Here is a 144,179-nt window from a genome sequence, read left to right on the forward strand (position 1 = left end):
AAGTGAGTGGTTTAGGTTTTGGTGGTCTAGATACTCTTAATTTAGCATTGATATGTACAAATTGATATATGACATGTGGTTCAAAATCTGAATTACGTTAGGTATAAAATCATCAATGTCATTCATGGTTCTGAGAGTCTGCGTTCTTGTATAAAACAAATGGCAATAATATATAGGCAAATATATGTTCCTCATTCTCTGAGGCACACTCAATTGCTATCCCCCTTAAGATGTTATTAAAAAACAGTTGGGAGTGAAAATAAGACAAGATTCACCAAGTTGGAGTGGGACTCCATCCAAGGTTATATTTCAAAAATTTTGCAAAGTTATTATAGAATAAAATCTAAACTCAATACTAATGTGTTGTCTATAATATATTCTAACTCGATAATTCAAAGTATTTAGAATATATTATTTTTCTCTCTTTCGATTTATAAAGATTACAACTCCATTTTTTTTGGTGGAAGGGGTAAGGGAGGAGGGGGGGGGGGGTCGAACTCGGAAAAGGTAATGGATCTACTAGAAGGCAATTGTCAAGTAAAAAAGTGGGTGGTTTAGGTTTTGATGGTCTGGACACTCTCAATTTAGCATTGATATGTACAAAAGAATATGATATGTGGTTTAAAATCTGAATTACGTGAGGTTTAAAATCATCAATGTGATTCGATGTTCTGAGTCCGCGTTCCCGTGTAAACAAATGGTAATAATATATGGAAAAATATATGTTCCTCATTCTCTGAGACACACCCGATTGCTAGCCCCCTTAGGATGTTATTAAAGAACAGTTGGGAGTGAAAATAAAACAAAAGTTTGGAATGTTCATTGGCTTGATGGTGGCAATCATGCAACTCGGTTTAGAAGATTGTATGCCTTGGCACCATATAAAGAATGTGTCATGTGTGATATTTTTTATGATTTGAAATGAAACTTCGAATGACATTGAGATATTTGTGATGACATGGATAAGCAATAACTTTTGGCATTTAATAATTTATTTAATCAGTAAGACTTAATGAACAACACAATAAGTGTTTGTGAAATTATCAAGGTAAAAAAAAATGTTAATAAAGTGAAATTGAATATTTTAATTTGTTAACTATTAATTAAGAAAATAATATTTTACATATATATAAGTATAAAAATATATTTACTCGCATATTACGCGGGACAATAATCTAGTAAATATTAAAAGAAAACTCTTAATTCAAAAATAGAGTAATCTGGACCCTTTATTAAATTTCTTTCTTATTTTTGCACTCTAAGATCAAGATGAAGATGATGACATCATCTTGACTTAATCTTTAATCAAATGCTTTTTTAGTCCTTCATCTATGAATAAAATGTTCAAATAATACATATCGTTAATTAATATTCTACTAATCATATCAAAATTAATATGTCTAACTTTTTGGATACCCTTTTTGATTCGCCATCTATCTTTCTTTTAATTTTATTTTGATTTCATATTTAATTTTCTTAAAAATCTTTTTATAGATTAATATTAATAAAAAAAATTACGTTTTCTTGATTTGTTATTAAATATCGATTGTTTCAAAAAACTATGTTGATCCATCTTTCTTATAATTTTTATAATATTTGATTTTTTAATAAGTATTAGCATTATATTTGCAGTTGCTTAATTTGTGTCAAATAATATTATGATCTATCTTCCATTATAGATACAATGACTTATTAGTTTTGACTTCTAAGTTGGGTATAAGAGGCAAGGTTGTAGTGTCGATTTGTTAAATTTTGGCAAAATAATATCCACTAAAAACTTGTCATGTGGAAATGTAAAACTTTGCCAAATTTGAGCCAATTTGAGCCAATTTAGATGTTATAGTGTCGATTGAAGTCAATTTGCCAATGTCCCCACTTTATTATTTAATAAATAAATATAGCACACTCAAAGATTCTTACCTAACGTTCACATGCATCGGCCAAATATAGCCAATCACCCTTGCCGATTGTGTTTTGTCGATGCTTGCCAATAGATGTGGTGTAACTTGCCAAAGAACCAATCTTTGCCAAACTAACTTGCTGATAAAATAAGCCGATTATACCCTTGCCCCTAAATTGTTACAACTCCAACCTCTAAAGGCATAGGTTAAAGGTTAAATCTTCATTTCATGTAAAAGGCTAGATGTTTTTTTCTACCATATAGGTATAATTTGAAAGCAGTCTCTCTACCTTGGTAGGGGTAAAGATCTGCCTACATTATAACCTTCCTCATACATTGTCGACGTAATGGGACTCAAAACCCGCAAAAAACAGAAATGAGCGATTACTTTCTTCGTTCTTTATAATGCATATTGAAATATTCTAATAGTCTAGCAAATTATGAAAAGGTGTTCTGTTACGGATGATAAATAGGTATAATTGGTATGCTTAAAAATATGTCTAAAGATAAGATCATGACACATTGCATAATGAGTGCTAAAAATTAAAAGAGAGAAAACACATGATATATGTATCAAATATTTGATCGATTAGACATATCTTTTGATATATGTTTTAGGTATATCAATCATTTTCCGTTACAATATCCAATCTAGTTACATAACGTGTTCAATCTTATTACGAAACTAATTCACTTAACTATTTAAGTATATAAAATCGTTACTTTTTCATTACCAAACACATGATTTGTTTTTAAAAAATTACATCTGTTTCCTAATCGGATTAGCTACTTGTAATATGTGCACGAACCAATTCTAATAATTTAGTTCAACCAAGTTCACCAAATGCATACTTTTACATTGTCTTTCACGTATACGTACGTAATATTACGGTCAACTGGTCAAGGCATATTTTTTTTTCCTTGTCATTTAAAGTCGCTCAACGTGTTTTAGGTTATACTTTCTAATCATGGTATGCTCTGTTAAAATGACATATATACATATGTATACATGTTAACCTTCATTTCAAAACTCTTTTTCCCGAAAAATTAAAACTTTTGATCATAGTTGTTAACTAGTAGATTTCGACTCAACTCAAAAAATTGGTTTTATAACTTTTTACTCGAAACGTAACTTAGATCGTAAAAACCGGGATATTAGATAACATATTTTTTTATGATAGCCTACAATTTTGTGGTACAGATATAATATAATATATTAGGGGTTAACAAGTTTGAAGCTCCCATTCTTCTTTTACGCCATAATTGTACTTCATGCTAGCCTCCATTAATTACAAGGATTTCTTTAGTGAGATCAATTACCACTCTCAATATCAAGTAGTACTAACATGTCTTGTTAAACCCCACCCCCCCTCCCCCTCCCCCGTGCTATCCACACCACCCGGCATGATGCATACTGGCAAACAGACATATGACGCCCTGTTAAGCCACGATAACATCCTTATTTACAAAAGTTCATAGACGTCTTACCTAATACAAATCATATACATCATATCATAATATCAATTTTTATTTCTTTTATAAATATGTATAACCTTAACCGGTCTTAACAGGCTCTAATAGGTCCGGATTAGTTAAGAAATGATCTCAACCGTTTTGGACCTGTTAAGACACGAAACTTGTTAAGGTCAAACACGAAACCGGTTAAGAACATGTCAGGTCATGTCGTGTTAACAGATTTCGTGTCAAAATTGTCAGCCCTAATGTTTTGTCTATATCTATGTATGTGCATTTTGTATGTATGTATTTCAGATTTTCTGGCAACCAGTTGAAGATGCCGACGAAGGTAGTTAGCAAAAAAGGAGATGGAATGGTGTTGGAGGTTGGGTGATCTTCCCCCGCTTTTAGATAGTCATGATGATGAATTTCATGGTGATTTTTGGCGGTGGTCAGGCGGTGGTGGTGATCAAGATCTGAACAGGGGAGAGAGTGGAAGAAGGTAAAGGTGAAGAACGGGAGAAATCAAGGTAAAGGTGAAAAATGATATATGTATGTATAAATTTAACCACAAAATTAGATAAGATATATTTTAAGTTCATTCTTATAAATTTTGTTATATAAAAAAGAAATAGTTCAAAGAAGCTCCAAATTAAAGTTGTTGTACTCCCTAAAAAAAGGAAGGACATCTTTTTGAGGAAGGCACTGTCATATGGAGGAAGATGGCCCCATTTGGGGGTACCTTACTCTTCACAATCTTAAGTCGCGTTTGGTTTACAAATTTTGGTGATATTTGATGAAATAAACATTAAATTTCATTTCTAAGTTTGTTTTATGTTCAAAAATGGATGAATCTTATTCCAAAATAAATATTCTCATGTTTGATAAAGTCTTTACTCCTTAGGGTGGGTAGGATTTTCATTATGTCCGTCATTTAAATTTTTAAAGAATAAAAAAAAGTTTCGGCAAGGAATTTCCTCTATAGGGAATCTTTGACTTATGCCCCACCCAGTACTCAATTTATCAAGGAGAACGAGTAAAATCCCCTGGGGCCGAAAAAATCATAAAGACATACTGATACGATAGGACTTTTATTGATATTTTTTTTTTCTTAGTGATTGTAAACGAGAGCACTTGGCCATGTTATAAAAATGGAAGGCAGAGGCATCGAATGGCGGAAAACATTAAGAGATAATGGCGCTTACAACGTTTAGATGCCGGAAGACCTTAACGTGAGTAGACCTTATAAGAGAAGATCTACCGCGTAACCTATACGAACAAAGCAAAATTTCATTCCTTAACCAAATCTTTTAACGTTCTATGTCTCATTAACTGAATAAATTTAAACTATTTCACAATCACATCTAGTTTTCATTTTATGAATCTTTACAGTTTACACCACTCTAACTCACTCAACACAAAATTCATGCATCGTATACAGTATTTTATAATCTCAATTAACCATTTTTATCGAATCGACACGGTCACATATCTCGCATGTGTGAACTTTGATCGATAATAATATATGCATCGTTATCATTTGATACATAGGTATATATAAACTTTTTATATATCGAGGCCACCAATTATATCATAACATGGTGACAAAAGATAAGTGTGAAAAGTATTTATATGGTCCATGTCCCTTGCTCTCTTCCCTTTTTCTGTTTCTCTCTCCATTCAAACATATCTTCTACAACGTTAAAATATGTCCAAAAAATTATTATTCGAAATTATTATAAATAAAAGATATTGTTTTAATTGTCTCTGTTTTTCAACACAAACAAAAACCAATACTCTTTGTTTTCATCCCCATCACTCATTCTTCCCCCTTCCAAAAAAATAAAATAAAATCCCAATATATATACTTTTTATATGGAAATAACTGAATATTAACTTCTGTTTTTGTGTACCTATATATCTATAGATCTGTATAAAAGAGAGATTTTTTAAAACTTTTTTTAAGTGTGTGTTATATAAGTGTGTATTTTTAGTGTGTGTTTTGTGTATTCCCATTCACTCACTTACACACCCTCACTACTGATGGAAAAAAGCTGTCATTCATCTGGGCAAGAAGAATCTTCTCCTATAAACCCTAACAATAATAATACTATTAGCACAAATAATAATAATCAAAATAATAGTAAGGATAATTTTTTGAAACATATTCATAAATTATCTCACAAAATATCAAAACCCCCATTAAATCATCATCATCAAAATAATAATCAAGTACAACATCTACCGTTGATTTTGGATCAAGAGACTAGGAATGAATCTCAGCCGTCCGATTTTAATCTTCATCAAAATCCACAACAACAACATCAGCCACCGGTTTATAATGTAAGCAAAAGTGATTTCCGTGATGTTGTACAAAAACTGACCGGTTCGCCGGCTCATGAACGTCCGGTTCAACAACCGGTTCAGCCGGTTAAGCCACAAAGCTCACGTTTACAACGAATCAGACCGCCGCCGCTGGAACAGATCGGAAACCGTCCACCGTCTTCGTCGTCGTTAAACCCTAACTTCCGTCCGGTCAACGGTAGCTTCTTCCCTGGTCAACGGCCTCTTTCGCCGTTGCCGCCGTTACCGTCGGTACATGCGACGGCGGAATCTCCGATCTCTGCTTACTTGCGTGGTTTTCAGATGAACGTCACTGGATTCAATCCGCCTCCACCGCCGCCAGCATCGGATTTTCCGGCGCCGTCGTCGCCGTTGCCGTTTGGCTGCTTGAATTCGCCGAAATCTCAGTTTCCGATGTTATCGCCAGGATTTCCGTTCGGATTTCAACAGTTAACGCCGCTGTCACCGACACCGCCGGCGCCAAGCCCTAGATGGAAAGCAGTCTGATGTTATGAGGGCATTTTGGTAATTTCGTAAGAAAGTAGGGGCTTTTTTGATATGTAAATTGATGGGATTATTATATTTTTATTTTAAGAAAGACTTATTATTATTTTATTATATGTAAAAAAGAAACGTTAGGTTTTTTAACTTGTTTCATTAAGATTGAAATTTTATCATGGAAACTTTAGACAGTTTTATGTTTTTTTTTTTTTTATAATTATTTTTAGTTCAGAAGTTCGTTAATGACTATAAATAACTCGATATATTGTTATATATGGCCGTTATAAAGTATATATATCACATTTTATTGTGGGCTAAGAATAGCAAAATTACAATCATCATTAACTCATTATTGTGTGTAAAACTTGCTATATGTGATGTGATATGATATCTTATGATGTTCAATGTTCAAATGTTTTGCTTCTTTAGGAAACTATACTAAAGTGAAATTAAAAACTTTTGATTCTAGAATTAGGAGGTTGAAAGAATGTATGTTTGGTAATCAACATTGGATTTGTGTATTGTAAATTTGATCTTATAAGTTGGTTGTGAGCTTTGATTTTCATGTGTTTTAGATTGTCAACACTGAGTACTATACGGTTAAGAACCAACGCTCATGTTTCACGCACAAATTATACGACTAAATGTCATTTCTTTTGCCTGATAGCTGATGCATCTTGGGATTTTGACATAAATCTAAGTGGTGTACAAGATCATTTATCTTTTTCAGTCAGGTTGTTGAAATGTTTTTAGTCTTTAAGATTTCTAATCATCAGATCACTCCGCCATATAGAATGATACTACCAATTCTGAATGAAAACTAAAAGATTGTTGATGGCGAACTTTAGATTATCATAGTTACTTGAGAAAACGGTTTTGATTTCAAAGTTTGCTTCTGTACTAAATGTGTTTAGTAAATGAAATTTGACCCGCCTGCATGTGACATAACACGCAGATGATTATACAGATGTTTTTACCAATTCAAGTTTGTTATAAACTTCAACATCAGGGGAGAGCATAACTTTCCAAATTTATATGTTTAAGTTCCAGTCAGCAGTGTGTCGTGTGCAGCTAATGACCATTTTAGAGAAATTTATGGAATGCTATCCAGGTTATATGCTATTTTGGTATATCTAATGTTTTTTAAAATAAATAAGTCCTCATGGGTTATGATTGTTTTAGGGCTCTGCCCTTGCATTTGTTATGGCCGGCCCCTGCTAGACATGTTAGGTGCATATGTTTGCACATGTTTCTGATTGTGTCCGAAGAAGAATTTATGCTAATGCAGGTAAAAATCTAGCATTGAATTGTAGTTGTAGCTCTAGGCTGGTCCCAAATCCCAATCTTCATACTTTGACTAGTGGGTCAGTTCATTTGACTGGTGCATTAATATCTCTTCTTTGCGTCTTATTACTTTGTAAAGAAAGGCATAATGTTTCTCTTGCTTATCAACAAAATACGACAACGGTACCAATCCTGATAGATCGGGCTAAAGAATAGGAGTTCAATAGCGTATACAAAGTAAAATCAACTTACTTTTTCTCATATTCTGTGAAATCGTTGTCAAGCTTAACAAATAATTGCAAGCCATGGCAAAAAAAGATTGGCTGAGAATCTGAAATGGTCCCAAGAATATTAAATTTATTATATTAAAATTTTAAAACAAATCCTCCTTTTTAAAGGTTTATGGAGAGAGCAAATTGAGGGGAAAAGCATAGAAGACTATTCAACGCAATCCAAAAGCAAGATGATTGAAACTTCTTAAAAAGAAACAGAAAATAAGATAAATCAGTGAAGTTCCAAGGCAATAAAATCGACCCGCGTCTCCTGATTAAAACAATGAAAGTGCAAACAGTCTCATTCCTTTTGGTCTTCATTTTGCTTGGTGGCTGCTTCCTTTATTTCATCGGCTCCCTCGTCCTGTTGCCATATAAATGCGTCAGCAATTGCTTATAATTACAATGGATGCATGGAATGACATCCTTATTACGAGTACACAATTGATTTAAGGAAAATGATTAATGTGCCTAATTTAAAGTAACCATGTAGGGTGTCATACTTCTACATGATGATACTATATCAAGATGGGCAAGTTGGATAATAGGTCACAACAGCTAATTTTTTCACAAGATGAAATAAGACAATAGGTCGGGTCGTGTTGTCTATTTCTACATAATTCCGTCATAAATTTATGTGCTAATATGATTATAAAAGATGGTATTATTTTAAAATCTAAATTTTTGAATGAGGCAAGTTAAGAAACGGTAAGTATTCAATTAGTATGTTTGTGCAACATGTTCCTTTTTTATCAGCCTGTTCATAACAAACGGGTCGAAATTGTAACTTGTTTCTTGTAAGGAGAGGGAAAGATTAATTAAATTTCTGTTAGTTCTTTAAACCAGATTAAATATGCAATTTTAAAAAAGGTATAATATGGAAGACAAACAAGTTGTTTTATATTGACCTGCATATCAGATGTCCACAAAGTAAGGTTGTCACGAAGAAGTTGCATGATCAAAGTGCTATCCTTGTAGGAGTCCTCGCCCAAGGTATCCAACTCAGCAATTGCTTCATCAAAAGCCTGGAATTGGGATTAAATTATATTATTATTCCCGAATGATACATCATAATCTAAGATGAGTTTACAGTTTATGTACATTTTTAAAGATTAATACCTGTTTGGCGAGACTGCAAGCACGGTCTGAAGAGTTTAAAATCTCATAGTAAAAGACTGAGAAGTTAAGAGCCAGTCCTAGACGGATTGGATGTGTCGAGGCGAGTTCAGTGTTTGCAATATCCTGCACAATAAAACTTTAATATTACAGAACAATAAAGACAGCAAATTAATTGTCTACCCATATGCATTGCATGTTTATGTATGCATTTATTCATACAATGACAAACGGTAATATATTGTCCAGTTACTGTAATAAATTAACAGAAAAAAAGTAGTTCAACATAACTAAATGGAAGTACTTCTATGTCTATCTGTCACCCTACTCAGTTTCAGACTTTCAGGGCTTCATGTTTGGTAGAGCATTTATTACTTATGATTCATAGATACAAAACAAAGTTATGCAGGACACTCTGCAGCTGAATTAACACTTGACACTTCAATCACAAGGGCTTACAAGGATAGATATCATCTTTTTAAAGAAAACAACATCTTAATAAGAGGATCACCCAATCATTATTTAAGTGAACTTAGGAAAGATAAGAATGCGTTTGAAAAATAACATAAAACTGAACACAGAGTTAAAGCAATAACTTGATGAGTAACTACGCCATAACTAAACGAAGGTACCACATTGTAGACCTGTCACCATACTCACTTTCAGGGCATAAATTTTGGCAGAAAATTTATTATTTATGATCATAGAATCACAAAAGATATGCTGGACACACTGCAGCTGGATTTGTAAACTTGACAACTCAACCACAGGATACACAGAACGGAAGCATCTTTTGAAAGAAAATGACATGTCGACATCTTAATAAGAGTATCTACCAACCAACAATTTTAAGCTAGCTAAGAAAAAAAAGAGTTTGTACAAATTTGGGGAAGTGGATGCTCTGTTGCAACATGAATAACATATGACAGAGAGAACTGATGACACCATATGATTACATTAAATGCCGTATGTTCTATGCAGAAGTTGCTAAAAGCAAAAACAATAAATTAACCTGATCTTTAACCAAATACCTGATGTTTCATCACCTCCATATCCAATAACATAAATAAGAAAAGGAAATTAACAAAGTAATTTCTTAACACATCCTATGATTAGCTGGAATTCATCCATCGTATTCACTAGGAACATGATTTCTACTTTCTACTCTATTAGACTTTCACGAAACAATAGTGCTACGTTTTAACTCAACTTCAGTTTAATCAACAAGCTTGTTTTAAGAAAAGATGTGCAAAGCAACTTCTACAAGTAGAAAAACAAACTTGTACAAAACATGTAAATCATTTCATATTTATTAGGAACGCGGTAGTATCGTACTATCGTATGACCTGTGCATATCAAATGAATGCATTAAGCCAAAAACATACAATTACAGCTTAAATTATCTAACTGAATTTCACCAGATTGAGATCACCGTCAACAATGACAGATAAAAATACTTCTGCAAAAGCAAATTGGAAACAATTGCATCTGCCAAAAAATTCCAATAATACTAGAAAATCTACATCTATCAACACACATAAACAATCTAGCTTCTTTCATATTCCTTCAATTCAGAAACCTGATACACCCTAACCTAAATTTCAAAACACAAATTACTTTAACCTGTCTTACACAAATTTTCACATCATTAAACTAAATACCATCCTGAAATCTTAATTAGCATATGCAAAACCTAGCCACATCAATCTCACTCAACAATGACACATTAAAAAACTTTAACAGTCACAATATACAAAGCAAATTCACAAGCCAAATATTTCCATAATTCTAACTTGGGAGAAACACACTTTGGCGGACACATACTGCACGCAGTTCCTCACATCGGGTAACTTTTCTTTAATCTTTATTCTCACTACTAAGGCCAAAATTTCTCGAAACTTATGATGCATCTACTTACCTCCCATGTCACTCACCACATCATTATAACCAGATTTTCACTTAAGGTAACATGCTAAGCACAATTTTCTACTTTGGGTAACATAATACACTTGTTACCTCAAGTTAGGTAACATATAATGTGTACGTTCTCAATTATTAACATCGGTCTACCTCTGCCTTTTATTTTATTTTTTATACTAATCACCTATCATGTAAAACCAACAAGGTTGGATAAGTGGTTAACATTGTTGCCTCTGGAGATAGAGTTCAAGGGTTCTATCCTCATGCCTTGCAAGGCTGGGAGGTCCTTTTCTATTTTAGATGGAACCTGGAAGCAGTCTCTCTACATCATCGTCGTAGGTATAAGGCTGTCTACATCTCAACCTCCCCTATACACTGTCAAGGTATTGAGACCCAAAACCCACGAAATACGCCATTAGGTGTTTACTTGTAATCAGCTATCATGTAACATGTCACATCATCATAACGAGATCCTAGTCATCTACAATGTCACATGTCATATCATCATAACTAAATCCCAATCACATCACATGTCACATCATCATAACATATCCTAATCAACACTTACCGCGCCAAAACAAAATTACACAAACAAACATAAATACATACATGCATACATACACTATCAAAAAATCGCACGAAAAATACAAATAAAAAGAAACCGGAAAAACCTGAGCAGCTTTATAAGCATTAAGAGTACTTTCAGCAGACTCTTTCCTATCCTCACCAGTCTTAAACTCAGCCAGATACCTATGATAATCCCCTTTCATTTTCAAATAAAACACTTTCGAATCGCCATTACTCGCATTCGGCACCAATTTCGCATCAATCAATTTCAATATTCCATCACATATTTCATTCAATTCCTTTTCAATTTTCGCCCTATACTCTTTGATCGCTTTCACATGATCCTCATTTCCTCTAGATTCTTCCTTTTGTTCAATTGATGATATTATTCGCCACGACGCGCGTCGAGCGCCGATCACGTTCTTGTACGCCACGGATAACAGGTTTCGTTCCTCGACGGTGAGCTCTTCGGTTTCGGAAAGCGATGTGACTACTTTTTCCATGAATTGGACCATTTCTTCGTAACGCTCCGCTTGTTCTGAGAGCTTTGACATGTAGACGTGTTCCTCACGCGCCGTCGGGGTTGACATTTTTAGGTTGGAAATTGAGGGATCTGGTTTAGGTGTTGTTAGAGTTTAAAATTGGATTTTTGAAATGAAACTAGAAATGAAATTTCTTTAGAACATCCGTCCCTTGTTCGTACAGGTTTTCACTTTTAAGTTTTAACCCCTCACTTATTTTATTTTTTTACTTTTTTTAACACCGATATTTATATTGAATTTTTATTTTTTTCACATTGCTTTTTAAATTTCACATCATCGTTATTCGTTAATATTACTTAAAAAAACACGATAGTAACTCCCAATGTCGTCTTTCATGAGTTTTGGGTCTCAAATACCGTCTTCAATGTTGTATGGGGAGGTTGAGATGTAGATAACCTTACCCCTATCAAAGGTAGAGATGTCAGGTTTTATCAAAGCTAGCAAATGACCTTCATCCTTGCTGAGTATGGGGATCGAACTCATGACCTCTAATTATTATTATGTCAATTCTAAATATATTTCGTAAAATCATGTCGAAGGTTGTGATGTTTATCCTTTTGTCGTTTTCTTTGGCTCTTTAGTCTTTATAAATACAAACTAAACTGATTTGCTCAAAGGTTGGATCTAGGTTGTTTAGATGTTCATAATATAGTTGATGTACTTATGGCATATCCGTTTTCTTCGACATTCATAATATGTAAGTACATGTTTGGTATGAGTTTGTTCTTTCTTCAAGGTCTTGTCGAGTTCTTAACGATTTGCCATTTACATTGAAGCTCACGAAATGCTCATTCAATATAACTTAATTTACCATTCTTGATAAATGTATTATTTCTTTTTGTTAATTTACCACAAGATACAAGTTTTTGAACATACAATACAAGTCATTGTTATTTTTGTGTGGTAAATGTATCACTTATGGTGGTACTATTATCACTTCCCTATTCATAATACCATGTTCATGTTTTTGATGTTGCAAATTTCCTTCATGTTTTTTTTTTTCTAACATGTTGAGAACTCTCAACTTCGTTGAGCAAACAAAGCTTAAAAGATGGAAATCGTAAGCAGATATCTGATGGTATAATTTTGCTTTCTCTAACACGTATAAAGCAAAAATAATTGAATGTATATGCTCAATTTGTAGAAACCAAAGGCAAAGCCCATTATTGTAGATCCATGTCTTTATTTATCCAAAAAATCGGACCTTGCACTCACGTACATCACAACGTAGATCTGATGTAGACTTCAAGGCCATAACTATTAGAAAGTAGACTCATCTCATTAGTCAAAGACGAATAAACTATTTGAAAGTTATGACCGTATTAACTTCATTGGAGCATTTACAAACAGCTCCAACAGGGTGCTTTATGACTCAGTTTTAACCCACTTAGACACATTTGTTTTGAGCAAATCTTCTGTCTTTTGAAAGGTCTAATCGCATAGTTTCAATAGCTACTTTCAGATGTTACCAAAACAAAAGACATACAAAGTTACAGCCCCTCAAAAACTGTTCAGAGTCGATTCTGGCTGCTGAAACTTGAGAAAACAGCTCTTACTGGCTGTTTTGCAACCCAATTTAAACCACTTATCCATGGACACACTAGACATATCCTATACTGTTTCGTAGCCCTTTGGATCTACTTTCCATCCCAATAATCCACTGTTTCCAGAACTGTTCCATTAGGGGGTTACAGACCCTCAAAGTAGGCCCGAAAATCATTTTTAGCGTTTTTCCCCAAAATGGACAAAAACTCTCAAAATGACCAAAACTCAAACATTAAATCACCAAAACTTCAAGAACTAAACATAATACTATATTTGATAAGAATGGGCCTTTCCTTCCAGAGTTTAGGCTCAAACGGGCCAAGGGTGCTAATGCCTAATAGACACAAAATGACTTTGACTAACCAAAATTTAATGCAAAAGCTACATATAGATCCACAAAAGTGCAGATGTCTTTTGTGCCATATTTAGGATGTATTCAACTCAAAATTTCCTCTTTGACTCACAAGACGACCCAATTGAGTCACTCAACCTGAATACCTGATTATGTGCAAAATGGGTAAAACAATACCCTAACATACATAATCTACATCACAATGTCAAATGGCCATAAACTTACATGAAAATCTTGTAGGAGACGTACCAGACGTATCTGTGAAAACCCTCCCACTGCAGAAAGGGAAGGAAGAAAAAACCTGTCTCTAGGTTTACCCTAACAAATGGTTAACTTTTCCATTTTTTATATATTTAAAGTAACTTTTTCATAGGACGGTCATTCATGTTGCATGAAAACCAAGTGTATTTGAACATCTTATTATAGAAAGAGATACAATCACTCTTGTAAGAGCGGAGGTTTTCGAAATACAAAGGCGAAAAGCATAAATTTTTGACATTTCATTAACTGGAGGCTAAGAGAGTTTGAATGGATGTTAAACTAGTCCCAGAATGATACTATCTTTAACAACAGATGTGCTTTACCATATATGAAATTGTTTTGATCTGATTTGCAACCAAGTATCTTGTCTGACTTGACATTTTGTTGATAGGCCAAACTTTTTCAGAGCTTTCTACCATGAGAGCCAAAGCCAACCTCATGACACCTTGTACTGTTGTATGATGAAGAATGGGATTCAATGTATCCAAAGTCCTGCATTGTCTTATTCTTAGAGTGCACAAATAAAGAAAGAAAGAAAGAAGAAAAATAAAATTAAGTAACACCCAATGGCGTTTTCCACAGGTTATGATCCCAATACCGTGAAAGACGGTGTATGAGGGAGGTTAAGATGCAGACAAAAGAAGAAAAATAAAATTAAGTAACACCCAATGGCGTTTTCCACAGGTTATGATCCCAATACCGTGAAAGATGGTGTATGAGGGAGGTTAAGATGCAGACAAGCTTACTCTACCTAAAGTAGAGAGGTTGTTTCCAGGTTCTACCAAAGGTCAAATAAGACCTCCGGATAGCCGGGCATGAGCATCGAACCTTTGAATTCTAGAGGCAAGGGTTCCAACCACTTGATCTAACCCGGTTTATTAAAAAAGAGATAATCCAGTAATCTTATACCTTAGACTTAGACTTGGCATAAGGTGTTAAGCAAGGATTTAAATCATTTAAGAACATGTCATCTGGACTGCCAGGGGTAGTGCTAAACTCCTGAATCATAAGCAATAGGGAGTATGTAAATAAGTGCTAAGATAAGCATAAATTAGTTGGAAACATAAGTCAGTCATCATTATCCATATGCTTACCAGGGAGTTGGATGCTTCTTCCTGGTCATGTGTTAAATTAGAAGAGGTCACAAGACCATCATCATAGGATCCTTGAACCGAATATTTGTCCGCTTTCACCTATCACCAACAACGGATTATTAAACATAGTAAGACAACCATCTCCCAACAATTTAATTTTTTTGATGTTTTGTTGTAAAATTTGGTCTCCAACCAAAATTGATGCAACATACAACGAAATTAGTACCAACGTACATTTTAGTAAAAATTAACAAGGGCCAATCTTTTATCATCCCCTCGACCTCCTCCATCTTTTCGCTCAGTAGTGTAGATTTATCCTAATTCGTTCAAAAAGATAATTTTATTTTATTATATATGTAGTGTATCTTACATTGATCAATGACATACTAATATGGGTAAAGTTGGAGTTATGAAAAGATTTGAATTTCAATGAAGTGATAGTTGCGATGACAATACCTGTGCGAGATCGTGCGCAAGGGAGTGAAGTTGGTTGGTGAGAGAAGTAACTTGCATCTGTAGAGACATAGACGAAGAAGACGATGAAGACGACAACTCCTTGTGGTGGTGGTGGTGGTGGTCTTGAGGAGGGAAGAGAATAGCAGTTTTCAATGAGTTAATCTCTTCCCTTTGTTTCAAACACAGATCTTTCAACTTATCAATCTACACACAAAACCAACATTAATCAATACCACTTACTTACATCATATATATAAATAAATAGATATAGATGTTGATATATAGGAATTTAAATTATAATTAACCTCAGTATTTTTCTGAACAAGGAGAGAGTTGAGTTGGATAATAAGTTCCTCCTGTTCTTTATTAACATTCAGAAGCTCCCTCTCACTTTTTAAAACCATCCCCAAACTCCTACTACTATTATTATTACTAATCAATGCCTTTTTATCACCAAACAGCTTCTTATGCATTAATCCAACAAGACCAATATTATTATTATTTTTATAATTAGTTATATCATTCCCTGTGAATTCCCTCTTTCCTTTGGCTGATGCTTTTGATAAAGAAGAAGAAGATTTCTTTTCCATAATTAATTTGTTAACCATACCGGTCAGATTCAAATTAGCCGATTTCGTTTTCGACGATTTCTTTGTAATTGTTATGGCGTTGTTGTTTCGGTGGGTAGTAGATGAGAAAGAAGAAATGTCTGATTCAGCAGCTGAAGATCTAGTGGTCTTATCATAACGACCGCCGCCGCTACTACTGCTTAATCCCCCTGATGATGATTTTGATTTTAATTTTGATTTTGATGAAGACATAAATAAAGAAGACATTCTGCTTCTTTTTTTAATGTCTTAATTTTTTATGATGATAATTATAGGAGTAGAAATTATTATTCACGCTTTCCTTGTTTATTCAAATTTTCATTTTTTTTAAGGGAGTATTTGATTGAAATGACAACGACTGATTTTGGATTTGGTGGGGTGGGCGGGAGGAAGGGCTGGCTTCCAATTTCAAATTATTTTCACTTGGTCGAACTTCCCTCTTCTTAATCAAATACCTATTTTTTGTTTTGAAAGGTGGATTTTGCTTCTAACTTCGTGTCACGATTTGATAGCGAAAGGTCTAGCATACGTTATCTTAACCAGCTTCATACTAGAGAGCTCCATCGAAGTAGAAATGCCTATTTTCAAATACCCAATAGGAAAAACCCCCTACTAATCCGCCCGAAGTCACGACAATTAATAGGGGTAAACCCTACTCTCAGACTTGAACATGGGTATACCCAAACCAAGTCATCATAGAAATATTACCTATGTCACAAAGTTGGTGGAATGAAGATTCGAACTTCAGACCTATAAGTCACCCGGAAAACTCCATACCACTAGACCAACTCATCATTGATTGGTTAATTGGTTATACCACTCTATTTATACCATATTTTATACTCCTTACCATTAAAAATGTTCATGTTTTAATTTATTTTTTTTAACTTTAAAACCCTAAATATTTTTAATTATGCTATATAAAAGTTGATAAAAATTATAAAAATTAATTGAGTTTGAATTACTATAGTCCGGATGGTTATAGACGACGTACAGGTACCCACTTATAAATCTATCCACTTGTATACATAGTTATGACTCATAATTTTTTACTTGACTTGAAAATATGATTTTTTGACTCGTGATTCGGAATGTGACTCAATTTGTGAGAGTGAGAATATTTTTTAAATAACATAATATAATTTAATTATATATGTGATGTCTTTAAAAATAAATATAAATTAACTATCTTAATACATTACTGAAATATTACACATTTAATAGTTTTAAGTCATAATTTATAAACTTACAGTTTATCTTTAAATTCACACTAAAAGAATCAAAAATACATATATAGCAATCATATTTGTACGACTCGTATTGACTCAGTCCAAGTTCACATCCCGACTCATAAGAGTTGAAATAAAATAAAAGTCGTCTCATTTTTTGTGCAAATAGACTTGACTCGTAAAAGTGTAACAACTATACAAGATAGTTTACTTGTATTAATTTATAATGTTTATGTATTATTTTATTAATTATATTAATATAGTCGCTAAATTTTCTTCACATTCACATTCATTTTAAACAGCAAAAAAAAAAATAACGAAATGCATTTTTGGTCCATGTGATATCAATCCGTTTGCAAGAATGGTCCATACTTATGCATAGTGGCGTTTTTGGTCCTTGTGATATTGACTTAGTGGCAACCTTAGTCCAAATAAACAGATCCGTCTATTTTCTACCGTTAGTGAGGGGGCAAAATTGTATTTATACACAAAAGGACTATTCTTACAACAGGTCAAACTTTATTTTTCTCTTTTACATTTAACGGACTATCATTGCAATCAGAAAAATTTCATTATATTACCCTGTGGTTTGTCATATTATCAAGTTTCGCCCCTGTACTTTTATTTTTATCATTACATCACCCTATGGTGACTTTTTTTTATCATTAGACACCTCTCCGTCTGCATGCCGTTTGTATCTTTCCGTTAGCCCACTAATATGCATACAACTTGAGGGTATTTTAGTCTATTCCTGCTCAAAATATCCTTTTAACATCCATTTTACCTATCATTTTCTTCCAAACAAATCAAATCTTTTCCTCATCCATAATATTCTTCTTTCTTTAATAGCTATCAAACATCACCTTCATCATTCAAAACCCAGATTTAAATTTAAAAAAAACCGACCAAAATCGGACCACGCACATCCCTACAATGCACATGAGAGGCTTAACTGAGACACGTTAATGTCTGCTAAAGGGAGGGGTGTCTAATGATACAAAAAGTCACCATAGGGTGATGTAATGATAAAAAAAACATAAGGGTGAAACTTGATGATATGACAAACCACGGGATGATGTAATGAAATTTTATCCATTGCAATTTTGAAGGTAGATTTTTTGTAGTGTCCCATGAATACCAACCCACTACAACTGTGAATTGAATTAATTGAGATTGATCCAAACAATTGAATTGCTACTGCCCCACAAAACAATATGTGGTTTGTGGCCATATCCGTTCGCTCCCCGACACCCTTTAGGGTTTTTCCACCACTACCCCATTCTCCAATCACCCCCTCCCCCTCCGCCAAACAATTAGTAATGTTGTCGCCGTTGCTTCTATTACCAACTCCGATTCATTGTAGCTAACAATCTCCGATTCATTGCAGCTAACAATTTCAATTTTAACTTTAACAATTTTCATCTTATAGATTAGATCTATATATATATATATATATATAGTGGGACATTAGAGATATAATGATGGTTGCGGTGGTGGATGAAGGAGAGAGGAATGATCAAATAAAGTATTTTGTGAGAAACTACCACCGTACCACCAAATCTATATTCATATGATTACGATCCACCATCTCCTTTCGCCGTCGCCGTCAAACTACCACCGCTGCCGGAGCTTTTGCTACTATTGTAGGAGCTGTTGCTGTTACTACCGGAGCTACTGCTATGCTATATCATAGTATATATTGATCTATATACAAGTTATTATATATATAATAGATTAGATATTATTGGCTTATTGCTTTATGTTAAACTCAATTTGTTGAATATTTGTGTTTCATGTGTGTGTTGAATTTGTACGAGAACACACATTTGATTTGGATAGTATTGTGATGGAAATGAATCAGTGGAAATCGGGAACATGGATTTGTCTTCATGTGTGTGGTGAATTTTTATTTATTTATTTTCATATTTATAAATTGCAAGAATGGTCCTTTTATGTATAAAGACAATATTGTCCTTCACTAACGTTACAAAATTGTCGGATCTGTCTATTTGGACTAAGGTTGCCACTAAGTCGATATCACAATGACCAAAAACGCCACTATGCATAAGTATGGATCATTGTTGCAAACGGAATGATATCACATGGACCAAAAATGCATTTCGTTCAAAAAAAAAAACTATAAAACAACAACGAGATAGCCTCAAAATATGCAGTTCTTCACGTTAATAGCAATACAACTTAAAACAAACAAAAAAAAAACTGTAAAAAAATAATTAAAAAATAAGCTTAAAAACAAATGCAAAAATCAACTCAAAATAACAGCTTCAAAAATGCCAATAAACAACAGGGGAAAAAACATACTTTTAAAAAAACAAAATTCTGCACATTAATTATATATCTAAAATTACTGTCTTTTAATAAGAGACTTAATGTCCAAATGATAAAGTGTTGGAATAATAAAAGAAAGCAGCATACAATGAGTTTAGTATGCAAAATCAAGTTCTTCCCAAAGCAAATCCCTGTTTCCACCAAGATTTCTAGGCCTTCATCTTGTTCTACATAAGGAAGTTCTAAAATAACACCATTGTTGAAACTTTGAGAATATTGCAAATAAAAATGAAATTGGAGCCAAACGTAAAAAGATAAATGTATGTATTTACTAGAACTAGAACGGGTTGTGAATATTAATAGCTTACCTCTCATAACCTGTCTAACAAGACCAACAGTGCCAGGAATTGTCCAAAACATGTGAAAATAATAAAATCATTGAAAAAAGTAAAATCCAACATAAACTAATATATTAATTTCCATTATAAAAACACAATATCGCTAATATAAAATACATAATTGACTAATTGCAATAGTCAACAACAACTAAGAAATTAACTTCCATTACATAATTGTAATTAATAAATTACTTTTATTCAATAGGGTTTATAAAAAAAAGTAAGAAAGAACAGTTGCGACTAATAAATTACAAATATGAAATAGGATATTTGCTTACCTTATCAAAGTAGAATGTGTATTTAAAATTAGGGAGGTGATCCCTACACAACACAAATTTACCATACACAACAATATGTGCATCAGACAATTGTACTGTACAACTATTTAATGCACATATTGTTGTGTATGGTAAATTTGTGTTGTGTAGGAATCATTTCCCATAAAATTAAGACTGGACTATTGGAGAGTGGGATGTAAAACCGAGCAGGAAAAGGATTGGAAATTTTGATTGTATAAAATTTTAAAGGTAAAATGTAAATTCCGTTCCTGTAGTTTTTTGAAAAACGATTTTTCATCCCTTTGTTAGTTTTTGAGTTTTTTTTCATTCATGTGGTTTGATTTCTATTAAATTCACTCATCTCTCTCTCACTAACTTCCCCCACGTATAAGTCACGTGAGAGACATTTTTGTCATTTTATCTGTTTTCACCCATGTTCTTCATTGCTTAACTCCTGTTGTTTTCATTTGTTTTTTTCTCTTTCACATTCTCGTATAGTTTCACCATCACCATTAAATATAAACAAATAAAATTTTAAAATTTAAATGAAGACATAGATTAAAGCGTGTGTCACATAAAAAATATAAATAAATAAAACTTTAAAATTTCAATGAAGACAAAAATTTTTAAAATTTCAATGAAGACAAAAAATTTTAAAATTTCAATGAAGACAAAAAATTTTAAAATTTCACATAAAAAATCCATTTAACTACACATAGATTAAAGCGTGTATTACATACGTCTAAATCAACAGTATGGATTAAAAATCAAATTAAATATATGAAAACAACATAAACAAATCATCACCACTAGTTTGATTTTCGCAACGAGATCGGGGGTTTCACTTTGTATGTATCGAAGATTATTAAACATAGATATCCTCCCGATCTCTTCTTCTTTTTTTTTTTTTTAATTTTGTTGTTTGGTTTTGGATTGCTGTTTGTTTATTGTTTTTATTTGAGTTTCGATTTGAACTTGGATCTAAATTGGATTGATTTGAGTTTGGATTTGGATTGCAAAATGAGAATGAGTAAAAATCTGGGTTTAAAGGACACAATTAGAGAAAAAGGAACATGTTGAAATAACGAGAATGTCCCTTATGTGACTTGCACAAGGGGAGGATTTAACGGAGACAGGGACAAAGTTGTACCATAGGGATGAAAAAAACTTGAAGGCATTTTAATAAATCTCGGGCTTTGACACAAAATTATTCATATACAAAACAAGTCTTTTGGTAGCCTATAGGGGCATTGCACCCCTCTATCTCTATACTACATTCGCTCCTGATTACATCAAGTAGACTTTTTACATTCAAACAACCAATATATTTGAGACAAGAATAATAATACCTAAAGGTGCAACAATCGGTTAATTAGTTCGGTTATTTTTTGTAGTAACTAATTTAAAAGAAAAAATATAACCGGTTACGGTTGACCGGTACCGGTTAATAACCGGTTTGTAAATGGAAAAAACTTAACCACACACTCTGATTTTAGTTAATAAAATTCGGTTAATCGAAAGTGGTTAATCTATTTAGGTTTTTACTAACCGAAATTAGATTACGAAAAGCTGGAAGCCAAAAGCAACATAAAAAAAGATAGTAGCAACCAAAAGATACTAACATACTAACAAAATACTAAAACAAAAACACTACATACTAAATAGAGTTTTTGAGAGATTTTTTTAAAAACATAAAGAGAGTCAGTGGTTTTTTTTCATGGAATTTTTTGAGTCAATCCATTAAATTTTTTCGTGGGGCCGGGGGGTTTTGGGGGAAGAAAAGATATAAAAGGAGAAGGGAATAAAAAGGGCAGCGGTAGTGTGTTGATTTATATAGGATTAGAATGTTTAATAAAATAAAGATAGATGTAAATAAGAATATAGGTTAACCGGTTATTCTTTAATAAAAAAAATCGATTACAGGTCAACTGGTTAAAAATTGGTTTTTATTTAAAAGTAAGGATCATTAAGAACTGACAGTTTATGGTAACCTATAACCGGTTTGTACGGAGTTAGTTTTTAACCAGTTATGTTTCAGGTCGGATAGGTGAACCGGTTTTTTTATGCATCTCTAATACCACCCAATGTTGTAATTTCATGAGGATCCTAATAAGAATCACGAGCCAACAAGATCTACCGCATATGGTATATGTTATATGTTATGTAATTAGAGATTTGTAAAAGAGGGTATATATGTAAATTAAGAATGTTATTTATGGTTTTAAAGGATATAAATGTTTTATTTTGATTAAAGTTATTTAGGTATTTTTGATATGATTTAAGTTTAATAATGACATTATTAATATGTTTAAAATTTAGTTAGATATATATTCTCTTTCCGTGTACTAGTTTGACTTTCAAAGGTTTTTTATTTTGATTTTCACCGTAAATTATTTTGCATGTATTTATAATAGTTAATAAAACTTATATCTTTAAAAAGTATATTAAAAACTCAATCTATTTTCTCACACACACACACATATATATTTAACTAACTAATCAACCTAAGTTTAACCTGGTCATCTTGACTAAAATTTAACTAACAAAAAAATATATTAAAAAGATGTATGTAATGTTTATTATTGATTTAATAACGTAATAATTTGTAAATAAGATTAATTATTGCATTATAAAAAAAGTCATTTCATTTCAATAATTGATTACGATTTTTATTAAGCATTTTAAGAGGTTATTTACTTTTAACAAAATTAAAAATCATATAACAATATAACATCATAATTAAGGTAAAAGTCTAGTAAAAAAATATGGATTTGTTATATCATAAATTTCTAAAAATACTTGTAGCATACAATTCTTATTTATTTATTATAGAGATATCAAGTATTACAACAAAAAAATTGTTGAAAAAACAGTATAATAATATAAGTAATTCCTTTAGAAAATTACAATATGAACGAAAATATGAAACAATAAAACGAACAACAGAATGGAATAACTAAATAAATAAGCAAACTGAAAAAGTTCCTGCAAGACAAAATAAAGGTGATAACAATTAAGAAGAACTGGGCTTGTGTTTGACACAATTCCCTTAAACAGATTCGTCGTCTGTTCCCAGGATACACTGGTTATAGCAGCCTACTGCCGGACGTTGATCACTTGCCTGAAAGAAGAACAGAACACAGGGATGGATGTTGCTACGAGAACGAATATGCAAAGATAGAGCAGTGTGTATGTGCTACGAAATTGCGGGTTTATCTCGGTCGCGCGTACATGCATTGGTTCAGAGAATTTTGACCCAGAAACCCGTTTTCTGCACACCCCCTGCGCGCGGGTAGGAGCCAGAGTAAAACATAACATAAGATCTTGACATAGCTTAGAAACTTCCACTTATAAACTAGTGAAAGTTTATATCCCACACCAATATGGGACAAGGTTTTCTTACTCCAACTTATGCATCAAACACACTACTTTCAGACTCGATATCTCATTCATCTTTAATCCAATTTGGACGCATCTTAGTTCGTTGTGTAGCCTTGGCCAGAGACTACAAAACCCACTAAACGGTTTTTGATATGTCACTTGACCATATATTTATTTATGTCCATAGTGGTGAAAAAATGCACTTTTTCCCAACAAAAATAACTATTGTCAAAGTTTAAAGAAAAAATCTTTGATAATCAAACTACCATTTTTATAATGGGATGGAGCAAGTATGATATTTTGAAGATTATAAAAGGCAAATATGTGAAATTAACATTATTCTTTTTCAAAGAACAAGGACCTCTACCACCTCATTCAAGCTGGAATGACAAGTATTTCAATACGAGCATATAAGTTAAGATCTTGAACAAATTATAACTAGTATCCTAGTATGAAGGGGAGTAATGACATGTATATCTGTTTACCTACATAATAGCGTGTATATTTGTACAGCTATCAATTCGGATTATTGTTAGCATTAGATTATTCTGTTACCATATTTATATGATCATTATTGTATTATAAATTAAGGAGAAATACAAAGGGAAGATCATTCAGAAAATTATATTCTCCTTCAGGGAGTGTCGAAGCGGTTGATTTCCATATAGACCAGGTGGAACACCTTCAGGCAATTTTTGGGATACAATTAACACGTCTCATTCCGGATAGTTTTATAAAAAAAGGCGATTTTATTTTTAGCATGGATGACACTAGCGAAGCATGTTAAAATAATTAAATGTTTCATGCCCGTTCAAAAAAAATTAAATGTTTCATGCATTGGGATTGACTGAAAAATTCACATGGGACCTGTCATTAGCAATTTGGAAACTGGTGTATGCATACAAATCCCTAAAATCACCCCATTCCCAACCTAGGGGTCACTGAAAATATTTTTAAAAAAATAAATAAGTCACTTAAAATAATAATTTGGTTGGTGGTTGACTTAAAGGAGTCAACCAACTTTTATCATTTGTCATTATGCGATTAATTAAGATTTATTTATAAACCTTATTGGTTTGTCTTTTAGTTTAGTTGTGAATGTGGGTAAAATGTTGAGTTAGGTTGTGTTGTTTAGGTGGAAGATAAAAAAATTAATTTTTTATTAAAAATGGGATGTGACACTGGTATCTCTCATTTCTATAAATTTACCACAAATATAAGTTATATCTATATTATGATAGATTAATAAAAAAAATATAAATGATACGTTTATCTTTTCCCTGTAAAAATGATTCACCCCGCTTGACCAAATCAAATGGCCAATTGGCCTGTCTTTTTTAATGTTTTCCCGTTTGTCTTCTGTAATTTACGAACAACTAGAACAAATTACCTATATATACTTAAACTAGTTATTGTACCCGTACGTTTCCGCGGAATACTTTTTTTATATGATAAAGTTTAGGCTCAAATTTATGTCAAATATTCGAACCCAAACTTTAAAAAAGACAACTAAATATATAACAATAACAATAAGAAAAAAATAAAAAGAATAATAAGATGTATAAAAACATAAACAATGATAATGCTTTAAATGTTACATGAAAATAAGACTTCGATAATGAAAGTTATTATATATTAAAAACGTTAAATATATAAAAATACGGAATAAAATAATAAAAAACAAAATTTTTAAAAATAAAACCATAGTTGTGTGAAAGTAGTTTGATGAAAACATAAGATCCTAAAAGTTTAGTGTTAAGAATATAAAAACGAAAACTTTTATGTGGGATAAAGACTAAAAAGATATATAGAAACTTTCCAAGAAAAAAACAACTAAACATGTAACAATTAAAAAATGTAAAGGAATAATAAGATAAATAAAAATATAGAATAATACTTATATTAATTTTTTAAATGTTAATTAAATATAAGAGGTAATGATGATAAAAAGTTATTATATATTGAAAACGTTATATATATAACAATACGGATGAAAATAATCAGAAAGCAAATGTTTAAAAGTAAAACGTAACTATGTGAAAGTTGTTTGATAAAAACATGCGAACCTAAAAGTTTTGTGTAAAAAAAATGAAAACAAAAACTTTGATGTTGGGTAAAAGTTAAAAAATATAAACTATAGGGGTTCAAATGAAAATTAGTAAAAATTATCATGTGCTATTAGCACTTGTACATTATATTCTTAAAAGGCTTGTAAATCCTTATAAGTTTTTAGTATATAGGTAATTGGTCCAACACGTGTATAATGGGAAACCCTCTGTACTAAGTTAAAATTTGTTTTTTCCATTCAAACAAACAAATAAATAAATATATAAAATTGCTTTTGGACCTTCACCGTTAAATAATTTGAGTGATGTTACACCACGACGTTACAATATTTTAATTTTAGTATAAATTAACTTTTTGACCCTGAGCGTTGCCCCGGGAGGCGTTGGCCGAGATCGACGTTGCGTCATACAAACATATATATATACAATATTATCTAAAAGTTTGAAAATTAAAAGTTTACTATAAGGGGTAGAAGGAAAAAAAAATAGGTGGCCAAAACCAAGAGTTTGATGATAAAAGCTAGAGTTTGATGATACAAACATTATTTATTGTTATTTAACATTGAAGTCTTATGAAATTGTTATTATTATCTCTTTTAATTTAGTTTGTTGTCCATTATAGTTTCATTATGAATTCTTCCTTAACAACAAAAAAATAAGACCACATTAGTTCATTTTGAAGATCTTAAACCAACATATGTTAACCATCATCTACGACTCCGTGTTGTGCATGTATGGACTGTTTTGGAGTGGAACAACTCGAAGAAAATCAAAACGTTCGAGATGGTCATTGTTGATGATTTGACATGTGTTTTTCAGATTATATACTGTACACCTTTTGTTTCTCTTTTTGTTTAGCTTAATTCTAAATCGTTTGGTCAAAAATTGTTGTTTATGTTTGTAGTAAGTTTAGATATAACAAACTGCAAACTTTTTATTTAACTAAAGATGAAAAAAAGGATAGTCTGGAATCAATATTTATATGAAGTTAATTTTCATATGTTTCTTCTTTAACTTTCATATTATTAAGAAAATAAAACACAATTCAAAAAATAAAAATTAAAAATGACACCAAAAAGAAAAAAGATGAAGAAAAACTAGTGGTTCTCACCCAAATTTTGGTTCTCACAGTAACCTTATATGTATATATGTGTGTGTATATATATGACCAATGAAGCAAACCACCTACCCGGTAGTAGGGGTGAGTATGTGTCTAAAACCGAAACTCAAACCGAACTATTCGGTAAAACCAAAACCATTGGATTTGGTTTTTGTTTGGTTTGGTTTGTCGGTTTTCCGGTTCGGTTTGGATCGGTTTCGGTTTTTTTTTAATTATTATTTTACGTTTTTTGTTTATTATTTTACAAATTTAACTTTCAATTGTTAAGAAAAAAATACGATATAGAAACTAAAATATAGAGATGTTTTTTATTAACTAGTTATGTTTTTTAGATGTTAAAATTAGTATAAATTTTATAAAATGAATTGATTATATTGTACGTTTTCATCTAAACATACAATTCATAAAGATTTGTACAATAAAAAGGCAAAAGGTTTAAATATATTAACATATTTACAAATTATAAGTAATAAATATTTATTTAATATGATATAAGTAAAGAATAAATTAAAATGTATTTGGTTCGGTTTAGTTTTTGATCGATTTTTCGGCATATGAAACCGAAACCCGAACTGTAACACTCCAATAATTTTAAGGTAATAAATTAACCCTTTTTATAGTTTTGACATTAAAATAAGTTCCTAGTGTTTTATTTTTGGATATAGGGTTAATTTAGTTGAAACTTTAACAGATAGCGGATAAAATACCTACAAAAGTAAAAATGGGGCGTGGCATCACATTAGAATGCCAGCCACTTTCCCACCCCACTTCCATCACCTAACTTACTCCAATATCTTCTTCTTTCTTCTTGATCTTTCAATCCAATCTCAATTCATGCAAATTAGACTTCTAATCTCAAATCAAAGACTCATCAAGAACCATAACCTATTATCATTAAAGAATTAAAAGTTGGGGTGTGGGTTAATTAGTGGTGGTGGTGGCCGATTATTTCAAAGGAAAAGGGGGAGGAGAAATTTGTGATTTCAAGTATTGATTTGGTCTTGTTTTCCTTGAGGTAATTACTTCCAAACCTAATTTCCATTATTTACTAGAAATTAGGGTTTATGAAAGTAAGAAATTGGAGGTTTTGCTAGTGATGAGTCTAAGTATAAATTTCCCCCAAATTATTGCATATAATGAGTTGCTTATGTTAAAAATTGATTTAAATGAGAATATTGGTAGTGAAGCTCCAACTATGAAAATGATGATTTTATTAGAAAGTGAAATAATGTTGAAATTCTTGAGATGATATGAGAAATTTTGATAAATAAGCAACTCAATGATATAGTGGATTGGTTAGAGGTTAGGAATGCTAGTGAAAGGTTTAATTTGCTATGTGAAATAGCTAGAAAAGTGAATGTTGCCTTATGTGTGCATTATGATATGTGATAGGTTGAAGGCTTGATTTGTGCCATTGTGGTTATCTTTGTTTATTGTTGTTTCGCGAAAGAGGTGAGTATACTTGCATATATTGTATATTCGTCGGGTCAATTACCATTCATGTTGAGTGAGTCCATGGTGGTAATTGATTTGGCGTTAAGTCCCATGTTTATGGTTGAGTTTGATTACAGGCCTAATTGGTGGCCATAGGCTCATGTGGAGCGTTTGTTATTGTTATATTTGATTTTGATTGTTATCATTTGCTTATATGGATCCATGTAATGCCTAGCCCAAGGGTGAGTATTATGGATATGACACGACGGTGTCATAGTCCATATGCAACAGTCCCTTGAGCATTGCCCTCCTTCGTTTATATAATTATATGCAAGCATATTCACTAAGAATTCACTTACCCATTAGTTGTTTACCATTTTATAGGTAGTTCCGGAAGAAGGAACTAGGTTTGGTTGATTTGAAGTGTTGATATTGAAGTTGCTAGACTTGTGAAAGGTATTTTGACCATTCTTGGAAGAATGGTGTCGTTAGAAACCTAGTTCATCCCTCCTCATATGGCTCTTGGTACATAATGTGTCTTTTTTGAATGAAAGTATTGTAATGCATGTCCTCACTTTTGAGTCATGAACTCCTGAATTTGTAAGTTTGTAATTGGCATTGTGTCAAATGGGCATTTTGACAACTTGGGTAATTAGGGTAAACGACCCATTTGATAGTGTAAATGAACGTATGATCAAATGGATCTTTGAATTATGTTTGTAATGATGTTAAAAACTTGTTTGAATCAGTTTAGTTGTTAATTGAAGCATGGAAATGAGTTTGTGAGTTTGCAAGTAACAATTTGGAAATTTTTCTGGTATACCAGTTAGTGCTACCCATCACAGTCTGGTGAGGCTCACTAACTGGAGGATTAAGGACAAAAGAGTTCCAGTGCTGCTGTAACACCCCGAAATTTAAAGTAAAGAAAATAAACCTTTATTATAGTTTTAACATTAAAATAATTTCCTGGTATTTTATTTTTAGATGCGGGTTTAATTTAGTTGGAACTTTAGTGGATAGCAGGTATTTTACCCACCAAAAATATTATGGGACGTGGCATGTAGAATGGATGTCCAGCCATCTTCACCTTGTGAATCATTCTCCTTTTCCTTCAAACAACTTATTCATCATTCTTCCAATTTCTTCTTCTAATCTTCTTCTATGTCATTGTATAATAATTCTCATTTGAATCAAATAATTCCCCAAGAAATGATAATAATAATAATAATAGTCATCATCTTCTACTTGATTCTTGAGATTAAGAGGGAGTTTAAATCCGAAAATTTATAAAGGGAATTAAGAAGAAAGGTTAATTGGCTTGCATGAATTAGAAATCACCCTCAAGTTATGATCATTTGAAGTCAGTAAGGTCAAAGCTGTCTAACAGCAACATTTTTTGTTTTTAAAATGACCAGAAGTCACCTTTGAAGAACAATTCACGTAATGGTCACTAAAGATAAAAGGTAGGTATATGTGTCATGTAAATTTGGCCACTGGAATCATGTTAAAAGAGTAAGTATAACTTGAGTTACACTCATTTGAAGGCAGCTTGGTCAAATGATGAAAATGGTACTTTTTGTATGAAAGTGAGCTGGCCATATGAAAATGATATAAGAGATACATGTTATGTGAACTAACCCAAGATTAGTATAAGAGTGTAAATGATGGGTTGGGTGTTGGAATGCTAGTGATTATGGCTAGGTGACCTTATATGTGATGAATGACCATATGTGTGTTTTTAATGTGAATTGATAGGTTGATTGCAAATACATTGTTTTATGGTCATCTTGCAATTGTGGTCGCAAATAAGGTGAGTGTAAATGCATATAATCATGTTCTTGTTAATAGAGGTCATAGGTGGGTAAATTCCTTTGACCCATTTGTTTGATTGATGGTGAGAACTAGTAGGTGGGTAAATTCCTACTAGTCAAATTGTTTGAAAGAGCTAGTAGGTGGGTAAATTCCTACTAGCCAAATTGTCCATGCCCATGTTGAAAATGATTGTGTGAGCTAGTAGGTGGGTAAATTCCTACTAGCCAAATTGATTTTGTGAGCTAGTAGGTGGGTAAATTCCTACTAGCCAAAATGTTTATGAGAGCTAGTAGGTGGGTAAATTCCTACTAGCCAAATTGTTGATCACGACTAGTAGGTGGGTAAAGTCCTACTAGTATTATGAATGATATGGATGAGATGCCTATCAATTGATAGGCTATAATTGATGCACTTTTGTATGGTAACTTGTTTATGAGTATATGTGTATGCATTCACTAAGCGTTTAGCTTATTCTTTTAGTTGTTTACCCTTTTTATAGGTTGTCCCGGATGCGAAAAAAAGTTATGTAATGTAAAGATTGAAGTTAAAGATGCTTAATGGATATAGGTTGCTTTGGTTAAATGCAGATAATGGTATTGGTAATAGGACCCATAGTGACCCCTTCGAACTATCGGCTCATTCTACTCTTGTTATGTCTTTTTGGAAAATTATTATTATGTCTAGTGTTAGACTCGAGTTTTGGGTATTTTAAATGGGTCGTTTTGTAGTTGTAATGTATTGATTTTGTTTAAAAGTGTTTTGGAGAAACTCATAATCCGTAACAGGTTTGGATAATGATTTTACGAATGGGTCATGCCGAAATTTCCAATTTTGAAAGTCGTCTTTTGTAATGTGTCAACTTGGGTAAAATGACCCGTTTCGTGGTAAACTTGCTCTTGAACTTTTGAAACTTTATTTAAAATGTTTAGTGAAGAGATTATGTCCTATTTCAGTGATTGGTAGTGGGAAGTTTGGATTTGAGTAGTAATGTTTTAAAATGTCATTAAGAAAGTTTTTGGAAGTTCAGCAAAAATGTTTAGTGTTTGTGATTAGTTTTACTAGTTGTTAATATGTGAAAATTAATTTTTGGGTCAAAATGGGTTTGTGCAGAAGTTTGTGGAGTATTAGTCTGTTGTAGACTAATATATGGAGTATTAGTCTGTTGCTAAAAAAAAATATCCTTATTTTTCTATTAAATTGAGTCGTGTTGTTACAGCTGCCCACCACATACCTGGTGAGGCTTACTAGCTGAAATTTTGTTCAGATACGATTTTTGGTGCTGCCCACTGCTTATGCGGTGAGGCCCACTGGTAAAAAAAAAAACAAAACTTGTTTTTCATAAATCGAGTCGTGTCGTTTCACGAACCGATCCGTTCGGTTTTTAAAAAAATAAAACCAAACCAATGGGTTTCATTCGGTTTTTGGTTTTTTCGGTTCGATTTTATCGGTTTTTTCAGTTTTTGATTTTCGGTTTTTACCCACTAGTATATACTATGTAGTATGTACCCATAGCCATGTTTGAAGATAAACGCCATCAAAGTGCTTATGCTTTTGAGGCTTTGTGAAGTTTCACATAAAAATAAAAAAAATAAGTCTAGGCACTTTCTCCAATGTGACTATGTTCAGTAACAAAACCACGATTGAAGAACGTGACAAAGAACATAATTTTTTTTTAACATTCATCTTATATATATTCACGAAAAAAATGATAGCAAATACCTCATGACACGTCATACATAAATGTAATTGACAAATTAAGGATTTTGTATTGACAATCATGATCACGACGCAAACAACGTACGTACAAACATCAACAAATGAAATGAATAGTGAAGTAGTTTATAATGTAACGACTAACGAAAGCATTTTATTATATATTGAGGTTAATTGATTTATGAAGAAAAGAAGCACGCAGTCTGCACTTTGCAGCTACGCCCAGCAGCGAGGAAGACTTTTTTTTTTTTTTTCGTTACATCATACATTACATATCATCTCTTGTTATTCTCATTACTTTGTTTGAACCAATCATATGTGCATACAGCTGAAAAAAAAAAAAAAAAAAAAAAGGTTCAAGGTTGAAAAATTAAGCTCATACATCCAATTCACTCTCGGTCGGTTCATAATAATTTTGATAAGATATTAAAATGAGTTTAAAAGAAGATATAAAGAAAATTAATTAAAGTAAGTGAGCATTACTTATTCTTCGTACACATATGTATAAAATATTACCATATATAAATAAACAAACAAATAATTCTTCATAATGGTGTTGTGTTCTTGCAGTTCGTTCTTTCCAGAAAGTGGATTTGCCTTGTCGGACAACACCTGCTAGATGACACATACATATGTGATTATTTGTTTATTACAAGTACTAGAAAAACATATATACCACCTACTAATAATGACCTACGTATTTTTCCAGAAGCAACCATCTAAATCCACCTTTTTATGAATAAATTAGAATATCATTAAGGCCGAGGCTAATGAACAGTAGTTTTTTTGGCTTTTTTTGTACAACAAATATTAGAAATATATATTTGATAAATGAGATAATAAATAAGAAACTGATTTAAATCAGCTGGACTTAGGCTACACTTATGATGTAAAGGGTGTGGGTTCAAGTCCCCCACCACCACTCTTCATTTTTTTTTCCAATCTTTTTAGATATTATATTTTCAACCCTTTAAACTTTACATATATAAACCTGACCTTTTTACGTTTGATGATATGGTGTATTACTTTAGTTCACTTTTTTTTCCAATCTTTTTAGATATTACATTTTCAACCCTTTAAACTTTACATATATAACCCTGACCTTTTTACGTTTGATGATTTGGTGTATTAGTTTAGTTCACTTTGTTGAATTTTTATTTATTTTTTGCTTTCAAACTTTTTTGTTTAGAAATTCTTTACATTTTTTTAGAATTTTTTGATTTATTTGTTTTCCAATTATTATTTGTTTTCATAATTTTTTTTTTGTAATTAGACACATATTTCCACCATTAACCGATTTTCTTACATCTAAAAACTTTCTGGTAAGTACCACAACATGTTTTAAACACCGACGCCGCCCTTCTTGGTAAGTATCACAACATGCTTCAAACACCGACACCACCCTTCCTAATAAGTACCACAACATGCTTTAAACACCAACGACGCCCAACGGGCGGCACCAGAACTTTCTAATTAACAAATAAATATAAATATAAATATCCATCAAAATAATAAAACAAGATTGAAGTATTTATTGCGCGACACATGACGTAATCTTTGAACGACACATGTACCTTTAAAATCTTATAAATTAGTTTTTCTAATTTTTAATGGATAAGTTAATCCTTAATAAATTTAATAATTATATATGATCGATCTAAATTTAACATCATTAATCAATCATGTCCTCATTGGTTTACAAAAGTAAAATTCTATAAAATATAGTATATAACCTTATAACTATCAAACTACAATATTATTATATTTGTTAATATATTTTACACATCTAATCCAATTCCTTTATACACACGATTTGCCATTAATTTGTTGATTACATCCTTACCATATTTCAACATACGTTAACATTGGAATCCCGTCTTAAACCCCACCTCGGTAGCTCAGCGGTAGAGCAGCCTCTTGTGTATAGTTCAATAGGTAGTCGGACGTGGGTTTAAATCCCGCTCGAGTAGCCTTATGAGTTTACTCCAACCCAATTTGAGTTTACGATCCGAAATGACAAGGTTATTTGCCGTCATCCACTATGCTAATAAGTTCCGATTTTGATGTGATTGTAAAAATTTAAGGTAAATCCAAAACTCTAACTAAACATATATTATATTTATCATTAGTATTCATTGTAATTTATCTTCAATCATCGGTTTACTTTAACCACAATTTATTTCATACCTATGAATCGTGTACGAGACATATTCGAATTTCTTTATGATACAATATATATAGCTACCGTACATCATACGGGTATTAGAACTAGTTTTGTAATATATCAATAATAATGTATTTCTTATTATTATTATCATAATATAATATGAAGTTTGTATATATATATACAATAAAAGAGTCAATATTATTGTGACTCTCTTAATTCACTTGAAATTAGTTAAAAAAACTTTCTCAACAATCAAAATTGTGAGAAGAAGAAAAAACTACGAAACAAAATAAAAGTGATGGTTTTTAAAAATTTCTTAATTTCCAAATAATGAAAGAGATCGAGGCTACTCAAATTTTTTCTCATGATAAAATAATAGTGGATTTAATTCACATAAAAAAAAATAATTTAAGTTTATAATACAAATTTCACTGTGCTTAATTTCTGAATAATTTTGTTTATATTTGTATGAACTAGCCTACTGCCTGTTGTGGCGGCTAGAAGACAATTGTCAATATTAGAGAAACCCTTGTTGATGGTGAGGAATCCGGTGGCGGTGGTTGGGAGCGATGAATCCGGAGAGAGAGAGAGATGGGTTGTGATTTAGTTGTTGATGATGATAAATTGATGGCAACGGTTACGATAGGCAGATCGGCTGAAAAAAGTGATATGATTTTTTTTTAATATGAGTTTCTTTTTTGGGGGTTTAAATTTTGATAGGGGTAATTTCGGCATTTAGAGAAGGAGGTGTAAAATACAATATAATTAAGGAGGGTATTATGAGAATAAAAAAAGTGCTTAAACTTAATCTTAATACCTTTATAAGGGTTTATAGATTATAAATTATAGATATTTAGTTTACGTGATTATATTCTAACTTGTTTTTTTGTTATTAGTAGGGTTTATTTGAGATATGATGTTTTAAATTTGTGGTTGATAGAACCTGTTGACATTAATTTTACAACATTTATTTACGTTCTTGAGATGCAAATTTCTTCTATTCATTAGCAATTTTAATTTTTCTTTTATGCTTTATTCAAATTATAATATAATGCTTTCATGAAGTTCTACGTAGAAAAAACAGGCCTTAAAAAAATAAAAAAAGATGTACAAATGAAATTCTTTGTCAACATAAAATCTTCTCGTCATTATTAGGAGGATTAGTGAAAAGAAATTAATATTGATACCATTTTTTTTTTGAACGTTATACGAGTACATGATTTTAGTAAACAAATCATAATAATCAAAAGATATGATTCCAATATCATTTGCACAACTCAAAACCCACACAGTTTTGACACCTATTTCACTATCCGCCAAATTTACACCCAAAGATCCAATAATAGTAAGGCATGAGTAAAATAGTACCCTATACTAAATTCTTTCTCACACAACTCTATATCCATAAATTTCTACATATAGAAAGTGATCAGTCCAAGTCTTCTCTTTCTTTTTACTGACCCACAATACACTTTATCTAATCACACCTACCCAACCTTCACAAATTTTCCATCTTTTTGATCACATAGGCTTTTGTAGGTGGTCTTGATCATTTTCCAACTTTCTTGAAGGAACCAAATAATATGGAAAGATATGAACTTGTTAAAGAAATTGGGTCTGGTAACTTTGGTGTAGCAAAGCTTGTTAGAGACAAGGGTACTAGAGAGTTGTTTGCTGTCAAGTTTATTGAAAGAGGACAAAAGGTTTTTCATTTATTACTAATAAAGTTTTGATTTTTTTTTTGAATAAAATGAGGTTTTTATGCAAGATAATATGTGGGTGTGATCAAGATTTTTGAAATTTTGCAGATTGATGAACATGTTCAAAGGGAGATTATGAATCATAGATCTTTAAGACATCCAAATATTATTAGATTCAAAGAGGTTAGCTTTTTCTTTTTCTCTTTCTATGTTATTAGTTTGTTTTTATACAGCCTGCCACTGTGTGTGTGTGTTTTGTGTTATTAGTGTGATGTTTGTGCCTGTCTGATTTACTGCTGTTAGATTGTTTACTGCATAGCTCTTTTTACTACTTCAATTTGAGTTTTTGTTTTAGTGGTTAAATAGTTAAAAACTGCTTAATGATGCTAAGATTTATTGTATTTGAAGCCAAATGTTGACCTATCTATTGTTGCTCTATAAAGAACCGATTTGTCATGATGCGACTTGGTTAAGTCATAGCATTACAGATTCTTAAAGTAGCTAGTGAGAGTATCTATATCCTCTGCGAGTCCTATTTGGATAAAAATCAATGGTACTTAGAATTTGTAGTGTGGTGCTAGGTGGAAAACGTCAAACTTGACGACTCTTGTGTCATGGGGTCGTTTGTTACACAACTGGCATTGAATCCGGTTGTCTATCACGTGCATTGAATAAAGTATGAAATAACTTTAGTTTACGCCCGTCATCAAGTTCATCTAATATTACAAACACCAATTCACCATCCACACAACAATTCAAGAGCATCTCCAAAGCAGGGCTTTTTTTTAAAGCTTATTACTATTCTATTAGACTTTTTATCGAGACAAAAAGCTTTTTTCCCGTTGAAATTAATAGCCTCATGAGGTTATTGAATCATTGATAAGAAAACACATTCTCTCTTGCTTATTTTAATGTTTCTAGAAGAACTTTGAGCTTTTTAAAGACTTATTCCATTGTAGCAAAAACTTGTGAATTATCCAACACATTATCAGACATTAATGGGCAGATTAAACCAAATTTCACGTTTTATCATGTTGTAAAAATGAGCTAAGTTAAAGGTGTTCTTATGTTTTTCGGGCCTGCATTTTTCAGGTGTTATTGACTCCAACTCACTTAGCAATAGTAATGGAGTATGCAGCCGGAGGAGAGCTTTTCGAGAGGATATGCAATGCGGGTAAATTCAGTGAGAACGAGGCAAGTTGTTGTCTACATAACTTTAGATCCTCAAATGCAGTTTGTTTGTTTATTATTTTCGAATTTGTAATAAACCGTACAAATTTCTATTTTAACTTTTGGAGTTTAAGAATGGGTAATAACACTTGGTAGCCCCTTCGACTGCTCTTTTTCCAACGAAATGAGTGGATCGTTGACTTCGGAAAGTATACGTTGTGACGCTCAAAGTTCATGATTGCTCAAACCACTCAAGATTTTAGCTAAACTATATGCATAGTTTGATTATTTTCTTGGTTAAATAACACAGTTATAACGTCTATCTGGTTAACTTTTTTTATTTTATTTTTTAATAATAATCAGTTATAAGCTTCTAAACTCATTTACTACTTAAAACACTGATATCATTGAGATTTTACGCTTTTTGACTTTGGTTTGTTCTGATATGTACCAGGCAAGATTTTTCTTTCAACAACTTATATCAGGAGTTAGCTACTGTCACTCGATGGTATTAACGATATTCATTCAATCTATTCACAATATTAGCGCATCCATTTTAGCTCATTGGCCATTGGTATATGGTTTCAGGAAATTTGTCACAGAGATCTTAAGCTTGAAAACACACTGCTAGATGGAAGCACAGCTCCTCGTGTTAAAATATGTGATTTTGGGTACTCAAAGGTAACACATTTACAACATTTTCATCTGCGTTGTCTCCTTTCTATCAAATTCACTAAATGAATATGATATTCATGAATTTTGATGTAATAAACTAATGTCTGTATGATATAGTCATCAGTTCTGCATTCTCAACCAAAGTCAACAGTTGGAACGCCAGCTTACATTGCACCCGAAGTTCTCTCAAGAAAAGAATACGATGGAAAGGTGCTGCCATTGAGTTTTCTTTTGTCATTTCATAAACAGTAATGTTGACGATTTAAATAGCTGCACTTGACATTTCCTTGCCTAAATTACTATGCTTGTAAAAATACCGATGCTGTAATTTAGTTTCAAAATTTGGAATTTGCCTTCCATCATACTAACATTTGGCATGCTTGTGCAATACCATATATATTTGGAATACACTAATATTTCAAATTTTAACTTGGCTTTTATACTAAGAAAGGATTAAAAAAAAAAGAATTTTAGGACTTGCATCTGCATATTGATCACTACAATCAATCTATACCCATTCAGAGCCTATTGTTCTTTTAAATGTTTCACGGACAATAGTTTGTTTGCCATTAATCGGTGAAGTATAACGATTTGAAAAGTCAGCAAGTCTATAACAGATTTTGGGTTCTTATTTTAACTCTTGTAAATTGTAGCTTGCAGATGTCTGGTCATGTGGGGTAACTCTATATGTGATGCTCGTTGGGGCATATCCGTTTGGAGATCCTGATGATCCAAAGAACTTTCGAACAACAATTACCGTGAGTACCATGACTTAACCTTTAGAAGTTAAAAAACACTCTCATTTTTATGGAGTTTGATTGGACATTGTTTGATTTATGACAGCGAATACTTAGTGTCCAATACTCTATTCCAGACAGTGTAGAAATTTCGTTGGAATGCAGACATCTTCTTTATCGGATATTCGTTGCCAATCCTGAGAAGGTAGAACTGCATAAGTTATATGTAGAAGTTGGGTTGGATTCATAAAGTAAAGGTGGAATAACATGTGCTTTGGGTAATGGTTTAAATGTGGGTCAAATGGTCCGGGTCCATTGGGTTGATCCGGGTCCATTGGGTTGACCCGCTAACACTCCATGTATGTGCTTTTTTTTTTGCAAATAAAAATAAACACTTAAGGTTGTTATAAGTATTTTAATGCACTTTTGGTGTCTTCTTTAGGTGGTTATAGGTATTTTAATACACTTTCTGTGTTTTTCAACTCATTTGATGAGTTCCATTTTAAGTTTTACCCATTTTACCAGTTCGGAATAAATATTACAAATTGGCCCATATTTTAGTTAAATCCTCTACCTTATTAATAGTAAATAATGACAATGGGCAGATAAGGTTTTCTTTATAAAAATTATAACAAAGAAATGTTGCATTTTCTTAGTATTCAGATTTTTGCAGAGAATAACCATAAAAGAAATCCAAATGCACCCATGGTTCTTAACGAACTTGCCTATGGATTTGATGGCTGGGGGAAGTTCTCAGAACACAATATCTAGTGACACAAATCAGAATATTGATGAAATATTGTCAATAATACAAGAGGCAAGAACTCACCCTGGGATGCTAAATGATGGATCACCGCAGCTTCTTGGCGATAGTATGGACTTTGATGATTTGGATGATTCTGATATTGAAGACATAGACATAAGTGATGATTATAGTTGCTCACTATAAGAAGGTTACCAAAATATATGGTTATTTTACAAGTTTTCAGCATACGTTGTCATACAACATCTTTTATGTATGATATATATGATATCTCATATCTTTCGTTTGCTGTGTATTTTGACTTTGCTGTATAGTCGTTCCCTTATAGATACAGTGACCTTAGAACTTATCTCATATTGTAATGCATTACATGGGGCAAATAAGTAAAAGACTCTACAGATTTTTGCAGCCATAGTGCAGCAAATTAGGTTGACTTTTATATGTCAAACTATATAAGCTGGTCATGGTCATCATTTGACTTTCTTGGGGATGAGAGAATTCTTTAGGTAAGATAGACTTAGTTCTTTGAGTTTCTCTTTCACTTCTTTCATGTTAGGCCTCTTCTTGCCCTCTAGCTCCACACAGTCTTTTGCGATGTTAGCAATTTTTATGATATGCGCGTCGAGCCCATCTTCCTTGACTTTATTATCAAGAATTTGAATCAAGAAACCAGTTTCTAGTGAAGAAACAAATAATGTTGCCAATCCCATGTCACTTTCAGTTCCACCATGTGAAAATACCCTTTTTCCCGTTAGAAGCTCAACAAGAACCATGCCAAAACTATAAATGTCACTTTTCTCTGTAAAAGTTCCTGATCGGAAGTACTCAGGGTCTATGTACCCAAGAGTTCCATGGATCAATGTTTGTATGTGAGTCTCCTCAGAAGGAATATATCTTGAGATGCCAAAATCAGACACTTTAGCAGTAAAGTCATCATTCAAAATTATGTTTGATGATTTGACATCTCTGTGAACGATTTGTGTGGTTGAGTGTATATAAGCAAGGGCTTCTGCAGTCTGTGTGGCTATGTTTAAGCGTCTTTCAAATGTCAATGAAGAAACAAAGTCGTGTTCGTGTAGGTGTTGAAAGACGGTCTTGTTAGTTACGAACTCATAAACCAGCAGGGGAGTTTGTGTCTCTAAACAACAACCCACGAGTTTGACAACATTTGGGTGGCTAATTCTTGATAGAACGATCACCTCATTTATGAACTGCTCAATCTGGTTCTGGTCGATGGACATGTATTTCTTGATGGCAACCACAGTTTTATCAGCTAGTATACCTTTATAGACTGTACTATATCCTCCCTGACCGATGACATTTGTTTTGTGAAAGTTATTGGTTGCCTTTTCAAGAACTCCTGCCGGAAAAATCTTTGCCACTTGGGAAGATTGTTTAGGTTCGAAGATTAGTTTTTGTAGAATTAAACCTCCATTTTTCTTGAAGAATGTCTCCCTACTCTTTATAAGGCGTCTCTGTTTAATTCCTCTGTATAGGATAAGTGTAAGCACAACGGATGCTGCAGAGACCATGCTAATGCCTGTTTATCAGTAAGTTCTGTTATTAGAAAGTTCATATAACTTGATCACCAAGCTTGTGTATGTTTGTATACATTTAGCAGTGAATTTAGGTCGTTGTTGATGACTGTTTTTCTAGTAATGAAATGAGTCGTATATACTCACAGGCAAAGAGGGACCCTCCCGAGTAACTGCAGCCACTCCCATTTTTTCTACCGTCACCATGCTGCCCAAAGAAACATTGACAGTTGTAGCTTCCAATTGTGTTAGTACAGTCATATATGCAGTCATTTTGAGATCCTGCACATTCGTTAACATCTGGAAAAACACCACAAATTGCAGTGAGTGTGGGCTGTTAATGGTATTAATATCAAGCAAGCAAATAGCGTTTTACCTTGACACCCGTTTGGAAGATAAGGGTTTCCCCGATACCCTGGAGCACATTGACAACGATATCCTTCATAACTTTTATTGAAATCAGTCTGAGCGTCGATGCATAGACTATTGTCACTGCAAACATAATCTCTACCACTCTTTTGAGCTTCTTTACAGCTTTTATTCCCAACCGACCATTCAAAAACCACTGGAAAAGACCGATTGAGCATCATATCAAAATCAGTTACATGAAAGCTGTAGCGATCAATTTCAACAAGAAATGCGTATACGCACTTATCAAACTTCCACTCGCCAACATGCACTTTTGTGTTGCTTTGTGCATGGATCCAAAAACTTGTCACGTTATAAGGGACCAGAACCTGACTGCAACCCATACCTAAACACGGACCATTCACTGACATATTACATATAGACGTTGTTAGACATCCAGTTATGTATTCTTCACCTTCAATGATCTTCATGTTGGATCTAGCATCACACCCAACTGTAGTAAAGAGGTTTCGTGTGCTTGAGATTGGGAATCTTGACAATCTTATTATGGGTTCTGACAGACTAGTTTTTGCATGGTTTTTATTGTAACAACGATAGCCTATTGGTAATGAGCCACGCATTAGGCCATCTAGTGATATGTTCAACAGTGTGATGTTGGTGCCGGAGATTTGTTGGTCTGTACAGTTCACATAATAAGATTTGCTCAAGTAGCAGCCTTCTTTCGTCCCAAAAGGATATGGGATTGTTACATTCCCACATTTATCCGGGCAACTGGGCAGGGATTGAGCTGCCACCGCTCTTGTCAGTATAACAATCAATATCAACAATTTCAGAAGTAATTTGTGCAGCATCTCTAATCCCTAATGGAATCTGCAACCTCAGCATCTTAAGTTAAAGGTACTAGCCGGCTTTTGGTTTTATCTTTTTGTTCATATCCTAGTCGTTCATGAATGCGGTAAAACAAAGATTCCCATATTACAACATATTTGTTACATGTTTAAACTTTGCCTGTTTGATAGTATATATGAATGTGTCCATAATTCTATACATAGACATACGTTTGTACACATTGAACCTTGCGGCAGGACCCTTATTTTGTTGGCTATTGCCTAGTGAGTTTGAGAATGTATAACCAGTTTCATAATTCTTATTTCATAAAGCAGACCTTAGATGAACAACACCTCTGACAATCTAAAAAGAAAACCAAAGGGAACCTTCACCAATTTAACAAACACGTTGGGCGAAAAATGCCTATACACCCTAAAACAGCGTTCTAACTTTGCTATTCATATGTTACAACTCCGTGATGATCAAGACCAAACGTTCTTCCTATTGTGATCGTGTTTTTCTAGACGATAACTTATTGTCTTGGTCTTTCATACTATCTCCTGTTCTAATGCTTAGGCTGGATAACTAGTTGTGGCCAATATTGTTACAAAAACATGTTGGTTAATCCACCCGTAAACCATAGAGACCTCTATGACACGTGACTATTCTTTATTGTGATAATGTAAGTGTAGTATATTTGTGTGCAAATTGGCCGAACCCAATATTAGTGGACTACCTCTGATCTATGAGTAGTGTTTGGGACAAAATCGTTATTTGTACCAATGCAGCTTGGATTCACATGTAAAGTTGAGACACGTAGGTTTAATCCTTGAGAATTCCCAAATCATGTGGGTATTAAGTGAAGGTGGGGTGGGATAATGGGGATTCAATGTGATTCCTGGGACAGGGTACCCTCTTTTACCCTAATATTTAGTAACATATAAAAATAATACAGTATGATATAAGGTCCGAATTTGGGATTACATGTATTAAAATCCAAAATTTAGACACTTCGGATTAAGGGATCAAGAGACCTTTTGCCTGAGATCAGTGATGATCTTTGCTGCATTTTCAACTGCACAACAAAATGTTAAGAACTAAAAGATATGATAAGTGTGAAAATGGTTTGTATGGTAGTTATTACCTTTAGGAGAAAGCAAATATGACTAACATTAAGTTCACGGTCTTTCTTGTACTTTGAAACTTCGGGTGAAGTAGTGCTAGAATTCTTCCAAGCATACTTTGACTTACAATTACCAGATCTGTCTGGATACAAAAACTTAGATTAATTATCATTTTATAGTAAGAAAAATTTATTTTTATCCTTTCATTGCAAAGAATTCAGTTAATTGGAATGGATAATGAGACAAGTTAGAAAGCAAGAAACTCCTCATTGTCGCTTTTGCGTATTTTAAGCCCTAATATCTCGACGGTATATACGGAGGTTAAGATGTAGACAGAACTTACCTCAAACCAGGTAGAGAATCTACTTACAAGTTCTACCTAAATAGTAAAAAAAGACCTCCGACCTTTGCATGGAATGATGATCGAACAGTTTCCTTGTTTACCACTTATCATAATATTAAATATACATAAAAAGAGACAGATCGAACTACGGAAAGCTATTAGAAATTATATGAGCTACCAAACTCACTGGTAAACTCCATCCCCACCACCGTACCGGAGCAACCACCAGCATCCAGTCATCCACCCATCACGCACCATTAAAAACTCAAACCACCACCACTCTTACAATTTTAAGCCGCCCCTGAAATCAACCGAGGGAGTGGCCCACCCCTTGAGCCGGCTCTTGAGACTATTGACAATTTAACATCATTATCTACTGGTGATCAATTAGAAACGAGCGATTCTTCTTACTCGTGGGTAATTCTTATCTCCCTTCTTCTCTTGACATTGAATTTAGAGATTAGAGCTGACTGCATTTGAGACGGTTCATAATAAGTCATTGCGCACGTGCACTTTATTATTTATAGGAACTTGAAGATTATGTTAGTATTTTACAAACATCGTATAGTTATATAATGTTCCCCTCAAAAATCTTAAATTCAGGAGGACTGTTTAACATGTGTGAAAAATGTTGTGAGTGTAACACCATGATCATATAATATTTTCCCTTACAGTATATATAAAATGCCAATTTTATGCATGTGATAGCGTATTATCAAAGTCCTTAGAAGTTGGATTTTGCTATAATATGATTGATCAGAAAACTCTGTAGAAAAGAATGAGAGATCAAAGTCGATAGGAGCGTTGATATGAGAAATGGATATGGTGCCCATCAGGCGTCGCTTCGACCACCTACACACAAGTCCTACCTTCATATATCAGAGGACAACACATCTACAAAGTTAAAAAAACGTTAATCAATTTATAATGTTCTAAAACATATCTTATAGTACTATTTTTACTGTATTCTACTACCAATATGCAATATCATTTGTTTCAACCAACCAATCTCCAGCCTACTCGGTCATTCTTGACTGCTTCTTCTACTGATCCGTTACTTGTTTCGTGACCCATACTTGACCCGAACCCATTTGATCCATACCCATCAAAACTGAACACCATTTATTTTTAGTGCTAGTTAAGATATGGAGATCATTGTTCAAATGGATCAACTTAATCAGTCAAACAATATAAGCTGATCAGAGTCAAAATAAGTGATCTTATCGGAGATGATAGAATTAGTCTTCATGTAAGATTGACTTAGCTCCACGAGTTCCACTTTCACTTCTTTCATGCTAGGCCTTTTCTTGCCTTCTAGCTCCACACAGTGTTTTGCAAGGCTAGCAAGTTTCTTGATATGCTCATGAAGCCCATCCTTCTTGACTCTATGATCAAGTATTTCAATCAAGCAACCCCTTACTAGTGAAGAAACGAAATACGTGGCCAAACCCAAGTCGCTTTCAGTTCCATCTTGTGAAAAAACCTTTCGGCCCGTTAGGAGCTCCACAAGAAGCATGCCAAAACTATACACATCACTCTTCTCCGTCAAAATTCCTGAACGGAAGTACTCAGGATCTATGTACCCGAGTGTTCCGTGCACCAATGTTTGTAAATGAGTCTGATCAACAGGCATGAACCTTGATATCCCAAAATCAGACACTTTAGCAGTGTAGTCATCGGTCAAAAGTATGTTTGACGGTTTAATATCTCTATGAATGATTTGTGTGGTTGAGTGTATATAAGAAAGGGCTTCTGCAGTCTCTGTGGCGATCTTTAAGCGCCTTTCAAATGTCAATGAAGAAATATAGTCATATTCGTGTAGGTGTTGGAAGACAGTTTTGTTGGTTATGAACTCATAAACTAAAAGGGGAGTTTGAGTTTCAAGACAACAGCCCAAGAGTTTGACAACATTTGGGTGGCTAATTTCTGATAACATGATCACCTCATTTATAAATTGCTCAATCTGGTTATGGTCAATCGACTTAGATTTCTTGACGGCCACCATAGTTTTATCAGCTAATGTACCTTTATAAACAATACCATTGCCTCCTTGACCGATAATTGTTGTTTTATGGAAGTTATTGGTTGCCTTTTCAAGAACACCTGCTGTAAAAATCTTGGCCATTTGGGAGGATTGTTTAGATTCAAAGAGTAGTTTCTGTAGTATCAAACCACCGTTCATCTTGAAGAACTTTTCCCTACTCTTCATGATATGCCTCTGTTTGAGTCCCCCGTATAAGATAAGTGTTAACACAAAGGATGCTGCAATTCCCATGCTAACGCCTGTTAAAAAATAATACGCATAGTAAATAACTTACTTTGGTCTAAAAGTAATTAGCTAGCAACAACCTTAGGCCTTTGGAAATGACAGGTTTTCGAGTACTGACATACTAATATAAGCTATATATATATACTAACCGGCAAAGATAGATCCTCCTGAATAACTACAACGTTCCCCATTCTTTCTACCGTCACCACGCTGACCCAAGAAGCATGAACAGGTGTAGTTTCCAATCGTGTTAGTACAGTCATATAAGCATTCATGATTTCCCTCACACTCGTTAATGTCTAAAGAAACATCACAAACATTTTTCAGTTATCTGTCAAATCTATTACGAGTATATAATTATAATAGCATAACATAGTAACATATCTAGTGTTACCTTGACATCCATTTGGAAGATATGGGTTTCCCCAGTATCCGTCAGCACATTTACAACGATACCCTTGGTAGCTTTGATCGAACTCAGTCAGAGTATCGATACAATCACTATTATCTGCGCATAGATAACTTGTACGGTTCGTTTGAGCTGCTTCGCAACTTGTGTCTCCAACCGACCATTTTAAGACCACAGGGAAAGACTTCTTTTGCATATTAAAAAGGTCAGTTGCACGAAACGTGTAATGATCTTTCTCAACAAGAAACCCATATGTGCAATTGTTGAAACTCCACTTGCCCACAGTCACATTTGTGTTACTCTGGGTATGGATCCGAAAACTTGTCACTTTATAAGGAACCGGAACCTGGCTGCAACCCATGCCTAAACATGAACCGTTAGCTACCATATTGCAGCCTGTATTTGATAAACATCCGGTGATGTAGTCATCACCAGAAGCAACTTTCATGTTGGCTCTAGCATCGCACCCAACTGTGGTCAACACGTTCTGTAAGCTTGACACCGGGAATCTTGACAACTTTATTCTGGGTTCTGAGCTAGTTTCAGTACGACGCTCGTTGTAACAACGATGAGATATTGGTAATAAGCCACGCATAGTTCCATTAGGTAATATCTCTAACACTTTGATATTGGTGTTAAATATTTTTAAATTTGTACAGTTAACGAAATATAATTCGTTCAAGTAGCAGCCTTCTCTCGTCCCAAAAGGGTACGAAATGGTGACATTCTTACATTTATCTGGGCAGTTAGGCAGAGACTGAGCTGCTATCTTTCTTGATTGTATAACGACCAATATGGTCAAATTCAAAAGCAGTTTAAGCAGCATCCCCATCGCAAATGGGATTTCAGTTCAATGTTACTTTGTCTTTTAAACCATACTTAGCTAGCTAGCCGGCTTTTGGAATATGTATTGTTCACAAGCTATTGAGTTATTCATTGTGTATGCACTTTGGAATGTGCTAAAATGCAAGTGAATTTGTCTTTACTTTTGTGCATATTGTTATTGTTGTGTAGCTAAACTTGTATTTTATAGCATGTCCGTACGTGTATATATAGAATAGTTATAGCTTTGGTAGTGTCGAACATGAACCTGGGCCCTCAGCCCCTCCTGTGTTGATGAGTAATGATAATGATTTTATGGATCTAGAATAAGAACCAATATTTGTCACCTAAGTGATAAAGTTTAATTGAATGGTTAGAAGGACGGGAAAAGAAAAACCATAAAACTATATAATAATACGGTTTCAGTTTGTGTTCTAGAATCTGTTAAAAATCGTCAAAATCGGTTCGGAAAATTTCTGTTTGGTACTGTTTATATCACCACAAGAGGAACACCCACCAATCTAATTAAAAAGTAAGGGCATTGGTAATATTCATATCACCACCAGTCAACCACAAGATGGGTAGAGTTGTGTCACATTGGTATTATATCGCTACGTGTAAATAAAAATCATGTACGTCATCTTCATCTTCATATCATATCATATACTAATACATTATTATTATTATTAAAAGCAGATACAACAGATTTAGAAGCAAATACATTATACTTGGTTGGTATTATAAACTATGAACCATTATTATCTAAAGTTCTAAACATATAGAAAATGATAGTTAATATCACCACTTTTTATAGATCTATCATTTTAAGAGTTTGTACTTGTAAGACTATTTATAATGTGGATGTTTGTGAAAAATTCATAGTGAAGTGAAGGATGTTTATAAGAAGAGTATTGTCATGGGCGATGACATGAATAACATCTATCAATGAATATTTGTAAAGATTGATTATGAAAAATGAAGAAAGAATGTTTGTGTATATATGCATAAAATAACTATATATATATATAAAGATCAAATAAGAAGGTATTTTAAGGAGAGAAGGGTGAAAAGGTTCTTTTTTTTTTTTAATTTTTTAAAACTTTTTTAATCTCTCTTTAATTAACTAATTCCAAAAAAAATTTAAAAAAATATATTTTTCTTCAAAGGGTGTAGCCCGTAAACTATAGGCGAAGCCTCTCGGCTTATGACAGAGCCATAATAGCTAAGGGCGAAACCCGTTAGATAGATCACTCCATCACCGATCACCCCTATGACCTATACCACTCTCACCAGCTACCCCTTATTAATATCCTAAAGAGCGAAGCCCGTACTATACCCCTACATGTATAACTCACTAACTCGGGTTAAAAAAATTTTATTTTTATTTTTGTTTTAAAATTTTTTTATGGATTAAATTAATAGAAGTATCAACAGTCTAAGAAGGTGTTTGGTACAATGGAATGGAAAGGGTGAAATGAGAATGAGAAACACTTCTCATGTTTGGTTGCAATGAAGAATGAGGAAGAGAATCGAGAAGTGAAAATCGATTTCATTCCATCCATTATCTATATTGTAGAGAATGGATGTGAATGGAAATTTTTTGTTTTTGTTTTAATAATATTATATATATTAATTTTAATTATTATTTAAACTTTTGTAATTTTCATATATTGATTCTATAGTTGTATCAAATGACGAAATTTATTCTCTTTCTAAATACTAATTTTTTTTATTCTCTTTCTAAATACTAATTCTCTTCCCTACCATATTCATTCTCTGCTACATTTTCTTTACAACCGGCATAAAACCCTCTTCCTTGCCCCTTAAGAATCCAAGGGTGACCTTTGTACCTAACACTAAAAACAATGTCACCACTAGCACCACCACCGCAGGAAACAGGGGAAGAACAGCCCTAATTGACGTCACCGCAGCGACACGTCATCTCGAATCAATCTTAAATCTCCGTCTTTCAGATCTCCTCACACTTGTCCTCGTACATTCCGAATCAGATCACATGTTGTCAAAACACTTGCACTTTGGCCGCTCAGCTAGGTCTCCCTCCAATCAGGTACGCTTACTCAATTTAGCTCAGTCTCGTGTTAATGAAACCTTTTTTTTTTTTGCCTAAAAATTGCTGCCATAGTTAAATTACTGAACTGTTGGCATATAAAGGCCATAGTCCATGGTTAGCTACACATATGTAAATGATAGAAGCGGATGTTTATTGTCTGCATGCATGGTAAGTTTGCTTTTCCCACTTAAAGATAGTGTGTGCATACGCATGTAGTAGTAACTGTAATTTATAGGCATTTGAACTTCTTGATGTAAGCTCTATGTGTTGTTTTGTTTTAGCATGGGTATTTGTTAGTATTTAAATAGCAGGCCAAGTTTTCATTGGGGGAGGTCTGGTTATTTTACAATTAGCAAACTTTGTTTGTTTTAGGAGAATTACCCATCTCGAATAGGGTTGTATGGAGATTAACCCATCTCGAATTGAGTCTAGCTAGTATCTTGTAATCTTTTGGTTTCGAGCAATAAAGATCAATAATTTATAATTGTGGATTTTTGGGTTCTATCAGAATGTCAATGTGTGATGGAAAGACTGTTCACAAAGACTTCCCCTGCCAACTTTAAGAAAGTCATGGAAGGGTCTTAGTGCACCTGGAGAAGTGTCGAAGTGGCAAGTTGTAGATCGGGTGGAGTGGGTTATGAGTCAAACTGAGTAAGTAATGTGCTCATGTCGAGGCATATAGCCCGAATCACATTTTCTCCGTTTTTATAAATATTGGCATGTCAAATATGAAAAAAAAAAGGTTATACTCTTTCGGTGATCATTATTATTATTTTTGTATAAAATGATTTAGGATTTTTTATGAACTAGCGATACACTTTGGGTGAAATTCTTCCCATTTGCCTTGTTTTCTTTATAGCCATTTTTGTCGTCTTATCTGTTTGACCGTTTAAAACTAAAACGTAATCTGGGTGATCTGTTCATAAATTATTATTATAATACTGCCACCTCTATTTACCAATTTCATCCTTTTGGAACTAGTCTAAATGGGGTATTACTGATTAAACATGATCTAACAATATTGGTTCTATCAGGTATTTCCTGCCCCTGCTGATAGAGAAAGGATTAAGGCATGTCTATCAGAGTTGGGAGAGATGAGCGATGTCTTGAAGAAAGTTTTAGTTTCTGGTTTAGAGCAGCTTGTAGGTACAGTCACACACTGAATTCAACCCGTGTTAGACAGTGTTGCACCGTAATTAGTTACAAGCTCTTCGAAGCTGAATATGTAGAAAATGAGGTAAATGATCCATGGGTCCAGAGACGACTTCATGCTGTTGAGACTAACTCAGGATGGCTCCAGTCTCTAGTGACAACCAACTATGACTCGTTTGTTCATTTGGTGATCAACTTTATTGTAAAAAGGCTTGAATCTATTACGGTGCAAAGAGGATTTAGTCAGCTTGGACGTCTGCTGCTTGACCGAGACACGAGGGCTCTAGTTAGCCGTTTCTCAGGCATAACCCAAAGGACTGTTAGGGAGATAGGAGAGTTTTGTGTTGGTTTATTTAAATCTGAAAGCTACATCATTGCTGCTGATTATATAGTATATTTACTATATGAAAAGAGCCTATGTTCATTCAGAACCGCTGTACTTAACTCTTTGTTTCTCAAACGATTGTACTTTCATGAATATATACCATGAAAAGTTACACTATGAAACCTTTTTCTGCGTCCATCTGTACTTGTTTTTCCTGAATTTCCATGTATGTACTGAATGCTTTTCAAGTCCAAAAATATAGTCAATATGAAAATTACTCAAACTGGATATCATATTTACTCTGTTTCTGGATTTCGGTAACAGCGGATCAGATTTTTTTTGGTACGCTTGCAGGCAGGATTAGTAATTTTGTTGAAAGCTCGCAAGTGATGGCTCATTGCAAAAGTTTGACGATTCATCTTGATAGAGTCTCTGCGTTTTGACTTTTGAGGTTTGAATATGCTGGTATTATTTGTACTTGCTAACATTTGCGATTTTCCATAGTTTGCACAATCTAAATAAATGTCATCCCTGCCCCATTTTCATTTACTAAGAGACCTATCCCCTAGGACCTTTCTATTACCCCAATGATGCCAATATATGAAATCATGATCAAAGTAAGACTATCCATGTCTTAAATTGATGTTTAAATGAATAACTGTGTGCTACTTTTGTTGATTCTTGATCGGTACTCTAAATGGAGTTGCTAAGGATGGAGCATGTCGGGAGTAAAAATTTTGTCTTCATCGAAGGGACATACAGAATGAGCCACGGATGTTACATTTTCTTCAACAAACAACCACATTGGAACTGCTTCTGCTGATCGCACTGCAAGGTTATGGAACACCGAAGGACGTCTGCTTAGTACATACAAGGTTATTTGGATCGTCTAGCTCATGTTGCTTTCCATCCATCAGCAAGTATTTGGGTACAACCAGTTTTGACAAGACATGGAGATTATGGGATACAGAGACTGGTGAGTAGTTGCTTATCCAAGAAGGTTATAGTCGAAGCGTTATTGGCTTTTCACCCTGATGCCTCTTTAACAGCATCTTGTGGCCTTGATGCACATGCACTTGCTCATGTATGGGACTTAGGGTCAGGGAGAAGCATTCTAGCCTTGGAAGGTCATGTGAAGCCGGTAGGACATTTTTTTTCTCTAGACGTGGAAAGATGGGTGGGTTGAGTGACGGGTCAAAATGTCTTCTGGTTATAACGAGTTTGAGTGAGGGGGTCGCAACGCGGTTCGCTCACCAATACTTTTTTCTTGTAAACATAGCTATATTTTCTTATTAATTGTTAATGTGAGTTATAATTAAAAACCTAGTATTATCACAAAACCATTCCAAGTTCTTAAGTAATACAATTTAAGACTTTGTATGCATGTCGAAATATAAATCTATACTCCATGATTTTCTATCAATTTGACACTTTATGTAAACTTTTATATTGGATATATTGATGTATTTGACATTTTATTAATTTAGTTTCTCGTTCATATATCCTTGTATTTTGAAGTTGGCTGATAGTTGTTTTATGGTTAAGTTTTTTCAGGTCCTTGAGATTAGTTTCTTGCCCAATGGCTATTATTTAGCAACAGGAGGTGAAGATAATACTTGTAGAATCTGGGATTTGAGGAAAAAGAGATCATTGTACACAATTCCTGCCCATGCTAGTCTTATTTCTCAAATTAAATTCGAGCCTCAAGAGGGATATCCGTGGTACTGCGTCGTATAATACGACAACTAAGGTAATTCACAAGAAATTTGTTTGTATTTTGGTTGTATGTATCGTTACTAACTTACTATTAGTGCATGCTGTATGCCCAAGTGTTGAATAATTTTTTTTGGACTTTTTTCTCAGGTATGGTAATCCAGAGATATTAAGCCATTAGGTCCTTTCTGGTCATGAAGCTAAGGTTTCGTCTCTCAATGTAGCCGGAGGTAATATTCGTATTCTTGGCCTAGTTTTGCTGGTATGAAGTTTGTTTTGACCTGCTATGGATAACACTAATACGCCTACCGGTGACAATACGGGCTATTGGACAACTCCTCAAGATAGTTTTAAATTGAAATGGACCATTATTTTGGTATTTATGTCTTCTGCAGTTGGACACAACTTTACTAGTAAAGTTGGAAGAATCTTGACCCTTGGATTAAAATCAAGGGTCAAGATTCAAAAATAATGTTGACCCTTGATTTTAATCCAAGAGTCTAGATTTTGTCTGGTGGATCTCAAATTCTCAATCCTTTATTTTGTTTGTGTGTTTCATCACCGAGTTGTCCAAGTTCGGATTACATTGGGGTTTCTTTAGATGTAGATGACGTTTTGGTCCTCTTTTATTTCTTTTCATCATATATGTTCTATTCACGAGTCATACATATTATTTGAGCCTGAAAATGTACGTAAGGTGTAAACCTAATGGCTTAGTGAGCTGGTGTGTGTACAAGTTATTACTAAAATAAAATAACTATATGACTTTCGGGGAAGGAAACAGAAGTAGGTTTTCTGAATAACTTGAATCCAAGAAAAACGTTATTTACTGTTGAATAAGAGTAGTATTTGGCCAAAACTTATAATCTATTGCGATGCTTCCATATACCTCGTGTCTAGAGGGCTAATACAGGAGAAACGAATAAACCTTTTTCTGTTAGTCAATTTTTACACAACTGAGGGAGAGTTGTTGATGCTTGTTTGTTAACCTTTGGATTGTCGAGATTTTGAACCATAGGCGATCATTGTTCAGGATTAACTTGATCAGTCAAACAATATAAGCTGGTCAGAGTCAAAGTAAGTGATCTAATTGGAGATGATAGAAGTCTTCAGGTAAGATTGACTTAGCTCCGAGAGTTCCGCTTTCACTTCTTTCATGCTAGGCCTTTTCTTGCCTTCTAGCTCCACACAGTGTTCTGCAAGGCTAGCAACTTTCTTAATATGCTCATGAAGCCCATCTTTCTTGACTTCATGGTCAAGTATTTCAATCAAGCTACCCCTTACCAACGAAGAAACGAAATATGTGGCCAAACCCAAGTCACTTTCACTTCCGTCATTTGAAAAAACTTTTCTTCCCGTTAGGAGCTCCACAAGAAACATTCCAAAACTATATACATCACTCTTCTCCGTCAAAATACCTGAACGGAAGTATTCAGGATCTATGTACCCGAGTGTCCCATGCACCAATGTTTGTAAATGAGTCTGATCAACAGGAATGAACCTTGATATGCCAAAATCAGACACTTTAGCACTATAGTCATCGGTCAAAAGTATGTTTGAAGATTTAATATCTCTATGAATGATTTGTGTGGTTGAGTGTATATATGAAAGGGCTTCTGCAGTATCCGTGGCTATGTTTAAGCGCCTTTCAAATGTCAATAAAGAAATATAGTCATAGTGTAGGTGTTGGAAGACAGTTTTGTTAGTTATGAACTCATAAACTAGAAGGGGAGTTTGCGTTTCAAGACAACATCCCAAGAGTTTGACAACTTTTGGGTGGCTAATTTCTGATAACATGATCACCTCATTTATAAATTGCTCAATCTGGTTACGGTCAATCGACTTAGATTTCTTGATGGCAACCATAGTTTTGTCAGCTAATGTACCTTTATAAACAGTACCATTGCCTCCTTGACCGACAATATTTGTTTTATGGAAGTTATTGGTTGCTTTTTCAAGAACACCTGCTGTAAAAATCTTGGCCATTTGGGAGGATTTTTTAGATTCAAAAAGTACTTTCTGTAGTATCAAACCACCGTTCATCTTGAAGAACTTTTCCCTACTCTTCATGATATGCCTTTGTTTGAGTCCCCCATATATGATAAGTGTTAACACAAAGGATGTTGCAATGCCCATGCTAACGCCTGTTTACTGATAATAGTAAATACTTGGTCTAACTGTAACTAGCAACAACCTCAGTCCTTTGAAAATGACAGGTTTTTGAGGACTTCCATACTAATATATATATATATATGCAAGTTATTTTAGGACCGCTCTTTATATTGAGACCAATTAGGACATGTGTAAATTGTAACTTACACATCATCTCATCTCCGGCCACCACCATGATCATCTCCGACCACCACCATGATTTCCGGCGACGGCAACCAACGGAAAATCATGTTTAAGTTAACTTACACATGTGTAAGTTAACTTAAGCATGATTTTCCGGCAACGGCGGTGGTCGCCGTCGCCGGAGGACCATGGTGGTGGTTGGAGATGATCATGGTGGTGGTGGTGATGGTGGTGGTGGTGGTGGTCGGTGATGATGATGATGATGTGGTCCTAATTGGTCCTAAAATAAGTAGTGGTTCTAAAATGACCCACCCTATCTGTATATATGTATATATATAAATATATATGTATGTATGTATACTCACCGACAAAAATAGTTGCCTCTGAATAAGTACAACCTTTCCCGTTCTTTCTACCGTCACCACGCTGACCCAAGAAGCATGAACAGGTGTAGTTTCCATTCGTGTTAGTACACCCATATAAGCAATCATTATGATGTTCTTCACACTCATTAATGTCTAAAAAAACATCAGACGCATTTTTAAGTTATCTGTGAAAACTCTATTACATAGATGACATAAAAAGAACATATGTAGTGTTACCTTGACACCCATTTGGAAGATATGCGTTTCCCCGATACCCTTTTGCACATTTACAACGATACCCAATCATAGTGACTTTGATGCATACACTATTTTCTGTGCATACATAACTTTTATGATTCCTTTGAGCTACTTTACAACTTGTGTTCCCAACCGACCATTTCAAAGCAACGGGAGATAACTGTTTCTGCATATTATAAAGGTCAGTTGCACGAAATGTGTAATTACCTTTCTCAACAAGAAACCCATATGTGCAATTATTGAAACTCCATTTGCCGACGGTCATGTTTGTGTTACTCTCTGTATGGATTCGAAAACTTGTCACCTTAAAAGGGACCGGAACCTGGCTGCAACCCATTCCTAAACATGAACCATTGGTTATTGTATTGCAGCCAGTATTTGTTAAACATCCGGTTATGTAATCTTCACCATAAGCAAGCTTCATGTTGGCTCTAGCGTCACACCCAACTGTGGTCAAAACGTTCCATAAACTTGAGATCGGGAATCTCGATAGCATTATTCTAGGTTCTGAGCTACTTTCAAAACGACTCTCGTTGTAACAACGATGGGATATTGGTAATAAGCCACGCATAGTACCATTAGGTTTTATCTCTAACACTTCGATACTGGTGTTAAAGATTCTTAAATTTGTACAGTTTACAAAGTATAATTTGCTCAAGTAGCAACCTTCTTTCGTCCCAAAAGGATACGAAATTGTGACATTCTTACATTTATTTGGGCAGTTAGGGAGAGACTGAGCTGCTATTGTTCTTGATTGTAGAACGATCAATATGGTCAGAAGCAGCATATGTGGCATCCCCATTACACATGGAATTCGAGCTCAATGTTACTTTGGCATTTAAACCTTTCTTAGACGGCTTTTGGAATATAATTGTTCACAGGCTGTCAAATTATTCATTGTGATTGCACCTTGGAATGTGCTAAAACAAAATTGAATTTGTCTTAACATGCATGTCTTTATTGTTGTTGTGCGGCTAAACTCTTATTCGTATTCAGTAGCATGTCAAAAAAAAAAAAAAAAGGTTGGTGAGAACCCCCAGGTCTTTAAATATACACTAATATTGTAAAGTGCTTCTCTGACTATTTGAAATTGACTCTGGATATATTACTATTCTCAGATATAAGGACATGCTATTAGATACGAGTACGCATATAGCCGCACCACAACAATAACAATATGCATATTAAGACAGATTCAATTTCGTTTTAACACATTCCATAGTGAAAACACAATGAATAACCCAAAAGACGGCCAAGAACGATTTAAATGACAAACTAACATTGAACTCCAATTCTAAATGCAATGGGGATGCTGCTTATACTGCTTCTAAATGTGACGTTATTGGTGGTTCTACAATCAAGAACAATAGCAGCTCAGTCTCTGCCTAATTGCTCAAATAAATGCAACAATGTCACAATTTCGTACCCTTTTGGGACGACAGAAGGCTGCTACTTGAACGATTTTTATTATGTAAATTGTACAGATTTAAGAATTTTTAACACCAGCATCGAAGTGTTAGAGATATCACCGGATGGTCATATCCGTGAGTTATTACCAATATCCCATCGTTGTTACAACGAGCGTGGTTTTGAAAATGGTTCAGAACCCAGAATAAAGTTGTCAAGATTCCTGGTCTCAAGCTCACGGAACGTTTTGACCACAGTTGGGTGTCATGCTAGAGTAAACATGAAGGTTACGTATATATGGTGAGGACTACATAACCGGATGTTTAACAAATGCTGGCTGCAATAATATAACAAATGGTTGCAGCCAGATTTCAGTTCCTATGAACGTGACAAGTTTTCGGATCCATACACAAAGTAACACAAACATGACGTACTGTCAGAAAATGGAATTTCAATAATTGCACAAATGGGTTTCTTGTTGAGAAGGATATGTACACGTTTCGTGAAACTGACCTTCACAATACGCAGATGCAGTCTTTTCTGGTAGGTTTTATATGGACGGTTGGGTACACAAGTTGTGAAGCAGCTCAAACGAATCCTACAATTTATGTATGCGCAGAAAATAGTGTATGTATCGATGATATGATTGGTTATCATTGTCAATGTGTTCAGGTTTCCAGGGAAACATATATCTTCCAAATGGATGTCAAGGTAACACTAAATATATATTTACTTGTTACTTCTGGTTTATGGCGATCGATTAGCCCACAAGTTAATCCTTGTTACATTCTTCCACTCTTGTAAATGTTTTTATGCCGATTTTCTATTAATCAGATGTTAATGAGTGTGAAGACGCCCTTCTAAACAGGTGCACACATATCTGTAGAAACACTGTGGGAAGTCCTACATGCCTCTGCCCCAAGGGTTACAGTGGGGATGGTCTAAAGGATGGAACTCGTTGCACAAGAAACAGGACAAGCGCACAGAAACTTGGAATATATATGGGTAAGTTTAGTTTGTCATTCAACTTGTACTCTTAAATCTCACCGTTTCATCACTTGCATAGGAAATCTCATGACTCTTTGTTATCATGAAGGATGAGGTTAAAGATAGCAGTTGAATAGCAGGAGCTATTGCTTATATCTCAGTGGCCGTATAGTCTCAGTTGGGATATTTCCACAATTTCAACATTAATTCCACGACCGGGTGAAAAACTATCAACCTGTTCACTCTTAAGCAAGACAACAAATTAATGGTAAAACTTGGTTCTTACTTAGACTTGATCAATCTGGGTCTCCTCAAACGAAGCTATCATTGAAAGACTCTCATGCCTAGTTCATGTAATATTAGAGGCTAATGAGCTCTTGGTATAGCATTATAAAGGGGAGGTGGGACATTTTAACTTTATGGAGGTTTCATGTTCAAATCTGAGCATTAACGTTTTTTGTTTAATACCTCAAAGTAAAAAAAACAAAAGTCTAATATTTAGAGAATGTAGTGAAATAAATAGTCATCTTTTTTCAACAACTGGTCAACAAGCCCTGTTTTTTTTTTTTTCCAGCAAAAAATTTGGGTGCAACGTTATTGTCTCTCTTATATTCATTTCTCATTATTCACACCAAAATTTGAAGTAAATAACTTTAAGTCTCAAGTCCCGTCAAATTCCGATACAACTATTGATCTTGTTATCTTGTATTTTATTTGATTACTCGGGTTTCTCCGATTTGTAAATTCCTAGTTTTTGCCATATGTGGTATGCATCTTTAATATTTTAGTTGTATCTTTGTTTTCCATATTAGACATCTTGACACCTTTTCCTTTTGTACCTTTCTTGTTGAATATGACTTCCTACCACTTTATCAGCGGCATTTTTTGGTGATGAGTCATGCATAGAGATGAACACAATAAGAATTAAGACGGCAATATATAGTGTATACATATTTAGTTAAATTGATCGAGCTTAATTCAGATTTAGTAAAATATTTAAAAAATTTAATATTTTAATGTGCAACTTTAGAAAACTAAATTGATTTAAATTAAATTTAATATCTCATATAGATCTTTTAAATAGTATGGTAGAATTTTAAGTAAATAAGCTTCTGTGGGTCAAGTGAAATATTAAACATTGATCTACTATTCAGATCAGGAGTGGTGCTCTTGGATATAATGTTATTTGTTTGACTCACGGTTCTTATATACCTTGTCCTTTTCACATTCATAAATAATATATGTTACTTTGCAACTAGAGCTAAATAAATGATAACAAGAAGAAGATGACACCAAATATATCATTGTCTTGATAGATGTTAGATTCCAAACATGCAAAATATGAATTGAAGTATCTGTTTTGGTGCATATTAGGTACTCTGATTGATGTTATATAAGTAAATAAATTAATTAATGGCGCCACAGAATCTTATTGAACCAATCAAAAGAAAATAAGGTATCCACATTTGGATTGTAGTTTACAGCAACCGGCCAAGTCCCTTTCTTGTACATTTTGATCAAAGCTATCTTTCTATCTATAAGATACATGTCTAAACAAAAAGATGTGAAGTAAATAGGAAAATAGCTATGAAACTATACTCAATGTTTCGAATACTGTTTTTGAGCTTAGTTTTGCAGTCAAGTTTAAGTAAGAGTCGTGCTAAACCTGGTCCCGAATGCTCAAAGACATGTGGCAATGTCACCATTCCGTTCCCTTTTGGAATAGAAGAAACTTGTTACCTTGAAAGATCTTATATGGTAAATTGTGATCCGGCCACTGGGAGAGCACGAATACATGATATGAGCGTTGATTTGGTAGAGATTTCACTTGAAGAAGGCCATCTACGTGTTATTTCACCTGTGGGCCGTGTTTGTTACGATGAGACAAACAAGCTTACGTCACAAGACCCATATGTGAACTTAACAAGGTACCCCATGTCAGTGAGTCGAAACAACATCACAGTTCTTGGATGTGATACTCGGGGGAACATCAAGATTGGCCAAAAATTTCAAGCGGGCTGTCTCACGATGCCTGGAAGCTGCAATCCAATCATTGGGTCCTGTTCAAGTAATATTGGTTGTTGCCAAAGTGCAATATTACCTTCAGAACTAACGAAATTCCGCTTCAAGGTAGAAAGTAATCAACGCAATGTGGGAAAGAATGGTTTTAATAATTGCAGCTATGTATTCATTGTTGAAAATGGCCGGTATGACTTTTCAACCATTAATATATTTGATTTAAAGCCGCAAGATCTTGAGGCCTATGAGATGCTGGTAGATTGGGCGGTTGGTAACAGAGGCTGTCAAGAAGCTCAAAAGAACTCAACTAGTTACTCATGTAAAGAGAATAGCAGGTGTATTGATGCTAATAATGGTCCAGGATATCGTTGCAGTTGCTCTGTTGGTTATCACGGAAATGCCTATCTGGAAGACGGTTGCGTAGGTACTTATTTCAATTTCATTAAGCCAAGAAATTGGACTTTAGTTTTGAAATTCTTGTTACTTAATGTTTTACAAAATAGAGTACTTAAAAAGCAAATATACTTATGTTTTCCATTACTATCACATTAAGAAAACATAAGTACACTTAATCAACAAAATCTCATAATATCCATAGCGATTTGGTACCCCCAACAAGTTATTTGATCAGTTACTATATATGGTTTTAATGTTTCATATATTTGTTAGTTCTGGGACTTCTGGTTTATGGCGATAAATTAGCCCACAGATTACTTCTTGTTACGCTCTTCCACTTTTAAATGTTTGTATGCCTACTTTCTGTTAATCAGATGTTAATGAGTGTGAAGATGCCCTTCTAAACAGCTGCACACATATGTGTAGAAACACTGTGGGAAGTCATACATGCCACTGCCCCAACGGTTACAGTGGGGATGGTCTAAAGGATGGAACTCGTTGCACAAGAAACAGGACAAGCGCACAGAAACTTGGAATATATATGGGTAAGTTTGTTATTCAAATTGAGATTTCAACGGATGGATTCAAGCCTTAATTATTAACTTATGCAGGCGTCAGTATGGGCGTCGTTGTAACATCCATCACAATGTTTCTATCATATTGTTTTTTAAAACAAAGACGTATTGCCAAACATAAAGAAATGATATTCAAGAGAAATGGAGGGACGATTTTCGAGAAGATTCTTTCTGAATCTGAAGGATCGACACAGATTGTCAAAATTTTCACCGAAGAGGAACTCAAGAAGTCAACAAACAGCTTTAGCCCAGACAATGTTGTTGGTCAAGGAGGTTTTGGGACGGTTTATAAAGGCATTTTGATAGATAATACGGTGGTAGCAATCAAGAAGTCAAAAGTGATTGATCCAAACCAAATAGGACAGTTTGTTAATGAGGTGGTACTTCTATCACAAATCAACCATCCTAATATTGTAAAGCTGGTGGGCTGCTGTCTCGAAACAGATGTTCCTTTACTAGCGTATGAGTATATAGTCAACGAGACATTGTTTCATCACTTGCATGGGAAATCTCATGGCTCTTTGTTATCATGGAGGATGAGGTTAAAGATTGCAGTTGAAACAGCAGGAGCTATTGCTTATATGCATTCGGCTACCAAAATTATACACAGAGATATCAAATCTTCTAATATACTATTGAATGATGACTATACTGTCAAAGTTTCCGACTTTGGTATTTCACGTTCTATTCCTAAGAACAAAATGCAGGTCTCCACAGCCGTTCAAGGGACACTTGGATACATAGACCCTGAATACTTTATTTCAGGTATTTTGACCGGGAAGAGTGATGTTTATAGCTTTGGGGTTGTACTAGTAGAGCTGCTCACCGGGAAAAAAGTAAATTCTGCAGTGGCAACATACCGATCTCTGGTAGATCATTTTCTTCTGTTACTGAAAGAGTACCGTTTGATTGAAGTTCTAGATGATCAAGTGAAGCTAGACGCAACTCCTGATCAGATTAATCGATTTGCCCATCTTGTCAAGTCATGTGTTAGTCCTGAAGGCATGGCAAGGCCTACAATGGAAGAGGTGAAAGAGGAGCTCCTCGCTCTGCAAGAAATTTCAGGTTTACCTTATACAGATAAGGAAAGCTTCTGTTCCACAGGCTCGTATGTATCACAACCATCAAGCTCACAGATCATGATGTTCTAATGAAATCCTATTACCAGCTACTAGATTTTAATCTAGTGTATTGTAACGCCCATAAATTTAAGACCACTTTTTCAAATAAACATTTATTATATATAAAATGAAATAGCTTAAATACAATCCCTTTTTAATAAATAAAATTGTCTAAAACATATAGTTCATTTGACTGCACTAAAAAAGAGTTATAAGAAAAACGTTTAGGTAGCCACACCACCTATTTGGTGTGTGGCACTCACCCATAAAAATATCCTTCTTTAGTCTCGGCACACAAAGTGTGCTTCACCTATTATCAGGTGCGCCCCTGAGCTTGCAGATTGCAAAATGACCCATTGGACATATATTAGAATTGTTCCCATTGTTGGAAATTTTATGTAATAACATAGAATATCCAAGTTAATAGATATGTTAAAAAGAGTTGAAAGAATAATTAACTAATGTGAGTGTGTCCCACATTGGTAGAAGAATAAACATTAAGTATGTTTATAAGGAGGAGTGTTGGAGGAATTATAATTCCTTATAAGGGGCTACACCCCAAGTGAGCTAGGAGGGTGCGAAGCACCCGATGAGACGTAATGTGGCGTTTTAGTGGCGCACTTTGCACTTAGTAGTTGTATATGGCTCAGTGGGTGGTCTTATTCCAGGCCTTGCACCTGGCAGGACACTTGACTTAGCCTTAAGTGTAACACATGTTGTTTAATCATGCAAACCAACATATGTCCCACTAAAACATCCACTAACCAGTTTATATGTATATAAACTATACTTAGTGGTTTTTTGGTAGTTCAGAAACAACAAAAACACTCTCTCAAACTGGATCATCAACAAGATTTTCTTTCATTTTCTTCATTTCGTTTTGTTCTTGAAGGTATAATTCCGGGTTGTGGTTAACTCCGGCAGTACAATCTGCTTTGGCTGTTGTACCCTGGGAAACTGTCGGGTTCACTTGGGTGGCCCGAAATCAGTTTTAAGGGACCTTGGTTTAACCATATCCTCAGCCCGTTTTTTGCCTTTCTTTCTATTTCTGTTATGTTCTTTATTTGTATTCTTGTATTGTTTAGTAGTACTTAATTTACTTGTAATTTAATTATTGTAATTCGAATGTATCTTCAATAAAATTGTTGTTTTCTTGAATGGTGTCCAACAATCTTAAAACTGATTTTCTTTCTTCACCATTCTGTTAATTCGAATTACAGAAATATGTTTTCCAAAACTTTATTATGTACTTTTCTGTAAAGTTATTCATTTAAATTAGTCTTTACTTTCTGCAAGTTTTTTAGTGAAACTTTGATTGTTCTATTTCAGAAATGGCTACTGAAATGAACTCCTCTACTAATGGAACTACTTCTTCTACCACCACCAACACCGTTGGTGCAAATGTTTCTCAATCTGTAGGACTTACTGTCTCTACAAGCATGGGACCTTTAGTAGGTACCCAAGCTGCCCAAACTATGGCCAACCACTGTGAAAAACCAGAAAAGTTTTCTGGAAACAACTTCAAGATGTGGCAACAAAAGATGTTATTCTATTTGACCACTTTGAATCTTGCGAGATTTCTAACTGAAACAACACCTCAAATTCCTGAAGGTTCTACTGATGCTCAATCAGTAAGTGCTGTTGATGCTTGGAAGCATTCTGAATATCTATGCCGAAACTATGTGTTAAATGGTCTAGTTGATTCACTGTATAATGTATTTTGCAAAATAACAACTGCAAAAGATTTATGGGAATCTTTGCAAAAGAAATACAAAACCGAAGATGCCGGAACTAAAAAGTTCATAGTTGCAAGGTTTTTAGAGTTTAAAATGGTTGACTCTAAAACTGTTATGGCACAGGTTGAAGAATTGCAAATCATAATCAGTGAAATCTTATCAGAATGAATGGTTCTTGGTGAAACATTTCAAGTTGCTTCCATGATTGAAAAGTTGCCCCAAGTTGGTTGGATTTTAAAAATTACTTTAAGCATAAGCGAAAGCAAATGACCGTTGAAGAGCTTGTTGTTCGTCTTCAAATTGAGGAAGACAATAGAGGTGCTCAAAATGGTGGTCATATTGAAGGTCTTGCTAAGGCCAACTTTGTTGAACATGGACAAAGTTCCAAAGGAAAAGGTAATTTCAAGGGTAAAGGGAAATGTCCTATTAAGAAGAACAAAGGAAAAAGGATGGATTTGAGTCCAAAGAATGGTGGTGTGAAGAAGAAGGTTAGTTTGTTCAAAGGGAAGTGTTACAATTGTGGTGAATCTGGTCACCGAGCTGATCAATGCAAGAATCCAAGGAAGGAAAGGGCAAATATGATCGAAGATAACATGGCTCTTGTTGCTATGATTTCTGACCTCACGGCTAAGTTGGAAGAGGTCAATCTTACCACCGATGGAATCAAAGGATGGTGGGTTGATACGGGTGCAACCCGTCATGTGTGTCCGGATAAGACTATATTCCATAACTTGAAAGAAATATCCGGTGAAGAAAAGTTGTATATGGGAAATGCCGCCACCGCCGATATCAAGGGTGAAGGCGATGTGATCCTCAAGTGGACTTCGGGGAGAGAGCTCAAGTTAACCAATGTGTTGTATGTTCCCGAATTACGCAAGAGTCTTGTGTCGGGTTGGTTGCTTAACAAGAATGGGTTTCGTTTAGTGTTTGAAAGTGATAAGTTTGTGTTAACTAAACGTGGTTTGTATGTTGGTCAAGGTTATGCCCTTAATGGGATGTTTAAGCTCAATGTTGTACCTATTAAGCAAGTGAATGAAAATGCTTCTACTTCCGCTTATTTGATTGAGTCTTCTAATATTTGGCATAATCGTCTTGGACATGTGAATTTTAATTCAATGCGTCGTTTAATTAAGTTAAATTGTATACCATCTTTTAACATTGATTCTAATTCTAAATGTCCAACTTGTGTTGAAGCTAAACAAACCACGAAATCTTTCAAATCTATTGAACGAAACACCGAGCCACTTGATTTAATCCATACCGATATATGTGATTTTAAATCGATTCCCACTCGAGGTGGTAACAAATATTTCATTACATTTATTGATGATTGTACAAGATATTGCTATGTATACTTACTAAAGAGCAAGAATGAAGCAATAGATAAGTTTATCTTGTACAAAAATGAAGTTGAGAATCAACTCAACAAAAAGATTTAAAGATTAAGGAGTGATAGAGGAGGTGAATATGTTTCTCCATTTGCTGAAATTTGTGCTCAAAATGGTATTATCCATGAGCAAACAACTCCTTATACCCCACAACAAAATGGCATTGCTGAAAGGAAAAATCGAACTCTTAAAGAGATGATGAATGCCATGTTAATAAGCTCGGGCTTAGGACAAGATATGTGGGGAGATGCAGTTTTATCGGCAAACTATCTTTTGAACAAGATACCTTTCAAGAAAAAGGATGTTACACCTTATGAGTTATGGTTTAATAGAAAACCATCCTATAAGTTCTTGAAAGTGTGGGGGTGTTTAGCAAAGGTGGTGGTTCCACCACCTAAAGTTCAAAAGATAGGACCAAAAACTGTTGATTGTGTATTCATAGGATATGCTAAGCATGGTAGCGATTGTGAATCCTCAAATCTTGCTGAACATAGTAGTGCATATCGGTTTCTAGTACATGAGTCTAAGAACCCGGAAATACACAAAAACAGTATACTTGAGTCAAGAAATGCTTCGTTTTTTGAAAATGTGTTTCCTTGTTTGGATCGAGGAAAAGCTTCTACATCAACTCCGGTTGATAAGATTGTTCCAGATGATCATCAAGAACAATCAGAGGAAGAAGAAGTAGAACCGCGAAGAAGCAAAAGGCAAAAGATTGAAAAATCTTTCAGGCCCGATTTTGTTTCTTATATGGTTATGAGTGAACCTCAAACATATCATGAAGCGGTTACTTCACAAGAAGCGCCTCAATGGAAAGAAGCCATTAAGAGTGAAATTGATTCTATTTTGCAGAATCATACTTGGGAATTAGTTCGTCTTCCACATGGTTGTAAACCACTTGAACATCGTTGGATATTCAAGAAAAAGATGAAATCTGATGGCTTTATTGATAAGTACAAGGCAAGACTTGTGGTCAAAGGATATAGACAAAAGAAATATCTTGATTACTTTGACACATATGCGCCTGTAACTCGAGTAACTTCGATCAGATTGGTGCTTGCGATTGCAGCATTGAGAAATTTGGAAATACATCAAATGGATGTAAAAACCGCATTTCTCAATGGAGAGCTTGATGAAGAAATATATATGGAACAACCTGAGGGTTTTTCCGCTCCTGGCCAGGAGGACAAAGTTTGTAAACTTTTCAAGTCTTTGTACGAATTGAAACAAGCTCCAAAGCAATGGCACCAAAAGTTTGATCAAGTCATGCTCGATAATGGTTTCAGGATTAATGAGTGTGATAAATGTGTTTATGTCAAAGACACATCTAAGGGATATGTTATACTTTGTCTATATGTCGATGACATACTCATTGTGGGTAGTGATGATAGTATGATCAAATCTACCAAAGACATGTTGAAGGCGAGATTTGACATGAAGGATATGGGTTTAGCAGATGTCATTCTTGGAATGAAAATTACTCGAACCCAAGATGGTCTAGTGTTAAGTCAATCTCACTATGTGGACAAGATCCTTGAGAAATTCAGTCCCGAGGACTCAAGAGTCGCTCGATCTCCAATAGATACAACGCAACATCTATCGAAAAATAGAGGTGAAGGTGTTGCTCAATTGGAGTACTCAAGGGTAATTGGCAGCTTAATGTATCTCATGACAAGTACTAGGCCTGACTTAGCCTATGCTGTTAGTAGGCTAAGTAGATATACTAGTAATCCTAGTTTGGAACATTGGAAGGCTATGACTAGGTTACTAAGATACTTGAGATATACAAAGAATTATGGGCTGCATTTTGGTCGAGATCCAGCTGTATTGGAAGGATATAGTGATGCTAATTGGATATCCGATATAAAGGATTCCAAATCCACAAGTGGATATGTATTTACTCTTGGAGGAGCAGCTATAACTTGGAAATCGTCCAAGCAAACGCTAATTGCTAGATCCACGATGGAATCTGAATTTATAGCATTGGATAAAGCTGGAGAAGAAGCAGAATGGCTACGACATTTCTTGGAATATGTTCCAAGATGGCCAAAGCCATTAACGGCTATTTGTATACATTGTGATTGCCAATCGGCTATTGGTAGAGCTCAAAATACAATGTATAATGGCAAGTCAAGACATATTCGTCGTAGGCATAATAGTATACGACAACTGCTCACAACAGGGGTTATCACTGTTGACTATGTTAGGTCAAAGAATAACATTGCGGATCCGCTAACTAAAGGTTTAAGTAGTGAGGCAGTTTATAAGTCATCAAGAGGAATGGGACTAAAGCCCATTGAGTAAATTTGTACGAAGGAAAACCTAACCTAGATGTAAATGGAGATCCCATGATCTAGGTTCAATAGGACAACCTAATTGTACGAATAGAGAAAGTCATTGTGGGGAGTACCCCAAACATCAAAGGGAGTTTACAGTCACTGTGGGGGGAGAACCCACCACAATAAAATGAGTTGCAAATTTTTCCTAGTCCATTCCTATATCAAATCAATGATATCATAGAGGTTAAGCTTATAGCTTTTAATGATTGTGAGCAATCACCTATGTTAGAGAGAAGTGTGGTCGCTTCGAATGGAATTGTGGGGGCGCAATTCCTAGAGCTCTCGCAGAACCAGGATAGTGTTCCATGACCATAACGGATACGAAAGTGAGGGGTTAACCAGACTAGGGAAAGTATTGTGTGATGTGCAATAACGTCTACGTAAAAAGGAGTTAGTTCAAAGACATCAAGTTCTACTAACTGCTAGGAGACTAAGTGCACTCACAAAGGAAAGTTCAAAGGGTAACACCTACTTATCCTGCAATACTTGACTGTCGGAATTTATCTTTAATAACCATATCTATTAATGTGGGGGATTGTTGGAAATTTTATGTAATAATATAGAATATCCAAGTTAATAGATATGTTAAAAAGAGTTGAAAGAATAATTAACTAATGTGAGTATGTCCCACATTGGTAGAAGAATAAACATTAAGTATGTTTATAAGGAGGAGTGTTGGAGGAATTATAATTCCTTATAAGGGGCTACACCCCAAGTGAGCTAGGAGGGTGCGAAGCACCCGACGCGCCCGCGCCCGTGCCCGAGCCCGAGCCCGAGACCGGGGGCGTGGGCGATGAGGCGTAATGTGGCGTTTTAGTGGCGCACTTTGCACTTGCCGCTATTGAGCCGTCTTTATTTTTGGCTAGTTCAATATGGCTCGGTTATGGCTTACATGGCTTGATTATGGCTCAGTGGGTAGTTGTATATGGCTCAGTGGGTGGTCTTATTCCAGGCCTTGCACCTGGCAGAACACTTGACTTAGCCTTAAGTGTAACACAAGTTGTTTAATCATGCAAACCAACATGTGTCCCACTAAAACATCTACTAACCAGTTTATATGTATATAAACTATACTTAGTGGTTTTTTGGTAGTTCAGAAACAACAAAAACACTCTCTCAAACTGGATCATCAACAAGATTTTCTTTCATTTTCTTCATTTCGTTTTGTTCTTGAAGGTATAATTCCGGGTTGTGGTTAACTCCGGCAGTACAATCTGCTTTGGCTGTTGTACCCTGGGAAACTGTCGGGTTCACTTGGGTGGCCCGAAATCAATTTTAAGGGACCTTGGTTTAACCATATCCTCAGCCCGTTTTTTTGCCTTTCTTTCTATTTCTGTTATGTTCTTTATTTGTATTCTTGTATTGTTTAGTAGTACTTAATTTACTTGTAATTTAATTATTGTAATTCGAATGTATCTTCAATAAAATTGTTGTTTTCTTGAATGGTGTCCAACACCAATTTCATAAATCCTTTACCATTTCTAAAACCATCATTTATACTTCAAACAAGATTTTAACGGAGGTCTTTAGCCTCATAATACAACATGAACATAATTATTAAGATACTGTTGCAAAACGACCCGTTATATGACAAAATGGGCGATATATCAAGAGGAGGAGTACTAGTGACAACTTGTACAATAATTACAAAATGATACAAGTTTCTACCTTTCTATTTGCTTTAAACTTTACAAAGCTCAAAACCTCCAATCCATACTTCTAATCAAGCTAATGCTTAATGAGTACAACAAACATATACATATATTTTCATCACATCTAAACATAGGCAATGATTAATATAACTCATATGGTACTTCATATCATACCATAGTTGTCCTATTAACCCTTGAAATCATTCAATCATTACTTATGGATCCATAAACTACATATATTACATTTCAAAGGATGGGACATGCATTCCAATCCTTTGAAACCATTCATTCATTCATTCATCATACATCATATCATGATTTCATCATAAAATTAAAGGATGCATCTTTTCGTCATCCACCACAAGGAACAATACAAACGTACTTAAAAAGGTATAGAAGCAATCACCGAAACTTCATCCCTCTAACACCTGTACGACACCTTTGTGCACACTTCACCTTTACTAGCTTCAAATCCACCATTGCTGAACAATTAAAGCTTTAAATGATTGAAAAATCGATCCAGCAAATCAGATTCCGCTTGATTCTATAGTTAGTATTTGTTTCATAGAGGTAGCGGTTTCCTGTAAGGGTTCTTTTTTAAGACAGTTTCCCTGTAACTCACAAGTAGTTTGTCTGGTTTTGTGTTAGGTGAGTTCGATAATGAGTCATTAATTCCTTGTCCAACTGTGGGTTTCAGTATTCATTTTTGTGTGTCATGATTTCATTTTTGATGCATTGGTTGCAGGCTTTACTCTCACACATGGATCACAATTATTCAACTTACCTTTGACAAGTTTCGAACTTGTGACCTGCAGCCTTCATTTATAGACCCATGTAGTCACATTATAGAAAAAAATATTATCTAATATCATGACTCTTACGATTCGAGCCACGAGTTAAAATATCAAGTATTCAAGTCGAGTCAGAAATAACAAGTCTTCAACCATCTAAAGAATTTGCCTTTGTAATATGCCAATCTATCAAAATAAATTTTCTTAATTAGCTATAGTCTGTTTTTAGTTGATATAAAAAAATTAATTCAAAAAGAGTTATGCAAGATGAGGGATACAATGTACGGACCCAAAACTGAAAACCGAAAACCTTACCGAATTCTATAATGGGTATCGGTTCCGGTACCAAACCATTTTGTGCCAAAAACTATTACAGTGACACGCACTCCATCCAAGTTATTAATGACAAGTATTGATAGTTATTCTAGATCCATAAAATCATTACTCATCAATACAAGCACCAGCTTCAAGTTTGAATGTTTGATAGTATCAAAGTTATGCCTATTCCATAGAGATAAACTTACTTTACGAAACAAGTTTTATAACACGCTGTACAAGTATCTGATGTACAATTTTAGTAAACCAATCAAGATTGATAGTACCAATATCACCTACTATTCTACATACACGTACGGACATGCTATGAAATACAAGTTTATAGCACATTCCAAAGTGCAAACACAATGATTAACTCGATAGCTTGTGAACAATTAAATTCCAAAAGCAAGCCGGCTAGGAATAGTTTAAATGAGAAAGCGATATTGAAATCGAATTCCATGTTCATGCAATGGGGATGCTGCTTATACTGCTTCTGAGTTTGACGATATTGGTTGTTCTGCTGTTAAGAACGATCGCAGCTCAGTCTCGGCCTAACTGCCCAAATAAATGTAAGAATGTGAATGTCACAATTCCGTACCCTTTTGGGACGAGAGAAGGCTGCTACTTGAACGAGTTATATTTTGTAAACTGTACAAATTTAAAAATCTTTAAGACCAGTATCAAAGTGCTAAAGATATCAGCCGATGGTGATCTGCGTGGGTTAGTACCAATATCCCACCGTTGTTACAACAAGCATGGTTATGAAACTAGCTCAGAACCCAGAATAACGTTTTCAAGGTTCCCACTCTCAAGCTCACGGAATGTTTTGACTACGGTTGGGTGCGATGCTAGATCCAACATAGGGCTTGCTTATGGTGACGGCTACATAACCGGAGGTTTAACAAATAATGCAGGTTGCAATACGGTAAAAAACGGTTCATGTTTAGGCATGGGTTGCAGCCAGGTTCCGGTTCTTTATAATATGACAAGTATTAAGATCCATACAAAGAGGAACACAAATGTGACTGTCGGCAAGTGGAGATTCAATAATTGCACATACGGGTTTCTTGTTCAGAAAGATCATTACAAGTTTCATGTAACCGACCTTTATAAAATGCAGAGACGATATTTCCCTGTGGTTTTAAAATGGTCGGTTGGGAACACAAGTTGTGAAGCAGCTCAAACTAACCGTACAATGTACATGTGCACAGAAAATAGTATATGTATTGACACTCAGACTGAGTGCGATCAAACCTACAAAGGGTATCGTTGCCAATGTGCTAAAGGGTACCAGGGAAACGCATATCTTCCAAATGGGTGTCAAGGTATGATAACTCTAAATATGTTCTTTTATGCCAATGATATATATAGCTTTGCAGTTTGCACTGATAACTGAAAAATGTTTGTGATGTTAATTTCTTTAGACATCAATGAGTGTGAAGAACATCTAGATGATTGCTTATATGGGTGTACTAACACAATTGGAAACTACACCTGTTCATGCTTCTTGGGTCATCGTGGTGACGGTAGAAAGAGTGGGGAAGGTTGTACTTATTCACGAGGATCTATCTTTTCCGGTCAGTATATATATATATATATATATATTGAGCTTATATTAGTATGGCAGTACTCGAAAACATATCAATCATTTCCAAAGGCCGGCCTGAGGTCGTTACTAACTTTTACTATCATCTTTAAACAGGGGTTGGCATGGGCATTGCAGCATCCTTTGTGTTAACACTTATCGTATACGGGGGGCTCAAACAAAGGCATATCATGAAGAGTAGGGAAAAGTTCTTCAAGATGAATGGTGGCTTGATACTACGGAAACTACTCTTTGAATCTAAACAATCCTCCCAAATGGCCAAGATTTTTACAGCAGGCGTTCTTGAAAAGGCAACCAATAACTTCCATAAAACAAATATTATTGGTCAAGGAGGCAATGGTACTGTTTATAAAGGTACATTAGCTGACAAAACTATGGTTGCCATCAAGAAATCTAAGTCGATTGACCGTAACCAGATTGAGCAATTTATAAATGAGGTGATCATGTTATCAGCGATTAGCCACCCAAATGTTGTCAAACTCTTGGGCTGTTGTCTTGAAACTCAAACTCCCCTTCTAGTTTATGAATTCATAACTAACAAAACCGTCTTCCAACACCTACATGAATATGGCAATATTTCTTCATTGACATATGAAAGGCGGTTAAAGATAGCCATGGAGACTGCAGAAGCCCTTTCATATATACACTCAACAACACAAATCATTCATAGGGATATTAAATCTTCAAACATACTTTTGACCGACAACTATACTGCTAAAGTGTCTGATTTTGGCATATCAAGGTTCATTCCTGTTGATCAGACTCATTTACAAACATTGGTGCACGGGACACTTGGGTACATAGATCCTGAGTACTTCCGCTCAGGAATTTTGACGGAGAAGAGTGATGTGTATAGTTTTGGCATGCTTCTTGTGGAGCTCTTAACGGGCAGAAAAGTTTTTTCACACGACGGAACTCAAAGTGACTTGGGTTTGGCCACGTATTTCGTTTCTTCACTAGTAAGTGGTTGTTTGATCGAAATACTTGACCATGAAGTCAAGAAATATGGGCTTCATGACAATATCAAGAAACTTGCTCGCCTTGCAGAACACTGTGTGGAGCTAGAAGGTAGGAAAAGGCCTAGCATGAAAGAAGTGAAAGCAGAACTCACGAAGCTAAGTCAATATCTTACTTTGACTTTGAATAGCTTATATTGTTTGACTGATCAAAGTTAATCTTGAACAATGATCGCCATATCTTAACTTGCACTAAAAGTGAAAAATATATTATCTTGGTGGTAGAATATAAGGTTAAATGCAAATTTCGTCCTTGTGGTTTTTCAAAAAAGGATTTTCATCCCTCCTTTAGTTTTTGAGTTTTTTTTCATCTATGTGGTAGTGACACTTTTTTGTATGCCACTAAATGACATTTTGTTTGTAGTGAAGCTATATTAATCTTTACCTATATTGTGATATGATGAAAGTACATGTATATGTTTGTTGTACTCACTAAGCATTTCGATTACCCATTAGTTGTTTACCTTTTTATTATAGTTGAAGCTTGTTAAAGATATGGATACAAGGATATGAGCTTTGTAAAGTTTAAAGTAAATCAAGATGTAGAATCTTGTATTGTTAGTGTAATTGTGGTACAAGTTGTCTCTAGTACTTTGCTATTCATATATTGCCTATTTTGTCATACAACGGGTTGTTGTATAATAGTACTTTTGGTAAGGGTTTGATGTACGTACATATGATGGTTTTAGGAATGGTAAAGGATTAATGAAAAAGTTGGAACAATTTTACTATGTTAAATGGGTCACTTGCAATCTGCGGGTATATATGACGCACTTTGGGTGCTGAGGCTAAGGAAATTTGTATGGACGGTTTGGCGTATTACCAAAACATTTTTCTAAAAACTTATTTTGAGTTAACTAGTCTAATGAACTATATTTTAACGACAACTTTATTGAAAGGGATTGTATTTTAAGGTGTTTCATTTTATATATCATATAAATTTACAGGTGATACAACAGACGAGACTAAATAGGTATATAAACAAAGTCTTAAAATTCCAAAACTACTATTACATAGTAATAATTTAAAATTTAATTCCTGGTGTAATTTATTGCCGAGAATAAGATTTCATTAAAACATCTGTGAGCTTGATGGTTCTGTTACATATGAGCCTGTGGAACAGAAGCTTACAATTTCCTTATCAGTATGAGGTAAACCGAATATTTCTTGCAGAGCGAGGAGCTCCTGCTTCACCTCTTCCATTGTAGGCCTTGCCATGGCTTGAGGACTAACACATGACTTGACAAGGTGGGCAACTCGATTAAGTTGATCATGAGTAGCATCTAGCTTCACTTGGTCGTCTAGAATTTCAAACAAACGGTCCTCTTTCAGTAACAAAACAAAATGGTCTACCAGAGATTGGTACGTTCTAGTTCCAATTGCGGAATTTACTTTTTCCCCAGTGAGCAGCTCCATTAGTACAACCCCAAAGCTATAAACATCACTCTTCCCAGTCAAAATACCTGAAATGAAGTACTCGGGGTCTATGTATCCAAGTGTTCCTTGAACGGCTGTGGAGACCTCCATTTTGTTCTTCGGAATGGAACGTGAAATCCCAAAGTCGGAAACTTTGGCACTATAATCATCATTTAACAGTATATTAGAAGATTTGATATCTCTATGTATAATTTTGGTAGCCGAATGCATATAAGCAATAGCTCCTGCAGTTTCAAGTGCAATTTTTAACCTCATCCTCCATGATAACAAAGAGCCACGAGATGTTCCATGCAAGTGATGGAACAATGTGTCGTTGACTATATACTCATACGCTAGTAAAGGAACATCTGTCTCGAGACAGCAGCCCACCAGCTTTACAATATTAGGATGATTGATTTGCGATAAAAGTACCACCTCATTAACAAACTGTCCTATTTGGTTTGGATCAATCACTTTTGACTTCTTGATTGCCACCACGGTATTATCTATCAAAATGCCTTTATAAACCGTTCCAAAACCTCCTTGACCAACAACATTGTATGGACTGAAGTTTTTTGTTGCCTTCTTAAGCTCATCTTCGGTGAAAATTTTGACAATCTGTGTCGATCCTTCAGATTCAGAAAGTATCTTTTCGAAAATCTTCCCTCCATTTCTCTTGAATATCATTTCTTTTTGTTTGGCAAGACGTCTTTGTTTCAAAAAACAATATGACAGAAACATTGTGATGGATGTTACAACGATGCCCATACTGATGCCTGCATAAGTTAGTAATTAAGTCTTGGATCCATCCGGTGAAATCTCAATTGCTCATTCAACTGATTACTAACAGTGAGATATAAGAGTACAAGTTGAATAACAAACATACCCATATATATTCCAAGTTTCTGTGCGCTTGTCCTGTTTTTTGTGCAACGAGTTCCATCCTTTAGACCATCCCCACTGTAACCCTTGGGGCAGTGGCATGTATGATTTCCCACAGTGTTTTTACAGATATGTGTGCAGCTGTGTAGAAGGGCGTCTTCACACTCATTAACATCTGATCAATAGAAAGTAGGCATAGAAACATTTACAAGTAGAAGAGCGTAACAAGAAGTAATTGTGGGCTAATCGCCATAAACCAGAACTAACAAATACTGTACATATTTAGTACATAATGGCATATTGAGTGTTACCTTGACATCCATTTGGAAGATATGCGTTTCCCTGGTACCCTTGAGCACATTGACAACGATACCCAATTATATCATCGACACATACACTATTTTCTGCGCATACATAAGTTGTAGGATTCGCTTGAGCTTCTTCACAACCTGTGTTTCCAACCGTCCATATAAAACTTACAGGAAAAGACTGTTTCTGCATATTATAAAGGTCAGTTGCACTAAACGTGTAACTATCCTTCTCAACTAGAAACCCATATGTGCAATTATTGAACCTCCATTTGCCGACATTCATGTTTGTGTTATCCTGTGTATGGATCCGAAAACTTGTCACGTTCATAGGAACTGAAATCTGGCTGCAACCCAAGCTTAAACAGGAACCATTGGTTATCATATTGCAGCCAGTATTTGTTAAACATCCGGTTATGTAGTCCTCACCATAAGCAACCTTCATGTTGGCTCTAGCATCGCACCCAACTGTGGTCAAAACGTTCTGTAAGCTTGAGAGCGGGAATCTTGACAACCATATTCTAGGTTCTGAACCATTTTCAAAACCACGCTCGTTGTAACAACGATAGGATATTGGTAATAAGCCACGCATATGACCATCTGGTGATATCTCTAACACTTGGATGCTAGTGTTAAAAATTCTTAAATTTTTACAGTTTACAAAATATAATTCGTTCAAGTAGCAGCCTTCTCTCGTACCAAATGGGTACGGAATTGTGACATTCTTACATTTATTTGGGCAGCCAGGCAGAGACTGAGCTGATATCCTTCTTGATTGTATAACGATCGATATCATCAAATTCAAAATCAGTATAAGCAGCATCCCCATTTGCACTTAGAATTGGAGTTCAAAATGTTAGTTTGTCATTTAAAACCATCTTGGCCGGCTTTTAGAATATAACTGTTCACAAGCTATCAAGTTATTCAAATTAGTGTTTGCACTTTGGAATGTACTAAAACAAAATTAAATTTGTCTTAATATACATATCTTTATTGTTGTTGGGCTGCTAAACTGGTATTTAATAAAATGTTCGTATATAGTATATACTAGAAAGATACCCTGCAAAACAGAATAAATAGGCAAAACATCAATTCATTATTATAAAGATATAAACGTTACTTGAACTTGACTATAAAACTAAGCTCAAAAGCAGTTTTTATCTGATAGCTAGAGAGATAGCTTTGATCGATCAAATTTACAAATAAGGCATGGACCAGGGAAAGCGACTTGGCCGGTTGCTATATAAACTACAATCCAAATCTTGATACCTAGTTTTCTTTTAATTGGTTCGATAACATTCTGTGGGGCCATTAAATTTATTTATTTACTATATAACATCAAAGTATCCAACCTACGCCAAAACAAATACTTCAATTCACACTGTGCATGATTACCGTATATACTGAACGCAGACCAAGTCAAGAAAAGGACTTCCTTTACAATATCATATTTGGTGTCATCTTCTTGTTGTTATCATCTATTTGGCTCTAGTTGCAAAATAACGATATAATTTACGAATTATGAATGTGAAAAGGACAAGGAATGCACGTAACAACCGTGACTTCAACAAATAATGTTACGTTGAATAGTATATTAATGTGTCTAAAGCTCACGCGGTTCAAATTTCATAACCTGGTTGTGAAACTACTTGTTAGGACCAACCGACCAAATGAGTCGGGGCTTACACAAGATAAAATTCTATAATTCTCTCTTCAAGGATATATATCTAATGAGTCGGGGAGACAAAATTGGAACATGTTATGTTACTGTTCGTATTCGAATTTGACAACTTCCAATATGGGCCGGGCTATGTGGTGTAGTGGCGGATTTAGAAAATCTTTTAAGAGTAGGCAATATCGTTTTTAATTCGAGTATACGGTATGCACTCTTTATATTTAAACTATAGTTTTTACTTTTTTTTTTAAAGTAAATATTTATTCACACTCACCCCGGAAACACCGGCGGTACAATATACAATTATTTACATGAGTACAAAATTACACCAATTGCTCCAAGAAATACCTCTATGTTTTGTATTACTTCTAAACCACAAAAAACCGAGTGATCTAATATTTTGAATGATTTTCATCGTGCTCACTCTAATGTTCTCAAATTTCAATTCGTTTCTCGCCCTCCAAATACACCAGCAGCTAATTATGATCAAACCCTTCAAAACATCCTTTTTTTAATATTCTTCCTCGATGTATCATGAATCTCCAATAAATCTTTGATGTCGAAAATGAAAAATGGTGCAGTTTTACACCATCTGCTTATGAAATGTCAAACTATAGCAACTGTCTCACACTTGCAAAAAAGATGTTCCACTGTTTCTTCTTCTTCCCCACAAAGCACACAGACCGGGACCAAAGCAAAACAGTTACGAGCCTGCAGCGCAACCATAGTAGGTATACGATCCATTGCCACTCTCCACATAAACACATTACATTTCTTAGGAACCCAATCAATCCAATCAAAAACATACCTGTCACTGAAATCTTTGTCGCCAAGAAAGAAGCCTTTTACATTCCGAACAATTAAGATGTTATTAACTCCTCCCAGCCAAGTCCACCTATCTAGTTTGTTTTCGATTGTTAACCCACTGATCAAACTGATGAGCCTATCCAGCTCGCAAACTTCAACCGGGTCAGAAGGCATTCTCACCCAATTCCAAGCCCCATTAAATCTCTCTACTACCCTTGCTTTTTTCTCCGCTACTATAGTTTTTACTAAACCAAAATATTAACGTTGGTAATTATCTTTAGAGGGTATGCAACATTTACATTTAAGTCCGCCCCTAATGTGGTGATGATCTCTATGCCACATTTTTTAGCCATATACCAATAAAAGGTGCCTTATAATGTTGTATTCTATGAAACCTATTGATGTATCGCTAAAAAAATAATGTTATAGGAATTACGTATTTGACAGAATATATAGTTTTTAGTACATAAATTCATATCTATACTAAATATACATTAAATATACATTATAATTACTTTTTTTCTGAGTTCTCGCATTTAACATTTTAAAAATACATACTGAAATCGAAAATAAAGACAAAGTACAAGGTGGCCAAACATAAATTAACACAAACACTAGGGGAGCTATATATACATAAAATATACGTATCATCACATCCCTTTTGGCTATCAAGCAGAAAACCTAGTTTTTGTGGCCGCCAAACAAACAACTTAGCAAACATGAAGGTATATGAATCTTTATGCAAACCCCACTTATAAAACATGTTAATTTCTTCATTTTTTTGCACACAAGATTCTTACAGTTTTGATTTTATTTTATTTGTGTGTGTTTCGTAGTTCAATATTGCTAATCCCACCACTGGCTGCCAAAAGAAGCTTGAGATTGATGATGATCAGAAACTGTAAGTCTGATTTTTATCTGTTATTTTTCAAGATTTTGTATCCATCATATTTGTTTGCATTATATGGTGAAATATGAAAAAATGGTGTATTTTGTTTATGTTGTTTGTATAGTATATTTTGATAATTTTGTATCTGCCTTTTAAACTTAGAGATAGCATAGACATTTTGCTAGGTTCAAAAACATAAGTTGTTGGTTTTGAGTTAGATTTGGGAGTGCCAATATAAGCAGCCATGTTTGATATATGGGGTGTTTTGCTTAGTTTTTTTTTTTTGGACTTATTGGCTTATTAAAATTATGGAAAGCCAGTTTTAGCTCAAATTAATAAGCTCGTAAGCCTGTAGAAGTGAGCTTGTTGGTTTTTGACATTTTTTTAAGCAGTGTATGATAGAAAATAAGCTAAAGCTTTAAATTTTCCTTAGAGGCTATGTATATGTTCTTCAAGGTCTATGCCCGAAATGAAAGCTGTTTTTGTTAATTTAGGATAACTTTTGCCATGTTGAAGCTATTTTGTTTAGTTATGAAGCTGATGCAGCTATTGGTTGAGTTTGTTAATGCCTAAAGTTTTATTCTTTATTGTGTAGCCGAGCTTTCTATGACAAGAGGATCTCACAGGAAGTTAGTGGAGATGCCCTTGGGGAGGTAATATGTTTGCCATTGTCTCTCTATCGCCAACAGGGTTTAAGTCCTTATTAATGTACATATATATCACTGATTTTTCTAATCATATATTCATATTCTAATCTATTTTAGGAGTTCAAAGGTTATGTTTTCAAGATCATGGGAGGATGTGACAAACAAGGTTTCCCAATGAAACAGGGAGTCTTGACTCCAGGGCGTGTTCGCCTTCTCTTGGTGAGAGGTGAGTCTACTGAGTAATTTTATGGAATCTTGTCTCTTTTTTTTTGTGATTGTCCATAGCATATGCTTGTTAGGATTACAGATACGCTATTTTATGGCCGCTAGGTCTAAAAGTTATTTTGACTCACCAATGTCATTTTACAGGAACACCCTGCTTCCGTGGTTTTGGAAGGAGGAATGGAGAAAGGAGGAGGAAGTCTGTTCGTGGTTGTATCGTAAGCCAAGATCTTTCAGTTCTGAACTTGGTTATTGTGAAGAAAGGTGACAATGATCTTCCAGGTTTGACTGATATTGAGAAACCTAGGATGAGAGGTCCAAAAAGGGCATCAAAGATCCGTAAGCTCTTTAATCTGTCCAAGGATGATGATGTTAGAAAGTATGTCAACACATACCGCAGAACATTTACTAACAAAGCCGGTAAGTTTGTTTACCTTTCATCAAACACATCCTTTCTTTTGTTCTGAATTAGGATTAACATTTTAGTCCAGCTACATGACAGTGGGTCAACGGGTTAAGTTGGTAAAAATAAAAAAAAAACTAGGAAAACATTAAATGGGTTGCAAGTTTCCAAAAGTGTATTCAGATGCTTACGACTCCTGATCTCACTTTACTTTAAATATTGACTGTTGCGCCAATATTACAGATTAAGTCGTTTTCAATATGTTACTTATCAAATTAGGTTAAAATTAGTATTGGATGTCAGGAACTCATGATCAAACCATCATAACCTGACCCTTGTTGGCCAGTCTTAAAAGTTTCAAAAGTTTCATAACCTGACCCTTGTTTTTGATATATCTAATTAGTGTTAGGGGAAAAGAGAACTCACATTTACTAGCATGACCAGTTAGTGGCTGTTGGTTCCATAGCTGTCAAAAGCGAAGGCGACCTTAAAGCGCAAAAAAAACGCACGCCCTGGAAAAAAAGAGTGCACTAAGTAAATAAATATAAAATATTTATATATAGTGAACAATAATAGTAAAAAAATCAAATGTCATTTATAAAACCAATATCATTCAAAAAATATAAACTTTTCAACCAAAAACTTTAAATTATTAGACTATGGTCACTTCTCTGTGTCTTCTTCCCCCATTTTATTTTCTCTCTCTTCTTTTATCGTCTTAAACAACTATGGTCACTCATTTTGGCTGGAAAACATTAGATCTAGCCACGTTTTGGCCGGATCTTGAATGATTTAGTCGAATGTTGACCCATTTAACCAATTTGATCGCCGTTTGACCACCACAGTTGACTTTCATTGACCGCATTTTACATGGTCGACTTGGGCCTAGGGTTTTGGGCGCTGGAGGTGCGCCTCGCCTGCCTTTTGCGCCTAGGCGCAAGAGGCGCTTGCCTTTGACAACACTGGTTGGTTCATATTTGTACTCAGGGCTGTCTGTTTTAGTTTTGAGGGTCTCATATCATTTCTAAAACTTGAACATGGATGATTGTTGACAGGGAAGGAGGTCAGTAAAGCACCAAAAATCCAAAGATTGGTTACTCCATTGACTCTGCAGAGGAAAAGAGCAAGAATTGCTGATAAAAAGAAGAGAATTGCTAAGGCAAAATCTGAGGCAGCTGAGTACCAGAAGCTTCTTGCTTCACGACTGAAGGAACAGAGGGAGAAGCGTAGTGAAAGCTTGGCCAAGAAAAGATCAAGGCTTTCTACTGCCTCTAAGCCATCTATTGCAGCTTAAGGTAAGAAAACTACAGTGTCTTAGTGTTCTATCAAAAGATGATGTGAAATTTTGCTGTTGACTTGATTTTGCTCTGTTTTAATAGTATTTTGTAGTTTTAAATTCAAAATATTTGTTGTTACATTGGAATTCAGAATCTGGGTTTTTACCCATGTTGGTTGTTATTAAGATGTTGATGATGTTTTGTGCTAGTTTTTTCTTGCTGATGGTTCTATGCTCTGAATTTTGCAGTCTATTTTGTTGATGATGATTTATTGTGGTTGTCATAGGACCCTTTATGTGAAGTCAGAGTAAAACTTTGATATGTTAAGTTAGGATATGTAGAAGGCTGAAAGCTAGTATAAGCCGGAAATGATATTTGTAGGTTAAATGGTAAAGTTTTATGTTGTGATAACCCAGCTTTAACTTAAATTGGAGTATTATTGTTCACAGGGAAAATAATGTATATTTCTTTACTCCCTTTTTTAACATCTCAATTAGGCATGATAAGTTCCATCTGATCTGGTGAATATCTATTATAGCAGATATAAGTGTTCTACATGATTTTTGCAAGACTAACAAACTATATATGTTTGCTGTCACTCGGCTGTTAATGTTCTTTAAATATATCTTCTATATCTAATGGGTTTATAACATCTTCACATTTTTTCTTGTGGCCACTGTAGAATGTAAGATGGGTATAATGCTCTTTTTGAAGTTGGAACTTCTATCCTTGTATCGAGTTCATGTGGCTAATGTCGTTAATTGCAACATACAGATATATCTAGCTGTATGACCGTACGCCTAATACAGATGGTTCCCTAGTATAAGGCTTGTTATTGTGTTTTAAGGGTGATAGATTATAAATGCATTGCTAAAAAAGATGGGGCTAGAGGTTTTTTAGTATTTGGGTTTGTTATTGTGTTTTAAGGTGTGACTGATGATAGGGACTAGTCGACTACATAACTTAAAAGGACAAGATAATTTCCAAAAGAAACTTGTGGCTCATCTGGATTATGGGTATGGAGGATCCACCACCTACAAGAATTGACTAGACTTACCAACTTGCCACATACTGTACGTTGCCTGAATTATGACTCGATTGCATACGATGTGAGATGGTATTTAGCACATGCATCTATCCACCCGTCCAGGTCTTGAGTAGATTGAGTAGAATGCACATCTCAATCTTTAGGAATTTCGCAATAAGTCTGAAATACTTGTACAAAGAAATACAAGAGAGTAACAGTTGCACACTATCTTGTCTTCTACTAGATATTGGAGATGAGGTATCAATATCCTCAGATAGAGATGCTCTTTTTAAAAAGGCCTTCGACCATTTTTTAGGGAGTAGAAACTGAACACTTTACCTCTGTTTCTAAAGACAAAGCGTATTCCACTTGATAATAGTCTACATAAATCAGAGATTAGGGGCAATTTTTCCGCTTGTGGTTGGATAGGCATTGGTTTATTCATAAATTCTTGGGCTTTTAATCGCTGATTCTATTACTATTGGGTTAATAGGTCCAGTTCAATTGTAACTGCTAATAGATTTGATACATACAACTCGACCTTTCAAAAATCAAAATATCAATGTAAGCATCCGTATTCAGTGAAAGCATGGCTGAGAGGGCACGACATAAATCTGCGGTCTAAGAATAATTTCTCTCGTGGGCATTAGCGGACGATTTTCATTTTCGTGTGGTCCTTACTGGAAAGCAATTAAATGTATTTTTACACGAAATGCGTTGAGCTATATGTATCAATTCCATTGGAAGTGATTGAAGCGACCCACAGATACACATATGAACTTATTAACAAACTCTGTCATCTCTTTCTCCATCACGTTTGAAGTACGAACCAGTAAGCTAGCTTATCCCAACCAGCATAGGAGCAAGCCTTTTAGCAAAAAGGCTAGAACACGAACACCAGGCCCACAGTTTAACAAGTTAATCTAATGGGTTAACATACCATTATCTATCCTGCAAAAATTACTTCCATAAGTTCGAAAAAAAATGCCTAAAAACAAAACAAAGTTTTACAGTAATTTTAAGAGATGGTCAATCAGATGATTATTTATTTATCATGGTTAGCTAATATGCTCTTAACAGCATTTTATATTTTCCCTTCATAAATATTATCTTTATCTTTTCAAACTTTTAAAAACTCATTTTGTTTCTATAAAAAGATACTCATATATCATTATTAACCTACTATTCTACTAATTAACAGTTCTATAAGATAGAACACTATTATTTTTAAAGACGTGGTTTGGGTCAAATAAATATGTCGATCCTTTACTCCTACGATGTATCTTCTGTCAAGTTTGTTGTCTATCTTTATTTGGCACCTTATATTCACCTCGTACGAAAATGATCCCCTTCGCCCACATGGAAAAGGACCCTACGATATGGACGCTTCCAACATTGTGGGACGAACATTCACAAGAGGAATCAAAGTTGTCCCAATTTTATGTTTTTAACGATGAAGAGATGTAAAGTTAAAAGGGAGAACATATGATTGTTGTATTTTTTTTATTTTTATTTTTTTATAACTATAAACCTTATTTTAACGGAAAATGTTTGTTGTAAGTAATTAATTTTCTCAAAGTTAATGATTAAAAATCAGAATATCTTGATTTGAACCAGGACCTTTATAGATCAAGAACTCCCTAAACACCATGTTGATAAAATTAAGCATCTTCTAATCCTAAATTATCTTTGATTTAAATACATAAAAAAAATGATAGCACAATAATAGGAGATCAATCTTTGCTCAAAAGAGATCTTTAATCAAAGTGTTTATAAAACAATATGATTAGTAAAATAGGATCTCAAATTAGTATAAGGAATCTTGAAGAAAAGATCCATTGTGTCATCATATATCAATATGGTCCAACTACCACCAAGTAATAAAGCCAATATACATGTTAGCTTCCCACATGCTATGTGCATATATGAAAATGCTATTGGTGTATCAAAACTCCACGTTTTATAAACATTATAGTATTATTACCTGAAATTATTGTTGTATCTATACTCTATTTTTGTATTTTACGAAGAAAAATCGTCTATATACATGTGGTTTTTCAATAAAACAATTCAGAGTGTGGCTTTAATTCCAAACCGACAAAAAATAATGCATCTAGTCATGTGATAGAAAAGAATTTTGCATCGACTTCTATATTTTCCTGTAATAAAGATATGTGTGTCTAGTCACACAAAAGGTGCAACAAACACAAATAAATTGTTCATTTTACATCACATTTTCTAATGTGATATAGATGAGATATAAGATATAGGTAGTCTTTCGGATGTAATTTGTGATCTACCAGTATAACAGTTGGGTCGGGACATTAAGGGATTAGTTGTTTAAATGGAAAGAAATAATTTTGGTTTAATTTTTTTAATTTTCGAAATAAAATTTTATATAAGAAATTGTATTAATTGGAGGTGCTCCGAAAACTCTCTAGCCTCTTACTAGCTTCGTCGCTAATTATATGTGTATCATATCATATTATATATAATAATAATAACAACATAATAATAATATAATATAATATCTATAATGCCTGCTAGTATGCATATAAAACGAGTTTTTAGGCCATCACCTAACAACCATGTTGAACACGAGTCCCATTCATATTCTTATGTTTACTATATATATATATATATATATATATATATATATATATATTTCGTCTTATACCTGTTTCAACATTTGTTTGTTTGTAATTCTCTCTTTCTCTTTTCACTCTTTATGTGTATACATTTTTACGTAATAGAAATGTTCGGTATCCACTAGCGTAACCACATTGAAAGGAGAGGGGTAGTCGGGGGCTCGGGGCTATGAATCCGTTAAATTTTTGTAGTATAATATTTTGGAAAAATAATGTATTTTTTATAAGTGTTACACGTCAAATAAATATGGAATACCGGTCAATCTAACTAACTTTAAATTTTCAAAAGATTTTTTTAACAAAAAACTCTTAAAATCGGTCAAAAATAGAAAATTAATCCAAAAAATCATAACAATCTACACGTTAAAAATACTTTATGCCGATACGAGGCCTTTGAAAAAATTTGTGTTACGCCTCACATTTGATTCTGGTTCCGCCATTATTGGTATCCTTCATTTTCCAACAAATTATTTACTCTATTCAGTCCAAACATACTTTTTAGGGTAAATGGGTGAAAACTCTCTGGTCTCATGTAGTCATGTACCGTCTTAGTATCCAGAAGACATATGGCATAGAACTAATGCTTGATAAATCATTATTCTTATACATGGAACATATGGTATAGTTTTTTCACTTGCCTCTTCAAAATATTGTGAAAATTTGTATGCAAGTGTATATGTAATAATATATAGTTTTGGCCAATAATATTTTATTTTCATACCGGTAAGAGGTGATACAATCATGTAGATTATTTTCTTACTAATGTAAGTACTTCGATTATATCACATATATATGAGTGACACACTCATCTTTTTCAAGTAAAGAAGGCAAAGGCATAAATCGCATTGTTCTCAATTGCACACGTCAAGATTACTAATTACATATGCAATGGGATTCCTACACGTACATCGTATAACTTAAAGACAGAATAAACTAAATGAATCTTTACTTGAATTTATTATTTGATTTATTGATGTGAATAACAATTAATTAAAGACGATAGTTTTGAGGATTATATATTCATACATAACTTTTGATCTCACTTTCTCTGTTTCTCATCATTTCCAAACTCTCAAAGCAACCTTCAAGTATACACATACACCATTCAAAAAACATAACTTCAAAAAAAACAAAAGGTCAAAACAAGCAATAATTTTCATAACATAAATAAGCTAGTGGTGGCATAGATTCTCAAAGAGACAAAGATTGTTGAACACCCATTCTTCTCTTTCTTAGACGCTCGGCTATGATGAAAGCAAGCTCCAACGACTGAGATGCATTAAGACGAGGGTCACAGTGAGTGTGGTAGCGTGAACCAAGGTCATCAAAGGTCACCGTTCTTGATCCACCGATGCATTCAGTCACATTTTGACCTGTCATTTCTAGGTGAACTCCTCCCGGATGGCTTCCTTCTTGCTCATGGACATCAAAGAATGCTCTCACTTCCGCCTGTTAATCAATGTGTTCTTAGACTTTACACAAATGACATTTAAATTTAGTTTGATGGTATTTCTATTTTGGTTCATGTATATAAATTTCATCTTAAGAGGAGAGTACTCTACTACCAAGAATAGAGAATCGAAGAATTTTATGGCATCGTGTATGAACGACACCAATGGACCACCAATAAAAACACCCACATGGTAAGCATCGACAAAAATGGCTTGTCTGAAGAATATGACAGTGTCCTTTGATAATTAAAGAGTGATACTAATCAACGATCGAAAAGTGCCCTTATAAACCTTGATATGAAATGAAGCTTTAAATATCACACATACAAACACACCTAACCCCATATATAAGCAACAAAGGTCCACACGATAAGAAGTAGCACATGTAAAGAGAACTTTTTCCATACAGCAAGGGGCTCTACGTGGGCAAAAATACGTGTGTACATCCGAGAAAAAAAAAGACCTTATTAGTGTAGAAAATGATTTTTATTTTTTTTTAATTGTGATGTGATGTATTGTGTTGTGTCAGTAAAAATTGTGGATCTGCTACTAGGTAAGGATAAATGTATAAAACTCACAAATGTCAAATGGTGCTGATAATGTTTTCTTTCTAGTATAATTTAGTTAACTTCCTTCGGAAGTTTTCAGTATCTAAGTTATGACAAAACGAAGGATGAGATTAGCAATTAGAAAGTTACCCTGATTGCATCAAAGGGGCGAGTTTTGAGTCCAGATGGAGCCTTGATGGTGTTTCCATGCATAGGATCGCTGACCCACGTGACAATTTGTCCAGCCCTTCTAACGGCTCTAATAAGATGTGGAAGTTTGACCCTCATATTCTCAGCTCCCATTCTTGTAATAATTGTAATCCTTCCTGGCTTGTTCTGGGGGTTCAAGATGTCAATGAGCTTGACCAACTCATTTGGGTCCATCTTGTCACTTACCTATAGAGCCAAAAATAATAATTACTTTAGCTTCTGGTTATTTGAAGAGAAGGATACAAGAAACTTGAATTAAAAAGCACAAATTACCTTAATTCCAAGAGGATTTGCAATTCCTCTAAGGAATTCAACGTGTGCACCATCGAGTTGACGGGTTCGCTCCCCAGCCCATAGAAAATGAGCCGAACAATCATAGTATAAGCTTGAAGTTGAATCCAATCTTGTAAGAGATTGCTCATATGGCAAGTGCAAGCACTCGTGTGAAGTCCAGAAATCGGTGGTGGTCATGATAGGGTGGTCTGTTGTTAGGCCAATAGCCGACATGAACCCAAGTGCCTCATCAACTCGGCTAGCAAGCTCTTTATACCTATTGCACCAAACCAAAAGTCATATCAAAAACTCTATCCAAATAACAAAATTATGTTACTCGTACTTTAATACATATCATAATCTAAATAAATTATGCAATCTTTATGTCTCTACTAGAAACACGACTTTCAGATGTATAAATCTTATACGATGACATACCTATCACCAGCTTCGCTATGCTCGGTGAAATCAAGATTCCATTGAGTAACTCTCTGCATAGCAGCATACCCTCCAGTGGCAAAAGCCCTCAAAAGATTAAGAGTGGCTGCAGATTGGCAGTATGCTCTGATCAATCTATGAGGGTCGGGTGTTCGTGATTTCAAATCAAAGGCATCACCGTTGATGTTATCTCCTCTGTAACTTGGTAGCTTTACACCATCCTTCTCCTCGAACCCGTCTGATCTGGGCTTGGCAAATTGCCCAGCCATTCTTCCTACCTGTTTTCATCGAATAACAAGAATTCAAAATCAGTCGAATTTCAAAATTACTATCATCTTTCATCACTTCATGTAATTATTTAAGATAGACTTCAACTCTGTGATCTAAATCAATACCATCCATTTACTTGATCACGGACAAATACGTAATTTAGAATTAATAGTTTATAGACAAAAGGAATGCTGGCACTTTTCAAGGACATAAACTCCAATAAATTCTAATGAAGTCAGCTATTAATTAAAGAGATTCATGTGAATCAAAACTTTTATAAAATTAAAAGTAAAAAAGTTAAAACATTAAATACAATCAAATGATCAAAATGCAATAGAATTGTCATAAAATTCAACTTTTTAAAAAAAATCATTAAACTTTTGGAGCCAAAACTAACTACTTATCATAAATAAAAAAATCATGATCTAATTTGTTTTGTCAAATCTAGAATTATCATCAAATTCAATATTTGGTCTTGATTGAGAAACTTATAATCTAATCAAAAGCTCATATATCCTTTTCATGTTTGTCATCATCAAACTTACCTAATCTACCTACAATCATCATCAAACTTAATCTAATATCACAAATAAATGAATAAAAAGTTAATAAAGATTTGACCTTTATATTCACTTCATGTTTTATTTAAAACCATCATGAAATTCAATCTAGTAAACCAAATATATTTTCACAAAATGAGCCAAAATAAGTTACACCCCTATAAGTAAATAAAGACTTATTAACCTTTATAACCATTCCATATTTTCACCACCCAAATTTCCTTACTTTATCTAAAACTATAAACAAATTCTAACAAAATCAATAAGATTTGAGCTTTATAAACACTCCATATTTTCACAACCTAAATTTCCTTACTTTATCTAAAACTATAATCAAATTCAACAAAAATCACACAAAAATGAACAAAAAAAGAAAGAAAAGGAGTAAAGATTTGACCTTGATAACAGGCATTTGACCACCAAACATCAAAACAGCACCCATTTGAAGAATAACTCTAAAAGTATCTCTAATATTATTAGCATTAAACTCCTTAAAACTTTCAGCACAATCACCACCTTGCAAAAGAAATGCATTCCCCATGGCAGCTTCTGCAAGTCTTTCTTCAAGGTGTCTTGCTTCACCTGCAAACACAATTGGTGGGAATGAATCAAGGGTCTGCAACACTGAATCTAGCTCTTTTTGATCTGGGTATTCTGGCAATTGTAATGCCTTTTTTGTCCTCCAAGATTCTACACTCCATTCTTGTTTTTTTGGCACAGATGTTAGTTTTGGTGTGCTGGTTGTGGCGGCGCCGATGGCCGGAGATGATGGTTTTGATGATGGGTCTGGTGAATGGACGGCTGAGATGAAGTTTTTAGTGGTGGTTGTTGGGAAAGATGTGGATTGAATTTGAAAGGATTTGGTAGGGAGAAGAGAGTTTGAAAGGGCCATTTTTGTAAAGTTTATTGGGTTTTGGGGTAGGTAATGTATGTATTTTTGATTGGAATTTGGAGTGTTTGAAGGGTTTTATAAGGTGGTGGTGGACTGGTGGTGGGTGGGGAAGAGTTGTTTGGTAGGAAAATTTGAAGATGTAAATATATTGAAAAAGATTTTTTGAGATTTTAATATTGTTTATTTTTTGAATTTTTCAACTTACTTTGGAGTATTATGGTGGTAGTTGTTATAAGATACTTGAAAATAATTTTAATTAAGAATAAGAATTAAAAATAAGAAATGATCAATCCTCTAGCCTAATTAACCTAAAAATTCTTTTAATAATGAGATGATGCTATGTGAAAAATCAAGGTGCAATATTAGAAATGAGAATTAATGAATAATATATGTCACCTTCTTATAGTTTTAAGAGAATTTTTAAGCTAATCTTTAAAAGAATTTATCATTTTCCATTAAAAATGGGTGAATACCTTTGTTGATCAAGTGATGTAAAGTAGGTGATAAAATAGTAGTTTTATAGTTTTGTAGTTGGTTCTTGTCATGATATATGTGTATTAAGAAAGTAAGGTAAAGGTCATTGAGTAGTATATAATTCTTTTTGTTATATGTTTATACGATTTTGACTATCATAATCGTCTTTTTTACTGTCGGTTGATCATTAGATAAAACAAAATAACCTATTAGCAAACATTTTACTGATATAAATCACACACATGAATCCCTAAAGTAACTATTAAAACCTTAGTGAGTTAATGGTACTAGTTTATGTTTAAAAACAATTGTTTCGGTCAAAATTACCTAAAATAATTTTAAAAAGGATTTTAGACAACTCAAATACTGAAGATTTGTAAGTGGGGTTTGGTGTTTTAGGATCTTCAAATAAAAGTAAAGTTTTCTTGAATATAATGATTTAAACTAAGAGTTTTCGCTGAAAAGAGTTTTATGAAAGCTTTTGAGACAAAACTACTTTGAAATTTAAAAAAACTGTTGAAGATAAAAGTAATGCACTAAAAATTAAAGCTAGGATCTTAAAATAAAAGTTTTTGCTAATGAAAATAGTACAAAAAGAGTTTTGATCAAAAAACCTTTAACAAAGACCTTAAAAAGACGTTTTAAAGAAGACATGATAAAAGCAACAAAGATTATAGCAATAAAGACTCAAGATCTAGAATATGAACCCTAAATAAACTACTAAAAAAGTTTCGTGAATGCAAACTAAGACAAATAAAAAGTAAATAGCATGAACACAAAGCATTTTTACAAGGAAAAGCCCTTAATCCATCTGAATTGCCGGCATAAAAACCTCGGGATGAAGCACTTGCTCCTGCCTTTGTTGTTTTATTATTATAATTTCAGGATAATTACAGTATGAGGGCGCAAGTGATCATTCTAAGTGATGAATTTGGGGTTAAATCTTGGTGTGAACGAATATTGAGTGTTTACAGCAGTTTATTAGAGTTATGTGTGTGTTTTTCTGTGGGAAAACCGAATGAATCAGCCTATTGATCACTTGCCCCTTTTATAGGGAAAAAGTACAACTAACTATCCTAAAATTCTGGGTTCTGTTGACTTGAAGACTTGATTATTGAACGTTAAATGAGCATTTCCACACATTTTCCAGCAACTAACTCCGACTTTGAGGGCGAGAAATTTGTGAAAAAAAGGTTTAGATTTATTTACACTTTTGGTCCATGTGTTGAGAAAATAACGAAATTACCCATCACGTAACTGACACATGATGAGTTTTTAAACGGACGTTACTACCTATGACCAAAAGTGTTGACGAAGTAAAGTTTTTGGACTAAAACTGTAATTTATTAAACTTAGGGACGAAAGTTATAAGCGAAGGTCCACGACAGGAACGATTTCTGTAATTACCCCTTAAGCTAGTTATCTTTAGCTGTAAAACAAAAATACGACTATTAGGCATCAAAATTTTTTTAAAAACGACATAACTTTTAATAAGAAAACAAGCAAGCTGCTAATACAGAAAGAAACAAATTTTATAGATTATAAAGAAGTTATTAGTCAAAAAAACACCATGAGTCTCAATCAATATCTTTGTGTTTAGATCCTACGATTAACCAAAGAAAGCTCATGTATTTTTTACCTCTCTGATCCATCTCGGGTTGGTATTCTAATTATCAAACTAATAGGTATAAAGAACAACTAGTAATGTGATTTATTTTTTTAACATATTAAATCCAATTTGAAACTAACGTAATATTCGATTGATTTCATAAGAGAACTGATCGTGTTTTGCATTAGCTAATATATCGTACATATTGTAACTTATACATTTTTAATACTTCAAAAAATAGTAATAGGATCACATATCGTTATTTTCTTAGATTTTTAATTTATAAAAGATAATAGAAAAATCAATGATATTTTAAAACAAAAAATGAGATGTAGCACGCCTATCGTGTGTCTCTGTACAAATTAATTTACGTATGGTGCAATTATAACATGTGAATGAAGAGCAAATTATGTGATGGTTGTTGTGGTAAAATGGTTGTGTGTTCAAAAGATATTATCAGAATATTTTTTAGCAATGGTTTCAACTTTTTACAAAAGCTTTTTTCTTCAAAATAAGTCATTCACTTTTTTATTATTGGAGATATTCTAAGAATTTTTTGAAATAGCTTGGTTTTGTGTGTAATTTGTGTTGTATATATCAGAAATTAATGGCGCTATGCATAAATTTGTCGTTAAAGATAACATGTCTCGATTATACGAGTAATTATAATTATAAGTTTTTAACTTGTGCATCTAAATCTAAATCGTAATGAGCTAGCACAAGAAATATAGGCGTAGTTAGGTGGAAGGGTAGGCTCGTAAATTACTAAGAAAAACGAAGTATTAACATGATGGCGGACAGTTTTAATAATTGTTTAGTCAACGTTCCATTGGTTAGTGTTAAAGAGCCCACCTACCCCGGCTGAGTCTTATTTTCTAAAGAAGTATTACACTAAAGAAAATGAAAAATTCTCTTAAAAGATGTGTGTTATTCATTAATCCTTTTTACTAATTTTGCTCCCTACTTTTGTCACATGTCATCATCTTATTGTTAGAAGAATTCTTACGTTATTTAGTTAGGAGGATAGGGATCCTTTAAAGTTGCTTTCAATTTTAACATCTTGACCTTTAGATTGAAATCAAAGATCAAGATTCAAAGATAATATTTGAATCTTGATCTTTGATTTTAATTCAAGGATTAACTTAAGAACCTATAGATGAGAGACTTTTGTTTACATGACATGCTAGTGAACATGTATATGATCAAGTGTAAACATATTGAATTAGTTTAAGAGGACCAAGTTTTAGAGACATGAATGATTAATATATCAATACGAGCAAAATTCTATAACGAAGATCTTTTGACTATTCGATGACTATGGATATCTCGACTTATGCTTTAGAGACACTAACAGATTAGTACCATGTCCACTGTTATCACTATGTAATAAGATGATGTAGTGCTCTTATCAAACTTTCTGATGGATTATTCACATGGGGTTTATTTGTATAGACACTACTAATATGAATTCATCAGGAGGTTCTAATTTTGAATATATAGTGACTATTGGTATATATGCTTACATGTGTAGAATAACTTAAATAATGACAACCTCCTGACTATATTAGTATTATGGGTTTCTCGATTCACACTATAATTTAGATTTTGAGCTTTACAAATAATTAGATTTGGCGTTGGCAATATGGACAATAATATAGAATGGATGGAATTTAAGTGATCTTTCGATTAATAAATATCGTATGATTTATTTAGGGTACACATAATCCGGATATTCATCTTGAAATCACTAATTTCTCATTATCAAGTTAAGGTGAGTTCATAGCCCCTTTTAAATATTTCATTTTTGGGGTGAGAAATTGAGAATACATGCCTTTTTTTAAGTTTTGTTACTATATATTGCCTGAGTTGTTTATTCATTCCACTAAATCCCTTATTTCAATACCATCAGTTATGGACTTAAGCGCGAATATTTGTGAATAGATCTATTAGGTTTGGCACTCCCACCCGCGTTAGTAGCGCTAACTTGATCGGCATGATCAAACGGGTGCATGATATTTGATCCATAGTACTTGAGGATGAAAGTACTACGCATGGGGTAAATGTAACATCGTTAAGCTTCGGTATTGGGAGCTTAGTGCTATAGTACTATATATTATGTTATATGTATAAGAAAACCTTGTGATCCATAAACTATGTTGATATGATAAACATATGACTCACCAACTTTATGTTGACATTTTAGCATGTATTTCTCAGGTGACCAGTGTTTTGGAATGTCATGGAGCGAAGTAGGAATCTCTTATGAAGTATTCAAGAGTCATGTACTAAATTATAAATAAGATCTCTTATGTATTTCCTAGCTACTTAATTGTAAGGTTATGTCTTGAGACATTGGTATTAATGAATAAAAACGATACGTTTAGTGGTCATTCTCTGCACAATTTGTGTTATGGTCCTTTATAGTCATAACTCGCCAAAGCGATTTGGCGGGTTGTGACATATGACATCATTATTTGATTTAATGGCTCTAACTGAAAATTGAACTTTATTTAAGGATATATATTTCTTCAATTATGAATTAAGGTTTTTCTTTTATATATATTTAGAGATAACTTAATTGTGCTAGCCTTTTTTGTGATTTCATAAAGTTATATAAACATAAATGGTTAGGTGGAAATTATAGTCATTTTCTTGTTCTTAAGAATTTACTCGTAATATAAATGACCATATGACATGTATAATACTAAAAACTATTACTCTGTGCTATTATTATTATTTTCTGAATATGTGCAACCAAAATGAATTTGAATATTTGAAACGTCATGTAGAACTTATTAAGGATATTACCTAGTTTAAATATAGTTTTACGAAGTGGCTGGTTTCAATTTTTCTCTCAAAGCCTATATCGTAATGGCCGATTTCTTCAATATTGTTGCCTTCAAACAATGCGCAATAGCCTTTTTCAGCCTATACCGTAGTGGCCGGTTTTAATTCGTACATTTTTTTTCTTTCTCTTTTTGATCCAACGAGCAACCTGTTTTTTTTTTCTTTTCTTTTTGCTCCAACGAGCAACTTAATTCTTTTTTTCATCAAATTTTTAGCTCCTCAGTCAGGTTTTTCGCTACCTCAAAAACAAAACTGGTAACGAAAGATCAATGTTATTTACAAATTCAAGTCCAAGATCATGGCCGTCTCGTCGATTTTAAAAGCCTTGTTCTATTATTATATTAGGCCTTTTATAATAAACTATTTATATAAATATTCCCAAAATATTATTATACAGTATATCAATATCGTTTGTTCTTAATCTTCCATTTTCATTGAAGTTTTTTTTTCCATTAAATATTTATATTCTACGGATTATATCAAACTAAAAGTGCTTTTCTTTACTACGACAAAAATAATTAACATGTTGAAATATTAATTAACATCAACTTAAAAAATCTCAAAGCAAACATGTACCATATAATTCAATTTGGAGATTATATAGATACATAATTTAAATAGTATAAAATAGCTAAGGTGTATGTTGGGCTGTTTTGTAAACCTCGTATTAAAAATTGGAATACATGAACTATAAAAAGTTTATACTAGGGATGTGCACGGGCGAAACCCGGCCCGACCCGTGAGCCGCGAAAGCATGAAAAATGAAACCGTGATCCGGCCCATGAAGGTCCGGGTCAGGTCGGGTCGGGTTCGGGCGGGTCACGAGTTTCCTTCACAAGTTTTCAGTTTTTGGCTTCACCCGATTCGGCCCAGCCCGACCCGTCCAACCCATGACCAGCGAATGCACTAAAAACATGACCCGTGACTCGACCCGTTAGTGTTTCAGGCGGGTCGGTTTTGGGTCGGATCACGGGTTTCGGTCCAAATGCTCATCCCTAGTTTATACATAAATCAATATTAATACTTAGTAGATACTACATACATAATATAAAAGTTGGGCCCTAAATATTTTGTAGGCCTTGTTCCATTGAACAGGTTGAATAGGCTTTCCTCCAGCCTTGTCCAAAATGGGCTTTCCTGACAAGTCAACCATCTTACAGCCTTACAGGGCGTATTAAGGATATTACCTAATTTTAATATAGTTTCCTAATTGTATTGTATTTAGTACATTAATTAATAATTCTAGTTTTCTTATTGTTAGTATTTCTTTACTTGTTAGAAAAGTTGTATTTGGCTATATACAGCTCTTTATTCATCATATCACATTAAAACTATTTTGAATAGCCACATGTCATTTAGTAGCTATTAGTTTAATCTTCATTAAAATTTATAATTTAAGACATTTATTCACCATCGTAACTTCTTTGAATCTCTATATTGTTTAGTCAAGTCAACCTATTAGAAACTCTTCACACAATTAGTCAATTCTTAAAGAATTTCAACTTGGAATATTTGATCATATTTACAATTTGAGAGTAAAAAAAACATTTGGTAACTACCATTTTAGGACTGTTACTTGAAATCAAAAGTAAACTTAAAACGACACATGCCTATATACATTTATTTGTTAACATTTCATGTCTAATTTAAACGTTTATAGTTGCTTATTATTTGCATAACATTTTGTAGATTTATTTTGTAATTCAGATGTTTACTGTGCTAAAAAGGAGCTAAAGACGACATTAGCAATTTAGCATGGATAAAAACTTTATTAGTGAAGTGACGAAGTTTGGGTATTGCCCATGGAAAAGTCGAGACATGAAACGTAGTAAAAAAAATACAAGAACAAAATGTTGGAGTGGATCATATGGGCCAAGTCTTTAATTCTTTTTCTTTTTGGGCTAAAGATTTTCCCTCTTTGGGACGAGAGTTGCCCAAGTAAGAAAACAGCAAAAGATTAGCAGCTTACATTTCCAACACACATTATGTCAATACAAATTTTATGTAACCCAGATCGTATAAGAGAAAATTATTATATTTTAAAAGTGATCACACAATTCGTATTGATATCTGGCCTTGAAATATATTCCCTTATTTACAAATTTGACAATAGTCACCATATTGTTTGGTAAAACTCTAGGAATTGCTCTGATCGACACATTAATTCAAAATCAAACACATTTGTGGTTAATGCTATTTATAGTAATTGCTTTCCAAAGCAAACTAACTTTATTTTAAATTCAAATCAAACTAAACAACAAGCATAAGAGCTTTCTAAAAAAAACCTTAGTTTGAGACCTAGACTGTCATATCTGAAACACTCTATTAGAAACATTTCGTTGTACCTAGGTAACTATAATGAGTTGAGTCTGTTCAAAGGCAGACAATGTAAGGTTACAATTTGGTGATAACTGACAAGTAGCCAACATATTAGGTCAAGTTACATATAAATTGTATCATGACGTTTAAATGAAGAACACACCGAACAATTGAAATCTAGATACTATTTGGTTTATGTGGGCCAACTTTGCAAAAGTAAATATTGTGGGCTACTAGGTTTTTTTTTTCCTATCCGCATGTTACTCGAGTATTGTATTGTCTCTGCCACTATATGAGGTAAGTTGCTGTAAACCTGTAAGTTATTTTTCATTTTGTGGTATATGAGTATAATATATATATAGAGCTAATTGCAGGATTCAGTCCCCGTGGTTTACTTATTTTCATAGTTTACATCCCTGCTAAGTTTTTATAAACAAATCCGTCCAAACTTGTCATATTCTTTGTATAAGAAATGGTAATCAAGGATCTTTTGTTTATTTCATGTCTGATTATCAAATACATTGAGCAGAGCTATCGACTAAATACTAGAATGAAAACTACCAATATGGAAATACAATATTTAGAATACGTAAATTATGGGAGCAAATAAGGCAAGGATTGGGCATGGTCAATAATGCAATAATGGTGAAAAATAGGAGATTCTAAGTCTCCCCCTCAAGTTGGAGCGTGTAGATTTCTAATGCCCAACTTGTCAAACAAGAACTTAAGTTGTTGAGTGCCCAATCCTTTTGTGAACAGGTCTGCAATTTGCATGCTGGTGTGAATGCGTAATGGTTGAACTTCTTGGGACTCGACTCTTTCCCGAAGTTGTTGAGTGCCCAATCCTCAAGTTGGTGCAATTTGCATCCTTTTGTGAATGCATGCTGCAATTTACATTCTAAACCTTTATTTTAATAATTAACACTTTAAGCTCTTATCTTTTAAAAATTTTCACTATCACAATTACATCAACCTCCTCATACTTATAATTGTCTTTAAAGGGAAACTTTTCTTCATAGAATTTCACATCACGTGAAACAATAATTTTCTTGGTTTCTATGTCGAGAACCTTGTAACCTTTTGTGCCTTGGAGATATCCTAAGAAGACGCCGGGCCTCCCCCTCATTTCAAATTTATCTCCTTTAGTGTTTGTATTTCGATAATAAGTAAGGCAACCAAAAACTCTCATGAAGTCGTAATCAGGAGTTTGATTAAAAACCAACTCGAAAGGTGTTTTGTTATTAATGACCCTTGATGGCAAACGATTGATTATGTATGTGGCGGTTAAATACACTCTCCCCAAAATCTTTTTGGTAGATTCGCTTCAAATCTTAGAGAACGTGCAACCTCGAGCAAATGTCTATGTTTTCGTTCAACGACCCCATTTTGTTGTGGGGTGTCAGGGCAAGTAGTTTCAAGGAGAATCCCACGTTCATTATAGAAAGACAACATGTCGTTTGACATGAACTCGCCACCATTATCACATCTTATTTTCTTAATTGTCTTTTCAAATTGCGTGTTTACCATTTGACAAAAATTCTTGAAGCATTTGTTTGCTTCATGTTTAGACCTTAAAAGATACACCCATGTTGCTCGATTATAATCATCCACTATGGTTAGAAAGTAGGTTGCCCCCGAGAAAGAAGGTGTACGATACCTTCCCCAAATATCACAGTGAATCAATTCAAAACAAGCATTTGTTTTGGTAAGACTATACTCAAAGGGAAGCCTAGTGTGTTTGGCTTTATGACATGAATCACAAAAATTATTTGAAGAAGTACATTTGAGAAAAGAGAGTGCAAAGAGTTTGTCATTTGAGGCATGTCCCAACCTTTTATGCCAAATGTTTCCAATAATCATCAAAGCTTTCCTAACACAATCCGCCATCTTCATACGATAAAGACCTTTCTTACAATATCCCACACCAATCACATTCCTTGTATGGAGTTTTTGCATGACACAAAAGTCGGGAAAAAACGTGACTGCGCATTGAAGATCATTGGCCAACCGACTAACCGACTAGAGATTACAAGTAAAATCGGGTACAAGTAAGACCCCTTTCATTCTACACCCCGTTCCAAAATATGATCGCCCCTTCCCATTACGGGAATGGCGTCACCGTTTGGAATTATAACAGGCTTTTTGTTTGGGTTTTTGATTTTGTTTTCAAGTATGTCGCTTGTGTGAGTAATATGATATGTGGCTCTAGAGTCTACCACCCATTCGTTTTCTTCATCTTTGTTACATGCCATGCTGGCAACTTGTGGAATGATGTCTTTGAGATTGTTTTGATAAAAAAAGTTCCAAGAACAATTCATATTGTTCTTGTGACAAGCCTGGTATGGGACACACTCGTGTCGTCTTCCGCGATTCTTCATCATGTTTGGTGTTGGGTATGGCTACATCTCTGAGTTAGTTTGAGGCATGTTTCCTTGCAATAAAATTGGGAATGGAGTGAACAAGTTTTGGTTTTGTGATAGGGTTTTAAAAACCGCCCTGGTACCATATAAGAAATGGTAATCAAGGATCTTTTGTTTATTTCATGTCTGATTATCATATACATTGAGCAGAGCTATCGAATAAATAATAGAATGAAAACTACCAATATGGAAATACAATATTTAGAATACGTAAATTATGGGAGCAAATAAGGCAAAGATTGGGCATGGTCAATAATGCAATAATGGTGAAAAATAGGAGATTCTAATACTTTGCAAGTTACGCCTCTGGCTAACGACGTTATTATTTAGCCGTTAACTCAACGCACGTGAGCTGCACGTGAGGGCAGTTTTGTAATCTGTCACCCACAAACAACTTTGTAATTGCACGATTCGTCCTCGTGGTTTGTCCATTTTAGTGGTTTACATCCCTACTCAAGAATTTTCATGGAATGGATCCAAAGTACGCAAATTTGTTGCATGTTCCATCCCTGTGGTTGATGTCGTCAAATGTTTTACGTTAAATGGGATCACGTGCCATAAAAAGTTTGATGGATTTTTCGAAAATTTGCAAACTATCATTGATCTTTTGACGGTGGAACTAAACAACGTTTGGGGTATACAGGTAAGCAAACCTGTTGATGGGTTGGTTAAAAATGCAAAATCCGCATTGATGAGCTTCCCCATTGGAACCAACCACCACCAAGCTCTCACCATTACCACCACCACAAACCACAAACTAAGCTGTTCTGAAACCCAATCGCGGACCGCCACTGATTGATGCGTCTCTATTACCCGAACAACTACTTTGTATGTTGTTTATATATATATATATATATATATATATATATTTATAGGATTCTGGGTCTTCTAGCTTTATACGTGGATGTGTATTAATATGCAGTTTCTTTTTGTTCGAGCCTTAACAACCTAAATATCACAAGATTTAATTTTAAAGTTAATTGGATGAGAAGGAAATCGAATAAAGAGGAATTTGATGATCTGTGAAAGATAGGTGAAAATAATAAGGAAAAAAAACTGAATTGATTTTTGTGGAGTCGTAAGAAGTAAGAAAGAAAAAAAAGAATAGGTGTAGGATTGGGTAGAATGTACGAAAATACCTTCACATGTGTGGCACGTGATTCCATTTAACGGAAAAAAATTGACTACATCAACCACAGGGACGGAACATACAACAAATTTGTGTACTTTGGATCTATTCCACAAAAAATCTTGAGTAAGGATGTAAACCACTAAAATGGACAAACCACAGGGACGAATCGTGTAATTATAAAGCTGTTTGTGGGTGACCGATTACAAAACTGCCCTCACGTGCACCTTACGTGCATCAACTTAATGGCCAAATAATAACGTCGTTAGCCACAGGGACATAACTTGCAAAGAATATGACAAGTTTGGACGGTTTTGTTTTAAAAACTTAACATGGATGTAAACCACGAAATTGGGTAAACCACAAGGACGAATCCTACAATTAACTATATATATATATATACACACACGTGTACTATTATGTTAAATTCAATAAATATTAAATATTTTTTTATTTTTATAAATATATAATTTCGTTTTTTGAACGTTCAGATTCTGTGCGTTTCACTTATCGGTCCCTATGTTTTTCTGAGTGGATGCTATTCGAACTTTCAAGAAATCACAGAGAGAGAAAAACCTTCTATTAATCTGCCAAACGACACAGCGATTAATTCAAGTAGACCTTGTCCCATCAGAATCTAAACATGAGTCCAATTGATCAGTTGTTAAATTTTATATTAGATAAATATAGTGTAAAATATCAAAGAAGAAATACTTGATTCTCCGTAACTTATAGAACGATTGATATAATCAAACATGATAAATGTCAGATCATGTCAAAACTAAAATAAACAAAAGTTTAGGGCTATCTTGATTTGTTTGGTTTTTGATTAATAGATAAGACTTAATTTAACTATTTACGAGATCAAAACAGACCAAAACGCTAAGCCCTGTAAATATCTCTCTATCCCAACACGTATGGGTAATGGATCTGATCCAAATCTAGTAATAAACTGCTGCTTTTCTGGTAAGTGAAAAATCCATGTATATTCCTTGGTCTTCACCTTTCAACTTTTTTTTTCATTTGGGTCAACCGGCTTCTTCAAAATAGTTATGTCTACCTCAGATGACATGGAATGGTCTAATGAAATTATTATGCCACGTATCGTAAGCTACCAAGTCCTTTTGATCGAGATATAATAGCCACTTGCCTGTTGCCTTTCCTCCCACTATCATGTACTGTATATGTTAAAACTTATACGAGTGGTAAGGCTTATGCTAACTCTAAGACATATTTTTCTCTCTCTTTTTCATTGCTACATTAGCTTTTCTTTCTCTTAAACCATCTCTTCCTTACTCACTAGGGGTGTTCATTATTCCGATTAACCAAATAACCCGCCCAATCCATTTGACATATGTACTATTTGGATTGGGTTAATCGGATTTGGTTTGGTGTTTGGGTGAAACCGAATAAGGAAGTTTTTAAATAGTTCGGTTTTGGTTTAGAAAATTTTCAATTGGGGCCCAACCGAAACCCGATTAAGCATTTAGTGTTTAATAAAAACTATAATAACCTAATCTAAATGACATAAATACAACTCTAGTTATTTAAACACGTTAATCCTAAAAGTCTAAATGTACGTAGTTAATTGAATAACCTCAAATGAATAAATAAATCAGTGTAGATTGACATTCGGATTGCATGATTATTCATATATAATAAATTAAAATTTGCCAAGCGACTTTTATTTGGATAATCCAAAATCCGACCAAATAAATCGAACTTTAATTGGGTGGTTTGGATTGGGTGGTCACATATATGGATTGGGTATTGGGTGGTTTACTAATTCTTAAAAAACCGATTAATCCAAACCGAATAACTCTATTCCCCCAAAACCCGACCGAATGAACACCCCTATTACTCACTACCGACCCTACCTCTTTCTCAACTTTTATTTATATTTTAATATATCAAAATAAAAAACACAAACTTAAATTTATTTTTAAAAAACATTACATTAATAAAAAACACATTACAACTAAAGTTCAAACAAATACATAATTAAAACATCACAATTAAATTAAAACTAGATAAAACTAAACTACATTATTAAAACTACATAAAACTACTCGTCGTCCTCGTCCTCATTGTCTTCTTCGTCGTCTTTGACATCAGCATAAAACTTGCTCCCACACTATTCTTACAAGAATTTTCGATATGCCATGTGAGCTTTTAAGTCTTTCATTGACAGACCCGTTGGAATTGGTTTTGCCAAAAACTTCATGGCATCCCTAATCTGGGCCTATTCCAAAGCTTGCTATTGCATGCGAACATACGCAGTAATAGTTTGGGCCGCCTCCGAACCCGATGACCGGTTAGATGTTGCATCGGACGAACTAGACAACCTACGGTCGCCTAATCGGGTCGTCACCAAATAATCCTTCAAATGAGGGACCCGTTCATTTGCCTACTCGTCGAGGCGTTGTCGTTCCAAAAGGTGACCACGTCATGAAGAAGGTCATAGCACCTCTGTTAATGCCAATGTTTCTCCCCTGTCATTCTCTTGTACATCGCAATGGCTGCGTCGGAAACATGTCTGTCATCCATTCCGCTTTGTCGGCCCTGCTGCTTTTCGTACGGGGGCCGTATTTCGTATCCTTGTTGAACATTTCCACAATTTTATTCCAAAACATGGCATCCGATTGATTCCTACCTACGACAACGTCCTGCGAATAATGCATCCAACAGCGTGCCAACAAGTCCATATCATCATCCTCCCGATTCCTTTTCTCTAGCGGTTTCCTGGGCCACCCCCCCCCCCCCCCCGGGCATGAACAACCGTTCCAACTTCATCTTCATCATCATCAAAGGCGACGCTTCCCGCTTCAGGTGCATTTTCTGGGTTTTTTGTTCTTGTTGTTGTTGAAATTTGAACGTCATTTGAGCTTGAGCTAATGCTATTCGTTGAGTTTCGTTCCAATTATGACCCATAATTGGATTGTAGTTTATGGTGTTATAAAATGGTTGTGAAAATGGGTTAACCATAAAGCCTCTGGGAGGACCCATAGGGGGCATGTTAGAGGAGTCTGATGGGTGGCTTGTTTGGCTTTGATTGGTTAATGACATTGCCGATGACAGATAGTCAAGAATTTTGTTTCCACATATCGGCGGAGGCTTGATTTTGGTTAAGGTTTTCTTTGTTTCGAAACATGATTTAGGTGAAGAAGGAGAAAGATTTGAAAGAGTATTTTGTATGTTTGAAAGGATTGTATGTAAAGAAGAGTTTATGTGTGAGTGTGTTGTTTAACAGTGTGAAAGGGTTGTTTAAATAAAAAAAGGAAAAAACAAAAAAAAACTACCGTTGCATTCAAATCTTTTTAAAAAAGTTTTTTTTTGTTTTACTCGGCAAAAAGGGACCCACACACGCTCCTCTTCCCCATCGACCCCCTTCGATGCATGGATGGAAGTTGAGGACTCGGCCAACGACGAATGTACTGGCAATGCGGTCCTCATCGATGAGCCTCACGAAGGAGGTGTCGACGGACCGTTGACACCGGCCTGACTAACTTTATAGGTAAAGTTAACAAAATCTCAATATTTAGATTAAGATTAATATTCAAACTTAATTTTTTAATCTTAACCCTTAATTTTAAGGTAAAGATTTTTAAAAACTGTTCAATTTTACCTCTAAAATTGATACAACTCAAGATGATACAAGGTTTATCGCACCCATCACATCATATAATGATAAATCGGGAGCTTCTATATAACATTGACTATTGCGAAGAAAATATGAAACAACATACAAAGTTAGTTGTCGATTCGTTTTTTTTACTCGGCTTGAAAATATGACTTTTTGGCTTGTGATTCGGAACGTGATCTTAGGACATTTTTAAATACTCGTATTGCATAATATGATTATATATATATATGACGTCTTTATAAACAAAATATAAGTTCATTATCTTAGATAGATTTACTAAAATATTGCATATTTAATAGTTTTGAGTCATAAAATTACAATTTATCTTTAAATTCGCAATAAAAAAATAATCAAAACCACATAAATAAAACAGAAAATTATGTATCAATATATTTTAATATATATATTATATATAACCATAGTATCAAAATATGATGATTATAAGTTTGTGACTCGGTCTAAGTTCACACAACGACTCGTAAGAGTTTAGACAAAAACGAGTCGATCACTCGTTTTTTGTGTAAATCAACTCGACTCGTAAAAATCGACTCGTGACTCCTAAGAGTTTAACAACGACTATTTCACCTAATCGATCGTGGTGAAGTCAGCAATGGATTCGGCGGATCATCCAAATTGGATGGCAGGCCTAATTCTTACTAGTTCTCCGCACTCCCCGAAACGATTCCGCCTTGTCACACAAGAGGGTCTATTATGATAGATAGAGATAGACAGGAATTAAGCAATAAAAACAAAATACCAAAGGCTTACTCCCATTTCTCTCTACTCTATCTATGAAGGCTATGCATACAGTAATTCAAAAGATTAATATGCAATAATTAAAATTACCGATACACAATACTAGCGGATAAAAGCTGGATATAAGTTACATATATGGTTTATTGCTTCCATATTTTGTTGAAGTTGTTTAGGTGACGCGTTTTAAAGGAATTTTTTTTTTTAATTTATGAGAATCCATTTTTCTGTAATGCAGACCCGATTAATATTGTGTAGTCACATTGATGGTCTCATCTAATCATCCTTATCTTTGTGTAATTCGTTGAATGTAATTCGAAACATCCTGTTGTATATATTAAAAAGAAAATTGTGTTAGTAAAGTCAACTAGAGCCTTTTATGCCCGTGCATGCATTAAAAATATACCTCCAATGAGTTTGTATCTTCATGGATTAATCTATATAGTCCTTATCCTTTTCATCAAATTATATGGTCGATGCATTTATTTATTCACGATAAATCCGTGTATTGCAAATACTTTCTGGACAGGTTTATTCCAACCTATCACTTAATTAAAACCCCAACTACATGACATTGTTATATATTTACACTTGATCAAACAGCTGTAACAAATGTAGCTTCCTTTCTCGTTTCCATAATAAAAAAAAAAACCCCACAATATGGAGGGTATAAATACCACATTCTTGACAACAACTTTCACATCACACTTACATCTTTATATTATTTCTTCACTAACCAATGAGTCCTACAACCTTTTTGTTACATTTGCTCTTCATTTGTTCCATTTTTCATGTTACTTTTGCAACGAGACGACTAACTGAGTTAGTTCGCGACTCGTCTAATTTACTGAAATACCATAACGGTCCACTTCTAGCCGGAAATATCTCGGTCAACCTCATTTGGTATGGTAACTTTAAACCGTCCCAAAAAGCCATAATCTCCGATTTTATTACCTCTCTCAATGCTAAATCCCAAAGCCAACACTCCGTCAGCACGTGGTGGAAAACAACCGAAAAGTACCACAACAAATTAAACAAACCAAAGTCAATATCTATCCGACTAGGAAAACAAATATCCGACCCGAAATACTCCTTAGGAAAATCATTAACAGAAAATCACCTTGTTAAACTCGCTTCAAATGTTGCATCACCAATTACCGTTAATATTGTTTTAACCGCAAATGATGTGATAGTCAGAGGATTTTGCTCTGGCAGATGTGGGGCCCATGGTTCGGGGTTGCTAAATCCCAAAACTACCCATGGTAAAGGAAATAAATACAAATTTGCTTATATTTGGGTTGGTAACTCAGAGACACGGTGTCCAGGTCAATGTGCGTGGCCATTTCACCAGCCTATTTACGGGCCACAAGGTGCGCCACTAGTTGCACCAAACAATGATGTTGGTGTAGACGGGATGGTGATAAACTTGGCTAGTTTGTTGGCCGGTACGGTTACAAATCCATTTGGGAATGGGTATTATCAAGGGGACGCAAATGCACCTTTAGAGGCTGCATCTGCGTGTCCAGGGGTGTATGGAAAAGGGGCGTATCCGGGTTACCCAGGGGATTTGTTGGTGGACTCTACTACAGGGGCGAGTTATAATGCAGTCGGTGTAAATAAAAGGAAGTACTTGGTTCCGGCTTTGTATGATCCATTTACTTCAACGTGTTCTACTTTGGTCTAACAATGACTTAAAAATATGTTGTACAAAATAACATATAAAAGAATGTAGTCCTTTTGGTAGCAGATGTAAATCATGTAACTTTTTATTCCTTCATTCTATGTTTTAAAGTGTTTGAATAACATATATGTATTTTTTTATATTTCTTTAGCACCTTCCTTTCTCGTTTCCTTGATATAAAACTCACAACATGTCAAATATAAATACAACAGATTTCAAAAAATACTTTCACATCATCAGTTCCATCTCTATATTACCCATTCATTAAATTGTAGAATAGTTCGGGTGATTTAGATAAATTTAAATGTATCCAAAAACAACTATTAAAATGTAATCATTAATTACCTACCTGGAGTAATGCAATTGATGTTTAATTCCTGTTAGAAAAGAAAAAAAATGTTTACTTAATTCGATCGATTGCAACAATCCGAAAGGTTACTGTTAGCTGTTTCATTTCTTCCATACTTTAGGTCAACCTTTTTGGTCAAATCACAAAAGTCAAACTTGAAGTTTTGTGCCCGTGTATGCATTAAATTATTTCCATCCAGGTCTCACCCTTTTATCAAATTGTATGTATATATATGCATTAATTTATTCACGATAAATCTATAAATTGCACAATACCTTCTGGACAGGTTTATATTCCAATGTACTACATTAAACCTCAACTACATGACATTAACCAGCCCTAAAAAAGTAGCTTCCTTTCTCCTTTCCTCAATAATTAAACCCCACAATATGCCAAGTATAAATAATACAACATTCTTGACAACAACTTACACATCATCAATCACATCTCTATATTATTTCTTCACTAAAGAATGACTTCTACAAGCTTTTTGTTAAATTTGCTCCTGATATGCTCCATTTATTATGTCACTTTTGCAACGAGCCGCCTAACTGAGTTGGTTCGTGACTCGTCTAATTTATTGAAATACCACAATGGTCCGCTTCTGGCCGGAAATATCTCGGTCAACCTTATTTGGTATGGCAACTTTAACCTGTCCCAAAGAGCCATAATTTCCGATTTTATAACTTCCCTCGACGCTAAATCCCAAACCCAACACTCCGTCATCATGTGGTGGGAAACAACCGAAAAATACCACAACAAATGAAACAAACCCGCGTCAATTTCTATCCGACTAGGCAAACAAATATCCGACCCGAGATACTCAATACTCCCTAGGAAAATTATTAACAGAGAACCATCTTGTAAAACTCGCTTCAAAAGTTGCTTCACCAAATACGGTCAATATTGTTTTAACCGCAAATGATGTGATAGTCAGAGGATTTGGCTCTGGCATATGTGAGACCCGTGGTTTAGGGTTGCTAAATTCCAAAACAACGATATTTGGCCGGGTACAAATTTAAGCTAGGAACATTTCGAATAACTATTCTTTTGTACAGATTTCGTTGAAATAACGCATATCATCTCATATTCGATTCCAATCATCTTTTTATATTAAGGAGTCAGTTTCATGACATGCATGATCAAGTAGTGCAGAAACCAAGGGGGTATGCGATTGTTGGCCCGTTAGGATGATCTCAGGCTCGAATCAAACATGAATAAGTAAACAAAACTGATAACAAACAAACTCACACTTTTGTATAATAATGAATTTTGTTAAGTTTTACAATGCGGAGACACTTCTATATATAGATATGTTTCCAAACCATAGTGACTTCTCCCAAGAGTCACACATTTTCCATAAATAAATACCTATAACCGAAATTAACTACCATTTGGTTGTAAACTTTATTCTTGACACACCAGACCCCTTAACTTATACACTTTACATACACGATTCTAAATACATAAACTAATTACACCACGACCCCTAAACATGGATTAATGAATTAACATCCAATAGAGTTTCACCATTAATATTGTGGATGGTTTCTTGTCAGTTCTTATTACCAATAGTGTTGAAGCAGGAGACGCATTGGTTGTCAATATTCAAGGGGTTTGAGAACTGGATCGGATGTCGTCCAGTGAACAAAAAGTAGGTATTCAAATGGCGTTTTGAAGAGTCGACCACTCTCCTGTGAATCACTAATAGCTTTCCTGATAATGTTCATTGCCTCAACTAATTCGATTATTCTATGAAGAAAGGTATGCAATTCTGTTTACATTGTCAATACAATATATCTGAATTCATTTCTGACCTGTTTCTTTAGTTGTAAGCCATCCATTTAGGCATCCCCTTTTTTCTTAATTGTTAAAGAGATAAAAGTCTATTCGGTTTCTAGAGAAGTCGGATTTTGTAAGGGTCTGGTACGGATGCAGGCTGGAGTATCTACCAAGGCGTTGATGGCGAAGGTCGCATGTGGGATCAACTGGCCGTGCCCAAATAATACAAAAGAAGTCAAAATTACATCTTCATAGATGATACCTATGTGATGAACAAAACAATGTTTCATATGAGCCAAAGTAATAGTATAAGTATATATTATATATTCTCTGAGGTATATATTTATATTTGTATTGTTAATTGAACAGAACATGAGTGCAATGAAGTACTATTGTTACCATATAGTTCTGCTATTTGTGTTGACTTCCATTGTCGAGTCTTTTATATCTAGAGACGTCGATGTTTCTGTTTATGAAACGTTTCTTGGATGTATGTCCAGACAAAACTCATCTGATCATGTCTCATCAATAATCTATAATCAAAATAATTCATCCTACACTTCAACTTTACAAGCCTACATCAGAAACCAAAGGTTCAACAAAACCGATACTCCCAAACCTATAATCATCGTGACCCCATTACATGAAACTCATGTCCAATCCACAGTTATTTGCTCTAAGAACATGGGAATGAACCTTAGGATCCGAAGTGGTGGACATGATTTTGAAGGACTATCGTATGTCTCCTACACTGCTACCTTTGTCCTACTTGATATGTCAAATATACGTACAATTGATGTCAACATAGATGAAGAAACTGCAAATGTTCAAGTAGGTGCCACCATAGGAGAACTTTATTATAGGATATGGGAAAAAAGCAAAATTCATGCTTTTCCAGCAGGAGTATGCCCAACTGTAGGTGTAGGTGGACATATAAGTGGAGGTGGATATGGTGTTTTGTTGCGAAAATATGGATTAACCGTTGACAATGTAATTGATGCAACGATAGTTGATGCTAAGGGTCGGGTTATGGATAGAAAATCAATGGGAGAAGATCTTTTTTGGGCCATCCGGGGTGGAGGAGGTGCAAGCTTTGGAGTTATAGTTTCCTACAAACTACAACTTGTTCGGGTTCCTGAAGTTGTCTCTGTGTTCCGAGTATCAAAAACATTAGAAGTAGAAAACGCAACTGATATTATCAACCGGTGGCAATATGTAGCTGACAAGATTGATAGAGATCTTTTCATAAGGTTAAATGTTAAGCCGGATAACACAAAGAGTACTATTCATGCAAGTTTTACTGCGTTTTTTCTAGGAGATTCGGATAGTCTTGTTTCTGTAATGAACGCAGGGTTTCCAGAACTAGGTATACAGAAAACCGACTGTAAGGAAATGAGTTGGATAAAATCCGAGCTTTTTTGGTCAAGCAGCGAGAAAAATAGTGAGGAGGTTTTGCTAAAACGAACTTTTTCTCCCAAGTTTGCAAAAAGGAAATCTGATTACTTACAAACCCCCATTCCTAGAAACGGGCTTGAATCCATATTGCAAAAAATGCTTGAGCTAAAGGTCGTGGAGCTAGTATTTAACCCATATGGTGGAAGAATGAGTGAAATTCAAGATTGGGAGACGCCATTCCCACATCGAGCAGGAAATATATTCAAAATTGAGTATAGTGTTAACTGGCATCAAAACGGGTCTGAAATAGAGGCATACTATGTTAATCAAACAAGACTTCTTTACGATTTCATGACGCCTTTTGTGTCAAAGAATCCGAGAGGAGCATATATGAACTATAGAGACCTTGACATTGGTACTAGTAGAGTCGGGAACAACACCTATGTAGATGGTAAAGTTTATGGAGAAAAATATTTCAAGAGAAATTTTGATAGATTGGTGAAAGTGAAGAGAATGGTCGACCCGACTAATTTATTTACAAATGAACAGAGTATTCCCCTTTAGAAATATTCTGCAGATGCAAAAATAACAGGAAGTAGATATAAGATTATGACTCATTTAAATTTTTTGTTGCTTGGTACTAAGTATATCTTTTCAATCGATGTTTATATAGAGTTTGTCAAATCATAAGATATGATAAAAGATAATCCAAACTTTGTTTTTGACATAGTTGTTTTATTTATGTTTCTGTTTTCCCTATATCTAATACTTTTAATACTATCTTATAAAACATTTTGTCTTTTTTTTAATCTCAATTAAGTAATTGAACTACCTAAATTACCATTCTTCTTTATTCACTAATTTAAACATCTCTATCGAATATACCTATAATACTCTTAAATCTCAACCATTCATTTTTCTCTCTCCCCAAATCTTAATCACTCATCTTTTTTCCATGTCCTTTGTAAATCATCTTATTCCTCTAATTCATTCAAAAATTTTTATTTCAAAAAACTGTATATTGATAAATTGTAAAAATTGTATGGGTATTCTTAAAATTTCATGCTCTTTCATTAGAGATGTCATTCGATATACTTTGGACGAATTTTTAAATCCGATGGCAGAGCCCGTACGGTTAAAGCATTTGGCTGTCATACTCTATGACTTGACTTATCACCCACACCATCTCACCGCCGCAACGCGCGGACACTATCTCTCGTAAGACTAATGCAGTACGAATGCTAATAATCAAATCTGCTCCGGACAATTCGAATATCAGCCATCAACGGGCTTCTATATTAAAACAAGTATTTTTTATAGTTCTAAAAAACAAAATAACAAACCGAAGGAATGAATTGAAATGGTGTTATGATCTTCAAGCCAGATTGTTGATGAGCTAGAAGATTTTCAAATCTCCAGATAATAACCACTGAATCCGTTGTTTCTCTTTTTTGTTTGCTTTGTAGTGGTTGATTTTCCTTTGTCTCGTCCAAGGTTCATACAAGTTGGCCACAAGGAAAGGCTAAATTAGCATTTATAATTCATTGTTGTGACTTATTTATAGATCATACAGTAGTACCATAGGTACTAAAGTTTATGGGAGATGATAATTTCACGGTTAATTTTTATTCATACACGGATATTTGTAGTGAATAAACTAATTTCTTCACATTTCCTTACATATAGGATGGAAATCAATTTACATAGAAAGTAATTTCCTGAGAAATACAATTGTCTGCCTTTTTCACTCCTTGACTTGCCAAACAACGGAAATGATGTCATTTCCATTTCTCTTTGCTCATTTCCTTCTACCGAACACACCCTAAGTTTATGGGAGATGATCACTTCATGGTTCTATTTTATTCATTTCATGGATATTTTTATTATATGGCATTATTCCTTTATGTATCGATCGTTGTTATAACCAAGGAAAATTAGCTAGAGAAACTTAATTAAACATTTTTGTGTGAGGGGAATGTCATTTTTGATTTATATATGTAATTGAATTTGAACCGTACAAACGTAAAACCTAGCCACGTACTCTCAAAAAAGGTTGGGAAGTGAAAGATGTTCCATAGGAGGGTTTTGGTCTTCTTTTTATATGCTTTTCAGATCTTTAAAACTGGCCGACCTAAATATGCAACGCATACAAAATATCATGCGGTGCATAAAGTGGCGTTTCACAAAGGTTTGTCAGCTTGGCCAAGATATGCGATAGATACACATATGCATGCGGCACATAGAGTGTTTTCTCAATATTCGTCTGTTTACTGTTTTGATTTATGCGACACATAAGTCTTAGAAACTCAAGTCATCAACTTTAAGTGTATCTATTTTACACATAAAGTTCCCCATGCGCCATATAACTTCATTCTTCCATCTTTTCTTCAATTTTCTTCCTCAAATCATTTTCAAGTTCATCAGTAAACATCCCTAAGCTCAATTTCACCCGTATTCAGCCATTTTCTTCCATAAAACCTATTATAAACCCGAAACACTCGAACATACCATAAAACATCAAAATATATACACATATGTCCCATAATCAAGCATAAAATGGCCAAAAATATTGTGGGAAATATATATATATATATATATATATATATATAATTAATTGGACACATCACTATTCATCTCATTTTCTAGCGAAATTCAATTTTTGACCAACCATTGACCGGCTCATGTCGGTCCGAATCCCGATCTGGTTCATCCGACACACCGGTTCCGTCCGGTTCATTCCGAATCTGTTTCCGCTATTAAGTAGGGGTCAACCCGACCGGATTTCACAAAATTTTCTGTCCAACCATGATCGACCGGTCGGTTTGAAAAAATTGCTCTTACCAAATTCATGGCATTTCACAAACGGCTTTCGTGACCCACGTACCATATGAATTGAATAAGATAATCATTTGAGATTCATGTTTTCATTTAAACGAAAGAAATTTCCGTGCATAGACCCAGTCAATAGTCAACTAAGATTAAGATGGTTTCCTATTTATGACCAAACATTCATCACCCTCTCCCAAACTCCTTAGATTCTCTGCAATCATCCACCACAATAAAACATGCCAACACTCACCGTAAAACTGCTCATATGTTCCTCAATTATGTTCATATATTTTGACAATAAAACAACCTTAACTTTTACCAATTTTATTTATTCTTCCTTTGGTAATTATTTATATCTAGAAAACAGCATGTACCAAAAAAATCTTGACACGACCCTCTCCACCCTCCCCACCACCAACTCCGGCTTGGGATTCTTTAACTTTTCTACTGACTAGGGCAATGATAAAGTCAACCCGGTCGCCCTATGTCGAGGCGATGTCAATCCAGATGTGTGTCGAAGTTGTCTTAGTGACCCCATAATTAAATTACCACAAGTGTGCCCGAATAATAAGGATGCAATAGGGTACTATGACTTTTGCCTTTTGATGTATTCCAACACCACCATACTGGGCCAAACTGATGGATTCAATTCATTTGACTTTTATAGAAACAGTATTGAAAAAATGAGTGATGTTGATCAATTCAATGAAGCTTCAAAGTAGCATTTTGTGAACTTGTGAATGAATTTATTTACGTTTTTTGTTCACACGGGACAAACGGCTATATATAAGATTTTGAAAAAAATTTCTTCCAACATATATTTTTATAACGTTTCACATGTGAATAAAAAAAAACCATATGATCCAATATAAAATTTAGGAGTTCTCAAAATTCTTTATAAAAAAATGGATTATATATTATATATATAATGGTTTTGCTAACCTATGACTCATGGGTACTGAGTATATTGCGCTTTGAACGAACTATTCATAAAAATTCAATAAACATATTTAATGCTCACTAATTCAAACTAATAGTTAACATTTTTACATGAGTTATAAATGCATATTTTTTGGATTTTAAGAAACATTGAGTATCATAACTACTAATGAGTACGAGCATGTTACCCGCGCGTTGCGACGAATATCATTGAGAGAGTTTTGATTGTTGTAATCTTGAAATCTTTTAATATCGTTGATTACGACCTCCTCTTGATCTTGAAATCTTTTGATCTCGTTAATTATGACTTTTGCTTGTTCGAGATCCATATTAATAGACGTTGTAGCGCCATAATTCCCGACTCCTTATGAATATGATGTGTGTATTTTAGGGTATAAAGAAGACAAATATCAATGTTTAATGTGTCTGCTTTTGATGAAGGGTATTTGTATTTATTGAAAGATATTTACTGGGAGAAGGAAGGCTAAAGGGGTGAGGAAGGGCAAAAACGTAAAATCGCATGTCCCAGATCTTGTAAACTTTCAACATGGGTGGATAATTTTTAATAAGGAGTATAGATGTGCGACACTAGTTAACGAAACCCATATATAAATAGTAAAAAGTTACTTTGAAACCCTTAAAACGGCAAACACCTTTGAGAACATTTTATAAGCACGTCTGTAATCTTTTATGTTCTGAGACGTTGCTTTTCAAAACCGTGCAAGATAGACTGTAAAAAATCCTCTTTCTATTAGTAGTGATTTATAAGCAGATTACATTCCAATGTAGAAAATTAAGATAGTTCATTTTATATATGTTGCAACGACAGGAACGAATAAAAGATGGGTGGCTCTTATAACTGGTAATCTATAGCTACCAGTTATCTTTTGTCCATTACCATTCCAATTACAATAACAAAAAAAATGGTTAAACTTTTGGAGTACTTTGTTAAATGCAGCTGTTACCATAGGAGTTGCGATCGTACTAGTGGTGATAATTTTATGTTTTGTGAAGAAACTGAAACAGACACTTATAGCTAAGAATAATGTCAATGTGGATAATTTTCTTAAGAATCATGATCGAATTCTTGGCTCCAAAAAAGTATTCTTATTCGCAAGTGAAGAAGATGACAAACTCCTTCAAAGTCAAACTAGGACAAGGCGGATTTGGTTCAGTGTACAAAGGAGAGCTAAGCAATGGAACACTTGTGGCAGTTAAGGTTTTAAGTGAATTAAAAGGTAATGGTGAAGATTTTATTAATGAAGTTGCAAGTGTTGGCAGGACTTGCCATGTAAACATCGTAACTCTTGTGGGATTTTGTTGTGACGATAAGCACAGAGCTCTGATTTATGAATTTATGCCTAATGGGTCCCTTGAGAGGTTCATATATGGTAGAGAATCCGGCTAAAGATCGAATACCCAACTCGAGTGTGAAAAGTTGCACCAAATCGCAATTGGTACTGCTCGAGGTTTAGAATACTTGCATAGTGGTTGTAACACAAGGATATTGCATTTTGACATAAAGCCCCATAACATTCTTTTAAACAAAGATTTTCTTCCAAAGATATCTGACTTTGGGTTTGCTAAGCTATACCCTGATCAGGAAAGAAGCATATCGATGTCGCATATGAGAGGAACACCAGTGTATATTGCTCCTGAACTGTTTTAAGATGTTTATAGTTACGGAATGATGATTTTGGAAATGGTTGGAGGGAGGAAGAATATCGAGGTTGAAGTTGATCACACAAGTGAACTATACTTTCCTTATTGGATATACAAAAAACTAGAAGTAGAAGAACAACGACGACTTGGACTCCACGGGATCATGACTGATGAAGACGACGAGATGGTGAGGAAGATGCTCATAGTGGGGTTGTGGTGCATACAGACTAATCCCTTGAACCGCCCAGCAATAACTAAAGGTGTTGGAAATGTTAGAAGGTGACTTAGCATCGTTGGAAATTCCCCCAAAACCTTATTTGTCTTCTCCACCAAGGTCCATTGTTCCCACTTTTACTGATAAAACAAATCTGACTTGTTCCTTTACCGACATTGCAACACTGAGATGTTATTGTGATAAATTCTGTGTTTTATTGGATAAAGTTATGTTACCAGTGACTATTATTGGCTAAATTGGTTTTAGTTTTGTTAGGTCCTCAAGGATAAAAAAGTATATATATACATATATATATATACTTTCAAGTTTCAACAATCTTGAGAGTTGTAGATGGCCGGGTATATACAGCTACGTGTTCTGTTTAGTCAATTTATATGGCTAAATTGGATTTGGTTTTGTCGTGCTTCACTGCTTCATACTGTGATTATCCATGATGCAAAGTTATGGCATAATGTAGTGTCTCTGTTATCTCCTTGAGTCCCATTTTTAGGATTTTAGTCTCTTGAACTTTCAACTTATTGAAGTGATGTATGTTGGTGTTTTGATAAACTTATGGGTTTTTCACGGAACTAGTTTTCCTACTGATGTAGAGAGAAACGAGATAAATATAACCTCTTGGATGCCAAATTCTTTTCATACTTCATACCGTAAAATATAATATATAACGGTCTAATAAGACGTGGGAACCATGCTATGACTCATGAGTTTAAAGCTCTTATTGATAATAAGACGTGGGAGTTAGTTCCTCGTTCTCCAGGTATGAATATTATTCGCCGCATGTGGATTTACAAGCAGAAATCGAAATCAGACGGGACTCTTGAGCGGTACAAAGCTCGTTTAGTGGGAGATGGTAGAACACAGCAGGTGGGCATCGACTGTTTAGACACTTTTAGTCCGGTTGTCAAAGCGGCTATTATCTGGACAGTTCTTTCTTTAACACTTAATCGCGGTTGGGATATTACTCAACTTGATGTAAAGAACGCGTTTCTCCATGGGCATTTGTATGAAACTGTTTTTATGCATCAACCCCCTGGTTTTCGGGATGCTCGCTTTCTGGATCATGTTTGTCGGCTGCGTAAATCGTTGTACGACCTAAAACAGGCACCACGGGATTGGTACCAGCGCTTTACCGACTATGTCACACGATTGGGTTTTCATCACAGTTTCAGTGATCATTCACTGTTTATTTACAGGCGTGGTACCGACACCGCTTACATTCTGTTATATGTAGACGACATTATTATGGTTACTTCGTCAGGTTAGCTAAAACAACATTTTATGTCTCATTTATCTGTTGAGTTTGCCATGAAGGATCTGGGTCCTCTCAGTTATTTTTTGGGTATCTCTGTCACCCGCTCTTCTAATGAGTTATTGTTGTCTCAAAGCCGTTATGCCTCTCATATTCTCCAACGGGCTATGATGCAAGATTGTAACCCTGTTTCCACTCCAGTTGACACTGCGGGCAAACTTGGTGCTCACGCAGGTGTTCCCTTTGATGATCCTACATTGTATCGTAGTTTGGCCGGTGCTCTTCAGTATCTGACATTTACTCGCCTGGATATCTCATATGCCGTTCAGCAGGTGTGCATGCACATGCATGCTTCTCATACTGATCACTTTCTTGCATTAAAACGCATCTTGCGTTATGTCAAAGGGACTCTTGATATGGGTATATGGATGCAATCATCTTCTTTATCTACACTTGTTGCTTACATTGATGCTGACTGGGTTGGTTGCCTTGACACTAGGCGTTCTACATCTGGGTATTGTGTCTATCTAGGGGACAATCTTCTTTCTTGGTCCTCCAAACGCCAATCAGTTGTTTCTCGATCTAGTGCTGAGGCAGAATATAGGGGCATTGCAAATGTTGTTTCTGAGCTATGTTGGATTCACAATTTATTGCTTGAGCTTGGCTATCCTCTTTGTTGCGCATCCTTGGTGTATACTGATAATGTTAGTGCCATTTATCTTTCTGAGAATCCAGCCCAACATCAACGCACTAAGCATATCGAGATTGATATTCACTTTGTTCGAGAGAAAGTTCAACGTGGTCAAGTTCGTATTCTCCATGTTTCGTCCCGGCATAACTTCTCAGATATTTTTACCAAAGGGCTACCGCGTGTTTTATTCGTTGATTTTCAGTCCAGTCTAAGTCTTCGGAATCCTCCGCATTAGACTGCGGGGGTATATTAGACCGTTATATATTATATATGTAATAGTTTAGAATATGTCATAAGTTCGAGGTAGACGAATGAAATAAATTCAAGGTAGTCAAATGTAATTTGTAATTCTATAAATTGATATTAATGAGAAGGGGAAACCCGAAGGGATTTATTATCATCTTACAGAAAACGTGTTACTTAAGTTGTCAATAAGGCCTTTAAATGGACCCGGACAAGTTTGTTGAGTGTATTTACACATATCATACACAATTTGGGTTCCGTCAGAATTCTCGTATTTAGGAACACCATCAGGAATGCTCTTAAACCAAAAAGAAAAGAGCCCGTTGAGGGCGTCAGGACTTCGTGATTTAAGAAGACATTGGTAGTTATATTCGGTTTTTACAAAGGGGATTAGGATGCCTTTGGAAGGAAAGATTTTGGCAAGTTTTAGCATTGGGTTTATGTGTCCTTGTGTCGGGGTTTATGTATGCACCAGTTGTTCACGACAAAGGATGAAGAGGTAATTACTGAAGTGCACATGAGAATTCCAAACACGGTTATCCGGTCTAACCATCGGTTTCCAGTTCAACCGGCCGGCCAATTACACTAATACATAAAGACTATGTCTGAAATACACTAGTGAGAGACATGATCAATAACACCAAAGCATGTATCAAATACTCTTTCGGAAAAAAGCCAACACTAAAGATCAGGCCATGCGGAAGTATTGCAAGTTTTATACTGGAGCCACTAAAATTCGATTGAGCAATAACCGGCGTATGTCGCTCACCGTGCTTCTACAAATACAATATCTTATTTGACTATAGTTTTAGCCTATTGGGGGAATGAGGGTTGTGTAATCTAACTTATGTGGTGTATGAGTTTGTTTAGAAAGTAGAAGACTTGATTCAATTGCAAGTTGTGTAAATTATACCGATGAAAGTTAAGAGAAATGAAACAAGATGATATAAGAAGTTTTAGACATGTTTACGTTCATTTCTGACCAAGATTCATTTAAGTTGAAATCAATTAATATTTTGATAGGTCATGTTAACAAGTATATATATGAAGGTAATTGACCCAAACTATTTGACCCATAGAAATCTACCTTGATAAGTTGCGTATGTAGTTGATTTTGGAATAAAAATGATTTGATTTCAGTAATAATACATACCAGATGATCCTGTGAAACCTGTAAAAATATTAAGCATCAATGACATTAATTTCGAGTTTCTAAAACAAGATGATTGTAGTTATATGGAGTATTAATTTGGCTGGAATAATGCATGAATTATAGAAGAGACACACATATTTGATTAGAGACATGAGAGTGTGATTAGTGTGATTAACATCAAAATATGGTTAACGACTCTCTATTTATAATGAGAGTATTTACACCTTTAACCCCTTTGATATTTAATGTCTCAAACATTAGTTCTCACCAACTAAGAAACCATATCGTATATTTACTATATACAAAGATTTCAGTTATAATTAATTATCATCTCAGGTAGGATAGATAATCGGTAACAGTCACATTAACGTACGTGGTTCCAACAAATGAGAGTCATTGTTAGATGTTTGATGCAATTTATTCTTGTGTGAGACTTTTTTTAGAGTTGAGAGTTTATTGTAAAGAGTGAAATTCGCTAATGGGTTATAGATTGTCGAGAGTGAGTGTCTTTATTCTTGTAATCCAACGTATGTAATGATATTTGTGGTAGTGGATGAGACTCGTTGAGTCGAACAAAGTTAAAACATTCTGTCATTTGTTGTTTCTTGTTTATTATTAATTATTGTCGTGTTGATCTCTTTGTTTATGGTGATTGATCCCAACTATGGTAAAGCAAAAAGGGGTCCTTCATTTTGGATAATTGTGGGTTCAAATTTTCATTCAGGATTTCGTAATTTGCTTTTAATTTATTAAACGAATACTCGTGCAATGTGGCGGTGTAGGCGGCGATGTGTCGATGGTGGTGGTGGCGATTTGTAGTGGCAACGACGGCGAGTAAAATAGATAATTGATGTAAAATAATTGATGAGATTTAAAGAGTTAATGAAAGTAATTCAGTAGATAAAAGATATATTATAAATGTTTTAAGAGATTAAGAAATTTCAAAAATACAAGATAGTAAGATTTCATCATGAGAGTTCAAAATTCATGCTATTTCAACATGATATCGTGTATAGTCATGAACTTTGAAGTGTAGCAAAGAAATAAGATTTAGGATTTCATCATATAATATGGGGTGACTCTACTATGCATAAAGATAAATATATTGATACATGTTATTATAGTACACTCAGATGAGTCATATTAGATTTATTTTTAGTTGGTGAATTAGTTTCTCCAAATTGATAATAGAAGAGCCAGAAGGAAAGGCGCATGCTTCATTGGCCCTGCTTTTCCAAAAATTGGCATTCTTCCTTATCTCCTTTCCATTGTCTTTGGCCATCAACTCGGTTACAAGCTTAGCCACATCATCCCTTTTTACATCGTTGTCGATCTCCATTGCAACCCTCCATCTAGTGCAACTCAACCAACAATTTGGGAATTGGTCCGAAAAGAATGGCCAACAAATCATTGGTACTCCACTTGAAATACTCTCGATCATTGAATTCCATCCACAATGTGTCAAAAACCCACCTATAGACGGATGATTTAGAACTTGCTCTTGAGGGCACCATCCAGCCAACATCCCTCTATCACTTGTCGCTTTAAGAAACTCTGTTATAAGCTCATCTGACTCACCACTCACAAGCCCGGGTCGCATTATCCACAAGAATGAATGGTAACTATTAGCAAGTCCCCAACAAAACTCGGCTAGCTGTTGTGGTGTCATAACAACAATGCTACCAAAGTTCACGTAAACAACTGAGGATGGCGCTTTTAAGTCTAGCCATTTTAAGCATTCGGGCTCTTCTTTCCAAAGGTTTGACCCGATAGACGCTAGAGACTTATCATCAATGTGGTTCTCTAGTAAATGCAAAGGACCAATACCGTAGACAGGGGGAAACACCGAGGCAAGTGTGCCCAAAATGTCACGTTCTAGTTCATCAAACGTGTTGAAAATGATGCCGGAAGCAGTTTTAGCCTTCACGATTTGTGCATTTGTAAATTCGACCATGAATTCGTCACCAGGGTTTATATATCTAATAAAAGGGGGGATATGTTTTAAACTTATACCGTTCATATTCGGTATACAATCTACAATGGTATCCAAATAGCCATTTACCGCATAACTTGGATCTGTAAATTAAGAAGACAAGGAATAATAATTAAAAAAAAATACAAATTAGCACAAAATGGTTAGTTAACATCAAACCCTTGAACAAATATTATGCTTGAAATTATGATGATATAAAGTGATATGATGATATGAAGTCATATGGTTAGTTGATACCAAGTCATCATCAATAATGTCGTGCAGATAGTGACTGGATATAGATTTAATATTCTATCTTTATTTGACTCGATTAATATGTTTAGCAGCTAGCTTATTAGCTACATGCTTTTTTTATTTGTTCATATTCATAAATTCATCATTTTTCAAACTTCACGTTGGAGTGTTGGACCAATACGTATTTTTTAAATAAGATAAGAATCATTTAATTTATCAACTCGTAACACAATAGTTTAAAACCAGTGATCCACTTTTAAACGAAAGAAAATTCTTAACGAAGCCACAATCGCCTTATACATACGGTTAAACAAGGTGAAACGTTTGTTACCTTTTAAGGTTTAAGGCTTGACGACAAAAATTTCGATTTAGACATGGTTATATATGGACCTATGTACGTAACTATTATATTATATAACCTATTTAAAAAGTTTTTAGGTGAACAGTAACCATATTAGTGTTATTTATTTAGTGGTTAATGGTGTCATTTGTTTAGTGGCTACTCGTTAATGATTATGAAGAAGATATATATAAAAAAAATGGCATTCACTTAACAAAGTCAATATTAACATTCATGGCTTTATATGCCTACCTTCTTGAGGTTGTGGGTTCATTCCACTCATCAACATTTTTTCCTTTTAGTCTTGACTAAAATAATTTGTGAAAAGTAAACATATTGGTGTCATTTATTAAGTGGTTAATGATGTCATTTGTTTAGTAGCTATTGGCTAATGACTATGAAGAAGATATAAAAAAATGGCATTCACTTACAAAGTCAATATTAACATTAATGGCTTATATGCATACCTTATTGAGGTTGTGGGTTCATTCCACCCATCAACATTTTTTTTCTCTTAGTCTTGACTAAAATAATTTATTAGAACAAATGCAATCTTTGTTGGTTTTAATTTAAGTTTATAACAATGTTTCTTTCCATTATATCAATTACTTGGAGCATGAAACTATATTTACATTTATTAGTACAATGTAACTCTTTATTAAGACAATTTTGATTTAAGGGGTTAACATCTTTTTATCATAGTTCGTAAAATGCACAATAAAATTACAAAGTAACTACTTTTTAGTTTGTTATACCTAAAAATCCTCCTAACTATGAGATGCTGACATGTGAAAAAATTAGGGAGCAAAATTAGAAAAGAGAATTAATGGATAACATTTGTCACTTTTTTATCGTGTCCAGAGGATTTTGATGCTAACCTTTAGGAGGAATATTTATCATTTTCCATCTATTATACTATAAATTTTGGTACTAAAAATACACATTTTATAACTCAAATAGAAAAATACTAGATGAAGTCCTTAGGGTTTCATTTAACGTGCATAAAAAAGTTACTTTTTCATATCAAAAGCTCATCTCTGAATTTAATAGTAAATGCATAACTATTTAATGTACCTTAACAAAAGCTCTTAAGACAAGGTTGTAGATATCGGTTATCGATTTATTATCGGTCGACCCCCGATAAGTGATAAGTAGGATATATCGGGTACCCTAAATTGTAAAGGAATTTTTCTAAAATTTATATATATACTAACAATATATACAATGTGTAATGCAAATTGAAAAGTAAGACACTACAAAAGTAATTTATTGGTTTATTGCAACCGGAATATGAAGTAATAAAAAGTAATTACAAGTTTACAACTTGAAATTATAACAAAAAGGAAAATAAAGAAAGTATAGGATTAAGAAATTACTTAACTAATTACAACTCGAAATAAAGAATTGTTGAAGATGAACTCAAATAATAAATAATTAATTGATAATTAACTAAAAAAAAAGTAACAAACTTACTGGAGCATAAATAGCTGTTGCCAGAGGTGGATTGGCCAGCAGTGGATCCGCCGGCGACTAGAATCGTCGGAAATCACAGCCACAGGTAGGCCGGGGGTGGGGAATAGCGAGGTGGGGGTTTGGTGTGTGAGAGGCTGAAAGCAGTGAATGAGAATGGAAGCCAGAAACCCTAAAATATTATTTTAACCTTTTTTTTATTTTAATAAAAAAGTCAACTTTTTTTGTTGACCGAAAAGGACCGAAATGGCCAATATTGACCGAAATTTGACCAAAACGGTAACTGGACCCGATAACTCATTTTTCGTATCAGTGAAGGGCCGACATCCGATATATCACCGATATATCGGCCGAGATGGCCGATATTTGCAACACTACCTTAAGGTTTCGATTAGCAAAACCCATCATATCTGCTACACAACATAAAATTATCCTTACACTCAATCAATAACTAATCTAGCTCTTATAACATCTTCAATGTATAACTAACTCATCACTAATCCGGGAAAAACCCACCAAATCTCCAATATAAACAAAAAAATATGCATTCTTTTTCACTACTGCTTATCAGGATATATAATGAATTGTGTCACATATAACGAGTCAATAACGAGTTAACTAGCTATAGTGGTGTTAGGATTGTTATCAAAACAATAACAAGAGGATGATTGGTGCATAAGACAAAGGCATTGATTTAAAGTGGATAGCTTTCGACCATAAAATATGTGGAAGACTGGAAGGCAATAAATTAATTACTTATCAAATTTTAACTCGTCTACTACAACATAGAACTTTACAGCAAATTATTAATAAAACATCATTATTATTTATATATATATATATATATATATATATATATATCATCATTATTAAGGTTTTAAGCATACGATCGAGTGGTTGGAAATTGGAATTGTTCCTACACTACTGTACGGTCGATATTTGCCTATTTGGTACCAAGAGTTAATAATTAATCATAAGCACAAAATGATTTGATGATACAAATAATTATAATTAATTACCTTTTAGGGGCATCAAGCCCTTCTCCACAAGAGCAGGATATTGATCATAACAAACAAGAGCACCAGCTCCACCAGTCGAAAATATAAACTCGGGGATACCAAGTTTTTTAGCTACTTCAACAGTAAATCCCATAAGTAAATCCGAAATTATGCAAGTCACTGGAGAAAACGTACTACTTAAGTTGTCAATAAGGTCTTTAAATGGACCCGGACAAGTTTCTTGGGTATATTTACATATATCATACACATTTTGGGTAGCATCGGAATTTTCAGATTTTGGAACACCATCAGGAATGCTCTCGAACCGAAAAGTAGAGAGCCCGATGAGAGCGTCAGGGCCTCGTGATTTAAGAAGACGTTGGTGGTTGTATTCGGTATTGACAAAGGTGATTAGGAAGCCTTTGGAATGAAGAATTTTGGCTAGTTTTAGCATTGGGTTTATGTGTCCTTGTGCCGGGGCTGGTATGCACAAGGCGTGTGGCTTAGTTATTTCTTGTTTCGAATCCATGGATCGGAGTGCAACTTTTTTTTTTTTTTTGGACAAATGAAGTTAAAAGGGTACGAGGAATATGCCTACTGGTAATTCTATTGGCATAGATTTGGCAAGGAGCAAGGATGTGAGAGAAAAATATATGCGTGTGTATACTGATAAAAACCATTCAAGTTATTATTATTTTGTGATGTGATACATAATAGGATTGATATTATCTGGTAAGGTAAATTAAGTCAAACTTAGATGGTCAAATTTGTGTTTAGTTTCTTGTTGAATTTGTGAATCTTTAAGGGAACGTTAATAACCTTTAGGTCTACAAATACAACAATGATTATCCATATTTGCATACGGTTTTAAGCATGGTTGTTAAACTCTTACGAGTTGAGTCAATTTATACCAAAAACGAGTAGACTCATTAGGTGACTCGTTTTTGTCCAGACTCTTACGAGTCGCTCTGTAAACTTGGACCAAGTCACGAGTTGTAAACTTATAATTATTGTAGTTTGATACTATAGTTATATATCATATATTATACTTAAATTGCTACATTATTTTGATCTATGTAGTTTTGATTTTTTTTATTGCGAATTTGGAGATAAATTGTAAGTTTATGTCTCAAAACTATTGAATATGTAATATTTTGGTAAATTTATTAAGATAACGAACTTATATTTCCTTTTAAAGACGTCAAATATATATAATTATATTATATTATGTAATACTTAAAAATGTCTTGACTCTTACGAGTCGAGTCACGAGTCAAAAAATCATGTTTTCGAGTCGAGTCAAAAGTTACGAGTCGACAACTATGGTTTTAAGTTTCAAAGGTTTTTAAAATATAATTTATTGAAGAAGTATTTGATGTTAGGAAAATATATATTATGTCTAATTATTTAGAAACTAGTTATTGTAATGTTGGTTATAGAATTGCGCTTGAGTTTATTAACTAAATGATTATTTCAGGGACGCCAACGTGAAAGTGGTCCAATCTGAAAGTTGGACAGCTGATGCGTTTCAATTATTGAATATCATTTTATGATCGGTCAGTAACGGTGCACGGTCTAAATACGAAAGTAAATGAAACAAATGCGATTTTTTTATTTAACGGCAAACAAAATACCTTTATATTACTATTATATAGTATTAATGTAAAACAAATAAGACAAGATTTTGACCCTTAGATCATGGTTAGATTGATGCACGAAGATTCACGAAACAATTGATACACGATGATTTTCATGATGTACGGTGATTTTCAGTAAAGAAAAACTTATTGTTTTATTTGTTTTACTTTAATACTTGTTTTATTTTACCTAAAACCTATATATATATATATATATATATATATATATATGGATGAGATATTTTTATACCAACTCTTATTTTAGGACCAACTAAGACCATTGATTTTTGTACACCATCATCATCTACTACGATATATAAGACTTTTTTGTAAAAACACTAAAACTTTCCGGCGACGGGTCCACCAGAAAATCATGTGTACATGATTTTCTGGTGGGCCCGTCGCCGGAAAGTCTTAGTGTTTTTACAAAAAAGTCTTGTATATCGTAGTAGATGATGATGGTGGTGTGTAAGTTACGAAAATCAATGGTCCTTTTTTGGACTTTTTTTAGTTGGTCTCAAATTATCTTTCCCCTATATATATATATATATATATATATATATATAGGTTTTAGGTAAAATAAAACAAGTATTAAAGTAAAACAAATAAAACAATAGGTTTTCTTCAGTGATAATCACCGTGTATCATGAAAATTATCGTACATCAATTGCTCTATGAATCTTCGTGCATCAATTCAACCATGATCTAAGGGTCAAGATCTTGTTTTATTTGTTTTACTTTAATATCTGTTTTACAATACCCAACCCCTATATATATATATATATATATATATATATATACTAGCATATGCTAGTCCAAGAATTACACCAGTATATGTTAGAATATGATCACGTAAAATGAACGTATGTCCGGAAAGTATTTAAGCCTACGGGGTCACACCTCAACATGAATGTAATTATAATTAATTAATATATTAAATGTAATTTATTAATTAATTTGATCACGAAAAACTAACGATGGTCCATTAAAAGAGTTAAAAGTTAACGGTACTTAATTAACGGACTTAACGAAGGAGAGTTGTAATTAGGAAACAATTAGGAAAACCCCTCTAAAATGTTCTAGGGGGGGCCGGTCGATCTCAAGGAGAAGGGGGGGTTTTGAAAACCCAAAACTTTGTGAACAAGTTACTTAATCCTATAAATAGAGACCTAATATAATTGTTTTCTATACACAAATCATAAGGTTTTCTAAAACCCTAAAAATCTCTTCCTTTTCCCTTTCTCTTGGCTTCGGCCGATTCCACCAACACCAAAGGGTTTCGGGTTTTTGTTTGGTTCGAATTAAAGGGTTTAAACAAAGGGTTGTTCGATCGCGATCAAGTACTAACATACATACATTCCAACGTTGTGTGTGCAATCGTAGAGAGGTTTAATTCAAACCTTCTTATTAAGGTTTCTTGTTTTATTCTCTCCAATTTAAGGTACACGTTTTCTATCTTGGTTAATTAATTAACTACATAGATTTTATATTCCGCTGCGTGCTTTGTGATTTGATTTGATTTGATATTAGTTATATAACTCAACAGTGGTATCACGAGCCTACTATGTATGTTTTTGATTACCAATAAATCAAAATTTGAAGGGGGGTTATGGTTCTTGATTTTTAAATTTTCGGCTATATATATATATTTAAATTGATCTTGTAATTTAATTACATTATTTAAATAAGAAAAAGGTTTTATTTAATATATATATATATATAGTTCGAAATTTTTCCAGAAAAATAAAAAAAAATTGTTTTTTAGGGTTCCTAATCCAAGTTTTGATTAAATGCATATTTATGTGATAAATTGCATGTAAATATATATGTGTACCTTTATTTTTAATGGTTAAAAAGAAGTAAAAATCATGAATTTTTCATGCAAATCATTCATGATTCTTACTTAGATATATTGATATGAAATCTTGATCATTAGGGTTAATTATGCTAGATAATTGGATAATTAATTGTGTGACTATGTGAATTTTTCGTGTGATTTTTCTTCTTTGCGACAGTTCACTAAAAAATTCATATATTTTAATCCGTAATGAGTTAGAGGTCGCGCTTTGAACTGTAGATGCTCAACACATAGGGCTAAAACTTTGTAGTTCTGGTAGAAGTCTGAATCGGACCAGAAACAGGTCTAAATAGGTCGTGAAGCTACTGGAAATTTCCAGTGAGCAACTATGTGCTTATATGATAATTGATTGTTTTATATATGTTTAAGGCTTACGCAATCAAGGCAACTTGATGTATGTGGTCATCTTTTTTGAAGGGGAGCCGAATTGGACATAATTAAACCATAGTGACATGTTTAGGTGGTCTACCATAACTCGTTGCATGCTTAATAGTTTATTGTTTTGCATATTTATTATGATATATATTGTGATGCAAAATTGTTTTGAGAAAATATAAATAAACTTGACTAAGCAATATCGAAATAGAGATTTTTTAATAAAATTGGAGTCTTACAACCTTGAGATACACCGGCTCACCCATTTGAACAAACTCTAAGAGAGGTATAAGTCGGAGTGCGTTAGCCTTCTAAAAGAGCGGGTTTTTAATTGCGTCCATCGCAAACCTTTGCCCCTGCGCTTCTTTGTGCGTTCAAATGGAGCTACCGAGCTCTCTTATGTTGTTAAGACTATAAAAAAGATTTTATTAAATATTATGTTTAGAAGATATGCATGAATCTTCGAAACATAACTTTTTGATCACACGTCAAATTGAATGACCCAATAAACTTAAGTCATTTGCCATCCAATTTGTCAAGGACACATGTGGCTGTTGTTTTACTCACTGGTACACAGTGGTGAGATGACAGTTCCATGGCAAAACCCATTCACTGGTACACAGTGGTGGACAATTTTGCGCGTTCTTAGTTGGACGACTTAAAGTGAGTTAAGCGGTGAGACCTTGACCCGTGGCAAAAGATGGGACAAAACAGGACTACAAAGGATCACTTGATGAATCAACTGTCATACGTAGGTCCTATAATTACTAGGAATTTCACTTGTAATGCAATTACTAATCGTCACTTACCTTTTGAGTGCAATCATTTCTAGCAGATCAACTGATGAAATGGTTGCATGTCAGTTGGATCCTAGCCTTAATGAAATTAATTGTTTATTTTATAAACATTGGGTAATTAATTTCTTAAGGATTTATTATCGAAAATACCGATAACTGAACTTGAATCTGTTTTGTAAAAGGCAACAAATCCTTCACAAAACATACACCAATTGGCTTTCAGGTCGATGCTAGAAAGAGAAAACTTTCTGAACCCAATTTCAATAACTGTTTTGTCAATAGAGAATTGTTCTAAGAGTTGAAAAGAAAACTGATGTCATTAAAACTCAGATATCGCCATTCCTAATGCAAGTACCACTACTTTGTAGTTGGAAGCATAAAATACTCGGTACAATAGACATATTGAGGTTGCTTATTTGATGCTAGAAGCATGTCTCCTGAGCTTAAAAAAAGTAATTAGGATTGCAAAATCCGTGTGATATGATCAAATAACTCAAGTTTATGTACGGAAAACAAGTTGGAGTTGAATTACTTGAGTTAATTGAGTCACTCCATAACTTGAACACGAGTATGGGAAAACGGTAAGTGCTCATGTACTCAAGATGAAGAGTCACTTTGAGCAATTATGGAAAGGTTAAAACTATGCATTTCTTCTGCCGGTTTTTATGGGCATAAGAGACAATTACAAATTTGCATAGCATAGTTGGACTTCATATCAAGTTGATTGAGTATGAAGAAAACCTTTCAAGAAATCTGAGATACCCCAAGTTCTTATGATCAAGGGGGGAATGATTTAGAAAGCAAAACAACCGTAAAGCTAAAGGCAAGAACTTAGGTAAGAGAAAACAAAGTGTTTAGTCTCAAAACCTTAAAAGACCCTTTGGAAAAAGGAGCATACGGCTAAAGACCAGTCTTGTCATCACTATGCTAAGGTGAGACACTGGAAGAGGAATTGTCCTAAGTATCTAGCTGAGTTGAACAAGAAGAAGAAGCAAGTTGGTTTAACCAGTTATTCAAGTATCTTCTTAACTGAATTATAAGTGTTGATGAGATTCTTTAAACACTTCCATGTGAAGATATCTTACAAATCAAATGATGAATCATTTGATAAATGCGTGTCTTCAGCATTATCATTAGCAAGAAACTCATTAAAAGTCTTCAATGTGAAGAGATCTTACAAATCAAATGATGAATCGTTTGATACATGTGTGTCTTTTGAATTACCGTTAGCAAGCTAAGCATTGAAAAACTTCAACGTGAAGGGATCTTACAATCATTCATTTGACAAAATGCATGTCTTGTGTTTTCGGCAATATGACAAGAATACCTTTTCCGCATAAAATCGGAGAGGGCTAAGGAACTACTTGGACTAATACATATCGATGTATGTAGCCCTTTTAGACATATGTCAAGGAAAAATTCTAGCTACTTCATTATTCTATGAATAATTTCAGTCGTTATGGTTATGTTTACTTGCTTAAACATAAACATGAAGTCTTTGAAACATTCAAAGAGTTTAAAAATGAAGTAGAAGATCAACTCGGTAAAACCATCAAGATTCTTCGTTCGGATCGAGGTGGTGAATACTTAAGCCAAGAGTTTAAGGATTATCTTAAAGCATGTGGAATTGTCCAACAGCTTACTCCTCCATATACTCCTCAGCATAATGAAGTGTCTGAAAGGAGAAATCGAACCTTGCTAGACATGGTAAGATCAATGATGACCCGTACAACTCTCCCATTTTCGTTTTGGGATTATGCTCTAGAGACTGTTGTACGCATTCTCAATATGGTTCCAACCAAGAAGGTTGACAAGACGCCGTATGAATTATGGCATGGAGATGTCCTTAATTTGACGTACTTAAGAGTCTAGGGATGTGAGGCACTTGTGAAGCGCGATACGCCTGCCAAACTTGAACCCAGAACTACTAAGTGCATCATTGTCGGATACTCTAAGGAAACGATGGATTACGACTTCTATGATCCCGCCAAAAACACTATTTGTGTTGCTCGATATTCTGAATTCTTTGAAAAGAAGTTAGTTCACAAGAATAGTGGGAGGGTTGTAGAACTTGATGAGACTCAAGAGGAAGATGTGTCACCTTCTGAAACTCCTAGCAATCATCAACTTGGGGGGGGGGGAATGTTCAAAGTGATGAACCTCAAGTCGATGATAATGAAGCGATTCCACTTCGTAGGTCCGAAAGACTATGTCTGATGGTAGAAAAAGACGTTGTTGGAGATCTCAATGATCCTCCGAATTTCAAAGCTGCATTATCAGATCCGGAATCTGACAAATGGCTTGAAGCTACAAAGGTGGAAATAAAATCTATGAAAGACAATCAAGTCTGGAGCTTAGTTGATCTTCCACAAAATGCTCAAACTGTTGGGTGTAGGTGGATCTTCAAAAAGAAGACGGACATGGATGAAAATGTACACACCTATAAAGCTCGTCTCGTGGTGAAAGGTTATACTCAATGTTTCGGTGTTGATTATGATGAAACCTTTCTCAGGTTGCGAACATTAGAGCTATTAGGATTCTCTTAGCCATAGCAGCGTACTATGACTTTGAGATATGACAAATGGATGTTAAGACTGCCTTCTTAAATGGTTAATTGGATGAAGAACTCTATATGGATCAACCTGAAGGTTTTATTGATCCAAAACATCCCAACAAGTATGCAAGCTTCAAAGGTCCATTTATGGACTAAAGCAAACATCAAGAAGTTGGAACAAGCGGTTTGATGAAAAAATCAAAAAGTTTGGTTTTGTTCAAAACCCCGATGAGCCATGTGTATATCGCAAAGCTAGTGGGAGTAATGTTACTTTCCTTGTCTTGTATGTTGATGACATATTGACCATAGGAAAACACATTCCAATGTTGCAAGATGTTAAATCCCATCTTGGAAAGTGTTTTGCCATGAAAGATTTAGGAGAAATAGCATTTATTCTTGGAATCAAGATCTACCGAGATAAATCAAAGCGGTTGTTTAGATTAAGTCAAAGTGCTTATATTGATAAGATCTTGAAGCATTTCAAGATTGAGAATTCTGAGTGTAGTTTCGTTCCCATGCAAGAAAGACTTAATTTATCTAGCAAGAACAGTGCTTCTACACCTAATGAGGTGGAGCGTATGCGAAAAATCCCATATGCTTCGGCTATGGAATCTATTATGTATACGGTAAGATGCACTAGACCTGATATTGCGTTCGCGCAAAATATAGTTAGCCACTATCAGCAAAATCCTGGATAGGATCATTGAATTGTTGTAAAGAATATTCTTAAGTACATGTGTGCTACTAAATAATTATTCTTGGTGTATGGTTGAAATCCCGATCAAAAATTCAAATGGTAATAGAATTTGTGATGTTGGATTTCAGACTGATAAATATGATTCAAAATATCAGTCGGGATACGTCTTCATTATTTAAATGAAGGCACGGTGGAATGCTATGAGCTAAAAACCACAGTTGTCGTGTGTACAACAAAGTCTGAGTACATTGCCGCCTCAGATGCCGCGATGGAAGCAGTCTGGATAAGGAAGTTCATTAGCGGGCTAAACGTGATCCCCTCAAATGACTTACCCACTGATATGTGCTGTGATAATACTGGTACATTAATCATTGTCAATGAACCCGGAGTTCAGAAAGGTGCCAGACATTATGCTAGACGATATCACTATGTTCGTGAGCAGATCGAACTAGGGGAAATCAAATTACTCAAAGTTCACACAGATTTTAACTTAGCTGATCCTTTCACAAAAGCTTTGTCTAGGCCCAAGCTTGAAAGGCATGCCGAGGGCATAGGACTTAAATTAGCTAGTTATTTCATGTAAATCTGTTGTTTCGGTATTTGGATAAGGGATGTTAAACAATTTATATTTTCTATAATGAAATAAAGTACTTGATATGTTTGATTTTATTTAATATTAAATTGTGTCCTATATTTGCATGTTTAATCCTTGAATATTTTATTTAATATTTTAATATTTTATCAAAAATATTCTAAATTGTCCATTGTCGATTAATTATATGGGAATATAATTAAATTAAGACAAATCTGAGTGATTGGTTATATTCTTGGAATATATAATGGATGGTCCCACCAAACTCACATGATATCCATAGTTGATGCATATCGGACTACCCCACTAACGAATTATCACTTTATGGATCGACGTCATTAAGTGAAATTCATAAATGGTTACTTTTATTGATCCTTTGACTTGAGAAGCAAGTAGGTCAGCATGTATGAATCGCACTTATTAGATATAGTTCTAACTCTCCTGAATAAGGGAGTACATAAAGGGCTATTTTCAGAAAGTGTCGTAAAGTATGATGACTGACACATGTGGTCAATACTATAACAACCGTCTTAGAAATGTTCTTAATAAGTTCTTTGAAACGTACTTTCGCCACTAGAACGGCTAGACAGTTCAAATTATCTAAGTTCTTGACGTACTTTAGACCTAAATTATGTGCTTATATGAAGGTCAATTTGATCTTAAATCTTGATTTATATGATGAGTTCATGGCTAAGTACAATGAAATATTAAAGTTCGGTTCATAAATGTTCATGTTCATAAAAGTTCTAGATCAAAATGTTCGCAAATGGTCCTTGCATTTATTGAGTTCATTTAATATGGGAAAGGTATATAAAGAAAATGATGAGAAACCTAAAGAGGAACAACCATATTTCATCTCCTTCTTCTTTCTTCTTTCTCACTCTAAAAACACATAATGCAGCCTCTTTTACACACACACAAAATTCATCTTTTGATTTTGTGTTGTTAAACCAAAATCATTTGTACTTTTAGCATCCTTGTGATAATCAAAACATATTTCCGGAATCAAATTTCAAGTAACAACAACAAATTATGAGTTTTTGATCAAATTAAAAGTGTACTTTTTCAAGTTTATGTTCTTGATGATTTGGTCCAATTTTGATATGAAATCGTGTTAATGATTAATGGGTTTGTGTCTAAATGTGTTTAATAACATTTATGTGAACAAATTTGGGTCATAACATGCTTTAATTTACAAAACCCATTTTTGAAAGTTAAGGAAAACTTGTTCTTGATGTGCCACACCTTGTTCATGTTATAGATGGTCTTGAAATCGTTAAAAGTGTTAATGGTTAATGTTATTGTGCATATATGTACTAGTTCTATGTTCTAACAAGTCCCGGAATCGATCTAGATCTTCGTGCAATGTTTTGTTCTTGTTCCAGCCCATTTTGGGCAGTGGGACGGCCTTGAGATGGGACGATCTTGTTCCAAGATCGTCCTAGGTTGCTATCTTGGCTCTTGTTCTTGTTCATTCGATCTTGTGTGGTGTTGTGATGTTGTTGGTACGTTAAATGGGTAACTAATCCTTTGGATTGGTTTAGCTCAAACAGTTGTTCTTGAAATGATCTCGTACTTGTTCATTGTTCTTGGGTACCTAGGACGATCCTGAGTGGTCTACTAAGACGATCTTGTTCCTGTCCTTTAGGACGATCTTGTTCAATGTACTTAAAACGATCTTGAACCTTTGTTCCCTTAAAACGATCTTGAAGTGCAACCAGGACGATCTTGACCTCTTGTCAGCTAAAACGATCTTGCTAGGGTCTAATGGGACGATCTTGTGTCAGCTAGGACGATCTGGTGCCTCTGAAACCCTAGGATGATTCTGATCAAAACATGAGACGATCTTGAGTACTTCCAAACCCTAGAACGACTTTGTGCATTCATTAAACAACTTGAACTTGTTCTATAACACACCACACTTGATCCTTAATCATCAAAGCAGTTCATAACATCATTATCATTCGATGAAACACATTAAAGGCTACTTAATAACATCAAGCTAGTTCATGAGTCGATCTAAAACAACGTACAAAGTACAAACCCTAATTGAGTACACATAAGACATGTTCTATCTTGATTACTAAAGTACGAATTCTATGAACAACTAAATCAAGTTCTTAAGGCTAAAGTTCACTATTAAAGACATGTGCAACTCATTAACACGATAAGTACTTATGTGTGAGTTCAAAGACGTTCAGTTCAAGTCCAGTTCATGTACTTAAAGTTCAATTAAACTCTTTTGAGTCAAAACGTTCAAAGATCTTCAAAGGACCAAATCATCAGTTCATCAAGGACATTTCAGTGATTAATTAATCACATGAACTAATATATGTACTTATCTATGATCAATATGTACTTAGGCTTTCATCAAGACGTGCTTGGATTGAGATAGATATAACTTATCTATCTTTGTGCTTGTTCTCTGTGCTAATACTACTTGTGCTTGTACCAGATCACTGTGAGTTCACTAATCCCCCTTTCGTACATTTTGTTCAAGTTCTTTATCGGGGACTGAAAAGCATGAAAACTATTTTCGAACTTGTACATATGTTCTTGAACTATTTTACGAACCATATTATGAGCTTGATCTTGAACTACTTATGAAATGATCCTTAAACTATTTGGAAGAGTATTTAAGTCTTGAATGGGCAGGATCTTAAATACATTTATACTACTGTACTTGATCTTTATTATGTTCTAGTTCGTACATGTACTTGTTCAGTTCTTGTTCACTACTATCAATTCATATCCCACAATTCAGGGAATGAACCGTAGGTAATTATGGACAGCGCTGTTTAGGGTAGGCCCACCCTCATTCTCCACAGTTCAGGAGGATGCATATTACTTGTTCTTGTTCATGTCATTGTTCTGACATGGATCTTATTTGACGTACTTGAGCTATATGAGCACATTACTACATTACAGTTCAGTTCTGGCCAATCGGGTTAGCAGTGACAACTTATATCTAAAGTTCATCATATGTTCTTGTTCTGTTTACATTATTATAAAGTACATACGTTCAAAGTGCAGATCTTGACCTAGTTCATATCATTATAAAGTACTTAAGTTCAAAGTGCAGATCTTGATCTAGTTCTTATTATTATTACAAAGTACTTTGTTCCAACGTACAAAACTTATGATCTTGTTCTTATTATACATATATACGTATATGTAAACTAAACGTACTTTATGTGAATCTCACCAACTACTTTTGTAGTTGACCTTTTGAATTTACATGCTTTTCAGGCTAGGCTAAGTAGATCTTGTTAGCATAGGAGTTTTCCTTTCTAAGCTCATCCTTTTGGCGATTGTTCAAGCGTATAAGTTCAGGAGCTATGAAGTCCTTCCTTGCTACTTCAATTCAAGTTCTGTTCTTAAAAGACAATTGTTCTGTCTTCCAGATATTGACTATTCTAAGTTCATTTATGTTCTGTAATAACAATCGTACTTCTGTTCTTTGTTAACGTTAATGGCTGTGTTGGAACTTGTACTATGTGCAATTGTTCTTATCTGTGCATCCCGTATATTCCGCTTTAGCGGGGTGTTACAAATACAGGATTTGTTCCTTCAATTTAAAAGTTGAAGCATGATACCATTGGCGCCCTCATTTGACTAATTAAGATGTTTGCATGGTCGTGCCCAAATAAATCCAGATAGTTCTCGATTATATTTGGTAATCATTAATTAGTTATTGAATGAGAAACATAATCGTTAAATTATGAAATGACCTTGATCCATATTCATATTTAACAAGGTATCTGAACAAAGGGATAATAAATGCCTCAACCATTTAAATATACTTTAAAAAACTATACTTAAATTTTTTCGGGAGCATTGGCGTGTTGCTAGACACTAACCAATGTTATTACCTTCATTCATTACGAGCTCAAGTGGGAGCTGTTAGAATATGATCACGTAAAACGAACGTATGTCCGGAGAGTATTTAAGCCTACGGGGTCACATCTCAAAATGAATGTAATTATAATTAATTAATATATTAAATGTAATTTATTAATTAATTTGATCACGAAAAACTAACGATGGTCCGTTAAAAGAGTTAAAAGTTAACGGTACTTAATTAACGGACTTAACGAAGGAGAGTTGTAATTAGGAAACAATTAGGAAAACCCCTCTAGAATGTTCTAGGGGGGCCGGTCAATCTCAAGGAGAAGGGCGGGTTTTGAAAACCCAAAACTTTGTAAACAAGTTACCTAATCCTATAAATAGAGACCTAAATCTAATTGTTTTCTACACACAAATCATAAGGTTTTCTAAAACCCTAAAAATCTCTTCCTTCTCCCTCTCTCTTGGCTTCAGCCGATTCCACCAACACCAAAGGGTTTCGGGTTTTTGTTTGGTTCGAATTAAAGGGTTTAAACAAAGGGTTGTTCGTTCGTGATCAAGTACTAGCATACATACATTCCAACGTTGTGTATGCAATCGTAGAGAGGTTTAATTCAAACCTTCTTATTAAAGTTTCTTGCTTTATTCTCTCCACTTTAAGGTACACGTTTTCTATCTTGGTTAATTAATTAACTACATAGATTTTATATTCCGCTACGTGCTTTGTAATTTGATTTGATAATAGTTATATAACCCAACAGTATATACATTTACAGTTGCATATAGCAATTGACACCAGATCGATTACTGGGTAATGCTAGTTAAATCAAAGATTTTTCATTGTTCCAATAATAAAGACCTCAATTTACCTCTGCTTTTGACCCATAAGGCCTCTCCCAAAGGGCTCGTCGACGGCCTCTTCGACCGCCCGTCGACGAGGAAGCTATTGGTAGGCGGTAGCAATCCGTCGACCGGCCATTCCATCCATTCAGTTTGTTGCATCGATGAACATTGACGAAGGGGAGTGGGGGAAAACGCCAAAACAAAAATAAACAATTTTTTTTCAAATTTTAAAATGTAACGGTTAGTTTTTTTTATTATTATTTTTTTAATCCTTCTTCTATATATACTATCTTTCACAATCCATTATTTATTTTCAATCTTTATATAAACTCAAACCATTCCATACATCATTCATCAAACCATTCCTCAAACCATTCCATAAAACCAATCCATAACCATTCCATTTCAAAATGCCGAGAAAAATGTGGACTGAATCCAAAAATCGTTTGTTGTCGATGTGTTGGATATGAAAGTGTCAAATGCCTCTTCAAAACGAAACCAATAGGTCCATTTGGACCGACATATGTGAAAGGTTCAGCACGAACACAACTGAAGTCCAAGGACAAAATCTCAACTAATAGGTCATTTCAACAAAATTTGCAATGAATGTAAGCAGTTTGAGGCAATCTATACGAGGTTGAAGGCATAGGGGACCTTATCGGATGAGTTGGTTTATGCAACGGTGCATCAAGAGTACCGGGAGAATTATGGGAAGGGCTTCATATACGAGCGGTGTTTGAGGGAGCTTATCACGGTTGCCTACTTTTAATTAAGTTTGTTTTCGTATTTTAATTAAGTATGTTCTATGTATTATAATGCCTACTTTGTAATTCAATAAAAAAATAGACAATTATTCATAATTTTAAAGCATTACAATGTTATTAAAACACAAACACGCAACATTAAAATGACGAGAATTACGAGTCCTAAACATCACAAACTTATTAAAACACCAAGAATTATGAGACCTAAATATTAAAACCACGAGTCAATAAAAGCGAGAATCATCGGAATCAAAGGAACTGTCACCATCGTTGCGGTGGAAGTGTTCATAATTGTTATCTTCATTTGATCCTTTAAGAGGGTCTTCATTTGCGTATTCCTCCCCGGGGTCAGTGACGTAACCATCGGGCCGGAGTCCAACATTATGGTAGTCGATATTGCCTTTCCAAAACTCTGCATGCTCAAGCGTGCTCGTCAAAGTTGCAACTGCACCCCTTAGTTGGGCAACGGTGTCATCCAACTAAGATACCTTCTATTGCAGGTATGTCACATACCTTAGCTCCATGCCAGTACACTGTCTCCTCGACAAGCTGAGAAAGCGTCCAATTTCGGCCATGTGAGCCGCCTTTTGTTGGTTAATGTTGTTAATCACAGCCCCCACGTCTGTTCGATTTTTGTCCTCGTCAATCATGTGAGCTTGCATAGAGTCTTTGGCCTCGGTTATAGTCATGGATGGCCTGAAGTGTGGATTCATTTGGGTGTTTGAATGTATGTTTTAGTGTAAGAAGAAGTGAAAATGAATTATTGTGGGTTGAGGTGTGGAATGGTAGTGTATATATAGTGGTTTTACAAAAACTAGCCGTTAGGGGCTATTTTTGCCATATTTCAAAAGTTGAAATTTAAATATGTTGCCACATTTGAATTTATTTTATTTTAAATATAATCTTTATTAATATTTGGGTTAATAAAATTAAAAATAAATAAAAGTTTTGGAAGAGATGTAGAAGATGGGTTATTGGGAGTGAGTGTAAAAGAGGTGAATGAAAAGAAAGAAAAGCTGATATGGCAGTGTGAAAGACGTGTGAAAAATGCCCTTATTGGGAGAGGCCTAATAAGCTCAACACTTTGGTTGGCTTGATCACATGTCCTACTATTAGTATTTTTGTTATTGAAAACTTATATATTTATATATTTAGAAGCACCAAACTTATATATCTAGATATTTACAATGATGGTCAGCCCATCTGGTCAAAAACATTCTCGGTTTTATCTAAGGTTTTGAGTTCGATCCCTATAAATGACAAATCTTTGGGATTTTTTTCTCCGAATACTTGTAACGACTCATGACCAACATCTCGTTGTCTAGGACACGTGCAAAGTTTCACCATTATACGACGAAGTTTTTCTGATATCATATCCCAACTTAATGTTAAGAAAAAATAAAAAATAAATAAAAGAAACTTGTCATTTTCAATCGATGTCTTATGGCTCAAAAATGCCATTATGAGGATTATAAAAATGACGTTCAAATGAAGCACGACACTCTCTGTCTTTATCTCTTTTGTTTTCATATGGGATTCTAACTTTCAACTTGTCGACTTTCAATGTTTACATTAAAAGCCAGTCATATCATACTTTGGATTACGCTTTTGTTTTGACCAAGTTCTACGTTCATAGATCAAATGTAAGGGTGTGATTTTATTAGCTCCATTAATACATTGTGAAATTTGAACTCGATTTGATTTAGAAACTTAAGATTTGACGTCTTTCAAGCTCAACGGAAGATTTAAGTTACGTTCTCAAGTTTAAAATTAGAATAAAAGAAACATTAAAAGTTATGCTATCCCATAATTAAAGGTTATAAAATATGAGTGTTTTCTGGATGGAAATATAGTTCTTGCTCATTAAAAAAAATGTATGTTTGTATAATTGTATAGCGGTCTGCCTGACTACTGCCTCCTGACAGCCTGAGTGCCTGTCCACTTTGCTGTTTGATATTTGATTATTTGGGCGTTTACATGGGCCAAAGTTTAAACCCATATAGCCATATGTTTTGACTGTTTGAGTCCACTATATGATGACGAGTTTTTAAACTTTAAAGACACTTAAAATCTTAATCTTTTATTATACTAAAACACAATTGTTTTAATAACATATTAACCAATCATATCTCTCGATTTCTTTAAATTCTCAATTTTGACTTTTATTGACTTTTAATTATATAAAAAATAATAAATGTCGATCATCTATCGAATTGGAGATAACTATTCCATTAATAATATATCATAAAAATATAAATATCTAATTTAATATATTTAATATTATTATAAACACTATAAATGTCAACCATCTATATTATACTTTTTACACTTTTTTTTAACACTTTGTAACCTCACTAAATACTTAACTTATAATTATTATATTTTATAAATTTCATGGTAATTTTGTTATAGGTTCTCACCATTTAATTAAGTATTAAATTTTCAACATACCATTTATATGTTTTTCCATAAACTATTAAATCTAAATATTAACTTATATTTTTTGGTTTAAATTGAAAAGTATCTTAAGATGGTAATAAGCAAAAAATGTCAGATAAAAAAAATATAGACAAATGTTAAAAAAAAAAAATACAAAAGATGAAATACAATATACCCATTTAAATTTTTATTATTACATTCTTTTAATTTCATTTTATCTATATTTTTTATATTTAAGTTTACATATTTAACAAGGCAACTTATCTTGAATATGTTATAAACAACTCGTGTATTTGACACGGGCTTAAATCTAGTATATATTATAATATAGTTGAGCTAATGACTTATTAACCAATTAAATTGTTCAATTTCATCAAATTGAGTTTCACTTATGTCATCATTTAATTTAACTATCTATTAAAATTCCTAATAATCATTATCCAAATATATTAATAAATTACTTTTTAAATTAATTTATAGAAAAAATCTCATTAATTTACATTTTTTTGTTTTCCATCAATACTTTACGCTTTTTAACCATGAATACTTAATTTATATTTATTTTTAGTCATCAACTTGAGAAGATTTTTTAAAAATTTTAATCATTTAATTAATTAAAAAGATTCCAACATATGAAATTTTGTCTAGAAAAAATTATTTCAAAACCTAATGACTTAACAAAATATATTATTATATTAATATTTGTAGAAAAAGTCTCATTAGCTTACGCCTTTTTGTTTTAAAAAGCATGATTTACAACAAAGAGATACTTGAATACTATATCCAAATCAATATGAACTTCATTCAATATTAATTATGTTTCTCAATTAAAAAAATACAAAATTTTCTCCCTTTTTATATATTAGTTTTGCGCATTAATGTTTAAAGTTACAATTGTCACTTAAATCAAGAGTCTTAATTGTTATCAAAGAATATGAAAACATATCTAATTGTTATCGAATTATCATAGAACATGTGATTGAAAATAAACCTATTCATGTTATGGGCTCGCATCATGATCAAATACATATACTTGAATGTCAAGTACAGGATCACAAGTAAGTATATATATTTTAATACTTAATTATCTTTTAAAGTAATATCACATTATAAGTACAATTGGTTTTAAAAAATTCTATAATAGAGAAATTATTGTAGCATGTGGCCATGTGCCTTGTGAAATGACTACGGCAAACGGTTCCATCAATATGTCTCAGCTAATAATGACAGTGAGGAACATGTGATTATTGTACTACAACTTGCAAAGTATAACACTTGGAACCGTATATCTTTAAAATTACAAGCTATTATGATTTAAATGTATGAAGATCTAATATTGATAATATCGTAAATCCCGTGTTCAGTGTTAGACACGGGTCTAAAATCTAGTATAAAACTATTACGTGATACATACACTTAGAATATAAATTTATAAGCACGCAAAACTATTACGTTATAAAAACACTTAAAATATAAAATACAGAATATTTGGCAACAGGCTAGACATAAAATTTTCTTTGTTTAACCAAAGATTTTTAGGCTAATCAATATTCGCTCCATGCGTAAACAACTTTATAAATATGTGCGAACTGTATATGTGTGAAATATCTGTATTTCTAATCTATATAAAAGATAAAAAGAATATATGAGTTTAATTTAAAGTCTCAAAGGCCGAATGAAGCTCCATATTGCAAACACTTCACTTCGATCTCTATGTTTAGAACCATTGCATTGCGTACTAAAAAGTATTTTCTTGTTTTTTAATGTTAGAGCAGTAAAATAAGTCTTCTAATGAATTTTTATTACACCTCATGTTTCCAATAACTAAAATTTACCCACAAGCTTTACTTCCAACGAAAAATTAAAGCTTCCAAATACTTTTTCCCTTGACAACTTTTGTCTTGATTACAAGGTCTTCCAATAAGTGATTTTCCCCGATACTAAATAAGCTATTATGATATATTTTTTATTTTATTTTTTGATTAAATTACTAATCTGTAAACAATTAAGCTTCCATTGGGATATAATATAACGTGACGTATGAAAATATTTGTTTGTACAAAAATTGTAACAGGACACATATCTATAACCGTGACATCTCCTACTTTAGGAAATTTAGCATTTTTTATACCCAAAATACTTTTATTTCTTAATCTTAATTCTCCTATACACTTAATCTATACTTTTATACTATCTACCAATCTATATATAACAAGGTCTTACATTCATTCCTAAACAAGTAGTAACCTTTAGATGAATTTTATCGTTGATTTAGAACCCTTAGATCATATTTAATTATTTCATCTTTATTAATGACAATATTAATACTTATATTTTATATGAATAGACAAAATAACACCTTTATATTATGAACCATAAATAATTATAATAATACATGTATACCTAAACATTCCATACTAAATCGTTACTTATTTATGACTATAGTTCGTATTACTAAATCTATATTTGCTAACATTGGTATCTCATGAGTTAATACTCCTTAATTGATTTATTTTCTTATTCCATTAATTGATGATAATATATTTATCCATTAATAGATGATAACATATCTATCGAGTCGAATAATATACATATACATATATATATATATATATATATATATATATAAGTTAACAATGAAATACATGCGCGCATAAAATGAAAATACGGTGAAACACTTAAAAACATCATTTTGATGTTTTAAAAGTTCATAAAACTAACATAGTGTATAATTAATTATCATTATTTAAGTGTTTAGCAACACATTGATAAATAAGTGATACCATTAGGTGAGTTTCAAATAATGGATTTTAACCCCAAGATTAATTGACGATGTCATAAATCAATTTCATTAGAAATCTTTCGAAAAAGTTATGATGGTTAACCAATGTGTCATTAGGGACATCCTGTCGTTAACCCTTTTATTTCTAAATGTATTTTAGAGTATTACATTCTTTATATGATTTTTAAATTAGTAAAATAATTTGTATTGAAATTCGTATAAGTTTAAGCACAAATATAACGAGACTTTAAGACATCTAGATTCTAATGACAAAATTGAATAATATATAAGTACATGATTAAAAACAACATTTAAAAAAAATTACAATACACCAATTAATTTTATGTCCTTATAGATTATATGAGTAAAATTTACTTTTTATAGCTAATTAAAAATTACTAACAAAAACACATTTTTTTATTAGAGAAATATATTAACCTATCCATCAAAAGATAATTGTTTGATTTGTATTTTAGTTTGTTGTAAATTAAGAAAATACATTCAACGTGAGTTGAGAGTTGTGTTTGATCCTTAAGTATGTCTAGTCATACGGGTATTAAACGAATATATTTGACTGGCATCAAAAATCTTACCTAGAGGTCATGTTTGAGATTTAATGTGGTTCCAGAAAGATATAATGTCCTTTTTTACCTTTTTTTTCAAACTAGACGAATACCCATTCAATTGTAGTGGTGTAGGTGGCGGCGGCGACTTGTAGTGGCAACGGTGGCGAGTAAGATAGATAATTGATATAAAATAACTCATGTGATTTAAGAAATTAATTAAGGTAATTTAGTAGATAAAATATGTATGTTATAAATGTTTTAAGAGATTAAAGATTTAAATATAGAATACCTAATTTGTATTATAAGGAAGTATAGATAAAAGAGATAATATATTTTTATTGGGTAATTATATTATTAACTCTAAATAAACATGTTTTATTTATGTTTGACCTTACATTGTCATTATATAACAAACATATCCTACAAATTATATACAGATAAAACCTATTTTTAGGTAGTATATCATCATTATATAATGATATAGCATACATAACCCACTAACATCTTCGATACAAAATAATTTCTAATTATAATATTATCAAATTTCAAGATATCTTATCTATACATACAAATTATATTAATAAAAAATATTAATATGGTTATCTCGCGTATTACGCGGGAAGATAATCTAGTTTAATAAATAAAACAACCCTCTCTTTAAAAGTAATGGAGGTTTTATATAAAATATCATTAATGATTAAATTACAATACCAGTCATTTATTTAAAATATCTCCATTAACCTTTTACATCAATTATCTACATCACTCGACG

The 144,179-nt window shown here is 34.0% G+C and overlaps 16 protein-coding genes across 17 annotated transcripts; 9 read left to right on the forward strand and 7 right to left on the reverse strand.

Annotated features, from left to right (window-relative positions):
* Positions 1-5,128: 5,128 nt before the first annotated feature.
* Positions 5,129-6,400, forward strand: LOC122579351 (VQ motif-containing protein 9). Its single transcript, XM_043751514.1, has one exon. The coding sequence runs from the start codon at positions 5,399-5,401 to the stop codon at positions 6,203-6,205; it is 807 nt and encodes a 268-aa protein (XP_043607449.1). The 5' UTR covers positions 5,129-5,398; the 3' UTR covers positions 6,206-6,400.
* A 1,420-nt stretch (positions 6,401-7,820) lies between these two features.
* On the reverse strand, positions 7,821-12,024 carry LOC122611090 (14-3-3 protein 2). Its single transcript, XM_043784051.1, has 4 exons — positions 11,463-12,024; positions 8,875-8,997; positions 8,664-8,780; positions 7,821-8,119 (listed from the first exon to the last, which is right to left on the reverse strand). Exons 1-4 carry the CDS (start codon positions 11,946-11,948, stop codon positions 8,057-8,059), a joined length of 789 nt encoding a protein of 262 aa, XP_043639986.1. The 5' UTR covers positions 11,949-12,024; the 3' UTR covers positions 7,821-8,056.
* Positions 12,025-14,179: 2,155 nt separating this feature from the next.
* On the reverse strand, positions 14,180-16,491 carry LOC122580249 (serine/threonine-protein kinase pakF). Its single transcript, XM_043752526.1, has 5 exons — positions 15,914-16,491; positions 15,609-15,812; positions 15,153-15,251; positions 14,968-15,057; positions 14,180-14,550 (listed from the first exon to the last, which is right to left on the reverse strand). Exons 1-5 carry the CDS (start codon positions 16,442-16,444, stop codon positions 14,461-14,463), a joined length of 1,014 nt encoding a protein of 337 aa, XP_043608461.1. The 5' UTR covers positions 16,445-16,491; the 3' UTR covers positions 14,180-14,460.
* Positions 16,492-35,509: 19,018 nt separating this feature from the next.
* Positions 35,510-39,423, forward strand: LOC122611313 (serine/threonine-protein kinase SAPK2). The gene is made up of 9 exons (XM_043784322.1): positions 35,510-35,806; positions 35,912-35,986; positions 36,896-36,997; positions 37,428-37,481; positions 37,562-37,654; positions 37,766-37,858; positions 38,302-38,406; positions 38,492-38,590; positions 39,059-39,423. The coding sequence occupies exons 1-9, from the start codon at positions 35,687-35,689 to the stop codon at positions 39,332-39,334; spliced, it is 1,017 nt and encodes a 338-aa protein (XP_043640257.1). The 5' UTR covers positions 35,510-35,686; the 3' UTR covers positions 39,335-39,423.
* Positions 39,424-39,470: 47 nt separating this feature from the next.
* Positions 39,471-41,903, reverse strand: LOC122610517 (wall-associated receptor kinase 2-like). The gene is made up of 3 exons (XM_043783498.1): positions 41,060-41,903; positions 40,831-40,965; positions 39,471-40,688 (listed from the first exon to the last, which is right to left on the reverse strand). Exons 1-3 carry the CDS (start codon positions 41,901-41,903, stop codon positions 39,619-39,621), a joined length of 2,049 nt encoding a protein of 682 aa, XP_043639433.1. The 3' UTR covers positions 39,471-39,618.
* Positions 41,904-44,524: 2,621 nt separating this feature from the next.
* Positions 44,525-46,857, reverse strand: LOC122610518 (wall-associated receptor kinase 2-like). Its single transcript, XM_043783500.1, has 3 exons — positions 46,011-46,857; positions 45,766-45,915; positions 44,525-45,630 (listed from the first exon to the last, which is right to left on the reverse strand). The coding sequence occupies exons 1-3, from the start codon at positions 46,855-46,857 to the stop codon at positions 44,525-44,527; spliced, it is 2,103 nt and encodes a 700-aa protein (XP_043639435.1).
* Positions 46,858-48,673: 1,816 nt separating this feature from the next.
* LOC122579741 (U4/U6 small nuclear ribonucleoprotein PRP4-like protein) lies at positions 48,674-52,744 on the forward strand. 2 transcript variants are annotated; one of them, XR_006320690.1, is made up of 6 exons: positions 48,674-48,915; positions 49,953-50,621; positions 50,720-50,846; positions 51,099-51,536; positions 51,950-52,145; positions 52,259-52,734. XR_006320690.1 is itself a non-coding variant. In XM_043751967.1 (4 exons), exons 1-3 carry the CDS (start codon positions 51,170-51,172, stop codon positions 52,130-52,132), a joined length of 486 nt encoding a protein of 161 aa, XP_043607902.1. In that variant the 5' UTR covers positions 50,967-51,169; the 3' UTR covers positions 52,133-52,145; positions 52,259-52,744. The 2 variants fall into 2 exon arrangements, 1 of the variants encoding a protein (XP_043607902.1); XM_043751967.1 differs by lacking the exons at positions 48,674-48,915; positions 49,953-50,621; positions 50,720-50,846 and having other exon boundaries at positions 50,967-51,371; positions 51,445-51,536; positions 51,941-52,145; positions 52,259-52,744.
* Positions 52,745-60,454: 7,710 nt separating this feature from the next.
* LOC122580463 (wall-associated receptor kinase-like 1) lies at positions 60,455-61,647 on the forward strand. Its single transcript, XM_043752734.1, has one exon. The coding sequence runs from the start codon at positions 60,455-60,457 to the stop codon at positions 61,559-61,561; it is 1,107 nt and encodes a 368-aa protein (XP_043608669.1). The 3' UTR covers positions 61,562-61,647.
* Positions 61,648-70,224: 8,577 nt separating this feature from the next.
* On the forward strand, positions 70,225-72,536 carry LOC122610519 (wall-associated receptor kinase 2-like). Its single transcript, XM_043783501.1, has 3 exons — positions 70,225-71,080; positions 71,180-71,299; positions 71,458-72,536. Exons 1-3 carry the CDS (start codon positions 70,225-70,227, stop codon positions 72,534-72,536), a joined length of 2,055 nt encoding a protein of 684 aa, XP_043639436.1.
* Positions 72,537-73,448: 912 nt separating this feature from the next.
* On the reverse strand, positions 73,449-75,812 carry LOC122610520 (wall-associated receptor kinase 3-like). Its single transcript, XM_043783502.1, has 3 exons — positions 74,987-75,812; positions 74,680-74,850; positions 73,449-74,569 (listed from the first exon to the last, which is right to left on the reverse strand). The coding sequence occupies exons 1-3, from the start codon at positions 75,810-75,812 to the stop codon at positions 73,449-73,451; spliced, it is 2,118 nt and encodes a 705-aa protein (XP_043639437.1).
* Positions 75,813-78,079: 2,267 nt separating this feature from the next.
* Positions 78,080-81,111, forward strand: LOC122611242 (40S ribosomal protein S6-like). Its single transcript, XM_043784230.1, has 6 exons — positions 78,080-78,190; positions 78,302-78,366; positions 78,950-79,007; positions 79,119-79,227; positions 79,371-79,643; positions 80,682-81,111. The coding sequence occupies exons 1-6, from the start codon at positions 78,185-78,187 to the stop codon at positions 80,918-80,920; spliced, it is 750 nt and encodes a 249-aa protein (XP_043640165.1). The 5' UTR covers positions 78,080-78,184; the 3' UTR covers positions 80,921-81,111.
* A 4,401-nt stretch (positions 81,112-85,512) lies between these two features.
* Positions 85,513-89,284, reverse strand: LOC122611241 (phospho-2-dehydro-3-deoxyheptonate aldolase 1, chloroplastic-like). The gene is made up of 5 exons (XM_043784229.1): positions 88,726-89,284; positions 87,499-87,776; positions 87,061-87,337; positions 86,728-86,973; positions 85,513-86,027 (listed from the first exon to the last, which is right to left on the reverse strand). The coding sequence occupies exons 1-5, from the start codon at positions 89,218-89,220 to the stop codon at positions 85,770-85,772; spliced, it is 1,554 nt and encodes a 517-aa protein (XP_043640164.1). The 5' UTR covers positions 89,221-89,284; the 3' UTR covers positions 85,513-85,769.
* A 15,824-nt stretch (positions 89,285-105,108) lies between these two features.
* LOC122579780 (protein PHOSPHATE-INDUCED 1-like) lies at positions 105,109-106,248 on the forward strand. Its single transcript, XM_043752015.1, has one exon. The coding sequence runs from the start codon at positions 105,154-105,156 to the stop codon at positions 106,096-106,098; it is 945 nt and encodes a 314-aa protein (XP_043607950.1). The 5' UTR covers positions 105,109-105,153; the 3' UTR covers positions 106,099-106,248.
* A 2,449-nt stretch (positions 106,249-108,697) lies between these two features.
* On the forward strand, positions 108,698-110,185 carry LOC122580646 (berberine bridge enzyme-like 21). Its single transcript, XM_043752913.1, has one exon. The coding sequence runs from the start codon at positions 108,719-108,721 to the stop codon at positions 110,183-110,185; it is 1,467 nt and encodes a 488-aa protein (XP_043608848.1). The 5' UTR covers positions 108,698-108,718.
* Positions 110,186-114,434: 4,249 nt separating this feature from the next.
* Positions 114,435-115,334, forward strand: LOC122610521 (LEAF RUST 10 DISEASE-RESISTANCE LOCUS RECEPTOR-LIKE PROTEIN KINASE-like 2.4). Its single transcript, XM_043783503.1, has 2 exons — positions 114,435-114,769; positions 115,070-115,334. The coding sequence occupies exons 1-2, from the start codon at positions 114,435-114,437 to the stop codon at positions 115,332-115,334; spliced, it is 600 nt and encodes a 199-aa protein (XP_043639438.1).
* A 4,375-nt stretch (positions 115,335-119,709) lies between these two features.
* On the reverse strand, positions 119,710-124,336 carry LOC122578732 (7-deoxyloganetin glucosyltransferase-like). The gene is made up of 2 exons (XM_043750757.1): positions 123,679-124,336; positions 119,710-120,698 (listed from the first exon to the last, which is right to left on the reverse strand). The coding sequence occupies exons 1-2, from the start codon at positions 124,184-124,186 to the stop codon at positions 119,761-119,763; spliced, it is 1,446 nt and encodes a 481-aa protein (XP_043606692.1). The 5' UTR covers positions 124,187-124,336; the 3' UTR covers positions 119,710-119,760.
* Positions 124,337-144,179: the final 19,843 nt, after the last annotated feature.

This window comes from Erigeron canadensis, chromosome 8, assembly GCF_010389155.1.
Source record: "Erigeron canadensis isolate Cc75 chromosome 8, C_canadensis_v1, whole genome shotgun sequence".
NCBI lineage: Eukaryota > Viridiplantae > Streptophyta > Magnoliopsida > Asterales > Asteraceae > Erigeron > Erigeron canadensis.

What these genes read in the sequence shown, in the direction of transcription:
- LOC122610521 (XM_043783503.1), top strand. Translation starts at nt 114,435, where the DNA reads ATGTCAATGTGGATAATTTTCTTAAGAATCATGATCGAATTCTTGGCT. An exon ending in CCTAATGGGTCCCTTGAGAG is followed by an intron (nt 114,770 to 115,069) that starts GTTCATATATGG and finishes AGATGTTTATAG; the next exon opens with TTACGGAATGATGATTTTGG.
- LOC122579351 (XM_043751514.1), top strand. Translation starts at nt 5,399, where the DNA reads ATGGAAAAAAGCTGTCATTCATCTGGGCAAGAAGAATCTTCTCCTATA.
- LOC122580249 (XM_043752526.1), bottom strand. Translation starts at nt 16,444, where the DNA reads ATGTCTTCTTTATTTATGTCTTCATCAAAATCAAAATTAAAATCAAAA. An exon ending in TTGTTCAGAAAAATACTGAG is followed by an intron (nt 15,813 to 15,913) that starts GTTAATTATAAT and finishes TTTTGTGTGTAG; the next exon opens with ATTGATAAGTTGAAAGATCT. An exon ending in AAGAAGCATCCAACTCCCTG is followed by an intron (nt 15,058 to 15,152) that starts GTAAGCATATGG and finishes CTTATGATTCAG; the next exon opens with GAGTTTAGCACTACCCCTGG.
- LOC122610519 (XM_043783501.1), top strand. Translation starts at nt 70,225, where the DNA reads ATGGGGATGCTGCTTATACTGCTTCTGAGTTTGACGATATTGGTTGTT. An exon ending in TCTTCCAAATGGGTGTCAAG is followed by an intron (nt 71,081 to 71,179) that starts GTATGATAACTC and finishes TAATTTCTTTAG; the next exon opens with ACATCAATGAGTGTGAAGAA. An exon ending in CGGTAGAAAGAGTGGGGAAG is followed by an intron (nt 71,300 to 71,457) that starts GTTGTACTTATT and finishes ATCTTTAAACAG; the next exon opens with GGGTTGGCATGGGCATTGCA.
- LOC122578732 (XM_043750757.1), bottom strand. Translation starts at nt 124,186, where the DNA reads ATGGATTCGAAACAAGAAATAACTAAGCCACACGCCTTGTGCATACCA. An exon ending in GGGCTTGATGCCCCTAAAAG is followed by an intron (nt 120,699 to 123,678) that starts GTAATTAATTAT and finishes CTTAATTTACAG; the next exon opens with ATCCAAGTTATGCGGTAAAT.
- LOC122611313 (XM_043784322.1), top strand. Translation starts at nt 35,687, where the DNA reads ATGGAAAGATATGAACTTGTTAAAGAAATTGGGTCTGGTAACTTTGGT. An exon ending in TTATTGAAAGAGGACAAAAG is followed by an intron (nt 35,807 to 35,911) that starts GTTTTTCATTTA and finishes GAAATTTTGCAG; the next exon opens with ATTGATGAACATGTTCAAAG. An exon ending in ATATTATTAGATTCAAAGAG is followed by an intron (nt 35,987 to 36,895) that starts GTTAGCTTTTTC and finishes TGCATTTTTCAG; the next exon opens with GTGTTATTGACTCCAACTCA.
- LOC122611241 (XM_043784229.1), bottom strand. Translation starts at nt 89,220, where the DNA reads ATGGCCCTTTCAAACTCTCTTCTCCCTACCAAATCCTTTCAAATTCAA. An exon ending in CATAGCGAAGCTGGTGATAG is followed by an intron (nt 87,338 to 87,498) that starts GTATGTCATCGT and finishes TTGGTGCAATAG; the next exon opens with GTATAAAGAGCTTGCTAGCC. An exon ending in GCCCCTTTGATGCAATCAGG is followed by an intron (nt 86,028 to 86,727) that starts GTAACTTTCTAA and finishes ATTGATTAACAG; the next exon opens with GCGGAAGTGAGAGCATTCTT.
- LOC122611242 (XM_043784230.1), top strand. An exon ending in ATTGATGATGATCAGAAACT is followed by an intron (nt 78,367 to 78,949) that starts GTAAGTCTGATT and finishes TTTATTGTGTAG; the next exon opens with CCGAGCTTTCTATGACAAGA. An exon ending in AACATTTACTAACAAAGCCG is followed by an intron (nt 79,644 to 80,681) that starts GTAAGTTTGTTT and finishes GATTGTTGACAG; the next exon opens with GGAAGGAGGTCAGTAAAGCA.
- LOC122580463 (XM_043752734.1), top strand. Translation starts at nt 60,455, where the DNA reads ATGGGCGTCGTTGTAACATCCATCACAATGTTTCTATCATATTGTTTT.
- LOC122579741 (XM_043751967.1), top strand. Translation starts at nt 51,170, where the DNA reads ATGTTACATTTTCTTCAACAAACAACCACATTGGAACTGCTTCTGCTG. An exon ending in ATTATGGGATACAGAGACTG is followed by an intron (nt 51,372 to 51,444) that starts GTGAGTAGTTGC and finishes CCTCTTTAACAG; the next exon opens with CATCTTGTGGCCTTGATGCA. An exon ending in TGGAAGGTCATGTGAAGCCG is followed by an intron (nt 51,537 to 51,940) that starts GTAGGACATTTT and finishes TTTATGGTTAAG; the next exon opens with TTTTTTCAGGTCCTTGAGAT.
- LOC122610518 (XM_043783500.1), bottom strand. Translation starts at nt 46,857, where the DNA reads ATGGGGATGCTGCTTAAACTGCTTTTGAATTTGACCATATTGGTCGTT. An exon ending in TCTTCCAAATGGATGTCAAG is followed by an intron (nt 45,916 to 46,010) that starts GTAACACTAGAT and finishes ATGTTTCTTTAG; the next exon opens with ACATTAACGAGTGTGAGGGA. An exon ending in AGGAGGATCTATCTTTGCCG is followed by an intron (nt 45,631 to 45,765) that starts GTTAGTATATAT and finishes ATTTTTTAACAG; the next exon opens with GCGTTAGCATGGGAATTGCA.
- LOC122611090 (XM_043784051.1), bottom strand. Translation starts at nt 11,948, where the DNA reads ATGTCAACCCCGACGGCGCGTGAGGAACACGTCTACATGTCAAAGCTC. An exon ending in ATGCTTATAAAGCTGCTCAG is followed by an intron (nt 8,998 to 11,462) that starts GTTTTTCCGGTT and finishes TTTATTGTGCAG; the next exon opens with GATATTGCAAACACTGAACT. An exon ending in CTTGCAGTCTCGCCAAACAG is followed by an intron (nt 8,781 to 8,874) that starts GTATTAATCTTT and finishes TCCCAATTCCAG; the next exon opens with GCTTTTGATGAAGCAATTGC.
- LOC122580646 (XM_043752913.1), top strand. Translation starts at nt 108,719, where the DNA reads ATGTCCAGACAAAACTCATCTGATCATGTCTCATCAATAATCTATAAT.
- LOC122610520 (XM_043783502.1), bottom strand. Translation starts at nt 75,812, where the DNA reads ATGGGGATGCTGCTTATACTGATTTTGAATTTGATGATATCGATCGTT. An exon ending in TCTTCCAAATGGATGTCAAG is followed by an intron (nt 74,851 to 74,986) that starts GTAACACTCAAT and finishes TCTATTGATCAG; the next exon opens with ATGTTAATGAGTGTGAAGAC. An exon ending in GAAACTTGGAATATATATGG is followed by an intron (nt 74,570 to 74,679) that starts GTATGTTTGTTA and finishes TAACTTATGCAG; the next exon opens with GCATCAGTATGGGCATCGTT.
- LOC122610517 (XM_043783498.1), bottom strand. Translation starts at nt 41,903, where the DNA reads ATGCTGCACAAATTACTTCTGAAATTGTTGATATTGATTGTTATACTG. An exon ending in TCTTCCAAACGGGTGTCAAG is followed by an intron (nt 40,966 to 41,059) that starts GTAAAACGCTAT and finishes ACGAATGTGCAG; the next exon opens with GATCTCAAAATGACTGCATA. An exon ending in GGGAGGGTCCCTCTTTGCCT is followed by an intron (nt 40,689 to 40,830) that starts GTGAGTATATAC and finishes ACTGATAAACAG; the next exon opens with GCATTAGCATGGTCTCTGCA.
- LOC122579780 (XM_043752015.1), top strand. Translation starts at nt 105,154, where the DNA reads ATGAGTCCTACAACCTTTTTGTTACATTTGCTCTTCATTTGTTCCATT.